A 144,179-nucleotide genomic window follows, 5' to 3' on the forward strand; every position below is an offset into this window, starting at 1 on the left:
TCCGCATCCATCGGGTGGCCCATGCTGTCAGGGCCACCCGATGGATGCGGATTGTAAGGGGGCCCGGTCAGCGCTGGGCGCTTTAACAGCGCAACCGGGCCCCCTGTGATGACATCACAGAGCTGGGAGGAAGTGATTCCCCGGTCACTCCTCCCAGCTAAAACTGAGAGCCGCGCGGGAGGAAGCAGAGTGGGAACTCTGACTCCCATCCACCTGAGCCACCACTGGACCCCAGGAAAAGTCACCCTCCTGCACCTTAAAGGTAGGAAACAGGAGGGTGACTTAAATATAATGTGTGTGTTTGTTTGTGTGTGTGTGTGTCTTTGTAGGTATGTCTTGTGTGTGTGTGTGTCTTTGTATGTATGTCTTGTGTGTGTGTATGTGTCTGTATATATATATATATATATATATATATGTGTGTGTGTGTGTGTGTCTGTCTGTATGTGTGTCTTGTCTTTGTATGTATGTGTCATTGTATGTGTGTCTTGTGTGTGTCTATGTATGTCGCATGTGTGTGTGCATGTCTGTGTGTGTCTGTTTGTATGTGTGCCTGTCTGTTTGTATGTATGTGTCTTGTGTGTGTGTCTGTATGCATGTGTCTTGTGTGTGTGTGTGTGTCTGTATGCATGTGTCTTGTGTGTGTGTCTGTATGTGTGTGTCTTGTGTGTGTGTGTGTGTGTCTGTATGTGTGTGTGTGTCTGTATGTGTGTCTTGTATGTGTGCCTGTCTGTTATAGTGGATTATAGTAAGTGGGCTACCTAGCTCAGCCTTCCTACTGGGCATTGCTATAAGGAAGGTTAAAAAATAGAAAAAAGGGAAAAAAAAGGTGGGGAGGGGAATTGAGGAGGGAGAGGAGATGAGCTGACGCACAAATGAGAAATCATATTATGCGCAAACAGAGAAGTCGTCTGAATATCACTGAAAGAGACCTTCGTTTGTTCCTTACGAAAATCGAACCAGATATCAAATATTTAGTCTCGCAGCATCAACCTCAAGGATCTCATTAATCACTAGTAAAGGTAATTTCAATTTACTTTATTGTTTTCTCATTAAACTTTATAAAGTTAAAAAACTTATAAACCTGCATTAAGTAGAAATAAAAAGATAAATGTACGTACATTTATTTTTTTTAAAACACCCTCCTTTCTAAAAAATATTCTGCATTTGCGGGAAAACTGGTGGGCGGTAAGGAGATTTTTTCAACCAAAAAGATGCATTAGTGGGCGGTAGGTAGAAAAAGGTTGACTACCACTGGTATAGGGTATTAAAAGGAAATCTTTTCTGTCATTTAAAAAGCTTTATGGAGACTTTTGCAGACACTCAAGGGTTTTTTTACAACCTGCCTTCTTAGAAATCTGGTTGCAGCCATTGACTACTTCCTTTTTCTGCCCCGTCCATGTAGTGTCACCACTGTTCTTTCAACTTTGAACTTGCGAACAATGCTTCTAACTTTGTCTCTATGAACATTCAGTGCCTTTGCTATCTTTTTGTATCCTGTTCCTTGCTTGTGAAGGGCGATTTTAACGTCTATTAACTTTGTGGACTATTCTTTTGACTTAGCCACATTTCTAATGTGCAATCAAACTGAACAAAAGAATAACTATATGGAAATGACAAAGAAGCAATAATATGCTGGGAGATGCACAGATGCTCAGGTCACTACAGCCAATGCTCGATATCATCTAGGAACAAAGGGGTCCCAAACATGTTGAATGGGTGATGCTCGTGGACGTGGGGAGGTTTGTGAGAGTCTCAAGGCTTGAAGGAAAGGAGTTGCTTTTGTCGTGGATGTTAGCTACAGAGTGTAGCTGTTCTTTATCAAAGTGAGAGATCGCGATGTTGACCATCTGTAGGCTATACCTGTGGTTTGCAATTAGTTAGTAATAGGGCTTACAGTTCATTACCATTATAGATCTTGGAAGAAGGTAAGAATAGCAGATTCAAAATTATAGGGAAAATGTATTTATCCTACAGAATCCATCAATCCCGACTTTTTTAGCTTGGTTAGGCGGTAATAACCCAGCGAAGAGGTGCCTGAGGTAACGGGGCAGCCCAGCCAAATCGATAGTGTCAGGGATACCAATGATCTTGAGATTGGCCTGCCTGCTGCGGTCATCCAGTTGGTCATGTCTCTGTGCCAGGTTAGTTTCGAAATGATTGGACTTGGCATAGGTCTTCTCTCATGCCAGTCACTTGACGTTGTGTGTCTAATATAGCTTCTTCAGATGCTTGTATGTGTGCAGTCACCATTTGAACTTCTGTCTTGACATGGTCTATGTCAGCTGAGAACATTTGCTTGCTATTGATCAGAGGTTCCTGAACGCTCTGCTTAGCTGTTGGGGATTGTGCCTCAGTGTTTGACATGGCATCGAAAGGGGTTTTCTGGGCTTGGGAGTCTTTGGGCTCCTCAAAGGTTTTGTCTGAGCATGTGGAGCCCACCTCAGGATCAGTCATGGCTACCATCTTAACGTCTTGACTTGTACTCGCAGCCGCTGCGATCTAAAACCCATATAGTTGTGTCACTTGTCTGGTTGTGCCTGACTGGCCAAACAGAACCCACGGATGGGGGGTCTGGCGTTTGGAGGCCGACGTAGGCCATAGATCTGCAGCAAACTTTCTTGCCCATCCGGCCAAACAAGAAAGGTATCTGCAGGTAGTCCTTCACTTAGAGAGCTTGCATGAAGCAGCTCGAAGTCTAAGGTTGCAGATTTTTGCTGTGATTTTTTGACAATATGCTGGTGCTCGAACGAGATGAGTCTGTTCATTTTAGCTCGTAAGCCCAGCCCCCTGCATTAAATATTTAAATAATTAATTGCTCATATCTAAAATTAAAATTATAATAATAATGTTGTAACTTCAAATATTTACTGAGATGCAAGTATTCATTTTTCATCTGTATAAGTGAAAAATCTAGTCAAGTTGCTCCCAATTTTCCCAGTGTTTAATTTAATTAAATGTAATGTATCAGAATTGGCGACTTTCTCAATTTACCTTTAAAAGTGGACATAGCAGGAGGTTAGGAATTATATAATTAATTTTAAAAAATGATATATATATATATTATGTATATATAGAGAGAGAGGGGGGGAGAGAAAGAGAGTATGTTTGTGTGTGAGTGAGAGTTGTAAACAGTTATATACTGTTTTAATACAGGAAATAACAGCTTATTCCTGATATCTCTAATGTAAATAGGCAGTGTACATTTTACATTGATGTGGTATAATCTGAAGGAATAAAATACAGTTTTTGCTCAGATTAGATTAAAACTAAATAAACACCCATTTCTCATTTCCTGGGACTTGTTCCATAGCATCTTTGTTTCATACACTATGTGGTTTCCTTTGGTGTGTCCCTTTTTGAAACGTTTATTTTGTAAACATAGACGAGTTAAGTTTTGGCAGGCTGGATATTGTAGAAGCAAATTTATTTGTGAACACAACATTATTTTTTTTTTTTAATACACTAAAGCCAGAGATTCTGGGAAGGGATATACAAAGAGACTCTTGTTAGACTTCTTAAAGGGACAGTCTAAACACCAAAACAACTTTAGCGTCACGATACAGCCATTTTTAATGTATAAATAATGCCTCTGCAGTCTCACTGCTCAATTTCCTGCCATTTAGGAGTTAAAAAAAAAAATCTTATCCTATTTTAGAACAAATCAATACGCCTTGATAAATATCACGATATGCTATCATGTGATATTAATCACATTAATATATATAATTATTATTAATCCTATCTGCAGATTGGGATGCTATAACCATATATATTCTTTAGTAACTAAGATTTCTGAATATTGAAATCTGATCGTGATTTATCCAGTCATATATCATGCTAATAGAACATTTTTAATTAATTTAAATTAATTAAATTAAACCAGTATAATTACCTTTGAGTAGATATCTCATCAGATGTTCTTAGGTAGTCTCAGGAATTTGATTGTCATGGGTCTCTCTGCATGGCCGAATCTGGAAGCCCAAACTTTCTCTTTCAACTCTGACTCCTCTGACTGCTTCCTGACTTGCTCACTCCGACTGCTCACCTCGACTTGCTTGACTTACTCTCTCTTCACCTTGACTTCACTTTCTTCACTTTCTTATCCTCTTATCCTCTTTTCCTCTCTTCACTTTCTTATCCTCTCTTCCCTTTGTTCTCATTTTTAAAGGGAAAGATTTTTTGTTCGTCACTAGGTGATAGACCAATAGAAAACGGGAGGTGTGGTTACCTTCCAGATCGCAATTTACGTATTTGGTCTATAGAGGGCAGTCTCGCCTAACTAAACATTCCTATCCAGGAAAGAGTTAACTTTTCCTGGTGACGATTTCGACGTCATTTGTCTTATCTTTATGGCTAGCTATATTTTAAATTTACTTGTCATTTCAAAGGTTTCTTTGGTAAATTCTGTAATAATTCCTAAAATGACAGTTAGAAACTAATTTTGACCCCTAACTTACAATGGGATCTTGTTGGATATAGAAAGTAAAAATTAAATTATTTAATCTTCTCTGTCACAAATGTCGGGGTTTAGAATTATTTATATTCCATTACATCTAGACAGTCAGGCCCGGACTGGCCATCGGGCATAACGGGCAAATGCCCGGTGGGCCGCGATGGCCGTGGGGCCGAGGCCGGCAGGGAAGATCACAGAATCTCCCCTGCCAGCCCCTGCAGGGCCAGCGCTATCAGTGTGCCGGCCCTGCATAGTGCCTCCATGGGGGGCCGGTGGGGAGATCAAAGATCTCCCTCACCGGCCCAGGGACACTAAGATGCGGCCGCCGGCATGGGAGGGAGGAGAGGACCGGCGGAGCTCTAGCCAGCTCTAGTTACCGCGGCAACGCTCAGATCTCGCAAGAGTGATTTCTAGCCTAGAGTTCACACTCACCACTGGACCACCAGGGAAGGAAGCATGGAAGCACAGCACCCCCCCATGGCAACACCCCCCCCCCCTCCCAGGCTAAAGGTAAGAAGGGAGGGGGGATATAACTTTTTTTATATATAATAAAAAAATATATTTAAATTTAAATAAATACATTCACACTCACACACACAGCACCCAGACACACACAGCACCCCCAGACACACACAGCACCCTCAGACACACAGCACCCTCAGACACACACCGCACCCTCAGACACACACCGCACCCTCAGACACACACCGCACCCTCAGACACACAGCACCCTCAGACACACACAGCACCCCCAGACACACACAGCACCCCCAGACACACACAGCACCCCCAGACACACACAGCACCCTCAGACACACACAGCACCCCCAGACAGACACAGCACCCTCAGACACACACAGCACCCCCAGACACACAGCACCCTCAGACACACACAGCACCCCCAGACACACAGCACCCTCAGACACACACAGCAACCCCAGACACACAGCACCCTCAGACACACACAGCACCCCCAGACACACACAGCACCCAGACACACAATGGACCCAGACACACACAGCACCCCCAGACACACACAGCACCCTCAAACACACACAGCACCCAGACCCACACAGCACCCAGACCCACACAGCACCCCCAGACACACACAGCATCCCCAGACACACACAGCACCCTCAGACCCACACAGCACCCAGACCCACACAGCACCCAGACCCATATCTATATATCTATAGATATATATACATTTGGTTTTGATCTCATTATCTTTGCAAAACAAAGTAAGATCTAAGAAATGTATTTCTCTACGGTTCCACACTGGGGAAAATTTCAAATTATATTCATTCTGATTAAGGTGATCAACAAAGGTCATGAAGGCAGAGTCTGTCCCTCTCCAGATGATGATCACGTCATCGATGTATCGCCGCCATAGGACCAGGCTCGCCACCCAGTCATGCCCCCGACGTACGCAGAGGTCTTCCCACCTGCGCATGTATATGTTGGCATAACTGGGGGCAAACCTGGTACCCATGGCGGTCCCTACCAGCTGTAAATAAAAGGATTGATCAAATCTTACTTTGTTTTGCAAAGATAATGAGATCAAAACCAAATGCTTCTTCAAGCCGACCGATGGGAATAGCTACGTTCATAAACGAAGCTGTCACCACCAGCCTTGGCTGAAGGGCATCACCAAGGGGCAACTCACCCGAGTAAGAAGGAACTGTTCGCACACTGAGGATTTCCAGATACAGGCCCAACATATAGCTGATAGGTTGGTCAAAAAAGGTTACAACCAAAAACAGATTAACAGAGAAATCCATATGATGTCTAAAAAGAATAGAAACGAGCTTTTAGTGGACGGCCCCAGTAGACAGAAAAAGGGGGAAGATTTCAAACAGGCTTTCTTCACACAATATAATGTGGACCACCCAAAAATAAAGAGGACTTTACATAAATTTTGGCCCATATTGCTAGATGACCCCATCTTGGGGGGGCAACTATCAAATAGGCCAAAGATTATTTACAGGAAAAAACAAAATCTAAAAAATCTATTGGCACCCAGCTATGCTTTAAAGAATGGATCTAAGAGTAATACCAAGAAAGGGCCAAAAGGCTTTAAGGGCTGTAAATGTTGTAAAGCCAGTTTACAAGTGAATACAGATAAAGCTACATCATACAATAGTTTTGTGACAGGGAAACACTTTTCTATCAAATCAGAGATTGGCTGCCGCTCGACCTGTGTGATATATCTACTTCAGTGTCCGTGCGGTAGCCAATATGTTGGTCGTACAAAGAGATGTCTGAAGGTCAGACTCTTAGAACATATAAATAATATCAAGAAAAAATTAGATACCCATTCAGTTCCCCTTCATTGCAACAGCTGTCCAGCCTTCTGTTTAAAAGGTCTGCGTTGTATAGGGATAGAACAAATCCAACCCCATTGGAGAGGAGGCAATAAAGAGAAAAAACTGGCACAGAGAGAATCGTATTGGATTCATAGATTATGCACCCTCACTCCTAGAGGTTTAAATGTGGACATGGATATTGTTTGTTTTTTGAATTAATTGAATGTTCGATGTTTTTTATAAATATGTAATACAATATAACATAATTTAAACACTTAATAAATAACACATTAACACTGGTTAAGCAGTTAAAGTGTATAATAATTCACTTGTCACTTTATTTAAGATGGAACAGATATTGAGAGTCCAATTACTTATGCCACTTTACACAATATGGATATGTCAATTGAATATATAAATTAATATTCATGCAACTTTATACGTAATTGATTTGCAATTGAGGTATGGTTACTTATGTCACTTTAATATTGGTCACATGTAAAATATAGAAAATATAAAAATTATTGTTGTTAATATATAAAGATATTGTTATTATTATTATTTTACTACTATTATTATTAATAATTACTATCACCCTTTGCATTATTAAAATATATATCATGAATGATACACTTGGATAGGAAGTTTCCATTCATGTAAATAATATTTCAAACTATTTTTTTTAGAGGACATATTATTATTCTTTATTAAGAGATTCTGTGTGATCAAAGAATGAAATTTAACAGTCTTCTATCCTTAGTGGCTCGTACACTAACTTTAGGTATAAGAAAGTTGCTTTTCTAGATCGCCGGCATACTGTGAAACGCACAGCCATGTTCTTTCCCCTCCGAATATGGAACGCACGTCGATCATGTGATGAACAACCTAACACGTGACTCAAGCGTGGCGTATGACGAATGCGGAAGTGGCCGGTGATTTGAACGGACCCGGCTTTTTTCATTTCATTTCATCAAAGCAGCTACACCTGAGGGAAAACTTTGACGAATCGGAACCACAGGATTAGAAGACACCCACTATTCCACCAATGACTTGAAGGGATTAGCCCTATATAAAGTGTTTTTTATGTTAGCGTTTTAGGATGCTGTTTTTTATGTACTTGTTGAATGCTATTCATTGAAAGAGGTCCCTGAGGAAGTCCTTTTTTTACAAGGACGAAGCATCTCTTCTTATTATTGTTTTTACGATATTTTATTTATACCTTTTCTAAGTGAATAAATAGCCTTTAAAGTATTCCTTTTGGTTGCGGTTTTTGGATCTTCTCGCTGACCTGGATACCCTATTGGCCATCACTTGAGGAGGGAATTTTAAAGGAACATACCCCCCGTTTCCATCAAGGGGAGGCACCCATAATACGCTTTATTTTCCTGGAATATGTGAGTGCATTCTGATCACCAGAAGCTTTATTATAGTGTTTTAGCAATATTTGCACTATGTTTTGTCCTCTATTATAGGCACACGAGCAGAATCCCAAAATTTTCCTATCAATTACACAGTCTTGTTATATGGTTATCAGCTGGGAGATAACCTTGGGAAGCCGTGTACCCATCAGTTAAGTTTTTTCTTTTGTATTTATCACTTGTTCACGGGTGTCCGTGTTTTGTTATCTGAAGTCATGAATGTAACCTGGTATCCCAGTTGCTACCTGCCTGTGAACCATTGGCGGATCCAGGGGGGGGGGCAACGGGGCAATTGCCCCCCCCCCCCGAGAATATAGTGAGAGAGGGCTTCCGATCGCCGCCCTACTTCCCTATACACGCCGGCGCTCAGACTCAGCGCGCCGCGGTATATATTAGTGGGGGGAGGAGAGCTGCATGCGGAGTCGGAGGAGCCGCGGAGACAGTACTCTACTGTCTGTAGTCTGTACTGAGAGCTCAGCCACAGCCACAGCCACAGCGTTACTAGCTAGCCACGACTAGCCCCTGAACCCTAGCCTGGATTCCTGGACCAGCGACCAGGTAGTGTAATTTTGGTACAGAATAATGACACCCTTAAAGTTATGTATACCTGATATTGGGACAGACCACAATGGCTCCTGGTCACCCAACCATGCATAGACTTTCACCTCCCCTGCAGCTACCTATGCACAGACTGCCACTTTTGCTGTTCACCTAGGCCTAGCCCTGCATAGACTGCCAGCATAGGCTGCCACCTTCCCCTGTAGACTACCAGCTAACCAATGCACAGACTGCCACCTCCCCCTGAACACCTAACCCTGCATACACTGCTACATCACCTTGCAGTCTACTACCTTCCCCTGCTCACCCAGCCCTGCATAAACTGACATCTACCCCTGCTCACCCAGCCCTGCACAGACTGCCATCTCCACCTGCACACCCAGCCCTGCATACACTGCTACATCACCTTGCAGTCTACTACCTTCCCCTGCTCACCCAGCCCTGCATAAACTGACATCTACCCCTGCTCACCCAGCCCTGCACAGACTGCCATCTCCACCTGCACACCCAGCCCTGCATACACTGCTACATCACCTTGCAGTCTACTACCTTCCCCTGCTCACCCAGCCCTGCATAAACTGACATCTACCCCTGCTCACCCAGCCCTGCACAGACTGCCATCTCCACCTGCACACCCAGCCCTGCATACACTGCTACATCACCCTGCACAGCGTACCACCTCCCCCTGCACCACCAGCCCTGCAGAGACTGCCACCTCCCCCTGCACACCCAGCCCTGAACAAGTGGGCCAATAGAAGAAGGTAGCCAGGGAAATGTATAAAAACTAGGGGCTAATATTGGAGAAGCTAAGCAATAGAACAATGGAGCAGAGATTCCAACAGAGCTGATTTTTGAATTATAAAACTCACTGTGAGAACTGGCTAGGTAGATCTCAGTATGAATCCAGTATGTTTCTCTGTGTGTCTGTCAGTGTCAGTGAGTGCTTGGGTGTGCCTGTCAGTGAGTGTGTGTCTGTCAGAGTGTATGTGTATCTGTGTCACAGAGTGTTTTTCTCTGTGAGTGTGTCTGTCAGTGTCAGTAAGTGTGTGTCAAAGTGTTTCTGTGCCTGTCAGTGAGTGTTTCTGTTTAGGTGACTGCCCCCCTTTCAATCACATGGGAAATGTATTTTTACTCTCCTCTTTTTCTCTGTGGGTTCCCACCTCCATGGCTGAGGTCATTAGTCTTGATCTCAGCCAATCCAATGCTAGTCCTTAGGAAAGCAATGGAAGGCTATTACGCACCTATACACAATGTTACACCAAGATGCATTACATAAATGCATCTCTACGGGTAGAATTAAGAGTCACGCTGAATGTAGATGGTGCACACTATGCAGCACTGGCCTAGGAAGCACCTCCAGAGGCCGTCTGAGTGACTGTCACTAGAGGCGTTACTAGGCAGTAATGTAAACACAAGGGAGACTGCAGTTTAGTACATTGCCTGTTAATTTTTCCATTGCAGACACCGTAAAGCCGTGCTAGCGTGATTTGTCTTAGGCGTTGGTTTTGAAGCGCCTTAGCCTCTGTTTTCCCTGGCGGGTACACTATTTTGATAGTGTTTGTTTGGAGGTAATTCTTATAATTAATTTTTACGTTTATTGTGTTTATTTTATAATTTAAATTCAATATTTTGTAAGCATTTTCTATGTGACTTATTATATATATTGTTTACACTCTGGGTTTGTCACTGAATTTGTGTAGCAATGTTTGATATGTAGTGGTGACATTTCTGAAGTCCTCATTCGACTTACTAATAAGTTATATATTTTATAGATTTTGGTATAGATTGTGTGATTCTGATTTATTTATATATTGTGCTATATAGCGCTGTCCGTTTTATATATATTCTATATTTTCTGTTATCACTCTATACTGTAGTGTCCAGACTACCAAGTAACAGCAATTATGCAATACTGTTTATTTGGGCATTCATCTGAAACATTTTATTTAAGATTGTGACCCTGCTTTTATTATTTGATTTGACTCTATACATTATGTCACTTAAAGGGTTTGCATAATTAGTAGATTGCAAGCTTTATTGGCAAAATTAAAGGGACTCTATAGTCACCCAGACCACTTCAGCTCAATGAAGTGGTCTGGGTGCCAGGTCCCTCAGGTTTTAACCCTTCAGATGCAAACATAGCAGTTGCAGAGAAACTGCTATGTTTACATTTGGGGTTAGTCCAGCCTCTTGTGGCTGTCTTCTATATTTCGCCTCCATTGCGCAGAGCGTCCATAGGAAAGCATTGAGAAACGCTTTCCTATGGACACTTTGAATGCACGTCGGACGGGGAGGAGAGGTCACCAGCGCCAATGGAGCCCGGCGATAGATTAAGGTAAGTAACTAAAGGGGTTTTCACCCCTTCAGCGCCACGGTGGGGGCACCCTCAGGGCCGCTTTATTTTCCTGACCCTATAGTGATCCTTTAATTACATTAGAAATCTAGCTTTATTGTGCTTTAAACAAGGTGCTGTTGCATTTAAGTATCATGATATAACATAATGGATGTGGGCATGATGTCCTAGCAAACCAATTATTCTACAAGATGTGTTCTTTTGTGCTTGATTTGTAGAAAGCGCAAAATGAGCCAGAAAAGGGTGAATAGCAGGACTATTGATTCCTTCTTCCGTACTAGTGCAAAAAAGTCAACAGGAGCACAGCCTGTACTAGAAAGCACTTCAACTATAGAAACTGATACTAGCTTCCCTTCGTGTTCTGGTACACACGTAGAGCCAATACCTTGTCAAACTGATTCTGTGTTGCCACTGTTTGTTGATACCCCACCTCAAACAGGCAGTATCCTAATGAATGACATTGGCACACATCTTGGGAAAACAATTGATGATTTCACCAAATGCTTGTTACTGGAAAATCCATGGCAACCTCCTCCTGGATATGAGCTACCTTTCTCTGTTCAGAACATGACTTCCAAATATGGAGAAACTCGGACAATCAAACGATACTTGTCAAAACAACATATTGACAGTTTTCCATGGCTCGTATATTCAGCTGTTAAGAAGGGTTTGTTTTGCAAGTACTGTGCGTTGTTTGCACAACATCGCAAAGGTGGTCATAACAAAGGCATGGCACTTGGAAAACTGGTAACTGAGCCCCTTACGAATTTTAAAAAGCTTAAGGGTAAGGAAGGAGATTTGGAAGTCCATGCAAGACTTGTTTATCACCAGGAGAGTGTAACCGAAGGAAAAGCATTTTTAAAAACCTACCATTCCCCTGACAATGAAATTGTCAACCAAATAAATTCTCATCGTCTTCAGAAGGTGAAGGAGAACCAAGAGCGAATTCGTCCTATCATTGAGTCCATTATATTCTTGGGTAGACAAAATATACCTCTGCGAGGCCACCGAGATGATGGTGCATTAATGGATGACTCCACACCGGACGTGAATGAAGGGAACTTTCGGGAATTGCTGAGATACCGCGTTTCAGCTGGAGACAAAATGTTAGAGAAGCACCTCCTTACTGCATCTTCACGTGCTACGTACATTTCAAAATCCACACAAAATGATTTAATCAAGTGTTGTGGTGATGAAATCTGCAATATCATTGTTGGTAGAATTAAAGAGGCTTGCTATTTTAGTGTAATATTTGATGAAACTACAGATATTTCACATGTAGAACAACTTCCACTTAACTTTAGATATGTCTACAATGGATCTATTCGTGAAGATTTTATAAAATTTGTAGATGCCTATGAATTTGCAACTCAGAGTGAGTCAGGATTGGATAGTTCAGATTCAGAACTAAGGCTTACAGGACAGGTTTTAGGCCAGATGGTAATTCAACTAATCAAAGACCTCTCCCTGGACATCACTCATTGTGTTGGCATTGGAACAGACAGTTGCAGTGTTATGTCTTCAGAGGTGGCTGGTGCTGTTTCAGAAATTATTAGAGCAGCACCCAACAGTTGCAGATGTCCTTGCTACAACCATTCTCTGAACAATTCAATTTCAAAGTCATCACAAGTTTCAGTAGTTCGCAACGCAGTAGCAGTGGTCAAATCAACCATTTCATTTTTTAATCAATCAGCAAAGCGTCATTTTGTTTTAAAGCAGGAGTTAGGCTCTCAACGTACCAGTCTTTGTGAAACTAGATGGGTAGAGCGCCATGATTCTCTAATAAGATTTCGGGATGGACTAGTTAAAGTGGTGAGTGCACTATCAGCTATATCTCAATGGAAATGCTCAAGCTCTAGTTCATCAGCCTCTTCTCTCATCCATTCTCTGTGCAGTGCAGAATTTATCTTTTCCTTGATTTCACTTATCAATGTTCTGAAAGTAACCCTACCTCTGAGTCGTTTTCTTCAATCTCCAACACTTGATTTGACAAGCGCATCTGAATGTCTGAATGTCACCATGAGAACCCTGGAGAATATGCGATGTAACGCTGATCATACTTTTTCCACTTTGCATATGGAGGCTACAGAATTGGCCTCAGAACTTGGAGTGGAACTAAAATTGCCACGTCTTGTAGGAAGACAAGTGCACAGATCAAATTACAATGCAGGATCAACTGAAGAATTCTACAGGAAATCTTTGTATATTCCTTTGCTGGATAACATTATTAACGATTTAAAAGCTCGTTTGCCAGAAAACTCGATGCAGTGTTTCCAGATTCAAATATTGATGCCACCAGTACTTGTAAAAAACAAAATGGAAACCATGGATCCTGTTGCTATCCACTCATTATCAAAACGCTTCCACCCTCTGCTAGCTGATGGTAGCCAGAGGATAATGGAGACATTACTTCAGGGAGAAATTTGTCTCTGGCTCACAAAGTGGAAAAGCGAGTTATCCCAAAACAAGGAAATTCCACAAACAGTCCTTGAAGTTTTAGATGTGTGTGACCAGGACCTCTTTCCAACCATCAGAAGTCTACTTCTGGTCTTGGCAACTCTACCTGTAAGTGTGGCCTCTGCAGAGAGATCATTCTCAACCCTCCGCCGTGTTAAAACATGGCTTCGGTCACGAATGTCAGAAGACAGATTAAATGGTTTGAGTTTGCTTTACATTCACAGAGATGTTCCTGTGAATACTGACCGAATCATTGAGCTGTTCGCAAAGCAAGGAAAACGAAGAATTGAGCTAATTCTGTAAATTTGTTATTTAATTAAAAATGTTATGTGTCTGTTGCTTTTAGTGTTTGGAAAGTGACACTGTTATCAGTATATTTCTACCTTTTTACACATAATTGTGTATTGTTTGTTACGATTTTGTCTGGGAATATTCTGTTCTATAATCAGTATACAAACTCCTGATGAAAAAGTCTACAAAACTGTTAAATAATAAAGTTATATGTGGTTAAATGTCACCTGTTTCTAATTTTTTAAATCCATAATTTGGAAAGACAAAGGTCACTGTTTTTAAAGAAGGTAAGAGCTGTACGATAGGTTAAATAAAACAGTCTGTTCTATAAGCACCTCATTATTTTCTGTCCGCCGCCACAAAACAATCTGGAAGTGCCCCTCCCGAGACCAGGCTCTGGATCCGCCACTGCTGTGAACACAGGAAGCACTCTGGAGGGAGCATGAAGCAGGCTGTGCTCACAGTGCACTACCCTCCAGGAACAAGGACAGCTATCTGCAAGCTTGAGTCTGGACCCCTTCTCCTCCACTCACATCACTAGCACAGATATGGCATACCTGGAGGATAAGGGGGACTCGTTATTGTGTGTATGTTTGAAAATGTGTGTGTTAAGTTTGAGGGTGTGTGTTTTAATAAATTGTGGCCATATGTAAACTGGTGACAGTGTGTGTGTGTGTGTCTCAGTGAGAGTGTGTAAGTAGCATTGTGTGTGTATGTCAGTGAGAGTGTGTGTGTTAGTGAGAGTGTGTAAGTGACATTGCATGTGTATGTCAGTGAGTGTATATTAGTGAGAGTATGTAAGTGACATTGTGTATGTCATTGAGAGTGTGTGTGCCAGTGAGTGTGTGACCAGTTATATTTGTCATGAACACACCCTACTTCAACAGTGTACTGGACGTAGTTGTGGTGGTGAAAGGGTTAAAGTTCACTATTTGTCTGCACTAGACCTGAAATAATGATAAAATCCCCCTTAACACCACCCACACCTAAGCATAATAATAACATTTTGTGTCACCTTACCCTACTCCCTCTAGCATGTAAGCTCATTGAGCAGGGCCCTCAACCCCTCTGTTCCTGTGCGTCAAACTTGTCTGGTTACAATTACATGTTTGTTAGTCCACCCATTGTAAAGCGCTACGGAATTTGTTGGCGCTATATAAATATAATAATAATAATTATAATAATTTGGAGAGCTCCTCTTTGTAGGAGGCAATTATTTTTACCTGCAAACGAGTGAGGACATTTTTTGTAAATTTGGATATAAGAATCCAACTCTGTTTTGAGTTGAGAGATTCTTTTAAGTCGTTCCCCTTTGAGGGTGGAGACATATTTGATACATTTACCACCAAAAGAAGCTTTTTGTACGTTCCATAAAGAAACAGAAAAAATGTCATGGGTAGCATTAAGTGTAAAGTATTCTTTGAGGAATGTGGTGAAATACACCTGAGTTGATTTGTCAGTTAAAATGGATTCATTAACCCTCCAGGAGTCCTTATCTTGATTTGTGGGAATGTACGATAAAGGTACTAGCATTATTATCTAACTAATGCGCTGGGTAATGGCACACTCCACTACATTTTGCAAAAGATGCATATCGAACAAAATATAGTCTACTAGGGAAAATCTGTTGTGGCAGGCCGAGTAGAGGGTGAAATAAAAATGGCATAGTGTTGGAACTTTTCTTAGTGATCACTATACCCAGAGGAAACCCCCCTCCTTATGCCATGGACTTTTTGGTTCTGTCCAACCAAAGTGTATTACCCAAGGCCGTGGTGTACCCGATGAAACAGACACTAACACACAAGAGGAAGTTTCAAAAGCATACCAACTTATATGAAGAAAACAAGGGTTTATATAAGCTTGCAAATAGACGTTTTGAGACTTTCAGAGGTGGGCATGATCAAGCAAACAGGTTGAGATGTTTTGTGCAATGTATTGCAGAAACCTACGACCATAGACGGCATAGACAGTCATGCATTAAACGTACCAACAGGGTTAAATCCCAAGGAGATTCAGGAATCATTGGATAACTGAGGGTCCCCTCTGTCAGCTGGGACCATGCCTGCAGGAACGAATAATTCTTCAGAACAGCCAAGGTAAAAAAAAAAAACACAAAACAGAAGATCAACAATGAGCGTAAACTAGCCAAGGTCAAGATTATGGAAAACAGCTAAGTCCGGATACAAGCTAGAAGCTGATAAGCAGTAACATTTTAAAATCACCAATCAGCTGATTCGTGAGTCAGATTAAGCTGCCTTGATTCAACTGCATGGAAATCACAAGCAGTAATAAGAAGCAGGTGAGTCATACATACAAGGCAGCAATATGTGAACCCAAAACTAGGCTCATATATGTCACTGTGATGACTCATACCACTGTCTGTGGGAGAAGGTTTCAACTCATTTTATGAAAAGTTTTATTCTCATAAAAACAAAACTCTCAAAAACTAGAAAAATTGCACATATTGACTTAATTGCGCCAATAAAAGAACGACAATTAATTTGCTAATTTAAGCAGGGAACTGTTCTATGCATGTTTTTGTTTTTATTCTTTTTTTGTTAATTATTTTCATTGTTTTATATAACCATTGTAAAATTGTAAAGTGTTGTAGAATAGGCTGATGTTACATAAACGATGATAATGTTCATTTTAAACATTACAACAATAAATCACGTAGACACACATTGCCATCATGATTATATTAGCTTATCCTATCTTGAATGTAAAACTGCTATGAATTGAAATCTGAGTGACACAATTAAAGCTAAAACCTCTAAGATGAGACAATATCTGAAATGTTTCATATAAGTTATATTAGATTTAATTTTGCCAGTTGTTCAGTGAATAGGTCTGTGTGTGCTGAGGTGTATGTGTATGCAGTGCCAGTGAATGTGAATGGATTGTTTGTGTAAATATAAATACAGGAGTGTTCCTGTCGACTGTCAGTATGTACGTCATTTTGTGGAGTGTCTGTGAATCAGTGAAAAGAAGGCTGTTCATTTTGTGTGTGTGTGGGAACGCCCCTGCCTTAACACACACTGTCCAGCACTGCCCCAGGAAGCACCTCTAGCAGCTATCTGAGGAGTGGCCAGTGGAGTTATCCCTATGTAAACACTGCATTCTCTCTGAAAAGAAACTGATTACTGCAAAAAGCCTGAAGGGGATGATTCTACTCACCAGAACAAATACTCTGTATATGGCTCGGTTTAATATTTCTGGATAAGCTTTACAAATGATTTAACATTTTCATGATATACAAATATAAAAAAATATATCCTATATAAAGATATCTCAATATATTTAAAGAAATCTAAATATTATAACATTAAAAATGTCATAATATTAAATAAATGTATTCAAAAATATTATTGTTATCGAAAAATAACAATTCATAAATTGGGTATATAACAAACAACCTAAAACACTATTAAGTGAATAAATCTATAAAATATAAGTGAGTGTGAAATCCCAAGTGTTCCTCACAAAAACACCCAAATATAATATATAAACAAAAAAGGTGGGCAAAAAATATTGAATTGAGGCATATGTAAGATAGATAGATAGATAGACGACAGACAACTTCCGTGTAAGTTGATCTAACTCTCTATTTTGCTCTGAACCTGTAGAAATCTGATGAGGAAGTTGTTGTTTGCTGAGTCTCTCTATCTTTCTTTGAATACACTGAATACAAGAGATGGATAGCATCCGCACATAAAGGGGCAGAGGAGTATTATCCTAGCAGGGTTGCAATCTCCCAAATAGGCGGTAACTCTGTTTAAAAAAAATAAATCTAAACCAAAATAAAAAATGGAGAAATAAAATCCCAGCAGTATTAATACCATCACAGCATATAGTGGGAAGGGAGTTTTGCTAAAAATTACAAACCTTTATTGAAAGCCATTGAAGGAAAAGTATTTTCCTGTAAGAATAAGATACTCAAAGATAACAGTGAACAAATGTGAGTGTAGTTCAGTCACTAAAACAGAAAGCATAAATTAGTATCAACTAACAAATTATGCAGGCTAATGAAAATATAAACTAGATACAACAGAAGCTCATTATTCATCTCTGAAATCACCCACAATATATTCATGGCTGACATGAGGAGGTACCATAAAGTGAAAAAAAAGTATCTTTCGAAGTTCAAATGACCTTTATAGAAATAGTTGGAGGAGAGCATCAAGAATACAACTCTAATCATCATTTCCACTACTATTAAATGACTATCCCTGGTAGTAAAAGCTATCAATTATCAATTGAGTCTTAACTAACTTTTTTTCATTATTATATTTTTGTTGCTCGACTAGACATCCATGCATGCTGTGAACTCACTGCAAGAGGCTCCATACTGAATTGATCCATAGATGTGGTGTTGTTGTTTATAAGAAGGAAGCTCTAGAACCGTTTTAGGCAACTGATAAACATTAACATATTTTTTGTTGTTGTTGCTTTTAAATTACACAGATTTCATCTCTTCCTTACAGAGTGTTTGTGGTTGCCTCAGCACAGTTATGTTTTATTTATACATATAATATACATTGTAATAAACCACCAGACTGAAGGTAGAGTGATTTATAAATGTCTATTATTTGATATTATAAATGTATTATTTGTCCTGCATACAAGTTTTTTATTGTAGATCTTTAATGTATAGGTGTTAATAGTGATTGTTAGGGTAGTGTGGGGATTAATGGGGTAGACAACCTATGGCACGTGTGCCATGCATGGCACTCGAGGTGTCTTTGCACGGCACTCAAGGCTGCTAGAGCCAAACAGGCTCTGGCCTATCCGGAGTCCCAGTAAAACTTCAGATGTCTGCTAATACGAAAAGGTGGTGAAGGACAATCGTCAATTTATGCATTGCAGCATAGAGAAGAAGTGATCTCAGATCAATTCCTCCCAGCACTTGTGAATGGGAATCCACACTGTAGTAGAGCAGCCCACACTTCTAGATATACACAGAGCTGCAGAATAACCCTCCCCTCATACAAATAATAGCAGCCCACACACAAACACAATCCGCACAAACTCAACAGGACTAACAATCCATATACATGCACACAACCCCACGTGCAGTCTCTCACATGCTATTCCCCAAACAGCCCCAGACATACACACATTACGAAACAAACAATGTGATATATCCATCCACACACACAAATTCACAAGCAGCCCCCCTACGCAGCCGACATTCATAGGTACAAAGTACCACAAAGATACAAAGCAACTGCAGTATATAATAACCCAAGACGAATTTGGCAACATGCACACCTCAATTTAAAAAAAATAGGACCGGCACACTACGGGACATCACAATCTTATTTCGGCACAGTGTTGCTAAAAGGTTGCCTACCCCTGGTGTAAGGGTAAACATTTATGGCTATTCTAGAGTTAGTGTACCCTAGTGGTTAAGGTAGGAACTTAACTGTCAAGGCAGCACTTGGACATACATGACTAATGGGAGTTACAGTCCCCAGCTGCTGCCAGCCAGTAATGGGGATCTGTGCATTATTTGCCATTCATTATTAGGTTAATAGTTATTAAACAGATGACGTCACCATATGTACAACAGGGGATGATCTACGTTTCTACATGAAATAACAGGCAAATCACTATATACACATATATACACTAAAATGGAACAGCATTCTTCAAAATGAATTTCTTACTACCACTGTCAGTGCTTGTACAGTGGTGATGTGATGGTAAAGTCTTCTTCTGGCAAATAACATGTTAAGAGTTTGTGGTTTCTGAACAACTGAATTGAACATTGTTTCCTTTTTCTGTTCGTTACCCTTATTGGTTTATTCACACTTCCTCCTAAATGTGGTTACCTCAAAAAGGTCTCATTCTAAAATGTCTTAAACCCAGTCTGGGCATTTCACTCACATCTTTGCTACCATGCATAGTGCTTCCATTTGGATTCTACTCCTGTTTGTCCGTCTAGCTCTTGGGGAGAGCGGAGATTCACAATATGGTAAGTGATTACAGCCTCCACCAAGATTCTAGTTATAGATGTTAAGGAGTGTTCTGGAACAAAATCAGATACAGATATAGCACTTTTTTGTTTTTATTTTACACAAGCTTACGAGATTACAGCCCGCAATGTTAGCAACAAGTGGTTTCTCTCACTTTTTGAAAATATGGAATAAAGCTATTTTATAGCTCAGTAGAATTTTATTAATCCAGTTTATAGAATTAGGTGGTGTGTTAAAATGACCGATTACTTTGATTCAAAGCAGAGTCATACAATTATGATAAAAAGGTACTAGACTTGGTAAGAAGGAAGTATGAAGTTGATTGGTCTTGGATGGTCAACACTTGCACCACAAATTGTAGCAGGTGTGGAAGCCTTTTTTTTATCCATGGTGGTTTTGAAAGGGAGTAACAAATTCCTGCCTCCTGTTTATCAAGGTTCGACATCCCATTCCGGGTTCTACCATGATTAGAGGAACAGAGCTATAAGTACTGTAAAGTCAAAAGCATTACTTTCTCTGCTAGATAACTGATTACAGTAGCACTATATATCTATATTGCTGCCCTGGACAAAGATGGATTGAATTTGGTTTTAGAACTTGACTACAAATTGGTAAGCCAAAACTGAAATGAGATCAATTAAGTCATATTTATTTTGGTCACTGACAAGAGAAGATCCCCATGTTAGTAGATTGCATAAATTTTCATAGCCTAAATTGACGTAACAATTTAACAACTGTTTATTAACATGTGCCAATAAAGGATGAAAGCATTTTTTTTTGTTTGTTTTTTGTAAATATATTTTTGGTCTGTTTACATACTGACCTTACCATAACATGGCATCATTAAGCGAGATTTCATTTTTTTTTTTTTTTTTTTTAAATCCAATTTTAAAAAAGAAATTAGATTAGTTTAGCTTCAACTTTATTGTCACTTTTCATTGTACATACAAAGACAATGAAATTTAGAATTGTGAGGTTTTTTTCAAAAATAGCCGAAGTGGAAAGAGAACTATTTTAGTCTAGATTTTGCAAGTCCATAGTCAGTTAACCACAACACCATCTCGCTAGCGAACAAAAATAAATTTTCACTACAGATGTGTGTAGCGTGACTGCAAGAGTAAGCTGTTAATTTCAATTCACGCTTTAATAATTATCCTGCATAGAATTACGTATATTCCAGGGTTAGTTTCTCATTTTTAAGTATGTGGTATATCTTTGGGCACCTAGTTGGTGGCTGATATTTAGAATTGTCTTCAGAAATAATTATTTATGTTTTCTAAAAGAAAAATGAAATGTGTAAGTCCAAAATTATAGGTTTTTTTTCTAAGTATTTGTTCTTGTCCCCAAACAGCTTTAACTTTCTGCATATTGACCTATGTGCTCTATCTATAATAGCAATATTTATATAACCCCTACATGAATAACTTATTAATCTAATAACAGTCATGTAATTTGACAGTATTTCCTGTTAGTGACAGAAAGAGAAAGCAAATAGAGTGACTATGACAATGGGAGGCGGCAAGATGCTGTTTTTTGTGTTGCTTTTTTTAACTTAAAAGGACCAGAACCACTACAGATTAATATGGTGGTTCTGTGGTATAGAGGCTGTTCCCGCAATCTCTGCAGTATAAACAATGCCTTATCTGAGAAAAGGCAGTCGCTACTGAGACATCGAAACATGGGAAAAGCTTTATGAAGGAATAACCACCCATCACATTCAATACAAACTCCACCTGAAGCTCACAACATTGTCCAAACCCTGTCGATTATTACATTACACCACCCACCGCCCATTATTGATACAGATAGGGGCACTGAGGCACCTGCCTCAGGTCCCTACAATTTATTTTACAGGAAGGGGCCTTGTCAAGCAGTGGGGCAGCAATGGCTGCTCAGTACTTAGTTACAGTGAGCAGTCACGTGCTGCTCACTTTTTTAGTAGACATACCCCCTTTAAAGGGAGATTTAAAACCTTCATTTTTACTAATATGGAGGTCATATTGACCCCCCACAGGCTGTTTCTTATTTGTTTGAATTTTTTAAAATTGTACCCTGATTTTAAGCAACTGTCCCGGATTTTAACAAAGACGTCTGACAGCTTTCCAATTTAAATCTGAACCAAATTCAGGCTCATTCGGGTAATGACTTGCAAGGTCCGGATTATGCAGTCCAAAAAGCCCTGTATAGAAAGTAATGTTTTTTCCTGATTAGTAACAGGGCCATTCTGATTTTAGAGAATAACCCTGAGAGTTCTTGGGAGAGACAGAGAAAGATTGAGAGTCCCCATGAAAGAGACAGAGCATGTGAGAAAGATAAAAGATACAAGCAGAATTAACAAGGGAGTGAATTGGAAGAAATAATAAATGTGGTAGAGAGTCAGTGTGCATGACAGGTAAGTACAAACCATGTATTTCATCCTTGTAATTCCCCTACTGGGTTTATTTTAAATTTCGTGATTTGAAAATAATCCGCCATGTAAATCAGAATTTTCTGAGTCATAACTGCTGGGAAAAACAGACATTGCATTGTAAATACCACAGGTTTCTGAGTAATAGGCTAAATGTCATTGTAAACTATTTCTTCAAGCATAAAAGAGTTCCTGATAAGCTAATATGAAACACTTCGACACATAAATAAAATGGCTTAAGCACTTACCATTATATCAGGACAGTCTTGGGAATCCATCTGTTGTGAATGGGGTTAAAGAGATATATTTGAACTATCAATTGTTTACGTTAGTATGCATTATAACCCCTTAAGAACAACTGGTAGTATAGAACCCTCATAACAAAATATTCTTTAAGGATTATATTCCAAAATGGAGAGGCCAGCAAAATGAATGGCTAAAGGACTTCATGGATGTGTCAAAGTTAATTAAAGAATTCCATAGGGGTATAAGGTTCTTCAGACCAGATTGTAATGATGGAAAATAGTTTTATTTGGCTCTAAAGGGGGAATACGTTAATCTATGAACGTGGAGTAAATTTCTCTAGTACAAGGTATACCTATCAAAACACACCCCATGAGTACACACGTACCAGGGCACCCAGGTACAGTGTCACTAAGCAGGGACACAATCCACATTAAATATTAGAGAGGGGTTATTCACTATATTCAACAAAGTAAATCTAAATGACAAACCTGAGGCTAAATCCAAACGACCATGCTGTGACCAAGCTGAGTTGGTAAATCTTTTTGCCTTAATTTTACCATCTGTGTTTCAATTTACTTCAGGGTTTAGTGAATGAACCTTGGAGATGTTACATCATAGATAGTGCAACTTCTGGACTCATCTTCTGTAGTTTGTCACAGTAGGTTTCACAAAACAAATAATTGAAATAAAACAGGAGAACATATTTGTCACTATAGAAGACAGCTAGAAGGACAAGCAGTCCATTAGAGGTTTGACCATTCTTTACATCTGAAAGGACCTACATGCATGGTTAGTGTGCACATATATTTACAAGTGACAGGTTGCATATTTCACAACTTTGGATCATTTCTAAATTGGCTGCTGCTATGCTACAAATGGCAACAACTGGCTGGGTCCATGCTACAAAATGTAACCATTAATGGCTGCCAATTTGTGTCTGCCAATACGTTTAACCTCTCCCATAGAGAACAATAATAGATATTAAACCTTGATAACATTCCCACCAATATGTAATATCAGCAATTTATCGGTTCCCAATAAGCTTTTAACAATTCAAATAGATTTAAATCCTACTGTTAATGGGTGGAGGGTATTGCAATACAAAAGCAGGGTGCTTTATTTAAAATAATAGAGACCTATTGTTCCCCAGCCCCCACTTATGAGTGGTGGTGCCATTGTCCACCCCACTCCCAAATTGTGGTAAGTGTACCCACCTGTGTGGCCAGGCATCCACAAGGCCCTAGCTGTCAGGGTACATGAAGTCTCTACCTCGGAGGAGGTTAGACTTTCAAACGGCCGTCCTCTCAGGGGGGCTGATCCACCCAATCCTCACAGCTCTCATAGCCGTTTACACGCCGGCCGCGATAGCCCCGCTTCCTTTTATGACGCGGCGCTCAGGAGCCGACGTCATGACGGCAATCACGTCCCGACCTGTCAATCTAGTTCCGAACAACGAATCAGGGCTCGGCAAGGGCGGAGTCATCAATTAAAGAACCAAGGTATAAAATAGGGATGTGTGTAATGGTTCATTGCCCTGTCGTGGTTCTAGCTTGTCTGGTCACTCAGTGCTCTTATTACTGTTTGTCTTTTTGGTTCTGACTCGGCTTGTATTTTCGTTTCTGCTTATCTCTCGTGTCCTTTGACCTCGGCTCGTCTCTCGCTTACCTGTTCTCTCGTTCCCTCGACCTCGGCATGTCTCTGACCATTCTTTGCTTTCTCCTTACGTTAGTCCGGCCATTCTAAGGTCCGGTATACGTACCTAGCTCCTGTTTGTATTCTGCGTGTTGGATCCCTGTCCCGATCCTGACATTACGACAGGGCCAATGGATCCTGCAGGTACAAACGCTCAGATTGGTTCTCCTGACTCGAGATTTGAAGCCATGGACCATAGAATGGACCAGATGGCTCTGGCGCTGCAAGCCTTGCTATCCCATCCTAGTAATCAATCAGAGGAGATGCGTACACCACCCATCTCTCTTGTTAATACAGGCCTAGAAGTAGCCACAGTGGGAGCCTCTTCCCGTGTTACTTCCCCTTTACGCTATGGGGGTTCTCCGGATACCTGTCGAGGTTTCCTAAACCAGATAGGGATTCATTTTGAATTACAACCCCGCGCCTACCCTACAGACAGGGTGAAGGTTGGATTCATAATCTCGTTACTCATTGACAAAGCTCTTAGATGGGCTAACCCTCTGTGGGAAAATGATAATCCAGTAGTCTATAATTATAATGCATTTGTCACTACTTTTAGGAGAACTTTTGACCCTCCAGGAAGAAAGGCCAGTGCAGCTAGATTACTATTATGTCTTAGACAGCATAGCCAAACCCTTGTGGATTATGCGTTAGAGTTCAGATCCTTGGCGGCAGAGGTCAAGTGGAATGAACAGGCCTATATGGATGTATTTCTGAACGGATTATCAGATGAGATCCTAGACGAGGTTGCCACAAGAGATCTTCCTGAAAATTTGGAAGAATTAATTTCATTTATTTCTCGAATAGATGAACGCATGAGACAGAGGCAGAACACTCGAGATAGAACTCATAGACCTTCCTTAAGACTAGCTCCCGCATTTCAGAATTCTGAATCTACAACTCTTAGCTCTCCCAGAACCTATGCAAATAGGTAACACTCGTCTCTCAGAAAGTGAAAGACAATACAGGAGAAGGGAGGGTCTGTGTATGTATTGTGGAGTAAGAGGTCACCTACGCCTAAATTGCCCTAACCGTCCGGGAAACGCTCGCACCTAGGTTTCTCAAGAGGACAGGCCTTGGGTGTTTCTATCTTGTCCTCTACATATGATTACAAGGATCATAGGCTTCTGTTACCTGTTTCTTTAGCTTGGGAAAAGGGAGTACTTAATGCTATGGCATTGATAGATTCCGGAGCAGCTGAAAGCTTTATTGACCAAGCCTTTGTCACGAACCACTCTATCCCATCTCAGCTAAGGGATACACCCTTGGCCGTTGAGGCCATAGATGGTAGACCATTATCAGACCCTGTTATTTTTCGTGAGACTATACCAGTTAAGTTAACCATTGGTATTCTACACGAGGAGGGAATATCTCTCATGCTTATCTCATCTCCTTCAGTTCCAATAGTCTTGGGGTATCCCTGGCTTAAGAAGCATAACCCTATTATTGATTGGGAACAAGGTGAGATAGTCTCCTGGGGTCAGGGTTGCCAGAGAGGCTGTTTACAGAAAATCTCGCCAGTTTGCGTAGTTGACGCACCAAGTAACTCTAACCAGTCCACAGATTTACGGATACCATCTCAGTACCTGGATTTAAAGGCAGTCTTTGATAAAAAGAGGGCTGATACTTTACCCCCACACAGGTCCTTTGACTGTAAGATTCGACTCCTGCCTGGTACTATGCCTCCGAGGTGTACTGTATATCCTCTGTCCACTAAGGAGAACTTAGTCTTAGAGGAATACATACGGGAGAACCTAGACAAGGGATTTTTTTTAGGAGATCCTCTTCTCCAGCCGGGGCCGGTTTCTTTTTTGTAGATAAGAAAGACGGCACTCTACGGCCTTGCATTGATTATCGGGGCTTGAATAAGATAACGATCAGAAATGCTTATCCTATTCCCTTGATTACTGAGCTATTTGATCGTCTGAAAGGCTCCAAGATTTTTACCAAGTTAGATCTGAGGGGAGCTTATAACTTGGTGAGAATTCAGCAGGGTGATGAATGGAAAACGGCTTTCAATACCCGGTATGGCCACTATGAGTATACGGTAATGCCCTTCGGGCTTTGCAATGCTCCTGCTGTATTCCAGGACCTAATTAATGAGGTTCTTAGGGAATTTCAACATGAATGTGTTATAGTCTATTTGGATGATATACTAATACACTCTAGAGAGCCTGAGACTCACCACAAACAAGTCAGAAGGGTATTGCGTAAGCGTCTACAACATGGTTTGTACTGCAAATTGGAGAAGTGTAGCTTTGACCAATCTCAGATAAACTTTCTTGGTTACGTTATTTCTGGAGACGAGTTTAGGATGGACCCGGTTAAACTCCAATCAATCTTAGATTGGCCATTGCCCAAGGGACTCAAGGCCATTCAGAGGTTTATCGGATTCTCCAATTATTACGGGCGCTTCATTAAGGGGTACTCGTCTATTATTACTCCTATTACCAATATGACTAGACAGGGTGCTGATACCAAGACCTGGTCTCCTGAGGCGCTTGTGGCTTTCAGAACTCTCAAGGAACAGTTTGCCTCAGCACCGATATTAGTTCATCCTGACACCTCTTTGCCTTTTTTACTCGAGGTAGATGCCTCAGAGACAGGTATAGGCGCCATCTTGTCCCAAAGGCTAGGTTTGAATAAACCGCTGCACCCATGTGTTTTTTTTCCCAAGAAATTGTCTGGGCCTGAGAGCAGATATGATATTGGTGACAGGGAACTATTAGCGGTCATTATGGCTTTAAAGGAGTGGAGACATTTGTTGGAAGGGACTTTACACCCGGTTACTATTTTGACGGATCACAAGAATTTGTCATATATAGGGGAAGCCAAGCGCTTGTCCGCCAGGCAGGCTCGTTGGTCTTTGTTCCTTACTCATTTCAACTACGTGCTCACTTATAGACCTGGTTCTAAGAACTCTAAGGCTGATGCATTGTCCCGCCAACATGAACCTTCTACTATGTCTGATATGGTTTTTTCTTCTGTAGTTCCCAAGTGTAATATTGTTGCCAACACGAGCATCAAAATTCACTCCCCGTTGCTTGCTGAGATCAAGAAATTACAGCATCTGGCTCCCAGACTTGTTCCGGGGGATCGGTACTTCGTTCCTCCTGAACTCCAACTGGAACTGATGCAGTGTTTTCATAACAGTAAATTTGCCGGACACCCTGGCATACGCAAGTCGTGTTCTCTGATTTCTAAAGATTTCTGGTGGCCTTCGTTACATAAGGATGTTAAGGACTTCGTCGGGGCATGTGATGTCTGTATGAGGACTAAACAACCTCATACGCTTCCATGTGGACTTTTGCACCCCCTAGAAATTCCCGAGAAACCTTGGTCTTGTTTGGCTATGGACTTCATTGTCGATTTGCCTGTTTCTAAAAAACATACTGTTATCCTCACGGTGATTGACAGGTTTACTAAAATGGCTCATTTTGTACCCCTGCCTAAATTGCCCTCTTCTCCCGAATTGGCTTAGATTTTCGCGAGGGAGATTTTTCGTTTACATGGTATTCCTTCTGAAATTGTTTCTGATAGAGGGCCCCAATTTGTTTCCCGGTTTTGGAGGTCCTTCTGTTCTCAATTTGGCATCAAATTGAATTTTTCTTCTGCCTATCATCCCCAGTCCAACGGAGCTGCCGAACGCACCAACCAAAAGGTTGAACAATTTTTGCGTTGTTTTGTTTCTGAACACCAGGACGATAGGGTCGGTCTGATTCCTTGGGCGGAGTTTGCGCACAACAATCTCGTTTGCGATTCCACTCGTTCTAGCCCCTTTTTCATGAATTATGGCTTTCATCCTTCCGTTCTTCCGTCGGTTTCCCCTTCCCAAGGGATACCGTCGGTTGATGTTCATGTTGCCAATCTGAGAAAGTTGTGGGATCAGACTCGACGAATTCTTCTTCATAATTCCACGGTGTCCAAACGACACGCTGACAAACGCAGACGGGTGGCTCCGGTGTTTTCCCCGGGTGATAGGGTATGGCTGAGTACCAGACACATCCGCTTGAAGGTTCCTTCCATGAAATTTGCTCCTCGTTACATAGGTCCTTACAGGGTTCTGTCTCGTATAAACCCAGTTGCGTATCGTCTGGCTCTTCCGCCTGCCCTGCGCATCCCGAACTCCTTTCATGTTTCCTTATTGAAACCTTTGGTTTGTAACAGGTTTTCCTCCACTGTGTCCTCCCCTCGTTCTGTCCAGGTTGAGGGTCAGGAGGAGTATGAAGTCAAGTCCATTCTCGATTCTCGGGTTTCTCGGGGGAGGGTGCAATATCTTGTTGACTGGAAAGGTTATGGTCCTGAGGAAAGGCCTTGGGTGGTCCGGGAAGATGTGCATGCCCCTCGTCTCCTCAGGGCATTTCATGCTCATTTTCCGTCTCGCCCCGGTTCCTTCCGCCCGGTGGGCGTTTCTGAGAGGGGGGGTACTGTCAGGGTACCTGAAGTCTCTACCTCGGAGGAGGTTAGACTTTCAAACGGCCGTCCTCTCAGGGGGGCTGATCCACCCAATCCTCACAGCTCTCATAGCCGTTTACACGCCGGCCGCGATAGCCCCGCTTCCTTTTATGACGCGGCGCTCAGGAGCCGACGTCATGACGGCAATCACGTCCCGACCTGTCAATCTAGTTCCGAACAACGAATCAGGGCTCGGCAAGGGCGGAGTCATCAATTAAAGAACCAAGGTATAAAATAGGGATGTGTGTAATGGTTCATTGCCCTGTCGTGGTTCTAGCTTGTCTGGTCACTCAGTGCTCTTATTACTGTTTGTCTTTTTGGTTCTGACTCGGCTTGTATTTTCGTTCCTGCTTATCTCTCGTGTCCTTTGACCTCGGCTCGTCTCTCGCTTACCTGTTCTCTCGTTCCCTCGACCTCGGCTTGTCTCTGACCATTCTTTGCTTTCTCCTTACGTTAGTCCGGCCATTCTAAGGTCCGGTATACGTACCTAGCTCCTGTTTGTATTCTGCGTGTTGGATCCCTGTCCCGATCCTGACATTACGACAGGGCCAATGGATCCTGCAGGTACAAACGCTCAGATTGGTTCTCCTGACTCGAGATTTGAAGCCATGGATCATAGAATGGACCAGATGGCTCTGGCGCTGCAAGCTTTGCTATCCCATCCTAGTAATCAATCAGAGGAGATGCGTACACCACCCATCTCTCTTGTTAATACAGGCCTAGAAGTAGCCACAGTGGGAGCCTCTTCCCGTGTTACTTCCCCTTTACGCTATGGGGGTTCTCCGGATACAATCCAAGTTGAGGTAAAATGGCTTTATGTTACCTATATTTAGATAGGAGTCTAATTATTTATTTATATTGCTTCATGATTTGTGTCTGATGTCTTTTTCTTTGTACATAGAGGGTACCATTACTTAATCTGAATTCTTACATTGTTGTAGTCTTCAGTACTGGAACCCCCAAGACCCATTTGTATCTTCTCGATTAACACAGTTGATATAATTTCAGCAAGATGGACAAAGTGCTAAAACTGTGGAGCCAAACAGACAGCACACACAAACTAAAAGAGCCTCTCTATACCCAACTGTTTACCCAAATAGAAAATAAAAATAGACAAATCTATAAAAAAAATAAAAAAACAGGCTGTGCATTACAAGAGATACGAGATTATTTCATATACATTCTGCCAATACCAAGTGATAATCAATGTCCAAAACCTCTCAGAATAATCTTAAAAGGACACTATAGTCTCTAGAACAACTACAGCTTATTGAATTTGTTCTGGTGAGTATAATTATTCCCTTCAGGCCTTTTGCGGGAAACACTGTCTTTTCAGACAAAATGCAATTTTTACATTACAGCCTAGGGATACCTCCACTGGCCACTCTTTAGATGGCTACTAAAGTTGCTTCCTGGGACATTGCTGCACAGTGTGAAGCACTGCCATTCAGTGTCTACATCCTCTGCATGGAGACACTGAACTTTCCTCATAGAGATGCATTGATTCAATGCATCCTTATGAGGAGATGCTGATTGGCCAGGTCTGTGTTTGGCTTGGCTCTTCCCCTGATCTGCCTCCACTGCAGTCTAAGCCAATCCAATGCTTTCGTAGGAAAAAGCACTGTGATGGGCTGAGATCACCACTTCTAATGATGTCAGTCAAGCAGGCAGAACAGTGCCCGAGCCAGCAACAGACTGGAGTAAAGGTGGGATTTTACTATATTTAGAGAGGGCAAGGGTGGTCCAGAGGGGCTAGATGGTACTTTTAACACTATAGGGTCATGAATACATGTTTGTGTTCCTGTCACTGTAGTGTTTCTTTAATCTTTTTATGATGTTAAGATCCTTAGTGATCATGCAATAAAAAAGACAACGAGGACCAATGGTGTAGCATGTATGGTATTGCACAGAAAAGAACAAGAGACAAAAATTGGGCACTCACATGTACTAGAGCTTCATACAATATCAGTAATACCAGCATACAGTAGTACTATTCCTGCCTATGGATAACAAGACGGAAAGATAAATCCAGTATAATTTATTCAAATATCAATAATATATTAAAATACATTCACATGCATTTTGTCACATGTAATAGTTTTTTTGGTTTGTTTGTTTTTTATCATGGCTACATGATGTCAAATTCACATGACCGTAGTCACAATCACATGAACATACTAAGAAAACAGAGTGCATTAGGGTGCATGAAACAGAGAAAATAGCATGGTCACATCATGACCCAATATAGACATGAATACTAAGGACAAAGTACTGGCAACGCCTAGGCCAACATTATAGCTTAGTGAAGTGGAAAAAATAATAATCAAAATATAAAGTGGGAAGAGAATGAGACAGATCTCTAAGGCTGTAGTGAAGGACATGTGACCACAGTGGACTAGAAAATTGTAAGTGAAAATAAAAAGTTATACAGGTACTTAATAGCAAAAGTATATGATTGGAGAGGAGATACACAAGTTAGCAAAACAGCATCCTCTAATGGAGTGAAAGGATACAGAATTGCATTTCATTAGTTGGTAATAATAAAATGAGGGAGTGGTGACCCCTAGTGTTTAAAATAGTCGAGAGCAGAAAGGCCTCAAACTTGCCTTGTATGGAGACCTATATCTACATGGGCTCCTAGATGTGTTTCTGATATAATGACTTTATGTTGATGTTCTTCCTCTGTGTGTCTTTGTTTCAGAAGCATATCTTTTAATCAAGTGATTTGGACATTTTCATACTACTTGACAGTGATCATCACCCGATATTGGTAGTACTATACGTAATTATGTGCTATTATCTTCCATCTCTTGTTAGGCACAACTTGTTGGTTGTTTTTTTAGATTTGTCTACTGATCTGTAATTGCCTGTCCTCTTCCCTCTAACGTAAGCTTGGCTTCTAGCCATGTGAAATTGGGGGACTGGAATGAACCAGTCTCCCCATCTTGTACGGTCAACCAAAATAATAAAAGTAAATTATTTTTTTCAGCTTTGTGAAGACAGGAAATCAGCTTATGCTTAGGCCCTTACATTTTTACTTTCTTCTCAGTGACTGTCTGGAGGTTTTGGGTCAGCTCCAAAAGTAGAGATCCCATTTTGAAATGTACACTTGTGAGTCTCTCCTCTACCACTCCCTTATAGCTTCTATTAGCAAGCCCAGATGGATGACAGACTTTTTACTGCTATACATTAGAGCAGATAACACCTGATGTAATACACTCTAGTATAAGACTAGATGGGCCAATAGGTCCCCCCCCCTTATTCTAATTTAGGGCCCCCAACCACCGCTCAGGGGTGGGGACCGGTGGGGAGGACAATAGGTTCCCCCCATTATTTTACTTTAAGGCCCCCACCCGCTGCTCAGTAGTGGGGGCTCCCTCCCCATTATTTTGCTTTAGGGTCCCCACCCGCCGCTCAGGGGTTGGGGCCGGGTGGGAGGACAATAGGTCCACCCTTCAGGTTTGAAGCCCCTACTCGTGCGGCACGGGAGGGGGGAAACGTTTTTTTTTTTTTTTGTTTGCCCAATTTTCTAAATACTCTCATTAGTCCCTGGCTTTATCTTATTGTTGCATGCTTAAACTCCCTCACTTTGTTAACCTCTACCACTTCACCTGAAAGGCTATTCCATGCATCCACTACTACCCTCTCAGTAAAGTAATACTTCCTGATATTATTATTAAACCCTCTAATTTAAGACTATGTCCTCTTGTTGTGGTAGTTTTTCTTCTTTTAAATATAGTCTCCTCCTTTACTGTGTTGATTCCCTTTATGTGTTTAAATGTTTCTATCATATCTCCACTGTCTCGTCTTTCCTCCAAGCTATACATAGAACCATAGAACACAAGGCACCGGTGTGAACACATGCGCGGTTCGATCAGCCCCCTATTCATCATCATTGAGTAAACTTTGACCCTGTGCCTCACAGTCAGCAAACACATTCCAGCCAATCAGCAGCAGACCCTCCCTTCCAGACCCTCCCACCTCCTGTACAGCATCCATTTAAGATTCATTCGGAAGCTGCATTCATTTTTTTTTTCAATTTATTATTATTATTATTTTTTTTCAGTGCATATAAATGTTACAAGCAGATACTCCCCCCAGACACTCTGTATTACTGCAGATACTCCCTCCAGACACTCTGTTACTGCAGATACTCCCTCCAGACACTATGTTACTGCAGATACTCCCTCCAGACACTCTGCATTACTGCAGATACTCCCTCCAGACACTCTGTGTTACTGCAGATACTCCCCCCAGACACTCTGTGCTACTGCAGATACTCCCCCCAGACACTCTGTGTTACTGAAGATACTCCCTCCAGACACTCGGTGTTACTGCAGATACTCCCCCCAGACACTCGGTGTTACTGCAGATACTCGCCCCAGACACTCGGTGTTACTGCAGATACTCCGTGTTACTGCAGATACTCCCTCCAGACACTCTGTGTTAGTGCAGATACTCCCCCCAGACACTCTGTGTTACTGCAGATACTCCCTCCAGACACTCTGTGTTACTGCAGATACTCCCTCCAGACACTCTGTGTTACTGCAGATACTCCCCCCAGACACTCTGTATTACTGCAGATACTCCCTCCAGACACTGTGTGTTACTGCAGATACTCCCTCCAGACACTCTGTGTTACTGCAGATACTCCCCCCAGACAGTGACACAGAGCAGAATAGGGACTGTTCCCCCTACATAGGGTCACTTGGCAGATATGGATTGACACCTATCCAAAGGATCCCTGCTACACACTGACACAGAGCAGAATAGGGACTGTTCCCCCTACATAGGGTCACTTGGCAGATATGGATTGACACCTGTCCTCAGGGACCCTGATACACACTGGGGGGGGGGACCTACTGACCTCCCCCGGCCCCCACCTCTGCGCGGTGGGTGGGGGCCATAAAATAATGAAGGGGAGATCTACTGTCCTCCTTCCCGGCCTCCACCCCTGCGTGGTGGGTGGGGGCCAGAAATCACAATGGTGGTACCTACTGTCCTCCCCCCACCCCTGTGTGGTGGGTGGGGGCCATAAAAATAATGAGGGTGGGGCCATAAATCACAATGGGGGGACCTACTGTCCTCCCCCCGGCCCCCACCCCTGCGCGGTGGGTGGGGGCCATAAATCACAATGGGGGGAACTACTGTCCTCCCCCCGGCCCCCACCCCTGCGTGGTGGGTGGGGGCCATAAATCACAATGGGGGGAACTACTGTCCTCCCCCCGCCCCCACCCCTGCGCGGTGGGTGGGGGCCATAAAAATAATGAGGGGGGGACCTACTGTCCTCTCCCCCGCCCCCACCCCTGCGCGGTGGGTGGGGGCCATAGAAATAATGAGGGGGGGACCTACTGTCCTCCCCCTGGCCCCCACCCCTGCGTGGTGGGTGGGGGCCATAAAAATAATGAGGGGGGACCTACTGTCCTCCCCCCTGGCCCCCACCCCTGCGCGGTGGGTGGGGGCCATAGAAATAATGCGGGGGGGACCTACTGTCCTCCCCACCTGGCCCCCACCCCTGCGCAGTGGGTGGGGACCATAAAAATAATCAGGGGGGGACCTACTGTCCTCCCCCCGGCCCCCACCCCTGCGCTGTGGGTGGGGGCCATAGAAATAATGAGGGGGGACCTACTGTCCTCCCCCCCGGCCCCCACCCCTGCGCTGTGGGTGGGGGCCATAGAAATAATGAGGGGGGACCTACTGTCCTCCCCCTGGCCCCCACCCCTGCACGGTGGGTGGTGGCCCTAAAAATAATGAGGGGGGACCTACTGTCCTCCCCCCTGGCCCCCACCCCTACGCCGTGGGTGGGGGCCATAAAAATAATGAGTGAGGGGACCTACTGTCCACCCCCCGGCCCCCACCCCTGCGCGGTGGGTGGGGGCCCTAAAAAAACAATAAGGGGGGACCTACTGTCCCCCCCCAGCCCCCACCCCTGAGTGGTGGGTGGGGGCCCTAAATAAAAATCCCCCCCAATCAAGGGTGACTAGGGGTCCCCAAGCCCCTTGTCACCCACCCCCCCACCCCAAAAAAGTTACCCCCTACCTACCCCCCTCACCCTAAAAAATAGTGAGGGGGGAATAAAATAACTAACCTGTAAAGAAAAATTCAACTTACCATTTGACGTCTTCTTTTTTCTAAAATCTTATTTTGTCAGCCCAAAAAAAGGCCAAATAAAAAGCTATAAGAACCGACACAATTAAAAAAAAAAAAAAAAAAAAAAAAAAAACGAGCGCAAAAAAAAATAATCCATCTTCACCCATGGAGGGCTCCGCACAGACTGAGCTCTGCACGGCGGGGGAAGGCTTATAAAGCCTCGCCACGCTCTGCAATTAGGCTAAGAACACTCTGATTGGCTGGTTGTCATTTTACACAGCGTGGGAAAATTCTAAAGAACTTTCCCACGCTGTGTAAAATGACACAGAGCACTCTGATTGCTTAGATTCCAAGCCCACCAATTAGGGTGCTTTTTGTCATTTTACGTATTCCAAAGAACTTTCCCACGCTGTGTAAAATGACACAGAGCACTGTGATTGGTGGGCTTGGAATCTAACCAATCAGAGTGCTCTGTGTCATTTTACACAGCGTGTGGCCAGAAAGAGTCCCTGTGGGTTTTAAAATTCGCCTGCCCATTGAAGTCTATGGCGGTTCGCCCGGTTCGCCGGTTTGCGAACGTTTGCCGAAGTTCGCGTTCGCCGTTCGCGAACTGAAAATTTTATGTTCGCGACATCACTACATCTAAACACAAACACCGCAGAAATGTAAAAAGGGCCCTGGTCCTTAACGGGAAGAAAATGGAAAAACAGTCTGGTGACTAAGGGGTTAAAACTGAGTTTCAATATTTCAGATTTAAATTTGAGCAAATGGTGTAAAGTTGGTTTAACCAAAATAGATAATCTCTTGAACAAAAATGAAATTATAGACTTTGCTTTGTTAAGAGCTGATAATTGCTTAGATAATAGAGAGATTTTTTAAAATTATATGAGAATACAGGAATATTTACGGGAACACTTGGTAATAGACAGGTCAATCAAACAAGATAAATTAGAAAAATTGATTTAAAAAAAATAATTAAAAAAATAAAGAAACTGATTGCAGGATGTCTAGAACTGGTTAAGGGTGACATAGATGAATGAATTCATCCAATCATCAGGAAATGGGAATCGGATATAAATGTAAAAATTAACTGTGGAGGATGGAGGGACTTGTTAAGTATGGTTTATAAAAATGTCCACTGTTTTAATTTAATAGAAATTTACTATAAACTTTTTAATAGACGGTATTTGGTCCCAAGTAGATTGTCCACTGGAGATTTGAAACATAGAGAGGATTGTTCTTGCACGTGTCATGGGATTGCTAACCTATACAATTGTTTTGGATTTAACCCAGGTTGTTTTCTTTTATTGCATTAGAATATTAAAGTGTCTCGTAAATGTATAAATGTGATTACCATATCATGTTAGCGGCTAAAATGTTAGTATTGGAAAAGCACAATCATCCCATGCTGGCAATTTGTTAAAGTACAGTTCATATTCCAAATTAAGATGGAAAGAGGTATCTTAGGAAAGCCACAAAATATATTGGGATCATGATTAAGGAGAATTGAACATTTTTAATTTCTACTCCCTCCCTTTTACATGGCAATGATGTAATTCTAATAATTAAGACTGTGTTATGTAATTTTTGTCTTATTTTAATTTGTTAAGTGGACAGTGTTCTTTATGGACAGGGCTTCATCATAATGATTTGTTAAATACATATTCATAATCAGAGTAACACATCTAGGCTGTTTCCTTATCCCACTATGTTCTGTTTCTGTATATGTGTGATGTTCTAGTATGTATAAATGGGAATTTGTATATCGGAAGAATTATATCTATATTTTTATATGAGATATCTGTATGTTATATGTTAAAAATCAAATAAAGAAATTTTAAGAATAAAAAAAAAAAAAGATTTTAACTGATTGAAGAGCAGCTTTGAAAATATGGTTAGGCTTTTATGTCCACTTATATTTTAGTAATTATGTCCATTGTAATTGAATGCTTTAGTTGTAATTCACTTAGAAAATAAATAAAGATCAAAAATATGAAAATAAAAGGCAGGGAGATATTTAAGGTTATTTTTGTACTACTCTTGATGAGAGACCCTGTATGGTAATTTATATTTTCTCTTTCATGACTCTTAGACGATGATGAAAAAGAAGAAGTGGCAATAGACTTTGTGTGCTTTAGCAGCTTCCATGTTGACCTACGTGAACTTTTTTGTAGTTTGAACAACTCACTTGAAAAGGATATCAGGGATGTTCATTTTAAATTATGGTAAGAAGCAACATTTTAACAGTAATGAATGTATCATCATTTGTACAAAAGATGATGATATCTTCACTTAGCTTTAACTAGGACACCTTTCAATCCCTTTCTCTTATGTGTTCTATTCAGTCTATTTATGCCATGACCTATTGTAGCTGGTGAAGTTTTAAGATGTTGTGGAACTAGACCCTACCTTCAGAATTTGACTTTACCCCTAAACTCTGTAACTATGGTCTTCTGACATGGCTTGCTTTGGCTGCTTAATCTAATGTATTCAACCTCCCTGGTGCTATGAATTAATTAAACCAATAGTATGGCAGCCAGCTCTGCTGCCCAAATGGCAACTGAATGGGAAGTACCTAAAATTCAAATAAAGAAGACGAGGCATGTGCAACATCTGCTGAAAGAGCACAGATTTAAAAAAACTGCCTTTTTGACATGCCTAGTTGCTCTCAGCAAAGCTTCTCCAGGTAACCACTGACCATGTTGAGAGGCCCTGCTATAGTGTAATCTGTTACAGAATTGAAGAGCAGATATATTTTTTTAATGTGACACACACTTGGGCAATGCTTGGAGTATGCTAAAGTGGATCTGTCAGGAGTTTGAAATGGACAGATCCCATGTGGGTCCAGTAGCCGAGGGTTGAGTTTTACTTACCTAATGCTATCACTTACGGCTACCGCTATCTCCCTGCGCAGATCCTCTTTGGCTACTGGCTCTTCAGTTGACAGGAGCCACGTCAGTGCCGTACTCTTGTGCACAGCACACTTGAATACAACACTGACGTCTGCAAAGGATCTTACAAGACCACGGCATCCTCTATAGACAGAGCATGAATCCCACAGCTGTCATTTGTGATGGCTAGGATTTGACAAAAGTTGACAGCAGAGCACCGCCTTTTGTCAACTTTTGTCAACTGAGGGCTTTAGCATGGGACAAAGTAGTCTCTCGTTTGTCTCATGAAATTCTTAGATTGAGTTGGAATTACAATGACATTTCCATGCAGTTTTAATCAGTATTTCATAAAGATTACATCTTTATGAAATACTGAAAAATGACACATCCACTTTAATCTACTTTGTTATATATTTTTTAGCTTACATCTTAGTGATTCTCTACTAATGCTCTAAGTTCCCTTGTGGATGAGCCATCACTGCCTTTTGGGTAAATGAGAGTGCAACATTAAGATTCAAATGTGAAAAAATAGCGCAGCATATATATGTTGCCCTGAGACATGCAAATGCTAAGGTTGGCTCCTCTTAAAATAGGTTATAGTTTATAATACCACCATAAGTAAGATAGAAACATCTATGTGTATTACTCCTCTAACTGTCTTGATGCATTGGATCAAATGTAGATGTGTTTTATTGTTTCTGAGTGTGTCCTCCATTTTTAGTTAAGGCAAAAAGAAGAGTCGAGCCTGATATATAGAAAAGAAAGATACACTTAAGGTTAAGGAAAAAAGGGGGGTAACCCCTAAATAGTCAACTAGAATTTGTAAAAAGAAAAAGACAGAAAAAATTAAAATAAATGAATCAATAAGTGTATCTTCTTTGTGTGCGAAAAATCTAAATAAAACATAACTTTTATTATTTTGTAAGGTTTAAAAGTTAGGTGATATAAAATATAATACGCTGAGTATAGACCTTCCTGTATATTAAAGTATTGCCGAAAGATGTATAAAGATAACAAAATATGGTGAATTTTATTACATGACAGGAGGCTTCCTATTTTGCATAACTTTCTTTACTTATGCCTCCAGCAGCACAAGTCAATCAATCAAAAACTTTTAACCAATCCTAGGCCAACATAGCCTGTATATAAGTCTTTGGTGGGCGTGTCTATTCCTCTTTCTTTGCTGCTTCCGGAAGGCACAGGTCAGAGTACTACTTCTGAAATGATTTATTGACTTTTATTGACTTTTATACTGTTAGAAATTCATTGGTTTCTTCTATTTAATACTGTCAGTAATATAGTTCATTTATTTTTTCTGTACTGTTCCCTCTTGCCCTACTTCTCCTCACCACTGTCTCCCTTTCTCCCTGTCATCTTTCCGCGGCGTTTTTACGCGACCGCGTTCGTTTTTTTGTGTTAGGGAGGTAATACAGAGACTATTCAGGAGAAGGGTGTGGGGTTGGAGGGACTATTCCGTTCAGGGCGACCTTTGTAACGGACGGCGGACCGCGATCATATCGCGGACCGCATTAGCGTTTTGGCGCGAACGGCGGCCATCTTGGATCTCGCGCTCGCGAGACCCACGACGGCCATTAGCGTTTCCTACGGTCGTTATTCAAACGACCCATCCTTAGTTTCTAATACTCGTTTTCCATACTGTGTATATATACCTTTGTCACATACAATCCTATTAAGGGCACAGTGCCTGCAGGCTCATCCCCTGCTGCACATATTTAAAGGCACAGTTCATGCAGGCTCATCCCCTGCTGAACTTCTTAAAGGCACAGTTCACGCAGGCTCACCCCCTGCTGTACATCTTAAAGGCACAGTACTGCCAGGCTCATCCCCTGCTGTACATCTTAAAGGCACAATACAGTTAGGCTCATCCCCTACTGTACTTATCAAAGTCACAATACAAGCAGGCTCATCCCTTGCTTTCCATCCAGAGTCACTAGTGCAAGCAGGCTCATCCCCTGCTACACACAAAGAGTCACTATACTAGCAGACTCATCCTCTGCTATAATACAAGTGCCAGTGCCAGCAGGCTCATACCCTGTTTCAAATCAAATGATACAGTGCCAGCAGGTTTCTTCCCTGCTAAATACATAAGTGTTGTATGTATGCAAGTGACTCACTGCTAGCAGGCTCATCCCCTGCTATAAATCAAGTGTCTTAGTACAAACAGTCTCACCCCTGTTTTAAAACTAAGTGACTCAATACTAGCAGGCTCATCCCCTGCTATACCATTATATATGTGACTCTATATATGACACCACATTAATAGTGAAAGCTGTATCTTACGGCTTTTCACATATTTCGGAACCTAACACTCTTCTGTCTTCCACAGACAGACCCAACATACAACACAAGATGAGTGACTCACCACAGTTACCACCATCAGATTGGCAAACTATTATTAACTCAGCGGTAGCCGCCTCCGTGGAGAAAGCTATTGGCAGACTGCTCATGCAAAACCCAAAACCCGATACAGCTACTGATCTACCCACGGAAGTAATGGAAGATGTCCTCCCCGGAGACCTCCACGCCGTAAAACGGCAACGGAAGGGCACCGTATCGGACACCCAGAGACATAGAGGCAAAGCTCCAGTGAAAAAGAGCCGCCAGGCAGCGAGGAGAGAACCTTCCCCTCCATACTCTCCGTCCTCAGAGGACGACGATCGCAGTCCCCCTCCATCGCTCGACATCATGGACGAATGGAAGGCGGAGGCTTCACACTCGGATGATGAAGACTGGCTAGATGTCCAAGGAGAAGACAAGGAATGCGATCAAGACACATACCTTGATCAAGAAGAGGGCACCTTCATAGACCCCCAGGGGACGGCCATGTTCGACCCCCGCACGATCCGACACCCAAGATCGACAGAATGGGGGTTGCCAGATCACCTGGCTCAGTTCATCCACTTCTGGCTGAGGAAGCCAATGGACAAGGAAGTCAGGGCAAGGCTTCGGGCAGAATGCCCAAGACCAACTCTACCAGACAAAATCGCAGTGACCCCAGAATTCGATTCTACTGTATCCCTGTTCATGTCCCGCGCGGGCCGAGACCCGCGGAAAGGGATAGAAAAAGGCCTTAGGGAATCCCAAGACAAGCTCCTTGACATCCTGGGTCCTCTAGCGAAAATGCTATACCTGGCTGACCTAGCCCTTTCCCAAGGCACTACACTGGATGCCCACACTATACGCGAATGGGCACAACGGGCTATTTGTATGCTGGGCAACACCAATGCAGCAATGTGCGCAGAACGCCGCAGAACTGCATTATTGAAAATGGACCCGAAACTGATGGAGCTGGGCAAGAAAGAGATGGGACCGCTAGCGAACGGTCAGCTATTTGGTGACTCATTCATAACTGAGCTCAAGAAACATGTGAGCATCTTCACCACTCTGAATAAGGCTCAGACCTCCATCAAGCAAGTATTTCGTAACACCGCACCACGCAGGGGAGTTTTTGCCAGGGCTGGTCGCCAAAGGGGCCGAGCCACCAGCCGATTCTGGCCTACAGGCCCCAGACACCAATCATCTCAAGCATTCTTTCCAACCTCGAGATCCAACTTCCAGCGAGGATCCTTCCGTTCAAGAGGCACCCGCACCCGTGGACGCGGACGCTTCAATGCAGGTGAGCATTCCCGACATACCTTTTCTATATTCGCACATGACTGCAGGCAGACTGTCTCTTTTTTCACAGGAATGGGAAAAGATATCCTCGGACAGCTGGATCCTCAATACAGTAGCCGGTTACGAGATCGAATTCTCAGACACCCCGGTACAGGACCGACGCCCACCACCAATAAGAGCGTCGGCCTTACACACCGAAATCATAGATACGGAGATCCAAACCCTGTTCGACAAGGGGGCGGTGGAACCCGCCCCAGACGATACGGGTTTCTTCAGCAACATCTTCGTAGTCCAAAAGAAAACCGGAGACTACAGACCAGTCATCAACCTACGGCAACTGAACGTTTTTGTCACCTACAGACATTTCAAAATGGAAGGAATCCACCTTCTAAGAGACCTATTGTCGCAACACGACTGGTTCACCCGACTAGACCTAAAGGACGCCTACCTATCGGTATCAATAGCTCGCGTCAGCCGTCCTTTCCTTCGCTTCACATGGAAACATCTCTCCTACCAATTCACCTGTCTCCCATTCGGCCTCAGCTCAGCACCATGGTGCTTTACGAAACTAATGAAGCCGGTAATGGCTTACCTAAGAGAGAAGGGCATCCGCTGCCTAATATACCTGGACGATATTTTGATATTCTGCGAATCAGCACCCAGGCTTCAATCTCAAACGAGATCCATAGTGCTCTTGCTAGAGTCTTTGGGTTTCATCATCAACAGAGAAAAATCTTCACTCCAACCAGCCAAGGTGGTTCAATTCCTGGGATTCGAAATAGATTCGAGAACGTGTACTCTCCGGTTACCCACTTCAAAGATTGCAACAATACGGAAAGAGATACGCAGGGTGCTTCGAAGAGACTCAATTCCGCTTCGCCTCCTGGCCAGAATCATAGGCCTTTTGTCATCTTCCATACAAGCGATCTTCCCAGGACCGCTACACTACCGGGCCATGCAACGGGCAAAGGCCCATCACCTGAGGCAAGGACAGACCTACGACCACTGGATCCCAGTGTCAACAGAAATTCGGACAGAACTCCGATGGTGGCTCCTCCACATGGAGGCCTGGAACGGCAGAGCCATATTCGGTCCGAACCCGGACTTCGTCCTGGAGTCGGACGCCAGCCTATGGGGCTGGGGAGCCCACTGTGCACAGGCGTCCACCGGAGGACCATGGTCGGAGGAAGAGAAACTCCTACACATCAACTGCCTGGAGTTGATAGCGGGCTCCTTCGCAATCCGGAGCCTGGCCAAGAACATGTCCAACTGCTGCATTCTCTTGCGCATGGACAATTTTTCGGCAGTCCGGTACATAAACCACCTGGGCGGAGCCAGATCACGGGCCTTGACAGAAGCGACGAGGGACATCTATCGTTTCTGCCTACCCCGCAACATCACGATCAAGGCAGAATACCTACCGGGAGTCAACAACCTCACGGCGGACTGGTTCTCCCGACATTGGAGAGACAGCAGCGATTGGCGCCTGGACACCACTACCTTCCACAGGATAAGACAAGTAAGAGGTCCGCTACACATAGACCTCTTCGCATCACGGACGAACACTCAGCTACCGAGGTATTACAGCTGGCTTCCGGACCCTCAAAGCGAAGCAGTCGACGCATTCCTCCAACAATGGCCACAAACGGGAGCTTACGCGTTCCCACCGTTTTCAATGTTGGCGAGAGTCCTCCACCACCTACGCAGAGCAAGGACTTCTCTAATCTTGATCACACCATTGTGGAAGAGCCAAGCATGGTTCCCGGACCTTCTAGCTCTGTCTCAAGACCATCCGCTACTCCTACCAGTGTTCCCATTCCTCCTAGTGAACCCGGACGGGGAACCTCATCCGTTGATTACACAAGACCGATTGGAACTGGTGGTCTGGAATCTTTCCGGGGATCCTGGAATGTCTCAGGCCTATCGCAAACGACTAGAAACCTATTATGGGACTCCTGGGCACCTGGCACTAGACGCAGCTACCTATCCGCATGGAACACATGGAATCGCTGGTGCATGGAAAGGGACCTCGATCCCTTTACAGCACCTATTCCCTACATTCTGAATTTCCTGTCAAACCTTTTCTCAGAAGGACGAGCATACCGCTCAATTAATATCACCAGATCCGCCATTTCGGCGGCCCACACCCCAATAGATGGTACACCAGTGGGTCAAAACACCCTAATATGCCGTCTGCTTAGGGGCATCAGACTAGCCAGACCTCCGGCCCCGAAATATAACACTCTCTGGGATGTAGATGTAGTTATCCAATTCCTGAGGAACTGGCCGGACAACGAGGCCCTGTCTCTGAGACAACTATCAGCCAAATTGACTCTCCTTCTATGTTTAGTTTCTTTTCGCAGAGTCGCGGACGTTAGGGCTTTTGACGTAAACGGTTTCACTGTAACACCAGAAGGGGTTACCTTCACGGTGTCTCGCAGGACTAAGACGGACTCCACATCCGTATCTTACCCTTTTTTTCCGACGGTTCCGCGGCTATGCGTCGTGAACACCCTACTGCGGTACGTAGAGGTTACCGAAACGCTCCGTTTTTACCGATCGGGTCAACTACTGGTATCTTACACTAAACCGTACAAACCCGTAACTACCACTACGTTGGCTAGATGGGTCCGATGGCTCTTATCCCTGGCAGGTGTAGAACCGAATTTCGGGGCCCACTCGGTACGCGGGGCGGCGGCTTCGCGTGCATATTCGGCGGGAGCATCTCTTACAGACATCTTGCGCTCGGCAGACTGGACTAGAGAAAACACCTTCAGAGTTTTCTACTTTCGACAGACATCTCACGCATCTTTTTCGTTGTTACCACAGCGTTAAAAATGCAAAATAGGAAGCCTCCTGTCATGTAATAAAATTTGTAGATTATGTTAACGTAGTGTACGTATAATCTTAATTTTAATAATGACAGGAGGCGAGTATTTTCCCCCCCGTAGACATTGGTTTTATTCCCACCCAATACTCGCCATTAAGCATTTAACAGACAGTTATGACGACCTTCAGACCGATATCTTCATACTGTATGAAATCTCACATACACAGTTTCAGCATAGATATAACTGTAGCTAACAACTCAATAGACTTGTTAATGTAATTATCAGACTTTAGATATATTAATTAACTAAATTGGATATATAGGTATTGCATGCGGACAATAGTCCATTTCCACACCTTTCACCTATTTCTGTTTTTTCCAGCATAAGATGATTCGCATACCGGGCGACAACTCCTCTCAAGCTTCACTCCAAGCTACATTCGTTTAAAGTTACAGAGTTCCAGTTTAAAGGACACTCCACAACCTGACGTTACAGGATTTCACACATCAAAGAAAGAGGAATAGACACGCCCACCAAAGACTTATATACAGGCTATGTTGGCCTAGGATTGGTTAAAAGTTTTTGATTGATTGACTTGTGCTGCTGGAGGCATAAGTAAAGAAAGTTATGCAAAATACTCGCCTCCTGTCATTATTAAAATTAAGATTATACGTACACTACGTTAACATAATCTACAAATTCTAGATGATGAATCTGAGGACTAATCAGCCGTAGTGAACACAGGTAGCTATTTTTCGGGGTGTCAGTTGACCGCTGTGGGTATGCAGTAGTGAAGAGTTGACATCCGTGTGTCAGGGTACCTGTGGTCTCTACCTCCGAAAGAGGTAGAGACTTAGCTGTTCCTCCATCCAGACGGTCTGATGGCTCCCTTCCCCGCGGTCTATCCGGTCATGCTAGGCCGGCCGCGAGGGAGTGACTGCCTTTTACAGCATCTAGGCAGGAAGTAGTCATCAGGACACTCCCCCGGAACGACCTGTCAGTCAATTGCTGCAGGACCAATCAGGACGCCTCGGAGGCGTGGTTACTGCTCTGAACAGGGTATTTAACAGAGCTTCTTTCATTAGCTCATTGCCCTGTCGTGGTTCTAGCTTGTTCTAGTCACTCAGTGCTTGTGTATTCTATTATCCCTTTTGGTTTTGACCCGGCTTGTTTACCTTACTCTGCTTATCTCTGTTACCCTTGATTCGGCTTGCCTCTCGCTTACCTGTCTTCTGTTACCCTCGACCTCGGCTTGTCTTTGACCATTCTATACTGTACTACTTACGTTAGTCCGGCCATTCTAAGGTCCGGTATACGTATCTGGCTACTGTTTGTACTCTGCGTGTTGGATCCCTGTCCCGATCCTGACATTACGACAGGGCCAATGGATCCTGCAAGTACAAACAGTCAGCTGGCTGCTCCTGATCCTAGGTTTGAAGCCATGGATCACAGAATGGATCAGATGGCGCTTGCTCTACAGGCTCTATTAGCTTGTGCCAATAACCCACCAGAGGAGATACGTAATACCCCTGTTTCTCCTGTCGGTTCAGGTCTAGAGGTAGCCACAGTGGGTGCTTCTTCTCGCATTACCCCCCCAGTACGCTATGGTGGGGCTCCTGAGAAGTGTCGTGGTTTTTTAAACCAAATTAGTATCCACTTTGAATTGCAACCTCGCTCTTATCCTACAGATAGGGCAAAAGTAGGATTTATTATCACCCTACTCATAGAGAAAGCTCTGAGATGGGCCAACCCACTATGGGAGAACGATAACCCATTAGTTTATAACTATAACGCATTTGTAGCTGCTTTTAGAAGAACATTTGACCCTCCAGGTAGAAAGGTTAATGCAGCCAGATTACTGTTGCGCCTGAGACAGGAGAACCGAACACTGGTGGATTATGCACTAGAGTTCAGGTCTCTGGCGTCAGAAGTCAAGTGGAATGAGCAGGCGTATATGGATGTATTTTTGAATGGAATATCTGATGTAATCCTGGATGAGGTTGCTACCAGAGAACTCCCTGAGAATTTAGAGGATTTAATTTCGTTCATCTCTTGTATAGATGAACGTCTAAGAGAGAGACAGAACACTCGAGAGAGGAACCAGAGACCTTCTTTTAGGTTAGCTCCCGCTTTTCCAAGTCCTGACTCCACGATATCTTTGCTTACTGAACCTATGCAGATAGGGTATACCCGCCTCTCTGAGGAGGAAAGACAGCACAGGAGAAGAGAGGGTTTGTGTATGTATTGTGGAGCCAAGGGTCATTTACTCTCGAACTGTTCTAACCGCCCGGGAAACGCTCGCACCTAAGTCTCTCTAGAGGACAGGCCTTGGGTGTTTCTATTTTGTCCTCTACTCCTAATTATAAAGATCACATGCTTCTGCTACCAGTTTCCTTAACTTGGGGGAAGGAAGTAGTAAGGGCTATGGCATTGATAGATTCCGGTGCTGCTGAGAATTTTATCGACCAAGCCTTTGCTAGTAAGAACAATTTCCCATCCCAGCTAACGGAGACACCTTTGGCCGTTGAGGCCATAGATGGTAGACCACTACTAGACCCTGTTATCTTTCGTGAGACCATACCCATTGAGTTAAATGTTGGTATCCTACACGTGGAGAATTTATCTCTTATGCTCATTTCGTCTCCTTCCGTTCCCATAGTTCTGGGGTACCCATGGTTGAAAAAACATAACCCTATTATCGATTGGGAGTTAGGAGAGATACTCTCGTGGGGCCAGGGCTGCCAGGATCGGTGTTTGTGCAAGGTTTCTCCATTAGCTAATATTAACATACCGGAGAATCCTACTCAGTCCACAGAAAGACAAATACCAGACCTTTACCTAGACTTAAGGGCAGTGTTTGACAAGAAGAATGCCGATTCTTTGCCTCCACACAGGTCATTTGACTGTAAGATTAAGCTTCTACCCGGCACTATGCCTCCGAGGGGCCATGTATATCCTTTGTCTGTTCAGGAAAACTCGGTTCTAGAGGAGTATATTCGGGAGAATTTAGAAAAGGGATTCATCAGGAGGTCTTCTTCTCCGGCCGGGGCTGGGTTCTTTTTCATTAAGAAGAAGGATGGCACGCTGAGACCTTGTATCGATTACCGAGGCTTGAATAAAATAACTGTCAGAAATGCCTATCCTATCCCACTGATTACCAAGTTATTTGATCGTCTTAAGGGCTCCAAAATCTTCACCAAGTTAGATCTCAGAGGGGCTTACAATTTGGTGAGAATCCAGCAAGGTCACGAATGGATGACGGCATTCAATACCCGGTATGGCCATTACGAATACACTGTTATGCCATTTGGACTATGCAATGCTCCTGCAGTATTTCAAGATTTGATTAATGAGGTACTTAGGGAGTATCAGCACGATTGTGTTATTGTTTACCTGGACGACATACTAATACACTCTAAGGAGATTGAGACTCACCATAGACAGGTCAGAAAGGTATTACACAAGCTGCTGCAACATGGTCTATATTGCAAATTGGAGAAGTGCAGTTTTGATCAGTCTCAGGTAGACTTTCTTGGATACGTGATTTCTGGGGAAGGTTTTAAAATGGATCCTGTAAAACTCCAATCTATTTTAGACTGGCCCTTGCCCAAAGGACTCAAGGCTATCCAAAGGTTTATTGGTTTTTCCAACTACTATAGGCGCTTCATTAAAGGATACTCCTCTATCATTGCGCCTATTACCAATATGACCAAACAAGGGGCTGATACTAAGTTCTGGTCTAAGGAAGCTCTTGGTGCTTTCAAGACTCTCAAGGAACTTTTTGCCTCGGCTCCCATTCTAGTCCATCCTGATACGACTCTGCCTTTCTTGCTCGAGGTCGATGCCTCTGAGACAGCAGTTGGGGCTGTTCTGTCTCAAAGGTTAGGGGTGGATAAACCGTTACACCCTTGTGGTTTCTTCTCTAAGAAATTTTCTGGGCCTGAGAGCAGATATGACATCGGGGAGAGGGAACTGTTAGCAGTCATTAAAGCCTTAAAGGAGTGGAGACATTTGTTGGAGGGGACCCTACACCCTATTACGATTTTGACGGACCACAAAAACTTGTCCTATATTGGGGAGGCTAAGCGCTTATCCTCTAGACAAGCTCGTTGGTCCTTATTCCTGACTCACTTCAATTATGTACTGACTTACAGACCTGGTTCTAAAAACTCTAAAGCCGATGCATTATCTCGCCAATATGAACCTTCTACTGTACCTGAACCAGTTCTTTCTTCTATAGTTCCGAAATGCAATATCATTGCTAATACGAGTCTCAGGATTAATTCTCCATTACTGGCCGAGATCATTAAGTTGCAACATCTAGCACCTAAACAGACTCCTGCGGGCCGTCATTTCGTTCCTCCTGCTCTTCAACTGGAACTTTTACAGTGTTTACATAATAGCAAGATGGCGGGACATCCTGGTATTCGCAAAACTTACGCGTTGATCTCTAAGGACTTCTGGTGGCCTGCTTTACGGAGGGATATTGAGGAGTTCATCGCTGCATGTGAAGTTTGTACTAAAACCAAACAACCCCATGCGCTTCCATGTGGATTCCTGCACCCCTTGGAGGTTCCAGAGAAACCATGGTCCTGTTTGGCCATGGACTTTATTGTCGATCTACCTATCTCTAAAAGACAGACTGTTATCCTCACCGTGGTTGACAGGTTTCCTAAGATGGCACACTTCATTCCCCTGCCTAAACTCCCGTCTTCTCCCGAATTGGCAGAGATATTCGCTAAGGAGATTTTTCGCCTACATGGGATACCCTCTCAAATTGTATCGGACAGAGGCTCCCAATTTGTTTCCCGCTTTTGGAGGTCCTTCTGCTCTCAACTTGGTATTAAATTAAACTTTTCTTCTGCCTATCATCCTCAGTCTAACGGAGCTGCTGAACGTACCAACCAGAAAATTGAACAATATTTACGATGCTTTGTTTCTGAACACCAGGATGATTGGGTCGGTTTGATTCCTTGGGCGGAGTTTGCACACAACAATCTCGTTTGCGATTCTACTCATTCAAGCCCGTTCTTCATGAATTATGGTTTTCATCCGTCTATTCTTCCTTCGGATTCTCCTTCCCAGGGGGTGCCGTCGGTTGATGTTCATGTTGCCAATTTGAGGAAGTTGTGGGATCAAACTCGACAAATCCTTGTGCACAACTCTATGTTGGTCAAGAAACACGCTGATAAACGTAGAAGGGCGGCTCCGCTCTTTGTTCCAGGTGATAGGGTATGGCTGAGCACGAGGAACATCCGTTTAAAAGTGCCCTCCATGAAGTTCGCTCCTCGTTATATTGGACCCTACAGTGGTTTCACTGCTGAAACCACTCATATGTAACAGATTTTCCTCCACAATAGCCCCTCCTCGCTCCGTTCAGGTGGAGGGTCAGGAGGAGTATGAGGTTAACTCTATTATTGATTCTCGAATCTCCCGGGGAAGAGTACAATATCTGGTTGATTGGAAGGGATATGGTCCTGAGGAGAGGAGTTGGGTACCTCAGGAGGATGTTCATGCTCCCCGTCTCCGCAGGGTGTATCACTCTCGCTTCCCATCTCGTCCCGGTTCATTCCGCCCGGTGGGCGTATCTGAGAGGGGGGGTACTGTCAGGGTACCTGTGGTCTCTACCTCCGAAAGAGGTAGAGACTTAGCTGTTCCTCCATCCAGACGGTCTGATGGCTCCCTTCCCCGCGGTCTATCCGGTCATGCTAGGCCGGCCGCGAGGGAGTGACTGCCTTTTACAGCATCTAGGCAGGAAGTAGTCATCAGGACACTCCCCCGGAACGACCTGTCAGTCAATTGCTGCAGGACCAATCAGGACGCCTCGGAGGCGTGGTTACTGCTCTGAACAGGGTATTTAACAGAGCTTCTTTCATTAGCTCATTGCCCTGTCGTGGTTCTAGCTTGTTCTAGTCACTCAGTGCTTGTGTATTCTATTATCCCTTTTGGTTTTGACCCGGCTTGTTTACCTTACTCTGCTTATCTCTGTTACCCTTGATTCGGCTTGCCTCTCGCTTACCTGTCTTCTGTTACCCTCGACCTCGGCTTGTCTTTGACCATTCTATACTGTACTACTTACGTTAGTCCGGCCATTCTAAGGTCCGGTATACGTATCTGGCTACTGTTTGTACTCTGCGTGTTGGATCCCTGTCCCGATCCTGACACCGTGGTGTGCCAAGTGAAGCTACCAGTGTTCACTACGGCTGCTTAGTTCTCAGATTCATCCTGTACAATTCACCATATTTTGTTATCTTTATACGTCTTTCGGCAATGTGGGGCTTAGTGTGAGAGTAGAATTTGTTAAGTCACATTAGTTTCTGATATCAGGAGAAACAGGTTTACTTATGCTTTCTCCCTGTCCTCTCTACTTCTATAGCTGCTCCACATCGGTACCAGGGATATATAGTAACAATAATATATTAACTTTCATTGTTACATTTAACTATTCCAATGTTACAAATACTCTAATATACAGGGAGGACTATACTCAACGTGATACACGTATTGGTTCATTTATTTTTCTTTTTTCTTTCTTTTCTTTTTACAAATTCTAGTTGTCCTCCATTTTTGTTCCTTCTTAAACAGTTTGCCTACTTCCTCTGGGAGGGCAATCCTGCCACCATCACCACAATGGACTGTGGTGGTTATGATGGTCAAAGTACTCCCTTAAAATATCCTGAAATAAAAAGCATGGTACTAAACCAAAGTTGTAGCCGTGCACCTTGACCACTGTTCCCCACTTCTTTGCGATTGGCGTACTAATAACTTACCTGGGGTCTCTTGAGCAGCTGAAAGCTCCCTGCGCTGAGTTAAGCCTCTCAGCCAATGAGTCTGCCTCACATGGCAGGGCTTGGCACAGTGGAGCTTCCGGCTCCAACAAAAGACTTTCAGTGGCGAGTGTTCCTTTAAGTTTTCTGTTTTATCCAGATATATGAATGAATACTGATATTAAACTTGAAGAGTGATAAACCATGATTTTTATTTATGTGCTTTATTATTATTAGCATGCCAACATATTCCACACATAATTTTACAATTATATGAAGCATGTCCAGCCCAAATAAGCTTACAATCTATGCTGATTTGAGGTAGGCAGATATATATCATTAGGTGTCTTGCCCAGGGACACTTAGTGGTGAGATTGTCTGACCGGCTTTTAAACATGTGTTTCGCAGTTCCGAGGCAGTGTCATTAACATGGCTCTAATCAGTCGATATAGTCTTATTATTCTTGCGTATATTACCCTATAGGCTATCATAATTGGCCAGGTTTTGATAATTCTATTTTCGTTTTAAGAGAAAATTTTAAAATGTGATTGACTTGGGATCTTGATGACTTGTACAACGGTAATTTCCCTGGTCTAATTTATGTTGACTACTTTGTTATCTCAGTCTTGAATGACCAATATTGAACGTTTGCCATGGTATTGCCAAACCTTGCTATTTTCACATAAAAAACCCATGTTGAAAAAAATTCCATGGCTTAGAAAAAATTTCTGTTGACATCTTAACACGTGTTTGCTTTTTATGTCTACAATAGCAGCATGGAAGAAAACATAAATGACGACTGCCAAAAAATGAGGAAAGTTAAGGACAACTACAGAATTACTAATATTTATCAAGATTTATACAATGTTTGTGCAAGTATTTCTGAAAAAGTTACCTGCAAAGAGTATAGAGCAGACAAAATAGGTAAGATATTTCATGGTGATAATTATTATCATTGACTTCATGAATAACAGCAGTTATAAATGTTTCCATTTCAACATGTGCGTAGCCTTCTAGAATAGAAGTCTAAAAATTCCCACCTCGACAAAAATTGTGGGTTTGGAAAAGGGGTCTGTCATGCAATCCAGAATTATTTCTCTTAGTGACCACCTTGAAATTTCCAGTGCAGTTGGGGGGAATTGTGCAATGACAATAACCTATTAAACCCTTACTAACAACTAAAAATGCTTATTTTCATATAAAGTTACAGGGATCTGAGCCTCCCCCATTTTTTCTCTAGTCTATACTAGAGTAGTTGCTATCAGCTATGTAATATCTACCATGGGCATGCGCAGCCTATTGCATTAGGGTGTAGACCCTAAAGCACAAACACACGCCGCATGTATATATATATATATATATATATATATATATACACACATATACACATATATATATATATACACACACGCATACATACACTGCTGTGTGTGTGTGTGTGTGTGTGTGTGTGTGTGTGTGTGCTGTTAGTGTGCTGTGTGATGGTGGTGTGAGGGTGCTGTGTGTGTAATGGTGCTGTGTGTTTAAGGGTGCTGTGTGTGTGAGGGTGCTGTAAGTGTGCTGTGTGTGAGGGTGCTGTTTGTGTGTGAGCGTGCTGTTTGTGTGAGGGTGCTGTGTTTGTGAGGGTGCTGTGAGTGTGCTGTGTGTGAGGGTGTTGTGTGTTTGTAAGGGTGCTGTGTGTGCTTGTGAGGGTGCTGTTAGGGTACTGTGTGTGTGAGGATGCTGTGTGTGTGAGGGTGCTGTATGTGTGCTGTGTGTGTGGGTGCTGTATGTGTGTGGGTGCTGTTTGTGTGTTGTGCTTTTTGTGTGCTGTGTGTGAGGGTGCTGTGTGTGTGAAGGTGCTGTTTGTGTGCTGTGTGTGGGAGGGTGCTGTGTGGGTGATGTGTGTGTGCTGTTTGTGTGAGGGTGCTGTATGTGTGTAGGTACTGTGTGTGTGTGGGTGCTGTGTGTGGGTGGGTGCTGTATGTGTGTGTGTGCTGTATGTTTGGAGGGATTGTGGAGGTGGGGGCAGATTAGTAAATATCCCTCCTCCCTTCTTATCTTATGTAGGGAGGGGGCATCCTTTCTGCCATGTGCCATCCTTGGTGGTCCAGTGGAGAGTGAACTCTAGCCTGCTGTGCTAGAGTTCACTCTCGCGAGATCTGAGCACGGCAACGCTCAGATCTCGCGAGAGGAACCTGGTGGAGCTGCTATCTAGAGCTCCCCGGGTCCTCTCTTGCCTCCCTCCATGATGCATGCTGCTTTGATTTCCCAGTCGGCCGATGGAGGCTTAGAGCAGAGCTGGCGTTCAGATAGCGCCGGCTCTGCATGAGCCAACAGGGGAGATCCGGAGCAGTGACACAGCAGTGTCTTGAAAAAAGTCATCCTTAAGCCTCATAGTTCTTCCAAACCTATGTAATTCAATTCTCCATTTGAATTGATCTGGTTTCGATGTAGGCACAAATGATAGACCCCTACTAAGAAGGTCAATTTCTGTTGCATTGAGGGCTCTGTGAGACAAATTAAATATAGGAATTACCTCCTGCGTGGAGGCTTCCCCTGTATCAGTTTTCTTCCCTTGGTGGCCTCTCCGTGTTCTTGATCTTCGCTTTCTTTGTCTCGGCTCCTGGTCACAGTTCCGACCTCTGCATTGTCTAAAAAAGGCGCTGGTTTTACCTGGGCAGGGTTGTTAGTGTCAATATCAGAGGCCGAATCACCCGAGGTTATATCAACCATGGGGATTTTAGGTCGTTGAATCCTCTTTCTTTGTCTCCTTGGTCTATGGGTGTTGGCTCTACCTGTTAACCACCCATATACCCTGTGGTCCAGGTAATCTTTAGTCACCTTTTCAAATTTTTGCACTTTAATATTATACAAGTTATAGCAATATCATACTTGCTTTTGCACAATGCATTATATAGATAATAGTGTTTGATAAACAATAGCTCACTACTACAAATTGTTTCACTTTTTTCGTCCAGCTATAACCCCTGGGATAGTTTTGTCCCCATTTACAAGAGCTGTCACTTATCATAGCTCTTTCTACACGGTGGTTATTGTTGTTAGACGTTGCCATGGCGACCTTTTAGGTATCCCACGTCACCATGGCAACGACGCTAGCGTCACGCAGTGACGTCATGGAAATGGCGGAGCTAACGCCGCACATGCGCACACGATCCCGTAGGACGTTTTCACACACAGCACCTGGGGTGAGTTAGATTTCAATTATTGAATCTTTTATATATGAAATGTTTTTAACATGTATCTGTGATCCTGATGAAAGTCCACAAGATGGACTGAAACGTTGATCTGTTCTAGTAATTAGAATAAAAGTTATATTTTAATGGAAATCCGAGAGTGCAACCAACTATTTTTCTATTTGGATGTTTAAGCCCTGGTGCTGCACCCGGTTTGGCAAACTTTGGAGCCTGAGTGCTAGGTACAGTTTAACTTTTTTTTAAATATATATATATATATATACGCATGCACACACACACTGACACACACACACAGACACATACACTCACAGATACACACACACATTCACAGACACACACACATTCACTCACAGACACACACATACTCAGACACACACACACTTACATTCACAGACACACACATACACTGACACACATACACACTCACACACACATACACTCACAGACACACACATACTCAGACACACACACACACACACACAGACATACATTCACAAATTATTTTTTTTAAATAAAAAAATGTCCACCCAGCCTCCCTACCTGGAGAGCTGGCGTGGACCTGTCCCTGGGGTCCACTGGGTCGGGCGCCTGTCTCCATATCAGACGCGGCGAGGGAGCTGTATCCTCTCTGCTCCCTCTTGCTGCGCGGCTGTCTACTGTAGCTGGGAGCCGGAATATGACTTCATATGCTGGCTCCCGGCATCAGCAAACTGCGCGCGGCGAAAGGGAGCAGAGAGGACACAGCTACCTCGCCGTGTCTGATATAGAGACAGTCGCCCGATGGGGGGGTCCATCACCTCTTGCCCTCCCCCCATGACAGGAGGAACATGGGGGAGGGGAGGAGGGGACATTTCGGGGTGGCATTTTTTGACGCCCCCTGAGAACCTGCAGGAACAGCGGGAACGGCATTCCTGCTCAAACAAAATTGCACGAACACTGTTCCCACGCATTCCTGAAGGACTCAATCCATAGGTGTGCCGCGGGGATTAGGGTGTGCCCAGGCACACCCGGCATACCCCGTGCGCACGCCTATGATATCTACTTTCATCCAGCACAAGGCAGTTTCCCAATGGGCAGAGTAGGCACCAACCTACAGGCACACGGCCTGTCTTTTTGAAACGTAAGTGTGCTGGTGGAGAGAAATAAGTACCAAGAACTTACCTTTCCCCGATTGCTCACTTCTCTTCTCTTCCTCACTCAGAATCTGTTCTTCATTTCTCAGAGAGAGCAGTTTGTCCATTCATGTTAAGATGAAATTCAGGACTTTTGTTCAGTTCAAAATTTCAGTTGAATAAATGAAACTCCAAACCGATCGCAGCTGCATCTTGTAGCCGCTTAGTAGATAGCTCCCTAATTCCCACGGTATTAGGGAGCTATCCAATAAAAGGCTGAAAGACCAAGATTGGTCTTTCAGCCAACTTTACTAATACCAAGTAAAAATTACTTGGGACATGTCTAGTAAACAGTGAGCAGCCTGTGGCTGCTCACTGTTGTAAAAAAAGCCCCCTCCTTCTAAAAAATGACCCCATGGTGGGGCATAGTGTCATCCCCCGAGCCCTCCCGTGCCCCGCAAGTGGGGGCTATGCAACAAAATGGGAGCGGCTGGTGGGGGCCCTAAATCAAAATGGGGGGGCACCTATTGTCGTCCCCCCTGTGCCCCATCCATGAGCGGTAGTTGGGGGCCCTGAATGAAAATGAGGGGGGGACCTATTGTCCTTCTCCCCGGCCCCCACCTACGAGCAGCAGGTGGGGTTCCCAAATGGAAATGAGGGGGATTTATTGTCCTCCCTCCGACCCCTACCTATGAGTGGCGGGTGGTGGTCTTAAATGAAAATGGGGGGACCCATTGTCCTCCATCCCGGCCCCCACCCATGAGTGGCGGGTGGGGGCCCTAAATGAAAATGGGGTATTGCCCCCTCCCCAGGGGCTAAATCTGAAAATACCCCCCAAACCCCTAGTCACCTACCACCCCAAAAAATTAAAGTACTACCTACCCGCCTCACGCTAAAAATAGCTAACTCTATTTCAGCTAACTCTATATCTGGTTCAGAGCTTCTAGAAGGTCCCGCATTAGTTTGTTCTGGGTTTTCACCAACTAATGTTTTTATAGGGGAATGCTGCATATTGTTAGGCTCATCATCATGATCTCTCTCATCTGCCAGAGTATTTGCAAAAGGAAATTCATCATTCTGTTCACCTGATGGTTTTTCAAAACATGCCCATAGGTCTAGAAAATGGGGAAAATCCCTTCCAATAATCATCTCATGTGCCAGTTTTGGTACCAGCCCCACTCTTCAGTTTACAGTACCACACTGGGTTTTAACAAGTATATCTGCAGTAGGGTAGTTATGTATATCCCCGTGCACACAAGCAATATCAACTTTTCCAGAGATAACAATATGAGTATCCTGTAATAAGGATTGGTCTAGAAGGGTAACCATACTCCCTGAATCTAGCAATGCCTGTATATTTTTTCCCTCCACATTCACGGTACACCCAGGGTGACTACTCAAATAACCCTTTTTTTCCACAGAACATACAACCTGTGAATAAAGTGCAATTCCTTCCCAATTATTACCAAAATTACACTCCATTGGTTCAACATTTTCAGGACAGTCTTTTGCAATATGTCCAAAGTTTCTGCATTTAAAGCATTTTATACCATAATTAGTACTTTTTGATTCATTTGTAGGCTCTTCCCACCTCCCAAAGTCTTTTTCTCTTTTAACAATGTCTCTTGGGTAATAAAACAACAAGTCTTACCAGATTTGCTGTAGGTTTTCAGATTCTTGGGTCTCTCTTGGCCAGGAGGTTGAAGCAGTTCTCCCGCTACTATATACCGTCCAACCAATTCAACCAATTGGTCTGCTGTTTGGGGATTGCTCTGACTGACCCACCGACGAAGACCAATAGGTAAGCCTCTTAGGAATCTTTCCATCACCAGTTGCTCCACAATGCGGCTGGGTGAGTTGATCTCTGGCTGCAACCATTTTCTGGCAAGGTGTATCAAGTCAAACATTTGTGAACGAATCGCTTTATCCAGGCTGTAAGTCCACGAATGAAATCTCTGGGCACGGACGGCTGTTGTCACCCCCAGGCGTGCCAGTATTTCTGCTTTCAGCTTCTTGTAGTCACTGGCTTCCGCTGGTTCCAGATCATAGTATGCTTTCTGGGATTCACCAGTAAGAAATGGTGCTAGCAGACTTGCCCATTCCACTTCAGGCCAACCTTCTCGCTCAGCGGTTCGCTCAAATGCCATCAGGTAGGCCTCTACATCATCTGTGGATACCATCTTTTGCAAGTAGTGACTCACTCTGATCACCTTTGGACATTGTGGTGAGTCTGTGGCATCCCTGGCCAGCCTTTGTGATAGACTCTGGATCTCCTGCTGTATGACACATGTGGCATGCTGCTGCTCCTCTCTGAGCAATTGATGAGCTGCTGCCTGTGTTGCTTCAACTTGCTTGAATAAAGCATCTGTATTTTCCTTTTGAGCCAGTACAAGCTGCTGCAGTATTGAAATGCTCTCTTGCTGTATTGCATTAGTCTCTGAAGTCCTCCTGTTTGTCTCTTGCTGTACAGCAGTGGACTGGAGCAAAGCTTTCATGACATCCTCCATTTTCTCAGCAGTCTCTTTCTCCCTACTTACAGGCTTTGCCGTGTGCCGTGTATATAGATAAATATATATAATGACATAAATGATTACATAAGTATACACTTAGAATTTAAATACATATATATGAATATATATAAAAATTCTACGTGTATATTTAAGTAATCTTTTAGCATAATTATGTGATTTTATTAATTAAAATTTGATTGACATGCCTGACAACCCAGGCAGAAAGTGCAGAGAATTTAATTTGCAAGCACTATATTTAACCCTGTAACTTTCCAAGACACCATAAAACCTGTACATGGGGTTACTGTTTTACTCGGGAGACTTCGCTGAACACAATTATTAGTGTTTCCAAATGTTAAATTGTATTACAACGATGATATTTTCAGTAGAAGTTAAATTGTATACATTTTTCACACACAAACTGCACTTTTATTATTATTGTAATATGTTTTACTGTTTTGAAACACTTATGTTTGCGTTCAGTGAAGTCTCCCAAGTATAACAGTACCCCTTATGTACAGGTTTTATGGTGTTTTGGAAAGTTAGAGAGTCAAATATAAGGTTTGCATTTCATTTTTTTGACATTGAAATTTGCCAGTTTGGTAATGTTGCCTTTGAGACCGTATGGTAGCCCAGGAATGAGAATTACCCCCATGATTGAATACCATTTGCAAAAGTAGACAACCCAAGGTATTGCAAATGAGGTATGTCCAGTCATTTTAGCAGCCACTTAGTCACAAACACTGGCAAAATATTAGTTTTTTGCTTTTTTCACACAAACACAAATATGAATGCTAACTTTGGCCAGTGTTTGTGACTAAGTTGCTACTAAAAAAGACTGGACATACACCACTTTCAATACCTTTGGTTGTCTACTTTTTCAAATGCTATGCCATCATGGGGGTAATTCTCATTCCTGGGCTACCACATGGTCTCAAAGGTAACATTACTAATCTGGCAAATTTTAATGTAAAAAAAATGGAATGTGCTATATTTGACCCTGTAACTTTACAAAACACCGTAAAATCTGTTAATGGGGGGTACTGTTATACTCATGAGACATTGCTGAATACAAATATGTGCATTTTATTGCAGTAAATGCAAACAGTATCATGACATTTACAGCTAAAATGTAAGGCAGAACTACAACTTTGTTTTTAAATCTTAATTTCTCACGTTTTTTGTTTTTTTTTCATAATAAGTTATGTTTCATATATGAATAGTTCATGAGAAGTTAAAGCCATGTTTCTCCTGAACAAAATGATATATAAGTGTGGGTGCACTTAATATGAAAGAGGTGAACTACGGGTGAACAGACATATAGCGCAAATTCTAGGTTTTGTTTACATTTTGTTTTGATCAGAATGTGTACTATTGACTCCATCCTGAAGGGGTTAAAACCACTGTAAGCTGAAGTTAATAACATTAATTATGTTGTTACAATAGCACCTGTCAATGGGTGGGCAGGATATTAGGCAGCAAGTGAACAGTTACTTGTTGAATATTATGTGTTGGAAGCAGGAAAAATGGGCAAGCAAAAAGATCTGAGTGAATTTGACAAGGGTCAAATAGTGATGGCTAGACGACCTGGTCAAAGCATCTCCAAAACAGCAAGTTTTGTGGGGTGTGCATTGGTTAGCACATACCAAAAGTGCATATGGGGCTGCAAAGCCACACACCGATCAGAGCACTGGTGTACATACCGTGGTATGTACGCCAGTTTGCAAGCCTCTTTTCCTGGGGGCCCAGGAGCTGGCCACCTCAGGGCCCCCCAAGGCTGGCAGTGGTGTCACTTGGCTGGTGGACGCGCAAGGGAGCATTCTCCCCTGAGTGCTCTCTGCCCAGCTCCCTCGCGCAAACTGCACTTATGCCGGAGCCGGAATATGACGCCTAAGCGGGGCACAAGGGAGCTGAACAGGAGGATCAGTGCTCCCTCTCCACCTGCAGGACTGGCCGCCGGGCAGCCCCACTGGACCCCAGGGATTCCCCTCAGCACTCCCAAAGGTAGGGAGGCTGGGGGATTAAATGTAAAAAAAAAATATGAGTGTGTGTGTGTATATGTGTGTTAGTGTGTGTGTTAATTTTTGTGTGTCAGTGAGTGTGTGTTACTGTGTGTGTGTCTGTTACTGAGTGTGTTAGTTGTGTGTGTCTGTTATTGAGTGTGTGTCTGCTAGTGTGTCAGTGAGTGTGTGTTAGTGTGTGTGTCAGTGAGTGTGTTACTCTGTGTGTCTGTTACTGAGTCTGTTTGGTGTCTGCTAGTGAGTGTGTGTTTGTCAGTGAGAGTGAATGTTTTGTAAGTGAGTGTGTATGTCTGTCTGTCAGTGAGTGTGTGTGAGAAACTGCCATTTGCCACTGGGCATTGGAGAGGACTGATTGCTAGCCTCCAGCCCTGCGACTATGGCCCTGGGATGTATTGCTCTTTAAGGAACTGAGTTGGGGCTTATGGACTGATATTATACTGTTACTGACCCTTTAAGAACTGTATTTGGGCATAATGGATTTTTATAATGCTGTTTCTGGCCCTTTAACTGTGCTATACAGTGACATGGCGATTTGACTGTGGCATCTGAGCGCTGTTCGGATATATTGAGCGCTCAGATCCAAGCCATCTGGGGATGGGTTGAATGTGGGGGTTCTGTTCAGTATGATAGGAGTTATGTATTTTTGTGTCTTTTAATGTCTTTTGCTAACATGTGCTCAATGGAGTTTGCCTTTATCCCTGGATATAATTGGATTACCTCTCCATTGTCTCCAGGATAGAGGACTCTTGTGAAACTGGTTTGGGCCGGAAAGCCATGCTGGCAGTGGGTTTTAAAAATACTTTTGCTAACTTTTGAACCCCTGGTCTGATTTGTGACATTTTTTAATATGTTGTTCCCCTGAATGGATTGATTGTGAATATGTGTTTTTTTATGAAGATTGAATGTATAGTTTTAAAGTTATAAAAATGCATAAAAAAGCATAAGTTTTAGCTTGGAGATAATTGAGTAGATACAGTAAGAAACTCAATTATCTCCCAAGCAGAGGGGAGGGAATCTGTGGAATGTAACCATTGTCTGATTGGTTATTTTATACCTCCCTGTGGGCGGTCCTGTATGTGCAAGACCGTAATAAAAACCAGGCTGGGTGTGCCAGCACAGTCAGTTCTTCTTCACCCTCAATCTAGAGTCCTGATATATCACTACAAGGGATTGCTATGCTCTGCATGCTCCCTTGGATAATCACTTCTAGGCTCTTTTAAGAGCCTGTTCCTGCTTCACTCTCTTGGAGGAGAGGTTCACCCACTGGAACCTGGAGCCTTGTCGTAGGTCCAGGGTGGGTAGGAGACGGCAAGACCCCAACCAAGCTGCAGCAGTTCGTGGGGTCTGCGGTGGTTGTGGTGTCTGTGTAATGCTTGGAGCCCTCTGTAAGCGCTAGGAGCATCCTTCAACGGAGGTACCCAGTCGGGGTGCCAGGTGATCCGTTACAGTGTGTATGTATGTCTGTCAATGAGTATGTGTCTTTTTTGTAGTATATGTAGAATTGCACTCACTCCCATCAATCTGAGCCAGGGTACTTCTGTACTGGAACCAAACACCAGATTCCCTAGTAATAACATAAAAATGAAAAGAGGTCCAGGCATTCCTTGGTTCAGGACAGGCACTTTATTTGGAACCACAACAGCAACGTTTCGACCCTGAGGTCTTTTTCAAGCTGACAAAGAGCTTGACAAAGACCTCAAGGTCAAAACTTTGCTGTTGTGGTTCCAAATAAAGTGCCTGTTCTGAACCAAGGAGTGCCTGGACCTCTTTTCATTTTTACTGAGTGTGTGTCTGTCAGTAAATGTGTATGTCTGTTAGCTAGTGTGTATGCGTCTGTTCGTGAGAGTGTGTGTGTGTGGTTAAAACCCCTTCAGCACTTACCTTTCTCAAGCGCCGGGCTCCCTTGGCGCTGGGGATCTCTCCGCCCTGATCCACCTCTTAGCTCCGAATGTGCATGCGCGGCAAGAGCCGCGCGCGCATTCAAACCGCCCATAGGAAAGCATTACTCAATGCTTTCCTATGGACGTCCAGCGTCTTCTCACTGTGATTTTCAATTTTCGCACCTGGGCCCAATGGATCGTGTGTACGCCACTGGAATTTTCTTTTAGATAAGAAGGCTGGCCATGTGCGTGTTCGTCACTTACCTGAGGAAGAGATGGCAGCAGGTTGGACTATGGGAAGAAGGCAGGCCGGCAGAGGCAGTATTATGCTCTGGATATTATGCTCTTGGGAAACCCTGGGTTCTGGCATTCTTATGTATGTTACTTTGGCACATACTACCTACCTAGAGATTGTTGCAGACCACGTACACCCCTTCATGGCAATGGTGTTCCCTGATGGCAGTGGCTTTCTTCAGCAGAATAATGCACCCTGCCACACTACAAACATTGTTCAGCAATGGTTTGAGGAACACGACATACTCCCCAGATTTCATCCCAGTGAGCATCTGTGGGATTTGCTGGAACAGCTCCATAGAGGCACCACCTAACATCTTGCAGGACCTAAAGCATCTGCTGCTAATGTCTTTTTGCCAGATACCACAGGACACATTGTGGAGTCCATGTCTCAACACATCAGAGCTCTTTTGGCAAGATGAATGGGACCCACACTAAATTAGGCAGATGGCTTTAATGTTGTGGCTGATCAGTGTATGTTTTTAGATGTTTTTAAGCCTGTAATGTCCAGTTAACCCCTTAAGGACACATGACGGAAATATTCTGTCATGATTTCCTTTTATTCCAGAAGTTGTGTCCTTAAGGGGTTAATAATTAATTAAACTCACCTCTTCTTTATTTTCTGTCTTGTATTTCTTTTTGGGCGTGGGGGAGCAGAGGGGCCGTGGAATTTTGTGCCTACGGGCATCTGAGATGTAAATTCACACCCTGATTCAGCAGCAATTTATTTCTGAGCTGACTTTCAAAAATGTTATTTACAGAGGCACTTCTGCTTTGGTGGACAACATTTTACAAAGCAGATAAAGTTCCGGATTGCTCTTTCCATACTTGTCTCCCACTGTCTTATCTCAGGGTCACTGTGAGGGAGGTACAATCCATGCAACTTTAAGGGGCCCAAACTAGCAGCAGAGCTTGGAAAAGCACTGGGGCCCTCTGGCTCCCCTTTAAGCAGAGCAATATGACCTCTCATGCATGGCAAAGACATTTTATTTCAAAACAAAATGTCATTAATAAACATCATAAATCTACTTCCTATAGTTTTGCCTTTATACATCTATAAATAAATTTATATAGTACATTCGAAAAACGTGTTATAATTCCCAGGCGATGATCCAAAAAAAAAACAAGACAGGCTAAATGTATTTTGAGTAGAAACACTAAGTATAAATGAACCTTGTGCATTCCAAAGGATGATTCTTTATTAGTATATAGAATACATTAGCTATCAATCTCTGTTATGTTTATAATATTTAGTTGAATGCTGTATTGGTCTGTGGTTTTTGTTTTCTTTACCAGTTTCCAGTGTACCTTAACATGTGTGTATTCTTTCTTTTTGTGTTTACAGTACTCGGCAAAACACCACTAAATCTAACAGTTTCATATGAAAAGATCGATGAACTTAAAATTGCATTCACAGCACCTTATGGAAGTAAAGACATGCTGGAGAAAAATGTACAATATGAAATCCAGATGCGTAAGGTCAATAAGGAATGGCCAGTAAGTCTTTATGAAGAGCCTGTGATGGCCTCACATACTGTATATCCATACTGAGATTCAAGGAATGGCTCATTCATACTAGCACTTACAGTGGCACCTTACCAGACAATTGTTGTCATAAAAAAAATAAAAAGTAAAAATAATAATAATAATAATATTGCCAGTGGGAAAAGAGTAAACTACTCACATTGTTTCCTATAGGAAAACAAAATGTTAACTTGCAAGTGTTCATTATAAATAGTAGACATGTGCAATAGTGTATATTCATTTTATTTGTATATAATCAACTATATTTTCTGCTCTTTTTCTAACAGGAGTGCAATGAAGATATAAAGTCCAACAAAATGGTAGGCATTGTTAATCTTCATTAATCTTCATTTGAAGAAAAAATGTGTCTTTTTCTTTTCTGATAGATTATGCACAAAGAAATTACCAATGGACATAAAAGTCCAGAGACACAGTAAAGTCCCTATATGGTTTCAAAAAGGCTTTATTCAGACATAAACGTTTCAGGGCATGCCCTGAGCAATGTACAACAGCATGGATCTAGAGTTTGAACAAGCAGACAAGATATAGTGGACGCGCAGGTCCCATCATAAATTGTGTGAACAACACTCAAACTGTGTTACGTATTATACAGATATGGTATTTGAACATATTTCACACGTTAGGGCAGCCACATGAGTGACCTGATTGTAGCTCGAGGAGAGGTATACCCGTAGGTTTGTACTTTGTATCTGCCTATTGGGTTCCGTTAACGTTTCTAAAGTCCCTATATGAATATAATGTAATTAAACTCAATTTTTTTTTTATATTTAAAAAGGAACAGTAAATGAACAAAAAAAAAAAGGAAACTTATAAACAAACAAAAAAAGGAAACTTATAAATACAAAATAAAGGGGAGCTGATACGCTCTAAGTTAGAAATCGGTTAGAAGGGGGTCTAGAGGTTGCTTGTAAAAATAATTATAGGAAATAGACAATTATGATTCCTAATTGTATATAGGTTACAAAGTAGTTATGGTGAGTTAAAAAAATATACTCACAGAGAGTTTGAACAATATGGTACCTATAGGATAGTACAACAAGGAAATATATACAATGTAGCAATTAAAACCTATAACCAAAGTATTACAGAGGGATAATGTCTCTGAAAAACATTATGTAGCTAAGTCTTCATTAAACTTGCTAAACACTGAATTGACTACAATGTCGCTGTCTGAAAAAATAATATTGTAATGAAGGCAAAAGGATAGGTTGGTTGTAAAACAGACACAAGTGTAGAGTAAATCTTTAAAACTGCAAAGCAGTATAATACCTATAAAATAATGGCTCAAGGAAATATATACAATGTTGCAAAAAATTATATAACCAAAACATTGCAAAAGGATACTGTCTCTAAAGAGAGTTTGTAGTTGAGCCTTCATTAAACTTGCTAAATGTTTAATCGAGTTCAAGGTCGCTGTCTGAAAATATTATGCAAAGAAGGCTAAACGTAAAAGGAAGCAAAACAATTATTTATACAAAAGGCAAACCTTCCATGCTAGCTAAACAATTGCCCTAATGATAAAGCCCATTTAGGAGAGTTTCCCTTCTAGACATTTCTACAATAACCTTCACCAACTAACCATAGTGCTAAGAAAAGTCGTGCTGTGAGTTTAAAATAAAAATAGAGTAAGCCTAGGGCTGTGGAAAAAACAAAGGTTCTCTGGCTGTGTGTGTGCTGCTTAGTTTCTGTGTGATCAGAGCCTTCGCTCCCCACATGCAACAATGAACCTTGGGTGCCCATGACCAGACCCAGTCATCTTAGTCTTCACTATTTTGACCCTCCTCAAAATCACTCAGATCTCTTTGCTTGCTCATTTTCCCTGCTTCCATCATATGAAAAGAAACTGACTGTTCACTTTGTGCCTAATATATCCCACCCCTTTGGCAAGTGCCATTGTAACAATCTAATCACTGTTTTTCACTTGACCTCTCAGTACTTTTAATGTTGTGACTGATCACTGTATATATTAATAGTGTTGTCTGGTATAAGTACTGGTATAGCCTCTGGAATAAGAATATAAACTATCAAGTATAAAGTATTAAAAACTTCCACTTTAAGTACACTGCATGATGTGCAAAAAATAATGGAAGTATATATCGAATGCTATTTCGTAAATAGAACATTTTCCAGAGTTTACAAGTGAATAGTAAATTAAGGCCTAAATAGGCAAGTTAAAAAATGCACAGAGTTGGAGAATTTTCCAGTTCAGCTACGTTGATCTATAATTTGCAATTCCCAATTTCCCCAATTCTCAATCTAGTCCTGAAGGCCCACCAATGGACCAGGTTTTGTTACCATTTGTCCAGGATGCCCATTGGAATACCATTAGAAAATGCCTAATTACTGGTCTGCTACTGTACGAGAGCTGGCTTGGGAATCACTGATTTAGAGAAAATAAAATATACTCCAGATATGTAGTGGCTAGTAACTTTTAATGCCTAACGTAGTAGTTCTAGTGTAGGTCTGGGAATTTAAGACCTGATAGAAGCAAGTGGAACCAGCAGACACATTCTATTGGTGACTCCTCCACTTTTCTATTTTTGCACCAATTTTTAAAGCAGAACCCTTTGATAAATGTCCCCAAATAAGTTAGTGATTTCAGGGTCTCAGAGTAAGAATATAATACATCAGGGAATTTGACCTACCCCCTCCTCCCCCGAGCTTTTTATAGATGGTTTCATGAATCTGAAGCTCTGGGCAGATTTTCATACCAACTAGACTTGTGCAAAATAAAATTTGAGCCGATTTGAGCAAATCATTTTTTTTTTCATCTACGCCCGAACAAATCAATTCATACAGGACTTACTTGTGGAGTGTTATTGATTGAAAAAGATTCCCCAGGAAAATCCTAGGCGAATTGATGTGTGGGTGTCAAAAGGGTTTTTGTTTGGATGATCCATATCAAACTAATTTTTGCACAACTCTAATAGCAACCAATCTTTCAAATGGACAAAGGGGGCCACTAGAATTTTAAGGATGTGATTAGGGATGTGGCCAGGGGAAACTTACTTATAACTGTTTATGCAACTAAAATGTAATTTAGAACACTGTATCTTGTACAAAGGCTGGTTCCCAACACACTAAAGTGAAAATTCAAAGTGAATTGAAAGAGAATTTAAAATGTAAGGTCACTTAAAGGACCACTATAGTGCCCTGAGGGTGCCCCCACCTTCAGGGACCCCCTCCCGCCGGGCTCTGGAGAGAGGAAGGGGTTAAAATCTTACCTTTCTCCAGTGCCGGGCAGGGAGCTCTCCTCCTCCTCTCCTCCTTCCTCGCAACATCATCGGCTGAATGCGCATGCGCTGCCGGAGCCGCGCGCGCATTCAGCCGGTCGCATAGGAATGCATTTACAATGCTTTCCTATGGACGCTGGTTTCTTCTCACTGTGATGTTCACAGTGAGAAGCACGCAAGCGCCTCTAGCGGCTGTCAATGAGACAGCCACTAGAGGCTCTGGAGGCTGGATTAACCCTCAGTATAAACATAGCAGTTTCTCTAAAACTGCTATGTTTATAAAAAAAAAAAAAAAGGGTAACACCTAGCTGGACCTGGCACCCAGACCACTTCATTAAGCTGAAGTGGTCTGGGTGCCTAGAGTGGTCCTTTAAGCTTATATTTCAGCTACTAAGGTCTTGAGTTTGAAATTCACCTTAAATTCCCCTTGAATTTTCACTTTAGTGAATAACTCTATTATTGTAGTTTAAAGATGCATTACTTCAGACACACCAACTATGTAGAGCTCCTAAAATAAGAAGCGGTTTTGATTTGAGAATTTCTGGAAGGTAATTCCACATTTGTAAAGGTCATTTTTTGTAGTTTTGGATGAAAAGTAAAGTACTAGCAGTGGGCAGTGGAAACAATAATGTAGTAGTAAAGTAATGTTTTTAAGTTGTTAATGCGTGTGCTTACATGTAACTATTCTTTCGATCCCAATTTAGTGCATATTTACTATGTATGAGGAAGTGTTCATTCCAAACAGGAACCTAGAACCCGGTGCACAATATGAAACAAGAGTCAGAGCAAAGCCAGCAAACATGTTTAGTGGAACACCAAGTGCATGGAGTAGAGTGGTCTTCTTTAATACCACATTAAAAGGTACCTGACAAGTTCCTGCTATAATAAATGTAGAATTTTTGTTTTTGTAAATCTTTATTTTTGTTGTGCATTGTTATATGATAGCGTTAGAATTTAAAGCACAATTTAATAAAATAAGCATCTAAGCATTGGCCAGAAACAAGATTTGTAGTCGTGAAAGATTGGCAAGAAAGGTAGAATACTAAAGAAAGGGAATTGCTGTATTATAAGTTAGGTAAACATGCAAAAGTGTAAACCACTGGGGCTAAACAAATGTCTATGTTACTGTACCACATAGATTTAAAAAAAACAATAATAATAATAATGCAGGCAACATGGCATCCGCCACTATCACAGGAACTCCTATGTCAGCCAATGGACCAGAATCTAGCTTCACCCAACTCCCATGGATGGTAAAGTCAGGGCGCCATCTTGCCTAGTTGTGACCAAGTAACTGCTAGGGTCAAATATAAGGCACTGCTAAGGCAGTCTTGAGCCGGCCAGTGGGAACCAGGATAAACCTATTGGTCCAAGAGGGGTATGAGTCCAGCGGGACTGCACAGCGAGCAGAGGAGCGAGAAGAGAGGCCGCCTCCCCCCAGCTCTGCTCCAAGCAGGTCACAACAAAGCACCTTGGGCTGAAAGTCTCGAGTAAGATAGCAATCGATTTGCATGGGTACCCCCAGCATAGTTAGTGCTCCATGGTAAGTTTAGCAGCTTTGGCATCCACAGGGAGGGCCAAAAAGGGGAACTTGCTACCTCCCCACAGGCAATTTTCACTCGGACTGTGACAGCTACCAACATGCAGGATGCAATAGAAGAACGTATACTGGGCCTTACAATGGCCGGACTTAACGATAGACAGATAAAAAATGGCCGGGGACATGCCAAGGTCGAGGAAGCCAGAAGTCACAGAATCAAGGAATACAAGTCGTCATGGAAACCAGAAATCACAATAGCGAGATACCAAAGCCAGGTCAGGAATACAGAAATGAGAATAGTCAGAAAGCCGAGGTCAAATCACAAGATACACTGAAAAGCAAAGCACTATTGGGTAGAACCGAGTAGAACCGAGGGGGTGGGGCTTAAGCGGCCGGCGTTTGAACTGCTGGAAGTAAGCCCAGGAGTGTGGAGAGTTTCCCTCTTCGTCTGAAAGGATTCCCCAACCAAGGTAAGCATGACATTCAGTGAGCTTGTGTGTGTCTGTCAGTGAGCATGTGTGTGACAGTAAATTTGTCTTTAGTGAGCATGTGTGTGTCAGTGAACCTGTCTGTATTGAGCATGTGTGTGACAGTAAGCTTGTCTGTAGTAAGTTTGTGTTTGTATACCAATGAGTTTGTCTGTAGTAACCTTGTGTGGGTGTCAGAGTTTGTACTAAGTTTGTGTGTGTGTACCAGTAAGCTTGTCTGTGTGTGTGTCAGTGATATTGTCTATCAGTGAGCCTATTTGTGTGTATCAGTGAGATTGTGCTTTTATGTCAATGAGCTTATGTGTATCAATGAGCTTGTGTCAGTGAGATTGTCTGTATATGCATGTGATGTGAAACATACCAATAATATATATATACGTGTGTGCATGTATGTATATATATATATATATATATATATATATATATAAATATATATATATATATATATACACACACACACACACTACATGGCACAATGACTTATAGGGTTGTCATGCATGTTTTTGTTTTCCCAGTCCGGTCCTGCAAAAAGGGGCCAAGCATTAATGTCATTACAATTCTGTCCACATCCCCCCCCTCCCCCACACACCCTGCGGTAAAATTCCACGGACGCCCATGTCTAGCAGCCCGATGACTGGAATTATTTCTCGTATATCAGCACATTAGCCGGGAGCCCCCATGCCCCACATCTAGGCAGCTTGAAGGTCAGACTCCACCTTATGAATGTAGAGTTTACATCATTCTTTAGCAATGGATATTGAGGTCAGAAAGATATGCACTATTGGCTGCAGTGGTTAGAAACCCAGACCCTAATACATAATGTAGACATTTCCTAATTCTGTTCAAGTGGACCATCGGTGTGCATTGAGGGCTTGATTGGGAACCACTGGGCCAGATCCTACTATTTAACCAGAACTTACCAATACACCAATCACTCCGTAGAGCCTAGTCACAAGATCTGGCAAGGTTTCTTCTTTAAATAACTTTTTTACAGGTACCAAAAAAACAGGAAAAAAGATGCCTAAAATAAATGTATTGTTAGTGAACATGTATGCACTAAATCCCAATCTTTAAATAAGTCTTTCATAATATTCACTACTATAGTATAACAAAGGAAAAGCTGTTTCTGGTCCCACACGCATGAGTGGTGATAGGTAAAATATGACCTTAAAATAAGTAAAATATGATCTTAGAGATGTAAATCAACTCCCATGATGCCCGACTAGCCTCTGTAGCATCATTGTAGCTGACAGTGGATCATGGGATTCTAAGGTCATATGATAACTACAAAGCACTGCGATAAGAAAAGTTGGAGGTGCAGAGGTTCTGGTTGCATAACATATTTCTTCACGATATTTGATGTACATTTTATTTCATGTAAATACACATATGCCTTCCCACCATTTCTTATATCTTTTAAATAGAAATATCCTAATCTTTTACTTTTTTCCTAATCTTGCAGGGGACGGCAAATCAATTTCAGGTGAAAATCAATTAGGTAAACTGATACAAGTTAAACATTACTTTGCTTTTTTTAAAAGGTGATTTGGACTGTACATACACATGCTGTAGACGAGCTGGACTTGTTTTCACTGCAAATCTTATAGAGCATTATACAAATGTATGCCTGTTACTGACCTTTTGATTAATAGGACAGTCAATGGTTGTAGTGCTATTCAGAGACTGTATTTCACCAACATCAGGAAAGGTCATTTTACAAAATTAAAATTAGCACAATAAATAAAAAAAATAAAAAAAGGATTTCCAAAAGTTGGATAAAATCAATAAATGTATTTCAAACAATCTGGGTGGTTTTATTGCCACAGGTTTAGAGTGCAGAATGTACAAGGTAGTATACTAGAAAATATTAATAATAATAACTTTTTGATTGAAGGATAAATATTTTTTGATGTCTAAAGGAATTTTCTTCCATCCATTTTGAGACAGTTTATTACAAATTGCTTTCAATTTATTTGTATTTTTGTATTAATTGTCCATTTTAGATTGAGTACTGCAGTCGGGATACCTTTTCAGAAAAATGTATTATTACTAATTTTAAAGTCTTTTCAGAAAAATGTATTATTACTAATTTTAAAGTCTTTTCAGAAAAATGTATTATTACTAATTTTATAGTCCAGCTGCACAGGAGTAAATGGTTGGCTTGTTCTTGCTTCCAGTCTTTTCTCAGTGATCTCTCATAGTCCCATACAATGTGCAGGCATTTATGCCCTACATACTTTGATGTAGCCAGACATGTATTTTTTTATTATAAAACCACAGCACATGGATTTTATGCCATAGAGATGCATATAAATGTATGTTTCTTGTTGATTCTAGATCATCAAATGACAATGCTGATCATCACGCTTTCTTCTGTCATCTTGCTGATTCTAATTATAATCATAATGATTTTAATATTTTGGAAAACCAGGTATGTATGTTCACTTTCTTAGGCTTTTAGGTGCCCTGCACAAGAAATCTTCGCAGCACCCATCCTTGGCCTCACACCCTCGTCTAACACCTCTCACCAGTGTGAAAAAATAAGAATTGCCAGGATTTCAAAGTCAAATTTACTGAATTTGTTTTCAAAATGGACATGTTCCATGTTCCTGCCATATTGCACATTTGTCTACTTTGCCACTCAGTGAGGCATCAGATGTCTTTTGAGAACTTACGTAAAACTGCATGCACGCTCAGGCATTCTTCCATCAGTACTGTACACATGCATTTACTTGGCACAGCAGAGGTTAATGTAAAGTGTAAAATACAAATAGGAAACTAGATAGATTTTTTTTAAAATAGTATATTCTATGTTTTATTTAGATATTTGGTTGTGCAAAAAAATTCACTAGTTACAGTGTGTGAGGGAAGGCTGCTTGTGGTATTGCGTGTTTGTGAGGATGCTGCTTGTGGTGTTGCATATTGTAGGAATGCTGCTTGTTTTGTTGTGTGTTTGTAGGGATGCTGCTTGTTTTGTTGCGTGTCCAGGGATGCACGTGTCGAGGGTATAGGGATGCTGCTTGTGGTATTGTGTAAGAAAAGGTTGGTTGTGGTATTACATGTTTATAGGGACGTTCTTTGTTGGGTTGCGTTTGGAGATTGACATAAAACAAAAGCTCCCTGATACACATAAATAGGCTCATTGACAGACAATCTCACTGACATATACACATGCTCACTACAGACAACCTCGCTGACACACACATTCTCACTACAAGCTAACACACACAATTACTATCATGGGCTGAAGCTTCCCTGTCACAGAAGGCTGTGGGAGACTGGGAGCACTGGGAGGTGGTCTCCATTGTCCTCTTCCTTAGTCAGCAGCGTGAGTGCGGGAGGCGAAGCTTGTGAAGGGGTGGGGCTTCCGTGCAGGAGGCAGAGCCTGAATGCAGGGCCGGTGCATAGAGGCATGAAAATGGTGGGTATTTGGAAGGAGCCTTACAATACTCCCTCCACCCCCCTCTCAGCATAAACGCAGCCCCAGCACCTCCCGCCTTCTTTCTCTCGGACTGAGCTGTCGCAGTCTGAGGGAAAATTGCCTGTGGGGAGGGAGCATAGTGAAAGCGGACGCCCATGAATATAGACATAACAACTTCACTACTTCAGTCTGCTCTCAATATTCAAAATAATTTGACTATCAACAATGTGGCTTTTTTTTTTTTAAATTATATTTTTTTTACATTGTGTTTGATTGATGTTTTGTATTTCAGAATTAAACCTCGACTGTGGCCAGAAATTCCAGATCACAAAACTGTATTGGAAAAATTATGCAAGAAGCCAGTTAAGGTTTGCCTTATTTTTCTTAAAATATTTATATTTATATATATGTTTGACTCTACAGGGAGTGCAGAATTATTAGGCAAGTTCTATTTTTGAGGATTAATTTTATTATTGAACAACAACCATGTTCTCAATGAACCCAAAAAACTCATTAATATCAAAGCTGAATATTTTTGGAAGTAGTTTTTAGTTTGTTTTTAGTTATAGCTATTTTAGGGGGATATCTGTGTGTGCAGGTGACTATTACTGTGCATAATTATTAGGCAACTTAACAAAAAACAAATATATACCCATTTCAATTATTTATTTTTACCAGTGAAACCAATATAACATCTCAACATTCACAAATATACATTTCTGACATTCAAAAACATAACAAAAACATATCAGTGACCAATATAGCCACCTTTCTTTGCAAGGACACTCAAAAGCCTGCCATCCATGGATTCTGTCAGTGTTTTGATCTGTTCACCATCAACATTGCGTGCAGCAGCAACCACAGCCTCCCAGACACTGTTCAGAGAGGTGTACTGTTTTCCCTCCTTGTAAATCTCACATTTGATGATGGACCACAGGTTCTCAATGGGGTTCAGATCAGGTGAACAAGGAGGCCATGTCATTAGATTTTCGTCTTTTATACCCTTTCTTGCCAGCCACGCTGTGGAGTACTTGGACGCGTGTGATGGAGCATTGTCCTGCATGAAAATCATGTTTTTCTTGAAGGATGCAGACTTCTTCCTGTACCACTGCTTGAAGAAGGTGTCTTACAGAAACTGGCAGCCGGACTGGGAGTTGAGCTTGACTCCATCCTCAACCCGAAAAGGCCCCACAAGCTCATCTTTGATGATACCAGCCCAAACCAGTACTCCACCTCCACCTTGCTGGCGTCTGAGTCGGACTGGAGCTCTCTGCCCTTTACCAATCCATCCATCTGGCCCATCAAGACTCACTCTCATTTCATCAGTCCATAAATCCTTAGAAAAATCAGTCTTGAGATATTTCTTGGCCCAGTCTTGACGTTTCAGCTTGTGTGTCTTGTTCAGTGGTGGTCGTCTTTCAGCCTTTCTTACCTTGGCGATGTCTCTGAGTATTGCACACCTTGTGCTTTTGGGCACTCCAGTGATGTTGCAGCTCTGAAATATGGCCAAACTGGTGGCAAGTGGCATCTTGGCAGCTGCACGCTTGACTTTTCTCAGTTCATGGGCAGTTATTTTGCACCTTGGTTTCGCCACACGCTTCTTGCGACCCTGTTGACTATTTTGAATGAAACGCTTGATTGTTCGATGATCACGCTTCAGAAGCTTTGCAATTTTAAGAGTGCTGCATCCCTCTGCAAGATATCTCACTATTTTTGACTTTTCTGAGCCTGTCAAGTCCTTCTCTTGACCCATTTTGCCAAAGGAAAGGAAGTTGCCTAATAATTATGCACACCTGATGTAGGGTGTTGATGTCATTAGACCACACCCCTTCTCATTACAGAGATGCACATCACCTAATATGCTTAATTGGTTGTAGGCTTTCGAGCCTATACAGCTTGGAGTAAGACAACATGCATAAAGAGGATGATGTGGTCAAAATACTCATTTGCCTAATAATTCTGCACTCCCTGTATATGATGTGTGAAACTAGTGCTGGGGGTGAAGTACTAATTCCATATACGAGATATAGGTTTAAGGGATAACATCAGACTACTCAGACCAAAATGAGTACAGTAATGGAGGTTGGAGTCACTTCCTGTCTAGGGAGGACATTTCCTAATTTTAACAGTTGCTGTGCAGGTGTAGCAGCTTTACAATCTTTAAAAATGTGTGTTTTTAATATTTTATTTTTACTTGCATATTTTTATTTATCTATTAAATGCATTAACATGGTAGTGAATTCCAAACTCTTCTGCCATTTTAATAAAAAAAAAACAGTAACAAAGTTACTGGAATTTCTACACATTTTAGACATGTGCCACTCCATTATTTGTTTCCAGTGCCGTGTTTAGGTATTAAAAGGGCACTCCCTACATCATAACCTACAATCAATTGAACTATAACCATGTGTATATGCCATACCTGGCAGTAACTTTTTTTATTCATGAAAATCATAAGCAAAACTTGTTGATGAATTAAAATAAGTTTCCCAACAAATTCTATTAGCTTGCATGGATTGCTTAAAGAGACACTATACTCACCAGAACAACACCGTATTGTATTTGTTCTGGTGAGTATAATCAGTTCCTTTAGGCTTTTTTCAGAAAATGCAGTGTTTACATTACAGTCTAGGGATACCTCTACTGGTCACTCCTCACATGGCTACTGGAGGTGCTACCAGGGGCAGTGCTGCAGACATTCAGTGTCTCCATGCTCTGCATGGAGACAGTGAACTTTCCTCATAAAGATGCATTAAACCAGTGCATCTCTACGAGGAGATGCTGATTTGCCAGTGCTGTGTTTGACTAGTGCTGACTCTGCCTCTGATCTGCCTCCTTGACAATCTTGGCCTATTCAATGCTTTCCTATGTGAAAGCATTGTGATTGGCTGAGATCACCACTTCTAATGATGTCAATCAAGGAGGCAGATCAGGGGCAGCGCCAGCACCAGCTGTAGAATAAAGGTAAGATTTTACTATATTTAGTGGGGGCAGGGGGCTAGATGGTGTATTAACACTATAGGGTCAGGGATACAGGGATCCTAAAGTGTTCCTTTTATTTATTTATTTTTTTCATGAATGATGCTATTTGTGACCTAGTCTGCCAGACACTGACAGCTTTTAATAGAAATCTGGCAGATGAACTACATATACCATCAAGCCTGTTTAGACAGAGTATAGCACTCTCATAGGAAACATAAGCAAGGAAAACTAATGTGAGGCGTCTGAACTTTCTTTGACACATCAGGGGAGATTTAAGAAAATAAAATCAAATGCTATTCTGGGGCGAAATGATAAATATGGTAAAATACTAAATAATGCTTAATCACCGTAGAAACCAGAATTTAGTATATTGCACTCAGAATAACAAATGTTATCTTAGTAACTCACCTTTGTTCTGTTTTCTAACTATGTCATTGTAGAAGAAGCTGAGATTTGCTCCAAGTGAGTTGCATTCTCATGTCAGTCCTTTAATTCTATTTTCAGTTAAACTAGAGTTTAAAAAAATTAGGAATTAAGAATTCATGCTTATCTCCATAATACATAGAGGCTTTAACTAGAGGAAGAAAACCATAAACTTACACTAAAAGTGCCTGCGGCAGTATGAACCACATAGTTAGCAAGCTACATCCTAGATACCTATGGGAACGAGCTATGAAATTGTACCATCTTGTGGCAGATAAGCTTAAAGCAGCTTTGGCTTTGGAACTTTCCTTCATACATTGAAGACAAGCAGGGTGATCTACTAAAGTGAAAAATGTCAGTAATAGAAAGTGAATTCAAATTTAATTTCAAATTTAAGGACAGAATAACTGAATTGGAATTATAGTTTGACTACTTTGGTCCAAAAATGTGAAATTCTCTTTGAATTTCCGCCAATTCTTTTAGACTGTAAGACTTGATAGCGACATTAAAATGGTTGATACATTTGTGGGCATGTTACACCTACATGTAAAATTCCACAGAGAAGCCTGCACAAAGAGATGCTGAGATATAGCACAGGGGAAACAGGCTAATAAGCAAAGTCGAATTATATAACTAATAGACATGATATGGAATGTTCACTAAGGCATGAAGGAAATGATGACCAGCTACTCAAGTTGTAATAAGCAAAGAGTTCTAACTCTTCTCATCTTGTCAAATCTTGTTTTGACATACCTTCAAGTTATAGTGAAAGTGGCATCCTTTTTGCACAACTTTTGGCAGGTATGCTTAACATGAGCCGTCAGAACCTTGAGCCGTTAATCACAAACAAGAAAAAAATCTGTTCTTTCATAGAAGAAGATTCTAACAACATCAACTGTTATGGATGACAATCTATAAACTGAAGAGAGTTAAAAACTAAATATCACAGAGCACACACACTTCATTTTGCTACCTTATTCATTTTTAGCTCTGTACTCAGAGCTGTCTTTAATTAATCAAAGCCTGGTCAATAGTCTATTTTTTTTAGCACATAGTATGTATGGTAACCCTTGGAGAACGTGACTCTCTTTTCTCCTTCACTTGGCTAGATGTGTCCATTTTGAGAACACTCATCTATAATAAAAGCCTACCCAGTTCTGTGATGTACCTTGTCAAGAATTTAAAATAAGTTCCAAAATTATAGGCCAATGTTTGCCAATTCATGACAATTCACACTTTTACCAGATAGGTTTATTTGATTTGGAGAGCTATTATCTTATGACAAGTTTATTTGTGTCTGCCTTCTTTAACAGTGTTTCTATTACCACCATTTATGATTTAGGATCACCATATCAGTTTCAACCCACAACTTTTCGAGAACATGTCTATTAATAAAGTGGATTATGTGCATGCAGAAGAGCTAATAGAAGAACACAATCTACCCCCACCTGAAGCTGAAGCGGATTTGGAGTCTGAATCCATAACTCTTGCTGCAAGTGAAAGCAATGAACCACCAAATGGGAATGCTATTAGTTTCTCCTTGGATAACCAGAATGTACCATATAACAATTTCTCTGATAACATCACTGCTATGGAGAGCCACAAAACCAATGTATTTGGCAACACTGTAACGAATGATAGTATTTTCTCACAATCTCGTGGAAGTTGTGATAAAATCCAAAATAGTACGACTGAAGACACATCCTCTTCTACAGTGGAAAATGTATCCATTCAGTCAAATGCTGGAAAACAGATGCCTTGTGGCTTTAAGGTATTGTCTTGGGAAGAAGCATATATTGCAATGTCTGCCTTTAAGACACCCATCAGTGCTACCAAATAATAATTCATACATATATGGATTGTTACACTTGGCACAGCATTCTGACCTAAACTGGAATGAGATCACTTACTGTCATTTTATATGGCATGGCATGAAAAGAAGATGACGTGATGTCAGAAGACTCCATAAAACGGGGAGGAAAAACACCAGAAGATAAGAATGGTACTTGCCAATAACCTTTATAACTATACTTTATTAACAAAAATATTTTGCTGCCAGATTTTTTTATTTTATTTTTTTAGGAATCATTATTGAGAGGATGACAGTAGAATGTAAATACATGTTTAGAAAGTAAACTTAGTATGAAAATAAAGGGAAAAGAGAAGAGCTGTGGTTAGGTAGGGGATAAATGCCAATGGGGTGGGGGAAGAGGCTAAAATATATTATTATGACTGGGTCAAAATAGTTTCTGTAAACATAGTTTGGAAATGGAGGCTGTGTTTAAAGGAACACTATAGTGTCACGAATACAAACATATATTCCTGAAACTATAGAATTAGACTAACTAGTTAGGCCCTCAGCCCCTTTGCCTCATATTGAGGCCCCCTTGCCTTGCCTTTTCTCTCACGCCATACGGTCTCACTGCAGCTAGCGCCACCATGGCTGAGATCAATCTTGATGATCTCCACAAATCTGATGCTTTACCATAGGAACGTATTGGGAGGCTATTGCGCCAATGAGCAACTCCTCATATGTGCATGCATTGAATCCATGTATCTCTATGAGGTACATGTAGGGTCTCTATGCACAGCACATTGTGCAGTACTGACCCAGGAAGCACCTCTACTGGCCGTCTGAGTGACTGTCACCAGAGGTGTTACTATGCACCAATGTAAACATCTCTGAAAAGGTGTGGTTTACATTGTAGAGCCTTCAGGACAAGCAATATACACCAGAACCACTAATTTAACCCCTTAAGGACACATGACATGTGTGACATGTCATGATTCCATTTTATTCCAGAAGTTTGGTCCTTAAGGGTTTAAACTGTAGTGGTTCTGATGACTATAGTGTCCTTTTAAGAGCCAGTCATTATTAAGTGTGATAACTAAGCATAGTACTTGAGCTGCTGGACTCCCATCACTGGTCAGCCAGAACATCTGTTTGAGGGCAATGGGAGTTGATGGTCACCATATTGCCCAAACTGAGCACAAACACTAATTTAAGAAATACACAATCACACAAAAATAAATTCAGCGCAGAAGCAAAATGATAATAGTCCAAAAGCAGCTGGAACACCAATACGGAGTCTCTCTTTTCCAATCAGAAAATTGGATAAAAACAGGGGGGTAGGTGCAGTGCTTCAGTAATCCTTGACAAGGTATATGTGAAGAGAACCAGAGAAGGAATAATAGTGTAGTATTTGAAACTGTAGTGGTGATAAATAAAATAAAGGATGTGCACTCACACTTTCCTGGAGCTTCAATACAGCTCCAGTGTATGCGCCTGGGCGGAATAATCCCCGCCTATGGATCAAGTGTAGAGGCAATTCTTCAAGTTATAGATGTGGTAGGGGTATCTTCATAAAAAACAAACAAATAAAAATCGTATATGGTGAAGTATGAAGAGCTATAAAGCAAGGGTTGGTAAAAATGATAAAATGTGCTCTCACGTGTAATGGAGACGTAAAACCTGGCTCCTCTAATAGCGCTTGAAGTGGTATGATCCCCACTCAAGGATACAGGTGTAAAAGCAAATTCTTCCCTCCGTGTATAAGTGGAAATAAACAAACAGAACCACAATAGTGTACACCATAAAAAAGGAGTGTAAGCAGAAATAAATAATATAAGCCTACTCACATGCTAATGAGCAAGTTCCGGTTTGCTCAATCCAAAGCGCTTGGGTGGTATGATCCCCACCAGGGATATTGCTCCAAACAATCTGACAGCAGCAATCTACACTTAACGCGTTTCTCCTTGTGTTTTGATAAAGCCTATCCAAGGAGAAACGCGTTAAGTGTATTGTTTATAAATTTTTTATCACTATTTTATTATATATTGTATTTCTTTTATTATATTTTTTTAACATTAAAGTACTTTTTTAATTGGACCATACTTTGCTGCTGTCAGATTGTTTGGAGCTATATCCCTGGTGGGGATCATACCACCCAAGCGCTTTGGATTGAGCAAACCGGAACTTGCTCATTAGCATGTGAGTAGGCTTATATTATTTATTTCTGCTTACACTCCTTTTTATGGTGTACACTATTGTGGTTCTGTTTGTTTATTTCCACATATACACGGAGGGAAGAATTTCCTTTTACACCTGTATCCTTGAGTGGGGATCATACCACTTCAAGCCACTTCATACCACTTCAAACAAATAAAAATCGTATATGGTGAAGTATGTAGAGCTATGAAGCAAGGTTAGGTAAAAACTATAAAATGTCACGTGCACATTTTATAGTTTTTACCTACCCTTGCTTCATAGCTCTACATACTTCACCATATACGATTTTTATTTGTTTGTTTTTTATGAGGACATAAACTACACTATTACAGTTTTAAATACTACACTATTATTCCTTCTCTGGTTCTCTTCACATATACCTTGTCAAGGATTACTGAAGCGCTGCACCTACCCCCCCTGTTTTTAACTAATTTAAGAAAAGCTGTGTAGATGACCATACTTGTCTTTTTAAATTTGTACACTTAGATCGCTAAGCCAACATTTAGAAGTTAATCCTTCTTTGAATTTCTAACAATTCCCTTTGAATTTCTGGCATTTCATATTTTAATGGATCAACCTGATTGGAGTGTGAATAAACCCACAGGATTTCAGGGTAATACGCAATATTTCTTAAATAAAAAATCTGGTCAATGGTAACTAATGTGGACTGAAGACATAAAACTATATAACTCAGACTTTAGTAAGAAACCATTTAATAAAAAGAAAAATACAATTTACTCCCATAATGTCATCCAAAATATCTGAACTTTTCTTTTACCTTTCCAACCATAGTCACTGCCAAAATATTATATAACGTAATATCTTCCATAAAGTGACTCTGTCATGGTTTTTTTTTTCTTTCGGTTTTCCTATCCTTATACCCCATGCACCTTAATGATTATACTCCTATCTTTGCCACTTGCCTTTATTTATATTTATGATCTTTTTCTGCCTTGCATTGGATCTTAATACCTGGGCATCTCTATTTTGTTTTCCTTCTGTCCATGATGTCTGCAGTTTGCCCTTCTGTCGGATTTTTTGACAGATAGATTATGCTTAAAGGACACTAAAATCACCCACACAACCTTATCTCAATGAAGTGGTTTAGGTGTAGTGGCCCTGTCCTTTTAAAGGGACATTGTAGGCACCCAGACCACTTCAGCTCATTGAATTGATCTGGGTGCAATGGTTCTCTTAACCCTGCAATAGTAATTATTACAGTTATTGAGAAATTGCAATAATTACTATCCAGGGTTAACTCCACCTCTAGTGAATAAAGCTTTCCTATGGGGAAATACTAAAGTGAGTGTGGGCAGAGCATGGCCAAGCGCCAAAGGGACTTCAGCACTGGATTCAGGTAAGTGACTGAAGGGATTGGATATCACAGAGGAGTCCATGCTTTCTCGATGATGTAGCGGTAGATGAACAGGTAAGCACCTCCAAGGTTGCCTCAGCACTGCAAAAAGTTAAGTAAAACTTTGTTTTGTTTTTATGGCACATGGAAGGGAAACCTGTATAGAACTGGGGACAAGGACAATGTAGCATTAGGAATACAGGTGTGTATTCCTAACACTATAGGGTTCCTTTTACACAGTACCAATATTTCCCAAAGATCACACTCCCAATCAAAGAAAAAAATAGTCTTTACTATTTATTATGTATAACTAACGAACGAAGATGAATTAAAAAAAATACATAAAAAAGGAGAAATCAAGGGACCAGAAAGGATTAATTTAAAAGCAAAACCGCCAAAGTAACAGAGCCACTTTAAATGAGATGTGGAAATTTTAAAAATTACAAAACATAACATTCGAACTCCTTGCTCTCATCTTCTTCCTGCCCCCTCAGTCATAATTGAGGTCGTCTACTGGTACATTTCCCCAAGCAACGTGCACTTCCCAAATGACGCCATTGTGCTGGCTTTCCTACCAACAAATCAGAATCAGCACAGAGTGACATCCTCTGCAGAAGTGAGAGACATGCTTGCCAGAGAAACATCACAGTAGCATCTGTCACAGAGAGCAGGAGAACCTGTGTGAGGATTGTTCTCTCTCCTGTCACTCGATTAATAGATGGCAGAGGGATTTTATCTTTAAGTAGGCATTCTAAAAATCTATACATTTTCCAGCATTTCTACATGTACAATGTATAGATGGAACTTCATGTACTTTTATATTATTTTTTAAATGTGTCTGTACCCTGACAGATTGAAATCAACATATAGATATGCATACAGGCAATGGAAGGTGTTGCTGATTATGTTGGTGTACCTATTTATGGCAATTTTTTGGGAAAATGCTGCTGCCTGTTTAATAAACAGTAATGCTTACATAAATAGCACATTAAAGAGCTTTAAATATATATGTTCAAGACATAGTAAATGGGTTGTTTTTACTGTAACTACTCCAGGAAGTCTGCATTTCATAGTAGATATGGGCTGTTATTTGTTCAATTGAGAATTCAGCAGTAAGAGATCCTAAATACTTGAACAAATAAATGCAGGCACATCATGAAGTTACAGCCAACAAGATATTATATCCAATGAACAATGGTCTGCAATATCATGTTATTAAATGATGTACGGTTAAACTATAAATGATAATTTTAGAGTTGAATGATAACAGCTTAAAGCATGTTCTTCTTACACGTTTATTGTATGCATACTTTGTGTTTGTATCTGTTTTTATATTTTTAGTAAAAATGTATTTGCTGCTTAAAATATGTCTGCATGCTGCAAACAGATGTATAAATCTATAATACATATAGTTAATGAATGTAATCTATGGATAAAGTTACCCAATATATCCCTATTAAGTAAGAATATGGATGAAATAGGTCATTGTTTAAAAGGGAATATGACTGCTAATGGTATTCAATAAATACATATATCTGTTTATGTTTCAATTCATGTTACCAAAAGCTTTTTACTTTTGTTTATTTTGTCACAATGTTTATGTATCAAATGTAAAATAAAATAAAATCACAGAAAGCAAACTTGTCAAAGCTCTCATACATATGCTTGCAAAGGGGCTACTTCTCACATATCACGTAGACTTAGTGATTATTATTACATAGCTGATGGAGTTATTAACATTATTTTATTATTATAAGATCAGTCCATGCCCATAAAGCCCTTCAGCTTGCTTCTTTATGGGTGTGGAGTATCCCATTTCAATGGTACTTCATAAAAGTGCAAGTTTAATAAGAAACAGCTCCAGATACAAACTGGCAAATGCGTAACTCGGACTCGAACACGGATGTGAATTTGAGCATAAATAAAAGGACATGTAAAGGAAACATGGGGATCCCAGAAAATGCCAAGAGAGTGCAAGAGAGTCCTGCTGATCCTAAAGCTTGTGAATTACATCAAACAGCAGTAATGGAAGTTGGTTAGTGACCTCAAACAGCAGTAATGGAGGCTGGTTAGTGACCTCATACAGCAGTAATGGAAGCTGGTTAGTGACCTCATACAGCAGTAATGGAGGATGGTTAGTGACCTCATATAGCAGTAATGGAGGATGGTTAGTGACCTCATACAGCAGTAATGGAGGATGGTTAGTGACCTCATATAGCAGTAATGGAGGCTGGTTACTTACCTCACACAGCAGTAATGGAGGATGGTTACTTACCTCACACAGGAGATTAATCCTGCACAGTAAATTACCACAGGAGAGTCACTGTTATTGTAATAACTTTATTGTTCCTTGCTCAAAGACACAGAAAGACAGAGCTCTTGAAACCTGGATATACTCTATTAGGTAAGTGAAGGCTGAGTGACTTTGCGTGGATCCACTGTGAGGTGAGTGGAGGCTGAATCATATCCCATGGATACACTGTGAGGTGAGTGGCTGCTGAGTCACATCCCAAGGATACACTGTGAGGTGAGTGGAGGCTGAGTCACATCCCATGGATACACTGTGAGGTGAGTAGCTGCTGAGTCACATCCCATGGATACACTGTGAGGTGAGTGGCTGCTGAGTCACATCCCATGGATACACTGTGAGGTGAGTGGAGGCTGAGTCACATCCCATGGATACACTGTGAGGTGAGTAGCTGCTGAGTCACATCCCATGGATACACTGTGAGGTGAGTGGAGGCTGAGTCACATCCCATGGATACACTGTGAGGTGAGTAGCTGCTGAGTCACATCCCATGGATACACTGTGAGGTGAGTGGAGGCTGAGTCACATCCCATGGATACACTGTGAAGTGAGTGGCTGCTGAGTCACATCCCATGTATACACTGTGAGGTGAGTGGAGGCTGAGTCACATCCCATGTATACACTGTGAGGTGAGTGGAGGCTGAGTCACATCCCATGTATACACTGTGAGGTGATTGGAGGCTGAGTCACATCCCATGGATACACTGTAAGGTGAGTGGAGGCTGAGTCACATCCCATGGATACACTGTGAGGTGAGTGGAGGCTGAGTCACATCCCATGGATACACTGTGAGGTGAGTGGAGGCTGAGTCACATCCCATGGATACACTGTGAGGTGAGTGAAGGTTGAGTCACATCGCATGAATACACTGTGAAGTGAGTGGAGGCTGAGTCACAACCCATGGATACACTGTGAGGTGAGTGGAGGCTGAGTCACATCCCATGGATACACTGTGAGGTGAGTGGAGGCTGAGTAACATCCCATGTATACACTGTGAGGTGAGTGGAGGCTGAGTCACATCCCATGAAGACACTGTGAGGTGAGTGGAGGCTGAGTCACATCGCATGGATACACTGTGAGGTGAGTGGCTGCTGAGTCACATCCCATGGATACACTGTGAGGTGAGTGGATGCTGAGTCACATCCCATGGATACACTGTGAGGTGAGTGGCTGGCTTCGTCACATCCCATGGATACACTGTGAGGTGAGTGGAGGCTGAGTCATATCCCATGGATACACTGTGAGGTGAGTGGAGGCTGAGTCATATCCCATGGATACACTGTGAGGTGAGTGGCTGCTGAGTCACATCCCAAGGATACACTGTGAGGTGAGTGGAGGCTGTCACATCCCATGGATACACTGTGAGGTGAGTGGAGGCTGAGTCACATCCCATGGATACACTGTGAGGTGAGTGGCTGCTGAGTCACATCCCATGGATACACTGTGAGGTGAGTGGCTGCTGAGTCACATCCCATGGATACACTGTGAGGTGAGTGGAGGCTGAGTCACATCCCATGGATACACTGTGAGGTGAGTGGCTGGCTTCGTCACATCCCATGGATACACTGTGAGGTGAGTGGAGGCTGAGTCATATCCCATGGATACACTGTGAGGTGAGTGGAGGCTGAGTCATATCCCATGGATACACTGTGAGGTGAGTGGCTGCTGAGTCACATCCCAAGGATACACTGTGAGGTGAGTGGAGGCTGTCACATCCCATGGATACACTGTGAGGTGAGTGGAGGCTGAGTCACATCCCATGGATACACTGTGAGGTGAGTGGCTGCTGAGTCACATCCCATGGATACACTGTGAGGTGAGTGGAGGCTGAGTCACATCCCATGGATACACTGTGAGGTGAGTAGCTGCTGAGTCACATCCCATGGATACACTGTGAGGTGAGTGGAGGCTGAGTCACATCCCATGGATACACTGTGAAGTGAGTGGCTGCTGAGTCACATCCCATGTATACACTGTGAGGTGAGTGGAGGCTGAGTCACATCCCATGTATACACTGTGAGGTGAGTGGAGGCTGAGTCACATCCCATGTATACACTGTGAGGTGATTGGAGGCTGTCACATCCCATGGATACACTGTAAGGTGAGTGGAGGCTGAGTCACATCCCATGGATACACTGTGAGGTGAGTGGAGGCTGAGTCACATCCCATGGATACACTGTGAGGTGAGTGAAGGTTGAGTCACATCGCATGAATACACTGTGAGGTGAGTGGAGGCTGAGTCACATCCCATGGATACACTGTGAGGTGAGGCTGAGTCACATCCCATGGATACACTGTGAGGTGAGTGGAGGCTGAGTTACATCCCATGGATACACTGTGAGGTGAGTGGCTGCTTAGTCACATCCCATGGATACACTGTGAGGTGAGTGGAGGCTGAGTCACATCCCATGTATACACTGAGGTGAGTGGAGGCTGAGTCACTTCCCATGTATACACTGTGAGGTCAGTGGAGGCTGAGTCACAACCCATGGATACACTGTGAGGTGAGTGGAGGCTGAGTCACATCCCATGGATACACTGTGAGGTGAGTGGAGGCTGAGTAACATCCCATGTATACACTGTGAGGTGAGTGGAGGCTGAGTCACATCCCATGAAGACACTGTGAGGTGAGTGGAGGCTGAGTCACATCGCATGGATACACTGTGAGGTGAGTGGCTGCTGAGTCACATCCCATGGAAACACTGTGAGGTGAGTGGATGCTGAGTCACATCCCATGGATACACTGTGAGGTGAGTGGCTGCTGAGTCACATCCCATGGATACACTGTGAGGTGAGTGGAGGCTGAGTCATATCCCATGGATACACTGCAAGGTGATTGGACTGAGTCACATCCCATGGATACACTGTGAGGTGATTGGAGGCTGAGTCACATCCCATGGATACACTGTGAGGTGAGTGGAGGCTGAGTCACATCCCATGGATACACTGTGAGGTGAGTGGAGGCTGAGTCACATCCCATGGATACACTGTGAGGTGAGTGGAGGCTGAGTCACATCCCATGGATACACTGTGAGGTGAGTGGAGGCTGAGTCACATCCCATGGATACACTGTGAGGTGAGTGGAGGCTGAGTCACATCCCATGGATACACTGTGAGGTGAGTGAAGGCTGAGTCACAACCCATGGATACACTGTGAGGTGAGTGGAGGCTGAGTCACATCCCATGGATACACTGTGAGGTGAGTGGAGGCTGAGTAACATCCCATGTATACACTGTGAGGTGAGTGGAGGCTGAGTCACATCCCATGAAGACACTGTGAGGTGAGTGGAGGCTGAGTCACATCGCATGGATACACTGTGAGGTGAGTGGCTGCTGAGTCACATCCCATGGATACACTGTGAGGTGAGTGGATGCTGAGTCACATCCCATGGATACACTGTGAGGTGAGTGGCTGGCTTCGTCACATCCCATGGATACACTGTGAGGTGAGTGGAGGCTGAGTCATATCCCATGGATACACTGTGAGGTGAGTGGCTGCTGAGTCACATCCCATGGAAACACTGTGAGGTGAGTGGATGCTGAGTCACATCCCATGGATACACTGTGAGGTGAGTGGCTGCTGAGTCACATCCCATGGATACACTGTGAGGTGAGTGGAGGCTGAGTCATATCCCATGGATACACTGCAAGGTGATTGGACTGAGTCACATCCCATGGATACACTGTGAGGTGATTGGAGGCTGAGTCACATCCCATGGATACACTGTGAGGTGAGTGGAGGCTGAGTCACATCCCATGGATACACTGTGAGGTGAGTGGAGGCTGAGTCACATCCCATGGATACACTGTGAGGTGAGTGGAGGCTGAGTCACATCCCATGGATACACTGTGAGGTGAGTGGAGGCTGAGTCACATCCCATGGATACACTGTGAGGTGAGTGGAGGCTGAGTCACATCCCATGGATACACTGTGAGGTGAGTGAAGGCTGAGTCACATCCCATGGATACACTGTGAGGTGAGTGGATGCTGAGTCACATCCCATGGATACACTGTGAGGTGAGTGGCTGCTGAGTCACATCCCATGGATACACTGTGAGGTGAGTGGAGGCTTAGTCATATCCCATGGATACACTGTGAGGTGAGTGGCTGCTGAGTCACATCCCATGGATCAATGTGAGGTGAGTGGATGCTGAGTCACATCCCATGGATACACTGTGAGGTGAGTGGCTGCTGAGTCACATCCCATGGATACACTGTGAGGTGAGTGGAGGCTGAGTCAAATCCCATGGATACACTGCAAGGTGTTTGGACTGAGTCACATCCCATGGATACACTGTGAGGTGATTGGAGGCTGAGTCACATCCCATGGATACACTGTGAGGTGAGTGGAGGCTGAGTCACATCCCATGGATAGACTGTGAGGTGAGTGGAGGCTGAGTAACATCCCATGGATACACTGTGAGGTGAGTGGAGGCTGAGTCACATCCCATGGATACACTGTGAGGTGAGTGGAGGCTGAGTCACATCCCATGGATACACTGTGAGGTGAGTGGAGGCTGAGTCACATCCCATGGATACACTGTGAGGTGAGTGGAGGCTGAGTCACATCCCATGGATAGACTGTGAGGTGAGTGGAGGCTGAGTAACATCCCATGGATACACTGTGAGGTGAGTGGAGGCTGAGTCACATCCCATGGATACACTGTGAGGTGAGTGGAGGCTGAGTCACATCCCATGGATACACTGTGAGGTGAGTGGAGGCTGAGTCACATCCCATGGATACACTGTGAGGTGAGTGGAGGCTGAGTCACATCCCATGGATACACTGTGAGGTGAGTGGAGGCTGAGTCACATCCCATGGATACACTGTGAGGTAAGTGGATGTTTTGTGACATCCTGCAGTTGCACAGTGAATGGGTTAGTGACATCTTATACTGTGAGGTACTTGAAACTGTTTTTGAACCAGTGAGGACACATTTGAGAAAGGCTGTATTTCATTTTCTCTTCTCAACATATGTAATGATGTAAATTTACTGTTAACAAAGCAGCAATGTCACAACTGGACTGCAACATACATCATTACCACAGAGCTCAACTATAATGACCATAACGTAGTGATAATATTAGATTGTAATGACTACGAATCATGATAGCGTAACTAAAGGAATAACTGTGAGCAGTGATGTTAGAACTTTATATCTATATAGTGATGTCAGAACTTGACTTGATTATAAAGATACTGAAATTATATCACAAGCAGACTGTAATAACCACACAGTTATGATGGCAAACCAAACAATGGAGCAAACAGACAAAACAGTGCTCAGAATGTCAACAGCCAGTCATCACACACAACCCTCACAGAAGCAGAACTCAAGACCCTAGAAGGGTGCCCCAATCTAGCACCCTGCCTAGGCCCCTGGGTAATCTTAAAGGGACACTATAGTCACCAGAACGACTACAGCTTAATGTAGTTGTTCTGGTTAATATAGTAAGTCCCTCCAGGCTTTTGAATGTAAATACTGCCCCTCCCCTTCTCCCCCCTCCCCCCTCACCTCTTTGGCTGAGATAATCAGAATTGACTATCTCAGCCAATCCAATGCTTTCCTCTCGGGTGAGTTTTTACCATATTAATGGGGGCCAGGGGGCTAAATAGTGTTTTTAACACTGAAGGGTCAAGAATGCACATTTGAGTTACTGATCCCATAGTATGCCTCTCTTTTTTTCATATACTTATTTTAACACAAAATCTATTTCCTTTCAAAACATGAAAGGATCATTATATTAAAAAATATTGTTGAGGTAACAGCTCTCATTTAAAAGCAATCATTCTTGTTCTTGGTTACCATGCTTCCACTACATGTATTCACACAAGCACCTCCAACACTCACATAATTTCTTGATTGCTACTTTTATGGTATTCCTTACTTCTCAATATCACACTTTCCCCACTCTTCAGGCTTTTAATAAATACCTAAATATCCACCTATTTTGGAAAGCATGTCAACTCACCATGTAATCCATAATACTACACCTATCTTAAGGACCTTGAAGTCCAAAAGCTTGTTTCTCTCATCTTATGTTTCTGCTTTACAGTTAGATATTGCATTCTATAAGTTTATTTAGTAAGATACAGACTTTGAACCTGAAAATCTGTTTTCTCTCCTTCATATGCTCATTTTTCTTTACTTCTCATCTCTCTACTTTCGCTGTATTGTCCTCTCTTTTGCCGGATTAACCATGAGGTTGCCTGAGGCAGCCATCTAGGAGATCAGGGTTTAGACAGCGGCCCTAGCACCATGAAGATACTTAGACAAGATGGTCTTCATTCTAAAAATGAATGCGTGTTCCAGACTAGTAACCTGTCTACCCCTGTGGGATGTTAATGCTACTCTACTCATTTCAGCATGATCTTACTCCTTTTACATTCCCTCATTTGACATAGTTTGTTCCTATTTCTGCACCTTTTGTACAGAACTCTCTGGGACATGTTTTCACTCTGTAAATGACAATAATAGTGTTTAACAGAACTGTCACAAAGGCATAGCTTCAGATGCTTCTCAATAAAAATCCTCTGATAGGCTATTTCCCCATAAAGAGACAGTCTGAGGAAAAAGGAAAGGACTTGCAAAGGCGTCAGCTCATAAGAACTGCAATGTTTGAAAGGTCTTTTAAGCTATACCCCCATGAATACATGCACGCATGTATTTATTGGGGGTATATCTGCTAAACACTGATTTGGACTTTTTTAGAGTGTGCCTCTAACTTAGAGAAACTTAATGAGACTATGGCTTGCTAAGTCTTTGTAATTTCAGGATTTTCGATGTTTTGATTTAAGTTCCTTATTGCTGTTGAATCGTGGATGCACATTACATTGTTTATTTTTTATATGTGTTGTTATATTAAAGGGCCTCTGTCACCATATGGGGTCTTTGCATAATACTTCGCTGGCAAGAGATGCAGGGGAAGGTGTGTTATGCTTTTCTGAACTTGCTGTTGCCAAACTGACATCAGCATTATGCTCCCCACGGGATTCTTTTTCCCCTCAGTCATCACTAGGGACAATAGAGGGTTGCTAAAAAGGTAGCACTTCCTTCTGTCGAGCTTTGTCACGTATATAAAAAAAACATGAAGGGTTATGTACTAAAGTGAGAATTCAAAGTGAATTCAAATTTTAAGGCCAGAGTAGCCAAACCATAGCTAGTTTTTCCAGTTTAACTATTTTAACCTTGAATTCTCACTTTACTGAATAAAGGCTGTCAAAGTAGTCCCTAGTTTGTCTAAGTATATCTTTTGACTGGGTTGGTATTTCAGTGGAATTCAAACACAGACAGTGTGAGTATTGGATAAAGATTTCATCTTTATGAAATACTCAGTTTGGTGCTGCTTTAAGCACTGCTAGTTAATTTTGAAAGATTTAGCAAGCCACTTTTATATACAGGATTTAAGTTAAAGTGACACTCCAATGCCCAAATGTTTAGTAGATATACACCAAGTCAATGCACAAAAGAATGCTTGGCTGTTTCTCTATGCCCTGTTTGGGTTTAGGAATAAGGCAGCCAGAATCCTGGTGTTATTTACCTGTCTATGCATTGCCCACCTTTCCCTTGGCATGGCTTGGCAAAGGGTCCTGTCCCTGACACTATATAACTAGCAAATGTCACTTTAAGCACAAAATGGCTAACAATTATGTTCCCCGTGTCTCAGAATATAACATTAAAGGATCACTTTAGGATCAGGAACACAAACATATATTCCTGACCCTATAGTGTTGAGACCACCATCTAGCCCTCTGGGCCCCTCATGCCACCATAAATATAAAAAATCTTACTGTACTCAAGCCTGAAGCTGTAGATCTGCATGCTGTTTGCCTCAAAAAAACAAGCAGTCTGCTGACATCATCAGAAGTGGTAGCCTGATCCAATCACAATGCTTCCCCATATGATTGGCTGAGACTGACAAAGAGGTAGATCAGGGGCAGAGCCAGCACAATTCAAACACAGCCCTGGCCAATCAGCACCTCCTCATAGAGATGAATTGAATCAATGAATCTCTATGAGGAAAGTTCAGTGTCTGCATGCAGAGGGAGGAGATACTGAATGTTTGGATGCATTTTAGGCAGCCATGACCCAGGAAGGATCTCTAATAGACATCTAAGGAGTGGCCAGTGACGTTATCACTAGGCTGTAATGTAAACACTGCATTTTCTCTGAAAAGACAGTGCTTACAGCAAAAAGCCTGAAGGTAATGATTGTACTCACCAGAACAAATTCAATAAGCTGTAGTTGTTCTGGTGACTATAGTGTCCATTTAAGCACAGCTGTCTATAATTTATGTAGTTATTCTATGATCTTTTTTTTTTTTATTTAATTTCCATTTACTGAGCTTAGAAACCCTTTCCAAGGCTTATCAGCAGTGTGTTTGCAGCATATTTCAATGTTACTCCCTAGTTCAGGCAGTGTAACCTGTTCTCTTTATTATATTGCTGCAAAGTGTATACATCTATACTTGATGCTTTCGCCTTCTGCTCTTTGATGTTTTATGTTTTTCTTTGTAAGTATGCAACAAATGTATTTAAAAAAATATATGTATAGTGAAAATTTTTAATATAAAAAGATAATTTAAATGCATAACATAAATATTCACTTGAATATACAGAATAAACTGTAACTGATATGTTTAAAATACCCATACACTTTGCAAAGAACAATTTGATAATCAAGACATGAATTAGTAACATTGAACCATTTCATATATCTGTAGAAACATTTAGAGTCTGGGTTTAATCAAGATTTTGCTTATGTTTTACCAAATATAGAGCATCAGCACTGTGATCTTACAAATGAGGCAATGTATAGGTGATCAGAGGTTAACATGTCTGTTATGAATGTATATATATAAATCAACCTTGTCTGTAGATTGGGAAGTATTATCTTAGAGGGCTACTCCAACCACCATGACCACTTCACTGATTTGAAGTGGTTATAGTGCTTGGAGACTATATGTGCAGTGTTTTAGTAAGAAATAATGCACACTGAATGATGTAGCCCCAGACTACTAAAGGTGTAACTTCACCTCCAGCAGGATGATTAGCTAGTCCAGAACAAGAGTTCCTGGCTGGCTAATGTCAAAAGTAGGCATATTTGCCATCAATCGTCAGCATTCATAGCATGCTGGCAACAGGCGACCTGTGGTCTTCCATTTCAAGGACCACTATAGTGCCAGGGAAACAAACTTGTTTTCCTGGCACTATAGTGCCCCCACCCTCAGGGTCCCAATCCCGCCGGGCTGAAAGGGGAGGAAGAGTTTCTCTGAAACTGCTATGTTTACAGCAGGCAGGGTTAACCCTAGATGGACCTGGCACCTAGACCACTTCATTGAACTGAAGTGGTCTGGGTGCCTATAGTGGTCCTTTAATGCTAAAGCCAAGTTCTTCCCTTAAGCCCATCCTCTGAGACATACTGAAGTACTTGCCCAGCAGTGAGGGTAACTGGTGTCAACCTAAGAGGATTAGGCTTCAGGGAGAACTTGGCTTTAGCGTTAAATCACAAGTACATTATCCTTTATTATTTTTACTTTGGGGGCCAGGTGGGATAAAGGATACCAGTAAGGATTACGCTAACCATTAACAGAGGTTTATTAAAACTCTGATTTTTTTAGTTAGAGCAACCCTTTAACTTCTGGTCATCACTTACATAACAATGTCTCTACCTTATGTGCTTTACTTGAAATACTGAAGGGTGTTAAGTACCTTTCCATTGCTTTGCTCCATATCCATCAACTCAGTTTCAAGTCTTAAACCTTTAAAATTATACATCCCTTAAACATGTAAAATTACTTGAATTTAAAAGCACAAGTTACAGTTAGTTTTGATAAGTATATATCTAATGATGCTACATGTCTATGTTATAGATGGACTTTCAGAGCCATTTAATAGGGTAGCAAATTTCAAAACAATAAACATTTCAAGGAATTTACATACTCTGCACCTTTATGTTAAAATTGAATGTTTAAAAAAAAAAAAAAAGTGTTTGAGTAACATGGTTGTGAATCCACAGCATCAAATGACCGAATACGGGTAAATCAGTGTCCATATCATTTGATTGACATGAAATGACTTAATTAATATAAGATCTGGGACTAGGAGAGATATAAATTGGGGCCAAATTGTTGGGTGGGATTTAAGTCCTGAATACAGAATATAAAACATTCTAGGCATGTCCTGGTTGTTGCATGTGCTCGGTGTGATATTTTTTCCCTTAGAAATAGCAAAATCCTCAGTTGTAGCTAGCCCGAATTTACTGCAAGTCATATAAATATATAACAATAAACCCGGTTTTCATCACTTTCTAAGTTGTAATGGCACACATATCAAGCAAGACACTTTAATGCTACACGCCATGTTAGATATTTTCTGGTGTTATGGGCTGAAACAATCTATTATTCAAGTGAACAAAAACAGAAACAAAACATCTTAAAATATACATTTATCACAATTTCCAGGCACTTGACATCATCAGTACAAAGTAGGCATCACTGTCGATAGAGGCACTAACTCCAGAATAATAATTCAGAAATTCCTCTTTTGTAACCTGAAACGAGAATTGTGAAAAAAGAGTAACATTTAATTTGATTTGGTCATTATATAAATACATGTATTTGTAAGAAACAAATAGAAATTACCTTGACATTTGTTAGTAGTTATCTTGTTAATTAATTTATTTTTTATTTATTTTTTTAAAGTGGATCCATAAATAACACATCAATCAATAGCCTAGATGTTGATTTAACATTTTGACTGCAAACGTTTTAAAGTGTGACAGTTACAGTAAACTAAGAACCATACAGTTTAATAGTTGTGGTGCCTCCTCCACCTCCAGCTGTAGTTGCTGTGATTACTTATCTAACAAGTGCAACTTGCATTTGTTAAATAAGTATTGGAGCGGAGTGACAGACATCCCTCCATTCACATGCTTATGGACAGAAAATGCAATGAAGCCATCATGTCAGCATCATGGGATGGATCGCCTTGCTTGGGTAAGTGTTCCCAAGTGGGGCCAATCACCCTATAGTGGGCTCAAAGGTGCGTGTTAAATCCTTGATCCATTTATTATAGTGACGTCGGAAGCACTGTCCAAGAGATTAGTATCACCTTAAAGGAACACTATAATGTTAGGAATTCAAACATGTATTTCTAATGCTATAGTATCTTGGTCCATATTTAGATTCAGCCCTCCAACCCTTCCCCTTTTGACATGCAAAGAAATATAGAAAAAAGCTTTACTTTATTTTTTCCACCATCAAGTGGAACCATTAGGAGCATTAGGGATGCATTGTTGTATTCACTAAAAGGCAATGCTTTAGACGGAAGGGATAAAACTAAAGGGTTAGTGCACCCAGACTATGTCATTGAGATGAAGTGGTCTAGGTGCCTTTAGTGGTCCTTTAACAGCTGCTAAAGTAATTAAATGTATGATTTATGTGTACGATAAATTATATATTTAATGCTTTAGGATTCATTCATGTGAACCTGTCAAGACATGTTCACTTTAAATATTCCTTTTCAACCAGCATAACGATTATTTGTATCTAAAATTGTCCCACACCATTTCATCCATTGTATTCTAGCTGATGGTTGAATAATAGTCTCATCTGGCTTGCAAATAATTATAAGTATAAAACAACAATTGAAGGGTCATGGCTGGATTCCCATGAAAACAGATCTGCCACCCCGATTAATAAAACAGTTACAAAACATGCTAGTACGATTAGAAAGATACAAAATTGGAGACATCTAAACATGAGGTCATATGAATATCTCTCTAGTGTCTTTGAGCAGGTGGGACAGTCCCTCTTCATTAGCCCTGTATCCCTTTTTCGTGAACATAAGGATTGTTGATGGGGCTCAACTAATTATTTCCAATGTTTAAAAATATATCTCAAGCACATAAACTTCACAAACAATTCCATTTTAAATAATCATTTAAAAAAATCACAACTGACATTCTCTATTTATGTTGTATTACTTAAAAGACCACTCTGGTCTTTAATGACTTAAAGGGACACTAAAGTGTCCTGGTGGAGGTGCAGGCTAGAGCCAATCACCACTGGATCATCAGAGATCATCATGTCCTCCCATCCCCAAGGTAAGAAGCATAAATGAATAAATATATATAAAACTAAATAAAAAAAACTATAAAAATAATTATAAAAAATATAAACTGATCCTCTCTCACTACCCCCATACAATACAGCCTGTTTCTCACTCCATAAATTCACACATAGCAGCCACGGTACACACAGACACTGCACCCCGTACAGACACACTTACTATTCATACAAATACTACATCCACTACACACGTTACATTACCTAAACACACACATCATATCCCCCTACAAACACACTCTACATCCCCTACAAACACTTCTAGTATATAGCTTTAGTTTGTAGAAAAAAAATATGAAAAAAGCCAGTGTTCAAAATGCAAAAAACAAAACCAAAATTGATGCAATTACTTTGTATCATTGTATAAATCTTACAGAAGATGCATATGGTATTATCAGATGATTATAGCTGACATGGTGCAATGAATTTGCTTTTGCAAATCTTGTTGATATGATTGGGTTCAAATGTCCCACATTTAATTGTTACATTCTCTCTATGGTTTACTGAATGTTTGCTAAATTGACCCAAATGTATCCCTGCTATTTTGAAATGGATGTATTTACCGTAGTGAGCTTCAGCTCAAGATAGCTCAACCACATTCACCAAATTTCGAACTGAATAGTACTGTATAACTGGATTTGACTGCTCCAAAATATATTCTGCTAATATAAGAGTAGTTTAGGGGATTTGGGGTTTTACAATTGTAGGTGCTATTCCCCTCAGGCTTATAAGAAGACCCGAAAGAAGGCAATTCAGTTGCAATTTGGATATTTGTGTTCAGTCAAATCACCCATGTTATAAGGAAATTCATCTAATTGCAACTTTGGTTAAAAATTTTGAATAGCAGAATTGTTTAAAACAGGTAACTTGTGACAGTCGAACTGCATGTGAATGCTGTTCAGCTGTTGAGTGATGAAAAGGTTGCAGAATTAACATTTCTGTAATAGCTAATCTTGTGTTTTCTTTGTGAACTTAATTTAACATGATTGTAAGTTTGTTCGAGCTGGGTCCCAAATAACCTCTTTTTTTGTTGTTAACATTTGTAATAATTGTTTCTGGTTTGCTATACAAATGCCAAGAATTATAATGATGCTTAGTCAGCCATAATTTACAAATATCCATGTTCAGCTTGCAAATAAGCATCCACAAAACCACACTGGATTTTCATCTCCAGCACTTTGACTTTCTTAGTAAGTCTCTCTTTTAGAGCACATTTTGAAAATATATGAAACAAAAGATATAAAAAATTACAGAAGTATTTGTTAAACTGTAACTGAACATAATTGACCACATTTTTCAGTGTTGATTTTGCAACGGTTAGTATGTTTTGTTAGTGGTTAAATGTGAAACATATGAAACATGCAAGTGTTATGTTATTATTGTATTATAGGAAAAAAAATAATAATTACATCACGGAAATGCAGGCACGTTAGACTATGGCGTTAAGGGTGAAATAATTAGCTTTTTGTGTGACCTCAAATCTACAAGTGTGTCTCCAGTAGTTGTGGGTGTTAATAATGGCAGTAAACATTCACAGGACTCATAGATAAATAAATGGCGCATTAATAGATTCATATGGCGCATTCATAGATAAATGGCGCATTCATAGATAAATAAATAAATAATTTGATCCCATTTGATAAATTACTCTCATGCCATTTCACGGCATTATTGCTATTTCATTTTATATGCTAATTTTTTTTATATTTCATACTAGAATTTTAATATTTGAAATATATGCCATTTCATCCCATGCATATAATAACTTTCATTTCTAAATATGCAGTTTTATGCTATTTGTCTCATTTCGTAACATTTACTCTTTAAATTGCCTCGATTTGCAGGCTGCTTCTATTTGCAGGATGTTTTATGTTTCTAACAAATTGTCAATAGCTGAACATCAGTTGTGATCCATTATTAATCTGAATCATGTATCAGAAGAACAGAAAAATAAGTGCCAAACATGGAGCAGACCAGTTCAAGAGGTATTACGTGGGATCACTAAAGAGTGAGTTGTGGTGAGCTGACAAATGGCTTGCAAATGTTGTCCACATCAGTCACAACAGATGGAAAGACGTTTTAATTGTCTTTTTTTTTTTAACTCTGCTATACTAATCTACAAACCACAAGCCACTTATCAAACAAATGTTTAGTGAATAGATCCCCAAGGATGTGAAAAGTAATTAGGGAACTAATATGTAATGAAAGAGGTCAAACTACAAGAGAACTAATGCAATGTGAATATGACATGTTAATGTGCGTATCTGTGAATACAGTGTTATGGATGAAATCTGCCTGCATTTCCGGATATATCTTTATTCAATAAAAAAAATAGCCTCTGTTTTTTAATTCCTACACTTAAAGTTTCCAGGCATTTCTCATCATGGTAATGAAGTAAACATCAGTATCAATTGATGCACTGACACCAGCGTAGTAGTTTGTAAATTCTTCCGGTGTGACCTAATACGGTAAAAAGTAAAATGAGAAAACACACAACGCAGGCTTCTGGGTAGAAGCCAATTCTACAAAAAAACATCAGTCTTGTACCTGAAACACACAATGAAACATATTGACAAGAAAAGGTAACGTGTAATAGAGTGTTTTAATAAACAGATGTTTTATATGTGTAGGAGGAACTTAAAGGTAGAGATTAGAGAACGCATAGTGAAAATAACCTGTGGGTGTATACATGTAAAATGTACCTTCTTCAGTCTAGACCCATTCTGATATATTTTAGATCAAATGTATGTGCAAAGGGTTAAATCTGGACTAGTTACGCTTTCTGGCTGGAGTCTCACTGAGGAATAATAGCTAGGTTTTAATGAATGCTCAAGGGGCATCATATTGATCATCATCCACTATGAGAGGACGTGGTAAAAAATATGTATAATATCCCACAGATTAATTATAAATACTGATTTAATAGTTTGGCACTGCAGAGTTTGTAGACTATATTTCCCAAGATGCCTTGAGGTGCCAAAGGTTAGCAATCACCGATTTCATGATAAATTCTTCTCAACTACTCTAACTATAAACCCTGTATGTGGGTGCTGATGTAAGTATGCTTATTTTTCTTTTCATAAGATATATAAACTAACATTAGGAAAACATATACAAATCCACAAAATAACACTCTCTTTCACTAAACTGTTACATATCATATAAATTCAAACAATATAGGCCAATAAACTACGTCTCAGCATATACAGATTTTCAAAGGGACAGTGTAGGCACCAGGGTTACAAGTGGTTATGTTGGTAGTACCTTCTGGGTGCTATACCCAGTGTCTAGGTGGTTTAACCAAAACTGAGGGTCCCTGAAGCACATAAGGCTTGGCCCCTACTTGCTATGTTCCTAATGCAGAAGTGGTTTGACCCAGAATTGCCAGATAGTAAACATAGCTGACTAGTATCATAACCACTAAAACAAGATGGTGTTTAGACTGCCCCTTTAATAGTAAGATGTGTAAGAAATCATTTTCAAAGGAAGACTTTTTCAAACTTGTTGTCTAAATACTACAACTTGGTTGTCAACTTACAAATCAGTGTTTACTGTTAATATTTTAAAGTCTTACAAGATGTTTAATGAAAGGTTTGCTAACCTGACATAGCACTGTTCATGGATTCTGTCTCTTGCCATATGTAACCGAAACACATTGCCATCTTTTTCTATATATATTTCAATATATTTTAGTGACTTTAAACTATTTTGATGAAGATGACTTAAAAATATCTGGATCTTAAAAATAAAAAAATCAGTAAAATAAAAGTTAATTTAAATGGCATCTCATACCTTGCCATCCTTGTCATACGGAGAATCGAAATTATCAAGAAAACTCCTAAAAACTTGATCTTCTGTCCACTCCCCGTTCTTGTATTTTGGATGGTATTTTGCATTATATACACCTTGTAAATCCTCAATTGTTACAATACCATCTCCACTTTTGTCCAGCTTCCTAAATGCTTGATTGATGACGTCTTTCCTTGCGTTGGACATAGCTGGCTAAAATAAAATTATTACAAATGACTGATGAAAAGAGAGAAGGCTGTCCAAGTGTCATGACATTTCATGCTTTGTTGCCTTGACTGCTTGTGGCTGGTATATATACACAAGCAAAGATCCCGACACCTACTCCTACTGACTATATACCTTTGTGTACATACCCTATGAAAATTGGGACAGAGAAGTGAGTCTATTGTTTCTTTTTTAATTTTAACAGAGGGCATATGTCAGCAAGGTTTAATAAAAAAAAACATTTTTTGTGTAAATAACCCCTTAAAAGTAAATCTATCACTAGTCATATTATCTGTTTGAGAGTGGGGGGGGGGGGGGGGGGAGGGTGGCACCACTGAATAGCACTGTGGATGGATATAGTAAAAGCTTGACATGTTCACCTAGGCTAAGCCTTAATGCTGATATATACAGCATGGCTCAAAATTTCCACTAGCTATCAGCGATTGAAAATTTAGCTGTGGTGAGTAGCAATGTACCCCTGGTGTGTATGCTTCCCTTTAACTTGCCACTATATATTATATGTATATAATGTACACAGGGTTTAAAATGTGAAGTCCTAAGCTACTAGCCGTATATATACATAAATAACTCAAACACTCAAGCAGCAGAGCAAAGAACCAATGCATCCCCAAATCTATATAAACCTGCATACATCACATAATGCATACAGAATACAAAATAATACAAGCGAGGACATAAAGCAAAGGTCCTCAACAAAATCACATTGTTATAGACATATATAGTAATAAACCTATTAGCACTGGGTGGAATGGGTAATTGAGACGCCTATCCCCCAGGGTGGGCTGTCTTTTAACCCTAAACCTGTCCGCCATCATCCTAAAGATCCTTTTTTAGTAAGGAGCAAAAAATGCATTAGAGTCATAGGCTGAAATTAAGAATGGCTGAGATGCAATCCAGTCATTTTGCCACAGGCTCAAGAATCCCCCCAATGGCTGAAACAATTGGGCGGCCTGGTGGTCAGGTACTCTCCTTGTGAATTTTTTACATGTAGGGATGGCTGTGACTGGTAATTTGAAAACATAATCCAAATACTTAGCAATAGGTTCCAAGATACCATTGATAGCCGATACAATCGGTCTCCCCGGTGGACTAGTGAGGCTCTTGTGTATTTTGGGCAATGTGTATAGAATCGGCGTACGGGGATGTACTTTCTGTAGGTATTGAAATAAATCCATGTCAATATAGCCGGCTCGTAGACCCATTAAGAGTGTGTCTTCGATCTTATGGGTAATGCTATTAGTGGGGTCCCGGTCAAGGCATGAATAGGTGTTCTGTTGCATTAACTGCTGTTGAATTTCATTGGCATAGTCAGTATCATTCATTATCACTATGCCTCCACCCTTGTCCGCTGGACGAATCACAATAGTAGGGTCTGTAGATAATTTTCGTACAATATCGTGTTGTTCTTTGGAGAAATTACTGTATGGCGACTTATGTTTAGTCATTAAGACTTCTGTTTCATTTTTTATAGTAGATAAAAAGGTCTTGATAGTGGGTTGATTTGGAGAGGGGTCAAACTGGCTAGGTTTCTTAAATTGGTATTTATTAACCAGGATATCTGAGTTTTCAGTTTGTTTATAGATCTTGTTAAAATGATCCTTTAGTCTCAATGTACGTCCAAATTTATAAATGTATTGGGAGTTCTTGTGGGGATGAAGGAGAGTCCCTTGCTGAGGATCTCAATTTATTTTTGATTCAATGGTCTATCTGATAAGTTGAATACGGGAATTATCTCCGCGCTGGTGGTTTCCCTTTGTGACCAGTGGGTCCTTCCCTTCTGTCCTCTTCTTGTGGTTGATCTTTGTCGTTTCTGTTTTTGTTTCTTGTTGATATTCTTGGAGGTGGTATCATTTCTTGTGGCCCCTCCTTCTCTAAAAAATTAATTAATTGAGTCAAACGGGATCCTTCTCCTTCTGAAGCAGATTCTCCTGATGTAACATCTATGGTGGCAATCTGTGGTTTAATAATTCTATTTTTAAACCTTCTAGGGCGACTCTGATGTTCTCCTGTTAACCATCTATAGACCATATAGTCTTGTTGTACCCTCTCCATTTTCTGTCTTTTGAATTGTATTAATTGATTTTTGTACTTAAGTATTTCCTCACTTAATTTCAACTGTAGATTGGTTCCTTCCTGTGTATTTAGGAGGATAGCTTGCTCACTCTCAAGCTGTTGAATTTTCTTTCGGATTTCCATCAAATCTTCCCTTACATCCTGTATTGTAATAAGCATTAAATCTAGCGAACATTTGTTTAATACTGATGTCCAGGCTTTACACACTTTAGATTTGGATCTACCAATCGTGGGTATATTATGAACTCGAAACCCCCTTGGGATCTGCTTGGCTCTATGGTAGTCAGACAGAAATAATCCATGTAGATCCAAGTCTACTTCTTTCTTTTTCAATTTGAGGAGTTTGAAATATACATCTCTAATCGTGGTTGTGGTAGGTAAAGTAAGACTAGTAGTGTCCCATAGTATCTCCTGTGCTTCCTCAGCAGAAAATTGAAGGGTAGCTGCTTGTGATGCGCATGCTCCTGATTCTTGTAGAAAATCTTCCATTTTGATCAAAAAGGATTAAGTTCTTATTTTCTCCCCAAAGAAAATATGTAAAATAACTATCCACTTCTTAAAGTATAAAAAATCTAACTTTATTGATATACATTCAAAATCAAAAAAAGAAGTGGTAGCTGTTTCTTATTTTTATACAGAATACTTAGCAGGTATGTGCTGATTATTTCCTTGTAATTTCACATTAATTTCTCTCATAGATGATGCTAGATATATATATATAAACCTTAGTCTAGCATTTCGTCCCATAAACTCAATTTTTTTTTTTTGCTTCATGATTCTTTACTTTTATTTTTGGGCGTTTTAGAAGAGTGTGGTTGTTACCCACGTCATCCGCTGGGTTAGCCTATCACGAATGAGAGGAGGGATTCTCCCGACGGCATACGGTAACACTGTAGTACCGCCCATACCCGCAATAGACGTAGCCGCGTTACGTGGGGCGTCCCAGCTGGTTGGTGACGGAGAGGGCGTGCTTTAGACTGTGCGCATGCCCAGTCACGCTCCATGGACGCCAAACATTATGAGCGGTTAGATACAGCTGACTTGGTGAGTGTTCCATGTAATGTCTAATCCTATATAAGCCTGTCATTTTATTAAATGTTTTTAATGTGTCCTGATGAAAGCCCTGAACTAGTGCTGAAACGTTGACCTGTTGGATTGACTGGAAATAAACTACAATATCTGGAAGACCTAGAGTGCCGGTATTTTTTCTATTTTTATATTTTATTGCTGCTGGGCACCAGGCTATATATTTATAAGTTGGAGTGAAAGAATGTATGTTTTTACTATATATATATATATATATATATATATATATATATATATATATATATATATATATATATATATATATATATATATATATTTTATAGTTGTTAAAGGGACACTAAAGGTACCCAGACCACTTCATCTTATTGAAGTGGTCTGGGAGCTGTGGCCCCCTTAATCCTCCATCTGAAATCATTGCGGTTTTAAAGAAGAAGTGTCACAAGAGGCGCTTCCTGCTTTTTCACAGAGTTTAACTCCATGAAACAATGCTGGATGTCCTCAAGCTTTGCATGAGGATGTCCAGCGTCTTCTAAATCCCCATAGGAAAGCTTTGATTTAATACTTTCCTATGTGGTAGGCCCAATGCGCTCTGTGTTCGCCATGCATGCGCATTAGCTTTCCCCACATAATAATGTAGGAGGAAGCGGAGACGGAGACAGCAAGGTGGTGTTTAAAGGGTTTATGACAAAGACCCTGCTGGGTCGAAACTTTGCTGTTTTTCTCTAAATGAAGCTGCTATTTTGGCTTTTATCCTTGAGTGAGTGGATCAATATTAATTTTCTATATTTACTCTAGTGTTACTTTAAGACAGATACTATCTGTATCAGAAAGGATAGCTCATGTGTGATTTGCTACCAAAGTGATCACATATGTGGAAATGTGGGCTGTTGGGGCAGATACTAGTCAAGTGGTATGCACTTAACTTTTTCATGCATGGCAGGAAACGTACTTAAACCCATTGTAAAGTTTTTAAAATAGTTTGTTTCTCTGTATTTTTTAAAATAGTATTTTTTGTTCCAATTATGTTGTCTTGCAACTGTGTTTAACAAGAACACGCTCATGCATATTGTTTGTAAGCAAATCACTAATACCTAATATTTCCTCAAATTAAAGAAATATGACTGCAGATAATTCATTAAACTTACAATGATATCCTAATACAAAACTGTCTAAATGTTTAATTATACATACTCACACGTAATGTGACAAGGAATTCATCAAAATCTATTGTACCACTACCATCTTTGTCGAATATGCTGAATACTTCTTGAGTCTCCTGCTTTTCCATCATCAAACCAAAATCATTTAGTCCTTTAGAAAACTCTTTGAAATCGAGGGTTCTGTTATTATCGTCATCCATAATTCGAAATATTCTGTGGAAACAAATGCATATCCCAGAAATTAATAACTGCATGATCCATATAATGCTACAACATTATAAATGCATGATAGGTCTGGCTCTCTGCGATAGATTCTACTAGGGAGGACAGTTCAAGGAGCTGCTTAAAAAGACACTCTAACTACCAAAGGCACTTAATTGTAATAATTAATTAGAAATGGCAATGTTTACATTCCCCTGGCATCTTTTTATTGCATCTAAACAGGTATCAAATATTTGGCCAATTCTCTTTCTTTGGTTTTCACTATATATTGGGGCTGATGTGTACTGTAGTCATTGCTGCCGCCCAGTGATGGGAGTGAGTGCAGGGCTTATCTTTCTGCATTTGTATCCATTTTTTGTATCACTCAGCCTTGTTACAATGCCCATCCCATGTGTCCCCTATTAAGGGTTAATAATATATAGGGGTGTATATAAAAAATACCCCTTTCTGTCTCATTAGAGATTTTTTCCAGAGGCTCAAGGAAGCAAGGTGAATGGTTAGAGTAAGGACCCACCTAGGGGGGTCTGCCTTGACGTTGGCAGGTGAGCTCATCCTCTCATGGCCATTGGAGTTAACATAAAAAAACACCATTTGTTTAAAAATACATAAGGATTAAGGAGAGAGTGCAGGTAACTTGTTTTTCTTTAATTCTCTGCATTGGTTATGCACATATTGTTGTCTGCACAATTATTGGTGGCAAGAATCTGTAAATCTACTAAGGTTCCTTGTTGGGGAATTAGTTAAAGAACAACTGATATTCCAATTAAATATGGAAATTGGAATAACATTAACAGCTAGGAAAAGGTTGAAGGAATGGCTGTTTAAAATACAACAGATCTAAATTTATTTTATCTTTTTCTTTTTAACCCCTTGAATACATTAAAATACATTATAGAATAAGAGCAGAATGGGAATACGATATGTTGAAATCCTAGTTAGCCTGGCCTGTCTCACATGAACAATTACACATGTCGTGTGTTGGTTATGCGAAGTAATATGTACATTTTGAATAAGAGCATTGTGTTAAAAAAAAAAAAAGGGATCTAAAATAAGATATAACACTGTCACATGTATAATCGCATAAATATGTTTTCTGTTGTAATGCATGGGCTTGTCATTGTGTATTTATATATAAAAAAATATATTTTGAAAAAAAAGAATAGATATGTAAAAAAAAAAAAAAGCTTTAGTTTTTATTTTAAAAGGAGAAAAGGGGGAGAGCATTGGAATCCAATTCAATAAGAAACAATTTAACATTAAAAATATATATTTTTAATGTTAATGTGTTAACTTTAAATACAAGGCATGTAACATTGACAGCAATACCAGTGCTTGGTGTCTGGAAAGTGTGGAAGATTAGGCGAGACACTTTCCTTTCATTTGTCAACATACGGTAATCTATATAGTAGGATCTCTTGGGAATTAATACTTGATATAGACCATCGGCTGATATTTGTGTAGTACAGTTAAACGGGAGGATTCTTGAAGCAGTCTGTTTATTGTTTGGCTTGTTATAGCTATGTTTAATATTTGGATTTAGTACTACTTTTTATCCACAGAATACTGACTTGTCACGCACCATGTGGCTTGACAATTAAGGCTTCTCTGCTATTTTCTGTGAGTGCGGCTAATTTAGCCCCTCTTTTATCCGCACACCTTTCACATGCCTGCTCCTTTTATATGTCCCACCCAGCCCACCGTGAAGGCTTGTCTAACATCATGAGAAACGTAATAGCACTGCAGATGACACATGCAAGGACCACTTTTGGCATAATGTGAAGTCAGTCTAAAAGGTAGCAGAGCTGTGTGCATTACTTACCTGCCCAAACCTTTGATACCAGCAGAACCCCTGGACAGGCACTGCAGACGCAACTTCTCCACAGGATCTGTACACGTAGCAAGATTTTTCTTTGCCTGCATGGCCATTTCTCGGTCATGTCTTGAAGTGCCTGACATCTTAATCAAATAAAAGAGAAGTCGTGGCAATTCAAAAATGAGTAATTCTGTTTTGGCTATGCGCCAGCAAATTATTTAGATTGGTAGTTATTGAAAAACAATTTCCCCATCATAAACCTAAATGATGTACACGGCATTGCCTTAACTACCCATGTATGAAAAATGAGTTCAGTGATGTAGTGGTTGTATTGCCAAGAGTCTCTTAGACCCATCAACTAGTTAATTGTCAAACCGTTGAGGAGTAGTTTTGACAAAAACTGTGGCACTCCTGAGATTTATTAGATGCATTGATTCTGTGAAAGTCACACTTTCATATTTTCAATTTTACTTTTGTCTAACCTGGAAATCTGTGATAGTCTTAGAGTGCAGGGTGCAAGGCAGATTAAGAATTAGGGAGTTTGCCAGCAAAGTTGAAATTATTGACTAAATGTTATGTACCATAAAATGATACCTTCTTGGGTGTGAAAGTTATCAAAATATATAACTTGTAGTACATATAATATATAAAATAAATGTCACATAATCCAATAAAAAAAAAAACCTGTTGTAGAAAAAAATACAGAATATATATATGTATATGTATATATATATATATATATATATATATATATATATTCTCACAGTATGCATCAGTAGTAAACTGGATTGTATGTAAACTTATCACAGCTGTAGGATGGCTACTCAGTTTTTTTTTAAGCCCTTGTTCAATCTGATGAGTGCATCTGCTGCTGAAAAAAAACAAAATTACTCATCCTATATCCAAACAGACAGGGTTTATGGAATAAGATCAAACCTCGCGGACCAAAATGTGATGATTTTAATTGAAGCTCGAGTGCAGTAGCAGTAAGACTAGTAAAATGTAAATATTTTGTCTGTCTTTTTAAAAAAATTTTCACATATATAATAATTATTTCAGGCCAAAACAGACAAATTGGAAATATTGTAAAAACTTATTTTTCCAGCGTGGCTACTTTTCCCTAAAAATTACTATTGACACTAAAATGTAAGTAAAGTGATAGAAGCCACAGTGTGACTGCTATCAGTTTATTAAAGGGACAATCCACTGCTCAAATACATAATAAATAAAAATCACTGTTTAGTAAATATACTAAAATATACTATATTTAATTATGCATTTTTTCATTGGGGAAAATCTAAATACAGCTTGGAAAACCTACAGTTCTCTTGCCTGTTGCATTTGCAAACCCTCCCCTTCTAACCCCACCCAGACTTTCTGTGACTGTCCAATCAGAGTCTTCCCAGTGCAGCTCATTAATAAGTCTTTGCAAGGCAGGTGATCGTAGCAATTTCTGCCTTTTGAGTTTAGCTCCACTGAGCTAACAAACCAAGAAGTAACACATGACCTGTTGTCTTCTTTAAAGCCAAGGGCGTGATACCAGATTCATTTATAAAAGCAAAAAAGAAGCAAGGATGAGAACTCTGAGAACAGACAAAAGCTTAGAGAGACTTGATAGCTTGCCCTTCGGCACACCTCTGCTCAGGGGTGCTCACTGTGCCTAGAGGGATATCAGCTACACCTCACTGACATTGCCCAAAACAAGGCTGAAACAATCATCTGGGGTTGCTGTATCACTCGTGCAGAGGGAGCTTGCTGGCATTTCAGTTCTGGGCTGCCCGTACTGGTGGGACCAGTCTGATATGCTTCAGATATGTTCGCTCTGCAATGGCACAAGTGAGCAAAAACTATATTGAGACCTGAGCGGGATGTCCCGAAGGGCAAGTAATCGAGTCTCTCTAAGCTTTTGTACGTTCTCAAAGTTCTCACCCTTTCTTTTTTTCATTTATAAAAGTGTACATTTCTATTGAATCCTGCTCTTTTTGTAAAATGAAATATAGAGTACACACTTTTCACACATACAGTGTTTCTGGAAACTAAAGTGCTTTAGGGGTCTGGAGTGTCCCTTTAAGCTATGTTTATCGGATTAGTGGTATTGCAGAAAGATTATAAAGTCAACCCCACAGACCAGAATGAGAGAATCCCGATTGGTGGGTCTGATAGCTGCATACATCTCTTAGATGTGCTGTTACAGAACTTTATAGGAGAGTCTCTTTTTTTAAATGTTTTATTTATTTTGTATACATTTTGGTGTAATATTAACATATTCATATTTCCCAAATGTAAATATGGATTATTAAACTACAAATGTTATTTTAGCTTGACAATAATCACTTTATTTAAAACTAGATGCAATATTTACAGTGAGTGATAGTCATCTAAATGGCAAATAAGCCAAAGTAATAAAACTGTAATTTGTAGATTGACTCCACATTAATGGATTAAATTGCACAGCCACATCTCCTCCCCTATACTCATAATGTGTATATCATCCTTATATTTACTGATTTAATGGTAAGCTTGAATTGGATATGAATGCTTTGTCTTTCAGTCTGATAAGGATACAAGTTAAATCCCAGTTTTCTCTTAGGTTCAATAGTTATGTCTGTCATTTATTAAACATCTGTCGAATAGATCAGTCTGGTTAAACATTATTTAGGCTTCTTAAAAATAACTTCCCTGCGTACCTGAAATACCTATTATTTTTGCAAAGCAACATTAATGAGTTAATAAGTTAGCGATTAATGGCTACGACTGCACAAATAAATCTGATAATTCTATAGAGCAGTAGTAAATCTTAATATTATTCAACATGGCAATGGAGGAACAGAAAATCCATCCATGGTCAGTCAGTGTCAGACACAGACACACTCCTTTTATCATATAACGATGGGATTTGTAGTTTCACTAAAGCTGAAGAGTACCCCATGGAAATTTTTTATCTAAATGCCTCCTTAGCAGATGTTTTTTCATATATATACTTGTTTATGTTTCAAGGTAAGTTATGTGTGTGCATGTATAATATTTCTATCACTATTCTAAACACGTTTACTTCTTTTTTCAATATAAAATTCAATTCAAGCTATTTAAAATTTAATCTGCAAATTGTGCTAACAGAATTGATAAGAAACTCTATATAAATATAGCATTCCTTCCCCACCTGTCACTCGGTTCTCTGCAATGCAGACAATGCCAACGGCACAGGCCTTTATGGTGACATGTGAATGGCAGGGGGAGAGCAGGAGAAGTCTTCTATAGGAAGATCTCTTGTTCTTCATCACAGCAATTATTGTGCATGCGCTGAAGTCGCTGTAATATTCCTCTGGTAAACCATTTTTCCATTTAATGCAGTCACAGTAAGCTCACCTACACTGTCACTCAATGTCCTTAGAGTACAAGGAAACTCATAACCCTTGTGGACAGTTCCATAACCTAATATGGACTCTGGAGATGTTGTGGACTGTAACCCCCATCACTATCAACTATGCTCTGCTTGGGTGACAATGATGGGAGTTATAAGTTCAAAACATTCCAGATCTACCTTTAAGTATGTGTCTTGATTCTTCAGCACTACAGAATAAATAAATTGTAGGCATGCAAAAATCTTGGTCTAATTAACCAATGAGTCTTACAGTGCAAGAGAAGCAGAAAAACGATCAGCATTCCAGGAAGTGTCACACACAGTGTTTATCACCGGGTAAGTAAACTCAGTAGTGCGACGTTGCGACTCCTTAGAGCCTTAACCATGCAGGATCATTAGGCGGAACCAGAGTGCGGGGTGGCTTGTTTCTTGTTGCTTCTTCCAGTGCAAGTGGCTGCTCAATAGCAAGAGAGTTAAAGGAACACTCCAGCCCTCAAACCAACCTTATCTAATTGAATTTGTTATAAGGGCTGGCAGTCCTGGGCGCTGTCCTATCTTATGTGGTTAAACCATTATTAAATTAGGGAGTTACACTCAGAGGCGTGACTAGAAACCACGGGGCCCGGTGCCAAAATTGCACTGGGTCCCCGCCATACATCTACCTCCCACTCCATATGTCCCTGTCCCCCCATAGTCCCTGCCCCCTCACACGTCCCCGCCTCCTCACACATGCAGACAAACAGATACACATGCAGACACACACATGTAGACACACACATACATACAGACACAGACACAGAGACCCATACATACAGACACACATAGATACACACACACACACAGACATACACGTGCACTAACAGACACACATTCATTTATATACACACACTTACAGACATATACACACATACACCAACAGACACACACAGACACACTCACAGACAAACACAGCCATACTCACACACATACACTCAGACACACACTCACAGACACTTACACTTAGACACACACATGCACATACATGTAGACACAGACATACAGACACACACACATATACACACAAACATGTAGAGACACACACACACACACACACATACAGACATACACATGCACTGACACACATATACACACTCACAGATATATACACACAGACACACACTCCTGACACACACACTCACAGACAAACACAGCCACACTCACACACAAACACACAGACACACAAACACACATTAAGACACACACATACACACACACTCACAAACACACACATTCATACACACACACACATACACTCACAGACACACACAAATGATTCATATTTTTTAAATTTAAAAATGTCCACTCAGCCTCCCTACCTGGAGAGCTGGCGGGGATCTGTCCCTGGGGTCCAGTGGGGCTTCAATGCGGCAGGTGGCTGTGTTCCCGGCAGAGACGGTGAGGGAGCTGTGTTCTCCCTGCTTTGCTCCATCGTGCCATGTGGGCCATCTACTAATGCCGGGAGCCGGAATATGACATCATATTCCGGCTCCCGGCATCAGCAAACAGCGTGCGAAGGAGCAGAGCAGGGAGAACACAGCTCCCTTGACGCCTATGCCGGGAGCACAGCCGCCCACCGGGGGGGGGGGGGGTGATTGAGGGGCACGGTCGCATCTGCGACCGTGGTAGGTACGCCACTGGTTACACTGATTATTTTGGTTTATTTCCTAAGTTTGCTGCTCCTTGGTTTACTCCTTCAGCACAGGCAATTTGATAGGCTGAGAGCATCAGCTGATACTCTAAGCCTATCACTGGCCACCTGTTGAAAGAAATGCTTTAGAAACATATGTTTGTTTCCTCTCAGTGGGTATTCCTCTTAATGTGTGGCGAGTGATAGTCTGACAGCGTCAACCCCGTAAGGTAAGACTGTGCCAGGACCCCCAAGGCCCATAAAGTCTTCAATTAGATAAAGTTGTTGTGCTGACTGCAGTATCCCTTTAACATAATTAAGTGCAATCCTGGACCACCCTAATCCCTATTCTTACACAATTGTTTATGCTCTATGGTGCACTTAACCAGTATCATGCCGTCAAAGCATTAGCGTATTTAAGTCAGTAACAATGATAACAGTCCCTTCTATTTCTGTCAGACTGATTTGGATCTGGCTACATAGGTTATTGAGTGTTCTGCGCCACTGGATGCCCCATTATATGAAGTTGCAAAGTCCTAGATTTGGAGAATTCACTTTCTCCTCTCTCTGACAGAGACATTCATTCTGAGATTAAGGCAATGAGATTATGCTGTACTAGGCCCTGTTACCTAAGGCGACATTCTCCACGGCGATAAGCTTCTAAATTTTCTCTTACACGCAATTTATGAGTAGCCATCTACAAATCTAAATTTTAGAGCCTATCCTTTAAGTGAATTAAAATTGGACATGTGTGCTGTAAAAGAACTGTAGAGTTTTCTGCTTTTGAACTGAAGATGTGCATGCGTTTTTTTAAATGGTTGTGTGAATTTGTTTATCCTTTTATAAATTTTTTTTATTAAAAATGCTGATGGCAGGTCATTTTTAATATAGATTTAATCTTGGTCATGGTGCCCTTTCCAACATATCTAATAATAGCGCCACTGTTAAATTCTCTAATGGGTTCATTAAGTCGATTTGATGGTGGCAACACTAAATCTACGTCAACAAGTCACGCCTTCTTCAGCTCTTGTCTGTATTAATATTTTGTATGTCAATTAGTCGATGTCAGATATCCCCATTCTATAATTGTAAATCGCTGGAGAAAATGTTTGCCCTAAATAAATATTAATAACAATAATATTATATGAGGTATATTTGTTATGGACCACTGTAGAGAAATTAAAACTAAATTGCAAAATACTTATTTACTATAATCTGAATTGTAGGAAAATTAAATCTGAAAGACAAAATTCTGGCTAAAATCCTTAAACTGCAACTATAACTTGTAGATTTGTAGATTTTTCTTTTGTGCCAAAATATAGCCAAGATTTGCTACAAGTATTTTCATTTGCTACAATTAGCAGTGTAAATTACCAGTGTACTGAACCCTGTTAGGATAAAAAAAATATATATATATACCATAATACCTCATTTAGACAATAGTTGTAAGTAATTGATCTCATATTAACCCTTTTAATATTATTATTATTATTATTATTGCCATTTATATAGCGCCAACAGATTCCGTAGCGCTTTACAATATTTTGAGAGGGGGAGGATGTAACAATAAATAAGACAATTACAAGAAAACTTACAGGAATAATAGGTTGAAGAGGACCCTGCTCAAATGAGCTTACAGTCTATAGGAAGTGGGGTATTAGAAACATTAGGATAGGAAATATCAAGTAGGAGTGAAGCAGAGCTGGAGGAGAGAGCAAAGCACTATCCCATAGGGACAGGTATGTAAGGGAGAGATTACTCTGGGAGGCCATACGCTTTCCTGAAGAGATGGGATTTAAGGCCCTTCTTAAATAATTGAAGACTAGGGGAGAGTCTGATGGCAGTAGGCAAGTTATTCCATAGGAGAGGAGCCGCCCGTGAGAAGTCCTGCAAGCGTGAGTTGGCCGTACGGGTGCGAGCAGCGGTCAGGAGGTGGTTGCGGGCAGAGCGGAGGGTACGAGGAGGGGCATACCTCTGGATCAGTGAAGAGATATAAGAGGGGCTGGAATTGTTCAGTGCTTTAAATGTATGGGTTAGCACTTTGAATTGACTCCTATAGGATACAGGGAGCCAATGTAAGGACTGGCAGAGGGGCGAGGTGTGAGAGGACCGACTGGATAGGAAAATCAGTCTAGCTGCAGCATTCATTACAGACTGTAGCGGGGCAGTACGGCTTTTGGGGAGACCAATCAGGAGAGGGTTACAGTAATCCATGCGGGAAATTACTAGAGCATGGACAAGCTCCTTGGTAGCATCTTGCGTAAGAAAGGGGCGGATGCGGGCTATGTTTTTGAGTTGGAACCTACAGGACTTGGCAACAAACTGGAATGTAATGTTATATCACACGGTGCCCAACAAACCCAGTTATTGCTAGTTGATCTGACAGGAGTTAAAGGGCAAGGTAGGTGAAGGTTCTGATCTCCATTCTTTACATTCCAGAATTGGAATGTTTGTTTTAATACAATGTAATGTTATATCACACTGTGCCCAACAAACCCAGTTTTGGCTGGCTGACCATGATGGGAGTTGAAGGGCAAGGCAGGAGAAAGTTCTGAATCACCATCCTTTACATCCCAGAATTGGGAAATCAGTTTATATGTTATTATACTGTACTGGATGGTTCCCACTATACTTCCTAGACGTTTACACTGTAACACATGTAAAACATGACAGATTACACACATGTGACTTGTGAACTAAACTAACTGCCCATTGCACAATGAGTGATTATAACATAATTAGTTATTCTTATAAATAATATCACCTTGTAGCTGGGGTGGGGGATCCTCTTGCAGCAAACTGTCGCTTTAACCTGCAACTATGGACGCAGCCTTCATTCAACAGGTACAGCAGGTCCAACCCTATGCCCCAAAAATCTCTATTGTCATTGGCTACTGGTGAGCCATTGAAGTAGCTGATTGGCCAGATGCCGTGTCTATCATCTACTCTGTCCCCGCCTACGCCTGTGTTAACATGGATGTATACACAGTGTGGTTGCTATGGGGACGGCTTGGGAATGCCTTCTGTTGTGAGACCTTGTTTGTGTGATAACACCACCCACTCCTTGTATCAATGACTGTTCATACTGATAGACTTTGCATTGCCTTCATGTTTCTCTAAAATAGATGTATATATCTGTTTAATTTGTTTTATTTTTTATTGTAATTCTTAGTAGTAGTCATAAAAACAGATATTTCTGACTCATTTAAAGCTTGTTTTTTATTTTGTTTTTTTTTGGGGGGGGGGAGGGGGATCTTTTATTTTTCTTTGTATTCTTTTAAATTTAATGATAATTTATAGGATAATTCAGACACCTAATGTGAACTACAAAATAAAATTAATACAAAAGAGGAATGTGGTAAAGACACAATTTAACCTACAGCTAGCTAGAAAGCATATTTTATTTTGATTGTTTTTGTTTCTGTTAATTTGAAGCAGCACTGTCAAGTATGAATATTTTATTCCAATATAATGTTTATTCTGGTTCATTTAACTGAAGCAATCAAGAGTTATCCACAGACAAAATACAGACCTGTTTGACTCATCAATTTTTGGCAAAATATGGAAAAAGGCAGAACTTCGAACTGCTTCCATTTGCTATGTTTTGCCATATTCCATAAGCAGGGGTTTGGAAAACATATATATACTGTATATACTTGTCCAAGGGACTAAATCAGTAACCCAATCTACTTGTCCTGACTCATAATACTATGAGTTACTAGGTCTGAGCCCCCTGTCTAGAGCCCTGGACATTGACAGGGCAATTTGCTAAACTCCGAACTGTAATACATTAAATATGAATAGAACAACTGCAAAAAAGCTGATCTTAAAACTCTCTTAATCCAGCTATTTGTGCATCATGTTTGCCAAATGGATTTATCTTACAAAAAAAAAACCTGAGTTTTATGAATTACCCTGAGTGTCTCACCCTCTGCCCCACATAGCCTCTCATTTTGTGGTGTGTGTGTGTGCGCTTTGTGCCATATTTACGCAGTGTGCTGGCTGTAAGCAGTGCCATCTTAACAGCATTATGGGCCCCCAGGCAAAGCAGTGCACTAGGGCCGTGCCTAGACAACAATTCACAGGAATAAAAATGTAAATTATCGATAAAATGAAGCTCATATTTACTGGTACCTCCAACAAATGCAGTACATACATACAGTCAGGTCCATAAATATTGGGACATCGACACAATTCTAATCTTTTTGGCTCTATACACCAACACAATGGGTTTGAAATGGAACAAACAAGATGTGCTTTAACTGCAGACTTTCAGCTTTAATTTACATAGTTACATAGTTACATAGTTACATAGTTACATAGCTGAAAAGAGACTTGCGTCCATCAAGTTCAGCCTTCCTCACATATGCTTTTGCTGTTGATCCAAAAGAAGGCAAAAAACCCAGTCTGAAGCGCTTCCAATTTTGCAACAAACTAGGAAGAAATTCCTTCTTGACCCCAAAATAGCAGTCAGATGTCTCCTTGGATCAAGCAGCTATTACCCCACTAATTAGAAATTGTATCCCTGTATGTTATGTTTTTGCAAGTATTTATCCAATTGCAACTTAAACATCTGTATAGACTCTGACAAAACCACCTCTTCCGGCAATGAATTCCATATCCTTATTGCTCTTACTGTAAAAAAACCTTTTCTTTGCCTTAGATGAAATCTCCTTTCTTCAAGCCTAAATGTGTGACCTCGTGTCCTATGTATAGCAGTGTTTATGAATAGATTTCCAGATATTGGTTTGTACTGGCCCCGAATATATTTGTATAATGTTATCATATCCCCTCTAAGGCGCCGTTTTTCCAAACTGAAGAGATTTAAATTTTTTAACCTTTCTTCATAACTAAAATGCTCCATTCCTTTTATCAATTTTGTAGCTCGTCTCTGCACTTTTTCTAGTGCCATGATATCCTTCTTTAGAAAAGGTGCCCAAAATTGCACAGCATATTCAAGGTGTGGTCTTACCAGCGATTTATAAAGAGGCAAAATTATATTTTCATCTCGAGAATTTATGCCCCTATTTATACATGACAAAACCTTACTGGCCTTAGCAACGGCAGATTGACATTGCATATTGCTACCTAATTTGTTGTCTATAACAATTCCCAAATCCTTCTCGTGTGTGGTTATCCCTAGTTCACTACCATTTAGGGTGTAAATTGCTTGTGCATTCTTAACCCCGAAGTGCATAACTTTGCATTTTTCTACGTTAAATTTCATCTGCCATTTTAGTGCCCAGTCCCCCAATCTATCCAAATCCCTCTGAAGCAAGGCAATATCCTGCTCACATTTTATTACTTTACAAAGTTTTGTGTCATCTGCAAACACTGATACATGGCTTTCAATGCCCATTTCAAGATCATTTGAGGGTATTTACATCCAAATCAGGTGAATAGTGTAGGAATTACAACAGTTTGTATATGTGCCTCCCACTTTTTAAGGGACCAAAAGTAATGGGACAGATTAACAGTCATAAATCAAACTTTCACTTTTTAATACATGGTTGCAAATCGTTTGCAGTCAATTACAGCCTGAAGTCTGGAACGCATAGACATCACCAGACGCTGGGTTTCATCCCTGGTGATGCTCTGCCAGGCCTCTACTGCAACTGTCTTCAGTTCCTGCTTGTTCTTGGGGCATTTTCCCTTCAGTTTTGTCTTCATCAAGTGAAATGCATGCTCAATTGGATTCAGGTCAGGTGATTGACTTGGCCATTGCATAACATTCTTCTTCTTTCCCTTAAACTCTTTGGTTGCTTTTGCAGTATGCTTCGGGTCATTGTCCATCTGCACTGTGAAGCGCCGTCCAATGAGTTCTGAAGCATTTGGCTGAAAATGAGCAGATAATATTGCCCGAAACACTTCAGAATTCATCCTGCTGCTTTTGTCAGCAGTCACATCATCAATAAATACAAGAGAACCAGTTCCATGGGCAGCCATACATGCCCATGCCATGACACTACCACCACCATGCTTCACTGATGAGGTGGTATGCTTTGGATCATGAGCAGTTCCTTTCCTTCTCCATACTCTTCTCTTCCCATCACTCTGGTACAAGTTGATCTTGGTCTCATCTGTCCATAGGATGTTGTTCCAGAATTGTGAAGGCTTTTTTAGATGTTGTTTGGAAAACCCAAATCTGGCCTTCCTGTTTTTGAGGCTCACCAATGGTTTACATCTTTTGGTGAACCCTCTGTATTCACTATGGTGAAGTCTTCTCTTGATACACATACACCTACCTCCTGGAGAGTGTTCTTGATCTGGCCAACTGTTGTGAAGGGTGTTTTCTTCACCAGGGAAAGAATTCTTCGGTCATCCACCACAGTTGTTTTCTGTGGTCTTCCGGGTCTTTTGGTGTTGCTGAGCTCACCGGTGAGTTATTTCTTTTTAAGGATGTTCCAAATAGTTGATTTGGCCACACCTAATGTGTTTGCTATCTCTCTGATGGGTTTGTTTTGTTTTTTCAGCCTAATGATGGCTTGCTTCACTGATAGTGACAGCTCTTTGGAACAGATTCCAAATGCAAATAGCACACTTGAAATGAACTCTGGACCTTTTATCTGCTCCTTGTAAATGGGATAATGAGGGAATAACAGACACCTGGCCATGGAACAGCTGAGCAGCCAATTGTCCCATTACTTTTAGCCACTACCAAAAGCGAAACCCTACCATTGCGCACAGTGCAGGGGGCAGGAGCTGCAGTGGGAGCAGCAGGTAAGGGCTGCAGTGGGAGCAGTCAGATTCAGTGGGAGCAGGGAGGTAGGGGCTGCAGAGGGAGCAGGGGGTAGGGACTGCAGAGGGAGCAGGGGATGCAGTGGGTGCAGGGGGGGTAGGGTCTGCAAAGGGAGCAGGGGGTAGAGGCTGCAGAGGGAGCAGGGGGGTAGGGGCTGCAGAGGGAGCAGGGGGTAGGGACTGCAGAGGGAGCAGGGGATGCAGTGGGTGCAGGGGGGGTAGGGTCTGCAAAGGGAGCAGGGGGTAGAGGCTGCAGAGGGAGCAGGGGGGTAGGGGCTGCAGAGGGAGCGGGGGGGTAGGGGCTGCAGTGGGAGCAGGGGGGGGTAGGGGCTCCCAAAACCCTCCTAAATCTTACCTCTCTGGTGGTCCTCTTCTGTAGGAACCTCACAATGCTGACATGCTGCCTGTAAGTCTGCTCAGGGCAGCTCCGCATAGCTCACTGTGACTGGTGATGTCACTTCCTGCAAAACAAGCCGCACGGAGCTGCCCTGAGCAGTGTTACAGGCAGCTCAGTGAGGCAGGCTAAGTAACTTACATTGACAGGCTAAGTAACTTACATTGTATATGAATTTATGTTACTTGATTGTTGTAAGTGTTGCAAATGCTTACAGCTGAATCCTGGCTATGTTTATATACTTTTTATTTAAAATTGTATACAGTGTAACATTCTTCTTCTTTCGCTGGGTAAGTATATTAGTACTTAGGCAATACTGTGCTTCGGAACTTCGGCACGTCGGCACTTTGAGACTTCGGCAACTTCGGCAACTTCGGAATTTCAACACTTCGCATCTTCGGCACTTCGAAACTTCGGAAATTTGGTAATTTCAAAATGCATGGATTCTACAGACAATCGCAGAGAGTTACAGAATAAGATTCTCAGTACATCTCAACCTGGAGTTTATGGTTTCTTCTTATTATTCTCAAATAAAAACAGATTCGCTTCTAACAGGAACACTTGGCAGAGGGATACCTCCCTATCTTGGTTAGTAAAATGTTTTTGCAGTTCTTGGTCTTAGTGTTGTTTACTTGTGAGTAGGCGGGAATTAAGTAAATTACTTATATTTAGTATTTAATTACTGAGCTTCTTGTCCATGAAATGACAATACAACCGACTTGTCAGTATTGTCACTATATTAAGGGGAAAAAAATATTTACAATATGTAAAAATATGTTTTCTTACTTCCAAGTTCCAGCCTCTGATCAAACTGTACCACCATCAATTGAGTAACACTGTCAAAATGTATTCATTTTTCTTTCAAGAAGCAACAGAAACACTTGTCTTTTCTAACATAGTTTTCATTTAAACCGCTGCAGCCATTCTTCCACTATCCTTTCCTTCTTCCACTATCCTGTCCTTACCAATTACCAAAGTCCATAAGATTTTCCTACCTTTATAAATCAGGTGTCCTCCCCAAAGATTCTTTAACTTGCTTTCAAAACCCAGAGATTACAAAAATCAAACTTTGGTCTACAATGGTATTAATTCTGTTCATGTGTAGAATTCAATGTTCATGGCACACCCTGTGTGTCCGAACAGCAAAAATCACTAAAGTCACTTAAATTAAGAGTCTTCTTTTGGTAAAATATTATGAAAACCATATTGCAGTTGATGACTAAAACTCTAAAAGTACTTCACCTGTGGATATCTCTTTGGTTGAAGAGTGCACATCTTACAAAGTTTTATGGCTGTCTTGATACATTGTTCTTTAGTTGTGTAATTATAAAACACTTCCTATAGTGTGCACACTTGTCTGAGCAGAGCCATCACATATTGATTCAATTTGCCTACTTTATCATCATTTATGATTCACTTTGTTTAGCCGTTACCACACTGTAGAAATGGCTGAAAGCATTCATTAAAGAAAATATAACTATAAAACATTAATTTTCATGTAGTACTACACACCTAGCAGATCATTCTTGGAGACACAGTTCACGAGTTTAACATTTGAGGCCAATTCCAGATCTCCTGGACACTGACCTCTTTTGTATCGTTACTGAGAATGCAGGTACCGCACTAACAGCAGTGCCTGACACATGACTCCATCGGCTCCATCACCCGCTATGCAGGCAGGTACCATACAGACAGTAGTGCCTGACACTTTGTCCCCCAGCTCCCTCCTGTACCTCAAAGTAAGGCAGGCGTCACATAGAGACATAGAATGTGACGGCAGATAAGAACAGTTTGGCCCATCTAGTATAACCAATTTTCTAAATACTTTCATTAATCTTAATTTATTGTTAATTATAGACCCTGAGCCCAGCGCCTCAACCACTCCAACAGAAGCTGGGACACTGGACAGTCTTATTTATTTCATTAAGTTATTTTTATTTTATTTAGTTCCCAGCCAGGAAAAGATGAGCACTAGGACCATGCACAGAGCACTTCAACGATAACTTTGACAATTGTTTGAATATAGTTTCCAGGTAAGGCAGCAAGGAAATACAATGGCTGTGTTTGCTCAAAAGTTAAACAAAATAGGGAGACTTTGCAATACGCCATTCCCCTCGTTCCTTTGTGCTCAAGGAGATAAAAATCTGTACATCACTAATTGGAGGATTTTATTATTTAATGGCAACCATATTAAGATTGAATGTACTGTTGTATTAAGCAGCATAAACCAAACATAACGTCAAAAAAATACTATTTACCAATTACAATTGAAAGCTGGTTACCTGTCATTGTAACAATTTAGTAACCATTACTGACACTCTGATTAGATTAAGGTATAAAGCTATCCTGTTACAACTCTTGCCTTTAGTTACATACTATTGGCTTAGAGCTCCTCCTACAGGAATAAGTCCTTTTTGAATTAGTCAGATATACAAAGAACCTTTCTATAGTCTTTAAGTGCAAAGGGCTTGTGATTGTGCCTGCTGCCAAATGTACAATAAAATAATTGGTTTTATCGATTTTAATTTCTCTCTCCTACTTCCATTATGGCATTTTGAGGGTCTAAGCCCATCTGGAGAGAAACTAGAGTCAGTCTGCTAGGTAAAGGATTAGTGTATATAACCCACCACTAGCTTGTTGTTTTATATTTTGTTAGTGCACAAATCGTTCTGCCTGCTAGGTGTATGGGTTTCTATTCGTTCAACAATATAAATTCAGAGTAACAAACTTGAATTCATTATACCTGGTTAGATATCACATTTACATCTTGCAATGCTCATCACACAATTTCTTCTTCCCAGTGCTAGTAATTATATGGACATTTATAAAGGCATATATGCATGTTAAAGTTATACCATGTTTAAAGTAGCCCTGTCCTGCTTTTTTATTTTAGTAGTGCAATGGCAAAATCATAGAGAAACATAGACGTTTTACCTTGAAACATAAAAGAGATATCAGTGCAAATACGAGAAGCATGCCGAAAGAACTGCACAATTAAGTACAGAAAATATAGGACAGATATTACAGCTTAAACGCACAAGGTGGGGACCACTGGAACTAACAAATAGTACTAGAGATCGCACAAAGGGAGGCCAAGAGACATTCGTAAATAGGAACCGCAATTAAAGGAAAACAAAATTTCTGCAAAATGCTCAGATCCAAGCTATTCGGTGATGTGACTTTCATGGGGTTGTGAAGTATTAAAATTTCTTTTTGGGGTGTTTTAAAATTTTGTAGATTTTTCGGTACCTGAGTGATAATTGAGTTATAGCTTTTTCTCACGCAATTATCTCTCAGGCACAGATGATCTTGGGAGGAAGTGCCCTGTATTTTTGTATAGGAGACCCCATGTAGGGGTATGTGCATAAAAGCCATGTTTGGCCAGAACAAAATCCGTTGACTCCCATAACTGTGTCGTCCAGTTCCTGGGGGAATGGGCTATATCTACTAACCAGTGCTTCCCTTCCAGCTCAAGAGGATTACAGTGGAGATATTCAGTCTCCGCATTGCAGCTCCGCTACACTTCCTTTTGCCGAATCTCAAAATCTGTGCACCGCCATTTTGTTCTCTTCTGTCCGTGATGTCTGCCGTTCTCCCTTCTGTGTAATTAATATTATTTATCAATTGTTGGTACATCTGATTGCCAAATGAAATTGAAACTTTGCTTACAGGGACACTCCACTACCCAAATAAAATAAATCACTGTTTAGTAGATATACCCCAAATTAACATTTGCATTTATTTTTCATTGGGAGCATATAGAAAAACAGCTTACAATAGCTGAAGATCACATGTTGAAATCTTTGCAAGCCCTCCCCTTCTAACCCAGCCCAGACTTTTCCAATGCAGCTCAATAAGAAGTCTTTGCAAGGCAGGTGGTCCGGGCAATTGCTGCCTCGAGTCTAGCTTCACCAAGCTAAGCAACCAGGAAGTAACAGGACCTGCTGTCTGATTGAAAGCAAAGATGTGTATCCACGTTAATTTATTATAGTGCCAAATCCTACTGGAATATGTACTATTCCCAGAATGAAATAACACACTCTTCACACTAAGCTTTTCAACAAGCTAAAGTGGTTTAGGGGTCTGGAGTGGCTTATCATCAAGTTGTGTCAATTTGACTCCTGTACATAAGGAGGATAAAAGTCTCTAATTAGTTTTTTTGTATGTTTTTGTATGAAAACTAGGGCAGTCGGCAAAAAATTAATAAATTAAGATAGAGGAATATTAAATAAAATGTATACTTGGCAACAGAGGCTCTTTAAGGCACCAACAGAGCAATGCTTTTTGTTGCTTTTGTTTTTTCAGCTTAACCCCTTCAGGACGGAGTCAATAGTGCACGTTCTGATCAAAACAAAACGTAAACAAAAACTGGAATTTGCGCTATGTGTCTGTTCACCCGTAGTTCCCCTCTTTCAAATTATATGCACCCACACTTATTATATATCATTTTGTTCAGGAGAAACAGGGCTTTAATCTATCATTAACTATTCATATATGGAACATCATTTATTATGAATAAAAGTAAAAAAAATGTGAGAAAATAAGATTTTTTTTTAAATTTGCATTTCCGTCTGACATTTTAACTGTGAATGTCATAATACTGTTTTTACTGCAAAAAAAATGCACATATTTGTAATCAGCGATGTCTCACGAGTACAACAGTACCCCCCATTAACAGGTTTTATGTTGTTTTGGAAAGTTACAGGGTCAAATATAGAACATTACATTTTCAAATTGAAATTTGCCAGATTGGTAATGTTACCTTTGAGACGGTGTGGTAGCCCAGGAATGAGAATTACCCCCATAATGGCATACCATTTGAAAAAGTAGACAAGCCAAGGTATTGAAAGTGGGGTATGTTTAGTCTTTTTTAGTAGCCACTTAGTCACAAACACTGGCCAAAGTTAGCGTTCATATTTGTTTTTGTGTGAAAAAAGCAAAAAACGAATATTTGGCCAGTGTTTGTGACTAAGTGGCTACTAAGAAAGACTGGACATACCCCACTTGCAATACCTCGGGTTGTCTACTTTTGCAAATGGTATGCCATCATGGGGGTAATTCACATTCCTGGGCTACCATACGCTCTCAAAGGCAACATAACCAATCTGGCAAATTTCAATGTGAAAAAAATGAAATGCAAGCCTTATATGTGACTCTCTAACGTTCCAAAACACCATAAAACCTGTACATGGGGGGTACTGTTATTCTCGGGAGACTTCACTAAACACAAATATTAGTGTTTTAAAACAGTAAAACATATTACAACAATAATATAGACCATAAAAGTGCAGTTCGCTTGTAAAAAATGCAAAAAACGTCACTTTTACTTAAAATATCATCGTTGTAATACAATTTACCAGTTTGAAACACGAATATTTGAGTTCAGCGAAGTCTCCCGGGTAAAACAGTACCCCCTATGTACAGGTTTTATGGTGTCTTGGAGAGTTACAGGGTCAAATATAGTGCTTGCAAATTAAATTCTCTGCACTTTCTCCCTGTGTTGTCATGCATGTCAATCAAATTTTAATTAATCAAATCACATAATTACGTTAAAAGATTATTTAAATATACATGTAGAATTTTAATATATATGCATTTATAGGTATTTAAATTCTACGTGTATACTGATGTAATCTTTTATGTAATTATATGTATTTATCTATATATATATATTTGCGGTTATTTGCATTTTATATATAGATAGATATATATAGAATGTCATTCTAAGTGTATTTTGTTACCGATATATATATATATTAATAACAAAATACAGTTAGAATGAAATTACATATGCATATATAATTTATATTAAATTTTGTTTCAATATTTTATTTATTTATTTTATTATTTAATTTATTTATTATTTTAATTATACGTATTTATATATAATATATATATGTACATCTATTATATATATAATATATATACATATTATATATATGTAATGTCATTCTAAGTGTATTTTAATATTAATATATATACTTATATTAATATTAAAATACACTTTGTATGACGTTACATATATATAATATGTATATATATTATATATATATAATATATATATACATATTATATATATATATAAAAATATATTTAATTTATTTTTACACATGTCTAATTATTTTTTTTAATTCTTCCCACCAGCAGGGGGACTGTCTGATATTTCAAACAGTCCCCCTGCTGGCATATCCACAGCCAGCTATAGGGGGCCATGTGATCGCTCTTTGAGAGCGAACACATGGCCCCCGGGGGCCTGATTTGCCGTGGGAGGGCTGCCTGGGCTGTGAGGCAGTCCTCCCGAAGCGGAGCGCGGCGGAGGTAAGTATAACTTACCTCCTGGGGCTGCAAGCCGTTACGGCGTGCTATGCCGTCATAACGGCGTTAAAGCCCACTTAACCCGTGACGGCATAGCACGCCGTAACGGCGTTAAGGGGTTAACATTTGTAGGAATCACATGCATGCAAAAGACAAACAAACGTAATCAACCCCTTTACCCATAATAACAAGTCCTGACAGTTGCCACTAGTTCCTCTCAGAAAGTAGTACATTCAAGAGAATAGATTGTGCTGAGGAGCAACTGGTTTTCAAAGTGGGCTCAATTTTATAACAGGACAGGAGGCTTCATATTTTGCATAATCTTTCTTTACTAAAACTCCAGCAGCACAGGTTTAACAATAAAGTTTAGTGAAAAAAAGGAGGCGAGTATTTTCCCACCCTGCTTTTTCCCTCCCTAATTATCATTCCTTGGGTTGTACTTCAATAAAAGATTTGAATTCAGAGGGTGTGGTTATCTCTTTATTATGTGGTTTATTTCATATCACATCTTGAAATTACGACTGCTATCTGTTATGATTTCCTAATACATACAATTTGTCTATATTAATGTCTCTATCATAGCTACCTATTTCGGTTAAAATATTCTTGTCTCATCTGATAAATTCCTTTACGTAAATTACTACGGAATAAACTGGCGTTTTATAAACAGTAATATTGATTATGCTAATAATAATAATAATGAGGACAAACAGTTCATTTCCAAATCCCTTTCACGTCTTTTTCTTTTCTTTTTCAGTTTGATTCTTCTTCATGGATCAATACATGGGATCGTCTTCGCACACTACGACAATCTTCCAGTCGGAATTTGGATCATTTACAGTCTGATTCTTCGTCGTTATCATTATTTATTGTAATAGCAGGATATGTTTATGATTATCTCGCACCAAAGAAAGAGGAAATGATGCAAGAGGAAGGGCCTTTTATACCCTATGGCAATGTTTTTTTCACTAAACTTTATTGTTAAACCTGTGCTGCTGGAGTTTTAGTAAAGAAAGATTATGCAAAATACTCACCTCCTGTCCTTAATAAAATTAAGATTATAGGTACACTGCGCTAGCATAATCTACAATTGTACAACCCTACATTTATTTGAAGAGTGTAATGAAATACAAACATTTTATATATTTTGTATTGGGAAAGGATGCTGTCTAAATGTTTCCCTTTAGTTATGCTCTATAAATGTAGGGATACATTAGTCAGTGAATCCACTTTGTAAACCATTTGCATCTCAGTGAAATAATTTCTCTCAAATTCATAAGAATTACAGTACTGTTCTGTAACAAGTTCAAGTGCATTTTCTGCAACATTTAACAATTGTTTTACCTTTTAAATAAAAAAAATGTCTATTCTATTTTCACGGGGAGTAAAATAAAGTTAACGATCACAGTCAACACAATGCCAGGTGTTAATTCTTTTTAAAATAGGTTTTTCAGTAAATTGTGTTAAATTTATGAGTGAACAATTTTTTTTAAATGTATTTTTTTTATTAATGTTAGCTTTGTTTTTGTTTCCCAGTAGAATACAGTTTTCCTAAGACAAATGTAATTATTTTCACAGCAATGTAACTGAACATAATAAGGCAGATGGTGATAAATAAGATGATGTCCAACAGAAATTGCTGGTACCACGGCTGTTGGAAAGCATAGGGGCGTAGGTGACTGCCTCCTCCAGACTGGATGATGTGCTCCACCCATCGCACTAATTTCTGGTCTGGGGAAAACGGTTGAGACTTGCGGATCACACTGAGCTTCATTGCGGAGGACTTGTAGCTGTTGATACATAGAAAATAAAACTGAATGAAAGAATTGTCAAGGCTTACCTTGGTGGGAGTCCAGTTTGCAGAGATATGCTTACCCTTGCAATTAAACACAGGCCAAGGTGGTCAGGGAAGAACTCACCTGGCCTGTGAGTCTGTGCACGGGGGCTGTATCAGGATAACCAGGTCGAAGTACAGACAAGGACAAGAGCAGGAGAATCGTCGTGGGTAAGCCGGAGGTCAGAGGATGCCAGAAGACAGGATCAACAAGAACAAAGCCAAGGTCAGAAGCCGAAAACCAACAGGACAACAGGAACTCGAAATAGCAGGAACCAGAGTCAATGAACTGACCCTGCCTTCTGGGAGAGGCAGGGTTATATACCTGGCTAACGGCCATCAGCTTCAGGTGTGCGAGAGTATTGGAGCAGCCACAGATAACGGCCAGCCCCCAGTGCTGGATACAAGGCAAGATGTACTTCTGGCTATCTCTAGAGCTGATATGGCGGCTCAGAGGCAAAATAGCAGGTTCAGGATAGCAAGGTACCTGGGTTCAAATCCCTCATCGGGTATTTCTGGGGCGACCTCGTCTGGCGGTCTGGATGTCACGGTGGCTGTCATGACAGTACCCTCCCCTCAAGAACGCCCTCCGGGCGTGAACAGGCTCTTCTTGGAAATCGTATTCATCTTCGGTCTCAATCTCACTCAGGTAGTCTTTATCATTCAGGTATCCAGAGCAGAGTCCTTTTACATCCTGGGATTTTATGGTACCAGACTTGGAGCAGGCTGTAAGTACCTTGATCCCAGGAGTCAGTCTCTCTGTACCTTTTTCCTCATGTGCATTGGTAGGTAATTCTCCTCTGGGCAGGTAGGAAGTGGTGCCTGCTTGAACAGCAGTTTCTTCAAGAAGAGGTACAGATGTTTCCGGGGCTGGAGGCAGAGATACTTCAGAGGCACTGGTAGCTGATTTTAGAGAAACACAGGTAGTATTAACTACCGTGGTCTGAGTACTCATATGTGTCACGGAGCGTGGACCAGACTGACAGCGACTTTGGCGTTTCTCAGGCAGAGGTGCAGACTTGGCCGGATGGGTATGCACAACCCCAACTTGAACGGTTTCTGGCCGATGTGGGCGAATTGGGCAGTGTGAGATAAGGTGCCCTCTTTCACCACAATAAAAACAAAGGCCATGATTTCTCCGCCGGTCTCTTTCTTCAGTAGTCACCTTGCGCTGGACCAATCCTATTTCCATAGGTTCATCAGAGTCAAGAGGAAGGTAGGATTGCTCTGGGGCCTCCCTAGGAACAGGAGCATAATGAGGCAGCACGGGGTTGTGGTAATGGTATAGGTTCCCTTTGTTTCTGGGAATCTGGGATCCTCTGGGACGTGGTGCTGGTTTAGGTACAGTGGTCTTGCTAGAAGTCTTGCACTGTGCCTCCATGGCAGTCATGAAAGCATCCCATCCAGCAAGGACAGGACTCTGAGACTGCAACCTTTCATGTGCCCATTGTTTGATTTTACCAGACAGCAGGTTAATAGCTGCTCGGACCTTTATGAAGTCATTAGCATAAGTCCGAGACTTCAGGGAAAACACCAATTCACAATCCACTTTAAAGCATAAGAAGGAAGCACGGTTACCATCAAATTTCTCCGGCATAACTGTAAACGGTTCAGGATAACCAGGTTCCAGGGCTGGGCGTACCGTGCCTTTAAGAAAACAAACTTCTCGCTGCAGCTCCAAGACAGTCTGGGCCAGGCTGGATACTTGCTGGGTAAGCAATTGAGACATCTCTGCAGACTCCATTATGGTCAGTTCATTCTGTCAAGGCTTACCTTGGTGGGAGTCCAGTTTGCAGAGATATGCTTACCCTTGCAATTAAACACAGGCCAAGGTGGTCAGGGAAGAACTCACCTGGCCTGTGAGTCTGTGCACGGGGGCTGTATCAGGATAACCAGGTCGAAGTACAGACAAGGACAAGAGCAGGAGAATCGTCGTGGGTAAGCCGGAGGTCAGAGGATGCCAGAAGACAGGATCAACAAGAACAAAGCCAAGGTCAGAAGCCGAAAACCAACAGGACAACAGGAACTCGAAATAGCAGGAACCAGAGTCAATGAACTGACCCTGCCTTCTGGGAGAGGCAGGGTTATATACCTGGCTAACGGCCATCAGCTTCAGGTGTGCGAGAGTATTGGAGCAGCCACAGATAACGGCCAGCCCCCAGTGCTGGATACAAGGCAAGATGTACTTCTGGCTATCTCTGGAGCTGATATGGTGGCTCAGAGGCAAAATAGCAGGTTCAGGATAGCAAGGTACCTGGGTTCAAATCCCTCATCGGGTATTTCTGGGGCGACCTCGTCTGGCGGTCTGGATGTCACGGTGGCTGTCATGACAAGAATGACTTACCTTGAAAACCATGTTTTCTATACTAAACTCCGTATATCAGCTAATAATATTTATTTCTACACATGAAAACATAATTTAGCATTCTCTTTTGCAGTATGGAGATTTGTATGTAAAATAAAACATTGTTAGATATGTGAGGCAATGACACCAAATCGTGGTATTCTAAAACAACTCCCTGATCAGGTGACCTTTTTATCGTACAATTTCATGCATTTATGGGTTATTAATTGGAAACAAAACCTGCTTTCTACAAATCAATAGTGCTACATTGATTACAGATCACATTTAAGATCTCTTCTCACCAACGTATCAATCATAGCGAGACCTGCCTATCAGAGCACTGTGATTGGTTGGCTTCTAACACCTCCAATTGCTGCACTAGAGATTTCTTTCACCCTACAATAGGAACATAGCAATTTCTACAAAACTGCAATAATAATAATAAAAAAAATAATGCATTGCAGGGTTAAAGCTACAGGGCCCCATGCACCCAGACCACTTTATTCAGATGAGATGCAGTTGAGATCCTTTAACTAGGACTAGCTAGTTAGCTACAGATTTTTCCTGATATAATTGATCTGTATCTTCTATCTATGCCTGTGGCTATTGAGTGTAAACTTGTGTACTGAGCAGTGAGTTCCAGAAAAAAATAAAATCGATGAGTTGAGGCAAGAACTGTTGAAGAATTAAAAAGCAAGGAGCTCCACGGGTAGTCTATTGAGGAACATACAGCGTTACTCACTAAGCCCAGAATAGTTGGGAATCGATTGAGGAATCTCAAATTGTAGGCTAAAATAGCTGCAATAGAAACATTTTCAAACTCAAACATTTTCTTAATTGGCTTATTCAACCTAACCTTTAAAACTCACTGGTCAGACCCCATCATTGTTTCAATGAATCTATCACAATAATAGATGGAGATTAATATATTTCACATTCATGATTTTTCTCAGTATTTGGCACCGACACGTCGGTCCACTAGAAGATATGCATATTCAGGGATCATCCTCCCAAACTAATCATAAACCTACTCAATAAATTCCTCACACCTGAGGAATGCCAGTTTCAATACTTACTGAATAAACATAAAGTACCATGTATCATAAAGCAACCATCTTTCAAGTCTATAGTGCAATTAGTTATAAAACATTCAAAGCTAAACATGTTGATATCGTGATTTAAATAAATTCCTCTAAAAGGAACAATGAAATGAATAAGTTTAGAAGTTATATCAAGAGACCTACCTTGGGTTTTCTATTATATGTCTGATAGTGTTTGCCAAATGTTCTGCCTTAATCTTAATAACTGGGATAAATGTTCCCATCTGTTTGGCCTCAATTCGAGCCAAATTGTCAAACTGATCTCCAAAAAGAGGAATTCCCAACACTGGAACACCATGATATATAGCTTCCATCAAACTATTCATTCCTCCGTGAGTCACCAGAAGACGTGCTTTAGGATGTCCTGTAAATGACCAGCAAAAGAAAAATTACTGGGTTGTTTAAACACTAAACATAAATTTGCATTTGGCCACATATTCCATAAAGCTCATCCAATTCACTACAAAAAAAATAGTATAAAAGTTTTGTTTCATGTATTTTGCAGTATGAAATTGAATCCATAAAGCCTCACTCACCCTCATTTATACTCTAGAAATAATTAACAGCCTGTAGAGGAACACATTTCTCTACCAGATGCCATTAGTCACAGATATATATTCTTCAAATTTGCTGACTTTATAGGCACTCAGATCACTTAATCTGACAACTGCTAGAGGTGCTCCTGCCCCAATAGCCAGGTTAAACGCGGCTATTTCAATTAGATGGTATCATAGAGACCATTTCCTTGGCGCAGAGTGCCTTTTGGGACGCATGTGCACTACACTCCCAATGTTTCCCTATGGAGAAACATTGAATTGGCGGAGATAATCTACACTCATGATCTGAGCCGAAGTGGCAGGACAGAGACTTTTAAACCCTCACATATTATTTCTATTTAAAGTCACTTATCTCAGGTAACACTTAATGTTTGTCACATGAAACTTTTTCCTAATGGGTTATATTTGTGAATACACCCTGCAATTTCTTATACAAGAGACCCAGAAAGTACTTCTATTTGTTGTGTTTTGTACAGTAGTAGTATTCTCTGCATTATTTCTTACCTATAAGATCGTTCTGGGAAATCCATTCCATGAGCTTGACATTTGGGGCAAGTTCCAAGTCATTGGGCCACAATGACCTTTGATATCTCCAAATAACTTTTTGAGGAATTTGAGCAAAACCTTTGTTCATTTCCTGTAAAAGTTCCTCCACCGGGCATGAATCTAACATTGATCCCATGGACACAACAATAAATCCAGATTCACCAGATTGGTAAATAAAGTCTTCCAATTCCTACAGAAAACATAAAAAAATATTTTTTATTTGAATTTGAATCCAGAAACATCATAAAGAAAACATAATGAAAAAATCACAAAAAGAAATGGTAATGGGTCAGAAAGTCCCACCTGGCAAAGATATACAATACAATAGGTCATCAGGATAACAAACCAAAATAAATAATCACACAGGTACCCAGTCCAAAGCCCTGACCTGTGGTTACATAGAAGATAGGCTAGGGTGAATGAGTTTACCTGGTGAATGGTGGTATCTGGAGGGGCATCACACCGGAAAGGAAGTAGAAAGAAAAAGATGGTGAAACACCACTAGACCTCTGCAGCCACAAAAGAAGCTGAGTAAGAAGTTCAAGGCATTGCTACAGAATTAAATATTTAGGGCAAACATTGCCAAGAGTGGAAGATGCCCGTCATCTGCGCTTTAATTTCCATCAATTTAATGGACACCTTTAATGGTGCTATATTGTCATCTCAGTATTAAAAAATTAGACAGAATTGGGGTATTTTGAGGTTCGGTAAGTCTTTCTTCAGCTGCAATGGCAATAACAAATGAACTAATTGTTAGTGTAAGGGACAAGGTGGGAATAGGTCATCAGGAATTTTAAGCCTGTTGGGTTATTGCCAAATGTGTTTTTGGAAGTTACACAGCAATCTAGGTTCTTAGAAGACTCTACTCTATCACGTGTAATGTTTCTGTTTCACCTCTAGGTGGTGAATTCTGAAAGTAGCCATCCAGGTAATGATTGCCCCTGGTATTAAATAGCTTTATAATTGGATAGTCTACACTTGATCTGCTACTGTAAAATTAACGACTCACCTGTGAGACTGGTTCTGCTGGTTTTGCCATCAAGCCACCAATGTAATGAACATGAGGCAGAAGTGGGCGTGGAAATTCAATGGTAAAATCTACATTATAAAACCATAGCTCAGCTTTCAAGTATAGATCTGAAATGACCGGTCTGGATCCAACAGGAAAATGTTCATTAATGACATCTTCGAATATTGCCTCAATTTTTTTCTGAACCACATGAGAACCAATATACATGAAAATATTCTTTATACGTTGAAAGAAGTCCATGCGGTCACTGAGTTGAGACTGATATAAAGGGACGTAGGACAATGGAGTTGGCAGTCCAACATGTGGAGCATTGGCAAAGATTCCTGGGAAAAAGGCAATGTACGGTAATCCTAACTTCTCCGAGATAAGAAATGTACATGGATTGAATGCATCTATGAAAGCAATATCAAACTTTTCATCCCTTAGTGATTTCATAATATTCGACTGGTTTAGTGAAAACTTGCACTGATCTGATAAATGTGCCATTAATGCTAAGTAAGTCTTGCTTGAACTCCTGAAGAAAAAAAAAATAGCACTACTCATCACCAAGACATGCTATTAAAATAAGAAATAAACAATGGTAAAATCATTCCCTATTTAATTTTTTTTAGAGAGATTAAAAAAAAAAAAAAAGAAGGAAAAAAAAAAAATATGTCATGTAAGTTGATAGTAAGCGATTGGGGGGTGCGGACCGCACCGTTTGCATCACATGGTGGGTGGGGGGGGGGTGATGCCACCGACACCAAGGCCAGCGCGTTCATAAGGCAGCACAAGAGGCTGCCTTAGGGCGCACCGGCCACGGGTGTGCTAGATTGGAGTGACCAGCAGGAGGTGGGCGCACAGCGCTCCCTCCTTCCAGTCACTTAGTGTAGCATGGCTGATCAGAGCGGAACGCTGTGCAGGACACAGAAGTTCACTGAGAGAGCACTTCCTGTCAGTAGAAAGGTAGGAGACACACCAAGGACGGGGCGAAGAAACACTATGGGACAGGGGAGGGAGTGGGAGGAAAGAACACTATGGGACAGGGGAGGAGGGAGGAACACTATGGGACGGGGGGGAACTATGGGACAGGGGAGAGGGGAAGAACACTACGGGATGGGGGAAGGAAAGAACACTATGGGAAGGGGAAGGGGGGAGGAAAGAACACTATGGGACGGGGGAGTGGGGGAGGAAAGAACACTATGGGACGGGGAAGAGGGGAGAGAGAACACTATGGGACAGGGTAGGAAGGGAGAAATAACACTATGGGACAGTGGGGAGACACTGGGGGGGGGAGAGAGAGGAGCATTAAGGGGGGGCACTAAGGTACAGGGGAGGGAAGGGAAAACGAACACAGGTAGTAGGGGACCACTAAAAGAGAAGGTAGAGGAACACTAAGACTGGGGGGGGGGCATTAATGGGAATGGGGGGCACTAAGAGACAGGTAAGGGGAGGGAGAGGAACACTAAGGAACAGAGGAGGGAGGGAAGGGAGGGGAGAGAAACAGTAAGGGACATGGAGGGGTTGGGGTGACACTGTGAGTTGTATGAATTTATAAAGTGCCAAATAATGATCAATCACTCAGATTTTATAAATGGATTAAAATTGAAAACCCAACCTGCCCGTGAAGTATTGTTGCTTATGTTTCGTGATAAATTCATTAAATTGTTTGAGATAAACCTCATCCAGAGTCCAAGTAGTGACTGGATATGGGCTTGACTTCGGCTTGTAACCTAAAAATAACAAATTGTAAATTAATTAAAAAGAATACATTGTATAATCAAACAATGAATAAAAGGGACACCAAGCACCAAAAGAACTGCATCTGGTGTTGGTGCATACATGCTGTTCTTTTTCTCTGACAAAAGGAAAACATTGCTATTTCTGAGAAATAGCAATGATTACATTAACCAAAGAAAATGCTTCTTGTGACTTGTGGCAAAATTACAGCCACTAGAGGAACCTCATTATGAAGACCTTCAAGAATTCAAGGTCTTATGTACAAGGTAATCAAGAACAGATGCTGTTGCTGTACATGCACTGAAAGGTGAAGTAAATAACATTAAAGGGACACTATAGTCACCAGAACAACTACAGCTTATAAATAGTAAATGGTAAATAGTATGTTTTTGACGTTATGTCTGGTTTATACTGCTTAATACAACAGTACATTCAATCTTAAAGGGACACTATAGTCACCAGAACAACTACAGCTTATTGAATTTGTTCTGGTGAGTAGAATCATTACCTTCAGGCTTTTTGCTGTAAACACTGTCTTTTCAGAGAAAATGCAGTGTTTACATTGCAGCCTAGTGATTACTTCACTGGCCACTCCCCAGATCCTTCCTGGGTCATGGCTGCCTAAAATGCATCCAAACATTCAATGTCTCCTCCTTCAGCATGCAGACACTGAACTTTCCTCATAGAGATTCATTGATTCAATTCATCTCTATGAGGAGATGCTGATTGGCCAGGGCTGTGTTTGAATCATGCTGGCTCTGCCCTGATCTGGCTCTTTGTTAGTCTCAGCCAATCCTATGGGGAGGCATTGTGATTGGATCAGGCTACCACTTCTGCTGATGTCAGCAGACAGTGGGCAGGTCTAAAGGAAACTGTGACAAAGCCAGCAGCTTCTGGCTTGAATACAAGTAAGATTTTACTATTTTTAGGGAGGCATGAGGGGCTAGATGGTGGTTTTAAACCTATATGGTCAGGAATACATGTTTGTGTTCCTGACCCTATATTGCTCCTTTAATTATATCATTACAGTAGCACCTGTCAAGTGGGGGTGGTATACTAGACAGCAAGTGAACAGTCAGTTCTTGATTTGCATGTAAAAAAGAGAGAGAGATTAGATAAAAATCTAATAGATTACCAGGTGTAGTTATGGTGTGTGGAATACGTCTTTAAGTAATATCAAAGTAAAAAACGTCAGTCTGTGTATAACAATATGTTTCAATATTTTAGTCCCAATATTATTGGAGTCTTTATGGAATATTGCCACAATAAATGGTTTAATAGGATGCAGTTGCTACAATGTTCGAAGATTTATAGTGCCTGTATCAGATGACCCCAGTTATCGGCACAGCTGGGGTTATTCTGTATTAAATAGGCTATTTGTTATAGTACTGACAGTTGGTCCTTGAACTGTGTTGGTCCCAATTATGTGCAAAAGATAGAAGTAAGAATTACTTTAAGATCATATATATTGGTCTTTAGTACCAATATCCTTCCGTCGTTCTAAAAATCAGCAGGATGGAAAAACCATAGTGCTTACCGTTTCAGATATATTTATTATGTAGAATGAATTAAAAACACTCACAATTTGTAGATTAAAAACAAGAATATCGTGAGAATGCTGTGGTGAGAGGCGGTTGAAAGATAGATGTCAGTTTGTGTAAAGTGCTGCATACTTGTCACTGCTCTCTCCTCCTGCGTTCCACTTAATAAATACATTGTATTTTGATATAAATACATAGTAAATTGAGGAGCATACACCAACTGATGGCAAACTGACATAATACGTTGGAGATGTGTTTTATCCGTCCATATAGAAACTCATAACGTATGCAGTCCGTTATTAGTATAAAAGGAAAAAGAAAAACAAGGGGGGGAAAACGGGGAAGAATCAATAATTACAAAAGGCAGTATTATATAATTATTCACCTATTAATCCCTTTACGGAGTAGTATAGAATTTGAGAATTTGAGTATTATATAATACTGCCTTTTGTAATTATTGATTCTTCCCCGTTTTTCCCCCCTTGTTTTTCTTTTTCCTTTTATACTAATAAAAGACTGCATACTTATGAGTTTCTATATGGACAGATAAAACACGTAATATGTCAGTTTGCCAGAAGTTCGTGTATGCCCCTCAATTTATTATCAGAAGCAATTGCCCACACTTAAGATGTCCCACAGCCCCTACATGAAATGACACATTACGGACACATCCAGGATACACACATCAGGTGGGCGGACCTCATTTAGGGTTTTGGACTATGAGAGGCTACAGCTGGTAATACACACCCCGAAAACAGCAGCACAATGATTGGCCATCGAAGGTATGCAGTGACCAATCACCCCGTCCCATAGTGTTCCTTACCACCCCCCTCCCCTGTCCCAGAGTGTTCCTTACCACCCCCCTTCCCTTGTCCCATAGTGTTCCTTCCCACCCCTCTTCCCCTGTCCCATAGTGTTCCTTACCACCCCCCATCCCCTGTCCCATAGCGTTCCTTACCACCCCCCACCCCCTGTCCCATAGCGTCCCTTACCACCCCCCTTCCTCCATCCCTTAGTGTTTTTCCCCATCCCATAATGTTCTTCCTTACCACATCCTCCCCTGTCCCATAGTGTTCTTCCACCCCTTCCCTGTCCTATAGTGTTCTTCCCCCCTGCCCTGTCCTATAGTGTTCTTCCCCCCTGCCCTGTCCTATAGTGTTCTTCCTTACCACCCTCCCACCCCCAGTCCTTTAGTGCCTCTCTCTCCCCCACTTGGTCCCTGGTGTGTCTCCTACCTCTCTTTGTAACGTGGCCGAGCAGACCGCAGTACAGGAGCTTCAGTTTCCTGTACCCGGCCAGACTGACAGGAAGTGCACTCTCAGTGAGCACTTCCTTTCAGTCCGGCCGGGTACAGGAAACAGAAGAAGTTTCTGTACCATGGACCACACTGCTCCGCTCGGCCACGCTACACAGAGTGACTGGTAGGAGAGAGCGCTGTGCGCCGACCTCCTGCCGGTCACTCTGATCTACCGCCCTCTGGGTCGGTGAGCCCTAAAGCAGCTGCTTGTGCCACCTTATGGTCGTGCCAGCCCTGCCTGCAGGACTACTAACGGGAACGGTGTTCCTGCTGTGGAAAAAGTGCAGGAACACCGTTCCCACGCGTTCCTGCAGGACTGAAGCCCTGTCTGTGGGATGTGCTGGAACAGCAAATGCGATCCATGAAGGCCCACCTCGCAATTTGCAGAACTTAAAGGATCTGCTGCTAATGTCTTGGTGCCAGTTACCAAAGGACTTGTTCATAGGTCATGTGGAGTCCATGCCTTGATGCATCAGAGCTGTTTTGGCAGCACAAGGAGGACCTACATGATCATGGGCGTCCGCAGGGGGGGCAAGAAGGGGCACTTGCCCCCCCCCCCCCCCCCTGGATTTTTCAGCTTGTGCTGCTATTTTTGGTTTGTGTGAGAATACACTGCAATACACTGAATGTTGAAAGGCAGGAAGGTACAGCTTATCCCAGCCTCTCACTCATCACTGAAACCGCAGGGGAGCAGCACAGAGGCAGCCTACAGATCAGGTAAGTGAGGGATGGGGGGGCACTATTCCCCCCCTCACCATCACCCCCTCTTCATTATCACCCCCCCCAGCATTACCCCCCTCACTATCACCCCCTTCACTATTACCCCCCTCAGCATCACCCCCCTTCACTATCACCCCCCTCAGCATTACCCCCCTCACTATAACCCCCCTTCACTATCATCCTCCCTCACACCCTCAGCATTACCCCCTCACTATCACCACCCTCAGCATTACCCCCTCACTATTACCACCCTCAGCATCACCCCCTTCACTATCACCCCCCTCAGCATCACCCCCCTCAGCATCACCCCCCTCAGCATCACCCCCCTCCACTATCACCCCTCTCAGCATCACCCCCCCTTCACTATTATCCCCCTCACTATCATCACCCTCACTATCATCACCCTCACTATCATCACCCTAACTATCATCACCCTCAGCATTACCCCCTCACTATTACCCCCTCACTATTACCCCCCTCACACCCTCAGCATCACCCCCTCACTATAACCCCCCTCAGCATCACCCCCTTCACTATCACCCCCCTCACACCCTCAGCATTACCCCCTCACTCAGCATCACCCCCTCACTATTACCCCCTCACACCCTCAGCATCACCCAGCCTTCACTATCACCCCCCTCACACCCTCAGCATTACCCCCTCACTCACTATCACCCCCTCACTATTACCCCCTCACACCCTCAGCATCACCCCCCTTCACTATCACCCCTCCTCACCACCCTCAACATTACCCCCTCACTATTACCCCCCTCACCACCCTCAGCATCACCCCCCTTCACTATAATGCCCCCTTACACCCTCAGCATTACCCCCTCACTCAGCATCACCCCCTCACTATTACCCCCTCACCCCCTCAGCATCACCCCCTTCACTATCACCCCCCTCACCACCCTCAGCATTACCCCCTCTCACACCCGCAGCATTACCCCCTCCCTCAGCATCGCCCCCCTCACCACACTCAGCATCACCCCCTCTCACATCCTCAGCATTACCCCCCTCAGCATCACTCCCCCTCACTATCACCTCCCCTCACCACCCTCAGCATCACCCCCCTCACTATTACACCCTCACCACCCTCAGCATCCCCCTCCCTCAGCATCACCCCCCTCACCACACTCAGCATCACCCCCCTCACCACCCTCAGCATTACCCCCCACCACCCTCAGCATTACCCCCCTCACCATCACCCCCTTGCTCAGCATCACTCCCTCACTATCACCCCCCCTGACCACCCTCAGCATTACCCCCCTCCCTCAGCATCACCACCCTCAGCATTACCCTCCCTCAGCATCACCCCCCCTCACCACCCACAGCATTACCCCATCACCCCCTCCCTCATCAGCATTACCCCCTCCTTCACCATCACCCATTCCCTCAGCATGACGTCCCCTCGCCATCACTCCCACCTCCCCCACCATTACCCCCTCTCACCATCAGCCGCCTCTCCCTCTCACCATCAGCCGCCTCTCCCTCTCACCATCACCCCCCTCTCCCTCTCACCATCACCCCCCTCTCCCTCTCACCATCACCCCCCTCTCCCTCTCACCATCACCCCCCTCTCCCTTTCACCATCACCCAACACACTTCAAGCAGCTACCCCTTACACATAGGGTACCAGACAAAAACGCAAACATGCTCACAGAGACATACATTCACACACACACACACAATGATACTCTCTGCACATACACAGGTAAACTGTGCATCAATGTGACAGTGTGCATGTATTTTCACTTTTTTGTTAGTGGGGCCTAATGTTTGAGTTTCGCTTAAGGCAGGGCCAGACTGGGAGAAAAATTCGGCCCGGGCATTTTTTATCATAGCGGCCCACTAAGAAGGGGGCGGGGCAGAGGAGGTGTGTTTTGTCATCACCAATGACAAACACGCCCCCTCTCAAAGTGAGCATGTTGGTTCAATGCTCTTCCAGGGCAGACCATGCACAGAGCTCTGCTGAAGAGCTCTATCATGAGAAAAAAGCCCTGTATTTGTTCTGCACAGCGCAAGCAAATTTAATAACATGCTTGCACTGTGTTTCCTTGCAATTTGTCTCTGGTGTCTCTATAAATGGATACCAGGAGACAAAAATGCCATTAAAGAGTACTGTGCATGTGTTTGGAGCCTGCTTGTGGTATTGCGTGTGTGTAGAGTGAGTTGATTGTGCTGTGGTATTGTGTAATAAGGTTGGTTTTAGTCATGTTGTGTTTGTGGTGTAATGTGATGCATATGTGGCTAGGGGCTGTAGAGAATGTGTGTGTATAGGGGATATAGCAAGTGTGTGCATACAGGCTATAGTGTGTGTGTGTGTGTATAGGTGATGTAGTGTTTGTAGAAAGTATGTGTTTAGGGGTGTAGTATGTGTTTGCTTACAAGGAATCTAGTGTGTGTATAGGGGATCCAGAGTGTGTGTGTGTGTGTGTGTATGTGTATATATATATATATATATATATATATATATATATATATATATATATATATATATATATATATATATATATATATATATATAGTCGTGTGTGTGTTTGAAGGACCCAGAATGTGTATAGGAGATCTAGTGAGTGTGTATTTATAACGGATTCAGAGTGTATATAGGGATCTAGTGTGTGTATATGATCCAGAGTTGGGTAAGGGATCTAGTGTGTGTCTGGAATGTAATGTGTTTGGGGTGCAGTATGCTTATGTATATGTATATGTATATGTATATATGTATATATATATATATATATATATATAGAGAGAGAGAGAGAGAGAGAGAGAGAGAGAGAGATATTTGGAAGTAGTGTGTATGTAAGGGGTGCAGTATGTGTGTGTGATGGATGCTGTGCGTGAGGGGTGCTGTGTGTGATGTGTGTGAGAGTGATGTGTGTGAGAGTACTCTGTGTGATGTGTGTGAGAGTGCTGTGTGTGATGTGTGTGAGAGTGCTGTGTATGATGTGTGTGAGAGTGCTGTGTATGATGTGTGTGAGAGTGCTGTGTGTGATGGGTGTGACAGTGCTGAGTGTGATGGGTGTGAGAGTGCTGTGTGTGACAGTGCTTTGTATGATGTGTGTGAGTGCTGTGCATGATGTGTGTGAGAGTGCTTGTGGTGTATCACCAAATTAATATAAATATTACACAAGGTTCGTCTACATGAAAAGGTATTTATTTAGAAGGCAACACACAATACTATAAATGTATAACACACAGCCCAGACCCACGGAGCAACAACCCTTTTAAATCTATCTATCTATATAGTAACCCCTTTCCCCACACGTTTGATCTCACCCACGGTTAGGCCTTCACATCTAGTAATGGCTCACTGCTGCAAGTCCAACATCACATTCACCAAGGAAGAAAAGGAAGCAGCAGAGTATAACATGGTTCACCAAGATAGCACATGGCGTCTGCTCAGTAGCACAGCCAAGAAGGAACAGAGAGGAATGAAGATAGAGAGGAGTGGCTATCTCTCTCCTGACTTGTAAAGGTATTGAATTACCTACTTAACATATCAAAGGGTAAAGCTTATCCCCCTGTAAGAAAGATCTACATGAACTTGATCACATGACCCCTGGTCACCATGTTAGTTTGATGACAGAATGTCACCACATTCCCTCACTTTTTCTTCTCTTATGTTGAGCACATTTAAAAATAATAATATTTCCCTCTTATCTATCTAAACTATGAGATCTGAAGTAGGAAAGGGGAGCACAGGAATTAGTGTGAGTGAGATGAGTAAGGTAAAAGAAAACAGTCAAATAGGGGTTGCATCACCCCACATTCCCCCACTTTTTCTTCATCTATGTTGCTCCGTTATCTAGTTATCCCTCTAGTACAAGAGAACCTAGTGGGAGCAAAAACCTGATATACAGGAGAAATTCAACCCACCGTCCCTCCGGAATAGTTCCCTCAGCGACATAAGTTCTCCTGTACTTTCCTATGGCTGTCAATTCAAATTTGTCAAAAAAACAAAACAAAACAAAAAAAAGAAATTTAGGTCAATGTGTGTGTGTGTGTGTGTGTTAAATATGTATGTATGTGCAATTTACTAGTGGCAGAGTTTGTAGAGTGTGTAGGACTGGATGTGATATTTGCGGAATTCCATATTCTTAATCCAGTTCCGATTCCTCCCAGAAGGGCTGCAAATATGTCCAGTTTTTCCTGACTCCCTGCTTTGCCTAAACCACTGCCGCCGTTGTTCCGGACACCTTGGAAGAATAGAAGGATTATTAAAATGTAGACTAATCTTTTTAAACTGACTCCCTTATTTGGAGTATCTTCTGCCCGCATTGCCTGTCTCCCATCCCTACTGTGATACAGCTTATACTTATCCATCCTGTAACAAGGATCCACCACAATCTTCTGTTGACACACATCATCATCCTCTTTGCCTTGCTCTGTGGGAACACTAGATCTCATCATTAGAAATGTATAGCTATATGGGAGACTGGAAAACTCAGAGAAAGAATCAAAACAAAAGAAAAACAAACATACATACAGATGTAGAGAGATACAAAAATTATGAGAGTTATTGATTGCTGGGACCCCCCAATTGAACAATCTTTTCCTCCTCTCTCATCTGTTCCCTCAGTGCTTTCACATCTGCCTCCAATCTTTCAGTCTGTCTCTTTAGGTCCCAGTAGTCTCTATTCCCTTCTTTATTCCTCCAATGATCCCAGTCCCGTCTATTGGTCTGATGCTCATCCCATCTATGGTTCCTTCTCCAATTATTCTCCCAATAACTGTTCCTGTTGTTTCTCCGTTTTTCTCCCCAATTGTGATTATCTGTCCTTTTTAGCCTCTCCCAGGTATTTTTATTATTCCAATTATTATTGATTACCTTAGGCCCCTCCCATCTATTTCTCCAATTCTCTCCCATTACATTACTTCCATTAGCACTGTCCCTATTCCTATGGTCCCTCTGTGGATCTCTCCATCTTTTGTCAAAGTCCTGTTTTGGTCTCCAGTTCTCATTATCCCTCTTGTTCTGGGGTACATCCCACCTCTGGCTTCTCCATTTACCATTTATATCTCTACCAGAGTCAACCTTGAATGTTCTTATGGCTGAAACAGAGAAGGCCTGTTCTGAGGAAGGATGCTTGATCCACCAATTGTCAGCTCTAGTTAGTACCATTTCTAAGTCTGCTAATGTTGGATCAAAAAGCCTCACAAATTCTTGACACTCCCAGGGAAGGGCTTCCATTACTTTAGCAATGTGTTCTGGTGAGCCCAAGACCAGAGGCTGCTGAGGTTGGCGTAGCGTATACCAGAACAATATCCTTTGAGCTACCTCTCTAGGACCATCTGCTGGCCTCATCGTAATATTCGCAATTTCTTTCTCAATGCTGAGTAAATAGAAATTTGTTGCAGCAATTCTTCCTGCCTGATCAGACACACTGTTATTAAATCCAAATAGTATGCTAGCCAAAGGACCCATAGCATATTCTAACAGTTCTGTCCATTCTTCTAAGTTAAGACCTCCTTTTTTCGCTCTATTTGCTCCCCTCATAAACCAATGTGTAAAGGTGTTAAAGTCGTCAGTTGGCATACTTCCCCACCATTTCTGGAAATTATCTTTGTCTGTGATTGACATAGTCCTTGTCTGTCTAGAGAAGCTAGTAGGCATTTCTCTTACATTAAAATGTTCAGTTATTATTATAGGGGCTTGTGGGACACAATTCACAATTGGCACATTTCCATTGTGTTTTGTTCCCACTACTGGTTCTTTAATAAAATACGACTGGCCTGGGCATACTCTAGGAATCTCCTTATCCCATTTATTTGTGTTTTCTTTAATTTTCATTTTATATTCCATGACTAGGTCTTGGAGTTCAGTGATCTTAGCACTATATGCATCTCTCTGTTGTTCTATTTCTCTTAACTCCTTTTCCAACCCCTCAATCATTTTGTTTGTTCTTAGGGCAGCTATTTTAAAACAATTTCTTTCATCAAGAGCATCTTCCATTTTATTAGTGGTTACTAAATTAGCTTGCTGCAATTCGAGTACCATGCTTGCCAAACCCCCTATTGCAGCAACAACCGCTTGTGCCACCAAGCTTTTCCTTTTCTTAATATTGCACTTTTTATTAGTAACAATCTGTGTCAAAACATCCATAAAACCTTTATATTTTCCACAATTGGGGCCTGCTGGTTCTGGAAGCTCATATGGTCCACCATGTTTGTCAATGTCATTCTTGAAGTACTCTAGTACTTCTACAGAAAAATACTTAGTACCCAGAAATGACATTTTAAAACTGAGCTCTCCCTGAGTCTTTAACAATGGGATTAATTTAAAAAAAAACTGAAACTGGCTCCAAAGAGATTAAACCATTTGAGAAACTTAATTACATTAACCTATTCAAACAAACTCTTGTCTTTTAAGAAAAAAACTTCACAGTTTCAATACAACAAATGCCCACAGAAAGCAAAACACAAAACCACCCTTTTGCCTTTGTTTAAGTGCAGTAGGGGGGAGGAGGAGGGAGTTACAAATAAACAGAATGACTTAAAGGAAGAGATGGGAACTGGAAAATACCTGACTGTAACTTCAGCACAATGATAATTCCCAACCATATAACAATCTAACATAGGCACCTTTACTTCATAATATTTACCTCAAATACAAACTGTTCATTTTCTATTAAACACACTCCAGTGTAAAAATGTAAATGTTAACCTGGCTAAACAGTAGCCAACACACTGTATTAGCCCCAATACCTTTATCATGTAAACACAATGCAAATTATATTTACCTTAGTATGGTGAAGGTAATACTTGCTAATTAACTTCAAAACCAGTAAATTAGCCCAAATTAGCATATTAAAATATAATAGCAAGGCTTGGAGGGTAGGTACCTAAACTAGATTATTCAAGACACACAAAAAAAGTATAAAGTATGGAAGCCTATAGTGTATTAAAATGCAGGCCTGAAAAAAATTAAACATTTTTTTTTTTATTTTTTTTTAGGCCTGTACTATGATAGCCAAAACACAACAAAACTCAACCTTAAATATATGAAACACACAAAAAACAATAGTATGTTCAACATTGAGGCCTATGCTGGTAGTGTATTAAAATAAAATAAAATGAAGGCCTGAGAAAACACACAAAAAAACTAATCCGCATTCGAATACAAAAAGAAACCGCATGGAAGCCTACTATAGTGTGTTAAAATGCAGGGCTAGGCCTGTACTCTGATAATGAAGGCCTTAAAAACTACTAGGCCTGAACTATGGTAGTCTAAACACAACAAACTCAGATATTTGAAACACGCAAAAAGACTAATACTCTATTCAAAATTGAGGCCTGATGCCCAAGCTTGTATAAAGAATCAAATCAGCATTCAAATACAAAAAAGAAGCAGCATGCAAGCCTATTATAATGCAGGGCTAGGCCTG

The 144,179-nt window shown here is 41.2% G+C and overlaps 3 protein-coding genes across 5 annotated transcripts in view; 1 reads left to right on the forward strand and 2 right to left on the reverse strand.

The window, feature by feature from the left end:
- The first annotated feature begins 19,726 nt into the window (after positions 1 to 19,726).
- On the forward strand, positions 19,727 to 78,219 carry IL7R (interleukin 7 receptor). Of its 2 annotated transcripts, XM_063456848.1 has the most exons (10): positions 19,727 to 19,813; positions 36,797 to 36,929; positions 51,602 to 51,753; positions 63,189 to 63,340; positions 63,655 to 63,687; positions 67,326 to 67,482; positions 70,112 to 70,147; positions 70,987 to 71,080; positions 72,363 to 72,438; positions 76,818 to 78,219. In XM_063456848.1, the coding sequence occupies exons 1-10, from the start codon at positions 19,738 to 19,740 to the stop codon at positions 77,313 to 77,315; spliced, it is 1,407 nt and encodes a 468-aa protein (XP_063312918.1). In that variant the 5' UTR covers positions 19,727 to 19,737; the 3' UTR covers positions 77,316 to 78,219. The 2 variants fall into 2 exon arrangements, with proteins under 2 accessions (XP_063312918.1, XP_063312919.1); XM_063456849.1 differs by lacking the exon at positions 36,797 to 36,929 and having other exon boundaries at positions 19,735 to 19,813.
- A 15,031-nt stretch (positions 78,220 to 93,250) lies between these two features.
- On the reverse strand, positions 93,251 to 113,508 carry CAPSL (calcyphosine like). Of its 2 annotated transcripts, XM_063456851.1 has the most exons (6): positions 113,418 to 113,508; positions 105,633 to 105,769; positions 103,627 to 103,804; positions 99,069 to 99,278; positions 97,633 to 97,736; positions 93,612 to 93,700 (listed from the first exon to the last, which is right to left on the reverse strand). In XM_063456851.1, exons 2-5 carry the CDS (start codon positions 105,767 to 105,769, stop codon positions 97,635 to 97,637), a joined length of 627 nt encoding a protein of 208 aa, XP_063312921.1. In that variant the 5' UTR covers positions 113,418 to 113,508; the 3' UTR covers positions 93,612 to 93,700; positions 97,633 to 97,634. The 2 variants fall into 2 exon arrangements, with proteins under 2 accessions (XP_063312922.1, XP_063312921.1); XM_063456852.1 differs by lacking the exon at positions 97,633 to 97,736 and having other exon boundaries at positions 93,251 to 93,700.
- A 12,105-nt stretch (positions 113,509 to 125,613) lies between these two features.
- Positions 125,614 to 144,179, reverse strand: part of LOC134612482 (UDP-glucuronosyltransferase 3A1-like) — a 28,389-nt gene continuing 9,823 nt past the window's right edge. Inside the window, exons 3-7 of the mRNA XM_063456853.1 lie at positions 133,109 to 133,223; positions 131,491 to 132,025; positions 130,440 to 130,671; positions 129,523 to 129,742; positions 125,614 to 125,890 (exon numbers count right to left, since the gene is read on the reverse strand). Coding sequence (XP_063312923.1) covers positions 125,614 to 125,890; positions 129,523 to 129,742; positions 130,440 to 130,671; positions 131,491 to 132,025; positions 133,109 to 133,223 — 1,379 coding nt within the window. The remainder of the gene's footprint in view (positions 125,891 to 129,522; positions 129,743 to 130,439; positions 130,672 to 131,490; positions 132,026 to 133,108; positions 133,224 to 144,179) is intronic.

This window comes from Pelobates fuscus, chromosome 5 (genome assembly GCF_036172605.1).
Source record: "Pelobates fuscus isolate aPelFus1 chromosome 5, aPelFus1.pri, whole genome shotgun sequence".
In the NCBI taxonomy this organism is placed as follows: Eukaryota; Metazoa; Chordata; class Amphibia; order Anura; family Pelobatidae; genus Pelobates; species Pelobates fuscus.

Bases quoted from the DNA above. Each gene is read 5' to 3' on its own strand.
- IL7R (XM_063456848.1), top strand. From the start codon at position 19,738: ATGCATAGTGCTTCCATTTGGATTCTACTCCTGTTTGTCCGTCTAGCT. The intron at 67,483-70,111 runs GTACCTGACAAG...CTAATCTTGCAG, and splicing joins CTTTAATACCACATTAAAAG to GGGACGGCAAATCAATTTCA. The intron at 70,148-70,986 runs GTAAACTGATAC...TGTTGATTCTAG, and splicing joins TTCAGGTGAAAATCAATTAG to ATCATCAAATGACAATGCTG.
- CAPSL (XM_063456852.1), bottom strand. From the start codon at position 105,769: ATGTCAGGCACTTCAAGACATGACCGAGAAATGGCCATGCAGGCAAAG. The intron at 99,279-103,626 runs GTGAGTATGTAT...ATTTTATTTTAG, and splicing joins AATTCCTTGTCACATTACGT to CCAGCTATGTCCAACGCAAG. The intron at 93,701-99,068 runs GTATGAGATGCC...TTCTCGTTTCAG, and splicing joins CGTATGACAAGGATGGCAAG to GTTACAAAAGAGGAATTTCT.